Below are 119,014 nucleotides of genomic sequence, written 5' to 3'. Positions count from 1 at the left end.
TTGTGATTGAAGAGTTCCCAGGCCTCCGTGTCTGTCATAAGAACAGCTGACGGGGTGGAATGAGCCACATCCCACCCTGGGAAGATGGGAAGATGGGAGTGGGAGGAAGAGGCAGGGAGGGCAGTGAGGAACTCTGGCGGTCTTTGCCCACACCCAGGTGCCTGCTTTTGCCACACACACACATACACAAACGCAGGACCAGGGATCCAACTTTCCAACACATACACACATACCCAGAACCAGATTTCCAACCTCCCAACACACACACACACACACACACACACCAAGACCAGACATCCAACCTCCCAGCCCTCACCTCTAGATGCTTGCCGGGTTCCAGGAAAAGGAAACCTCTACAAGAGTGCCTCAGAGACCCTATCGAGACAGCTAAATGCACATGTGCAGCCAAACAAATCCTGCTTTTTGTTTTCACTAAAATAGGAATGTCTTTATTAGGTTTGCAACTTCAACATTTAAAGATAACTGAATGGCAGGGGAGGTGTGGATTCCTTGGTAGTCCACTGGTTAGCACTCTGTGCTTTCAGTGCTGGGGCCTGGGTTCAATCCCTGGTTGGGGAACTAAGAGACTGCAAGCTGTATGGCACGGCCAAAAAATAATAACAACTGAGAATTCCCTGGCAGTCCAGTGCCTAACAGTGGTCCAGTGGCTAGGACTCTGTGCTTTCACTGTCGAGAATGCAGTTTCAATCCCTGGTTGGGGAATTAAGTTCCCATAAGCCACATGTGGGCAGGAATCCCTTAGAAGAAATGGAGTAGCCATAATGGTCAACAAAAGAGTCCGAAATGCAGTACTTGGATGCAGTCTCAAAAATGACAAAATGATCTCTGTTCATTTCCAAGGCGAACCATTCAATATCACTGTAATCCAAGCCTATGCCCCAGCCAGTAACGCTGAAGAAGCTGAAGTTGAACGGTTCTATGAAGACCTACAAGACCTTTTAGAACTAACACCCCCAAAAGATGTCCTTTTCATTATAGGGGACTGGAATGCAAAAGTAGGAAGTCAAGAAACACCTGCAGTAACAGGCAACTTTGGCCTTGGAGTACGGAATGAAGCAGGGCAAAGGCTAATAGAGTGTTGCCAAGAGAACGCACTGCTCATAGCAAACACCCTCTTCTAACAACACAAGAGAAGACTCTACACGTGGATATCACCAGATGGTCAACACCAAAATCAGATTGATTATATTCTTTGCAGCCAAAGATGGAGAAGCTCTATACAGTCAGCAAAAACAAGACCAGGAACTGACTATGGCTCAGATCATGAACTCTTTATTGCCAAATTCAGACTTAAATTGAAGAAAGTAGGGAAAACCACTAGACCATTCAGGTATGACCTAAGTCAAATCCCTTCTGATTATACAGTGGAAGTGAGAAATAGATTTAAGGGCCTAGATCTGATAGAGTGCCTGATGAACTATGGATGGAGGTTCATGACATTGTACAGGAGACAGGGATCAAGACCATCCCCATGGAAAAGAAATGCAAGAAAGCAAAATGGCTGTCTGAGGAGGCCTTACAAATAGCTGTGAAAAGAAGAGAAGCGAAAAGCAAAGGAGAAAAGGAAAGACATAAGCGTCTGAATGCGGAGTTCCAAAGAATAGCAAGGAGAGATAAGAAAGCCTTGCTCAGCGATCAATGCAAAGAAATAGAGGAAAACAACAGAATGGGAAAGACTAGAGATCTCTTCAAGAAAGTTAGAGACACCAAGGGAACATTTCATGCAAATATGGGCTCAATAAAGGACAGAAATGGTATGGACCTAACAGAAGCAGAAGATATTAAGAAGAGGTGGCAAGAATACACAGAAGAACTGTACAAAAAAGATCTTCACGACCCAGATAATCACAATGGTGTGATCACTGACCTAGAGCCAGACATCCTGGAATGTGAAGTCAAGTGGGCCTTAGAAAGCATCACTATGAAAAAAAAAGAAAGCATCACTACGAACAAAGCTAGTAGAGGTGATGGAATTCCAGTTGAGCTATTTCACATCCTGAAAGATGATGCTGTGAAAGTGCTGCACTCAATATGGCAGCAAATTTGGAGAACTCAGCAGTGGCCACAGGACTGGAAAAGGTCAGTTTTCATTCCAATCCCAAAGAAAGGCAATGCCAAAGAATGCTCAAACTACTGCACAATTGCACTCATCTCACACGCTAGTCAAGTAATGCTCAAAATTCTCCAAGCCAGGCTTCAGCAATACGTGAACCGTGAACTTCCAGATGTTCAAGCTGGTTTTAGGAAAGGCAGAGGAACCAGAGATCAAATTGCCAACATCCTCTGGATCATGGAAAAAGCAAGAGAGTTCCAGAAAAACATCTATTTATGCTTTATTGATTATGCCAAAGCCTTTGACTATATGGATCACAATAAACTGTGGAAGATTCTTCAAGAGATGGGAATACCAGACCACCTGACCTGCCTCTTGTGAAACCTATATCAGGTCAGGAAGCAACAGTTAGAACTGGACATGGAACGACAAACTGGTTCCAAATAGGAAAAGGAGTACATCAAGGCTGTATATTGTCACCCTGCTTATTTAACTTATATGCAGAGTATATCATGAGAAACGCTGGGCTGGAAGAAGCACAAACTGGAATCAAGATTGTTGGCAGAAATATCAATAACCTCAGATATGTAGATGAAACCACCCTTATGGCAGAAAGTGAAGAGGAACTAAAAAGCCTCTTGATGAAAGTGAAAGAGGGGAGTGAAAAAGTTGGCTTAAAGCTCAACATTCAAAAAACGAAGATCATGGCATCTGGTCCCATCATTTCATGGGAAATAGATGGGGAAACAGTGGAAACAGTGTCAGACTTTATTTTTGGGGGCTCCAAAATCAGAGCAGATGGTGATTGCAGCCTTGAAATTAAAAGACGCTTACTCCTTGGAAGGAAAGTTATGACCAACCTAGATAGCATATTGAAAAGCACAGACATTACTTTGCCAACAAAGGTCCATCTAGTCAAGGCTATGGTTTTTCCAGTGGTCATGTATGGATGTGAGAGTTGGACTATAAAGAAAGCTGAGCGCCAAAGAACTGATGCTTTTGAACTGTGGTGTTGGAGAAGACTCTTGAGAGTCCCTTGGACTGCAAGGAGATCCAACCACTCCATCCTAAAGGAGATCAGTCCTGGGTGTTCATTGGAAGGACTGATGCTGAAGCTGAAACTGCCAATACTTTGGCTACCTCATGCAAAGAGTTGACTCATTGGAAAAGACTCTGATGCTGGGAGGGATTGGGGGCAGGAGGAGAAGGGGACGACAGAGGATGAGATGGCTGGATGGCATCACCGACATTACCCAGGACATGAGTCTGGGTAAGCTCCAGGAGTTGGTGATGGACAGGGAGGCCTGGTGTGCTGCAATTCCTGGGGTCACAAAGAGTCGGACACAACTGAGTGACTGAACTGAATTGAACTGAAGCCACACAGAGAGGCCAAAAAGAAAAATAGAAAACCCAAAGCACTGATTGTTAGCTACAAACGTGTTGGCACTTGGTATTACCTGAATTGCCCCAGGTCTGTGTGAGGATGTAAGCAGAAAAAGAGGAATTATGTGGGCTGGCCTACCTGTGGACTTTTACCTGGTCTTCCTGGCTTTCCTGAGCTTATTTCCTTGTCCTCTCTCTATCCTTTTCAGAGACCCACCTGGAGGCTTTTCACCTGCCCACCTGTTGGGGAGAGACTTCCCGTACTCCTGAAGGCAAGCCAGCGTGTTTTGGGAAACTCAAGTTCCCTGGAGCTACAATGAGGATGTAGCACTCGTGACAAACAGATTCCATTGGGTCCCCTGCTCAAAGCAGCCAGAAGGATGAAAAGTATGACTTATGCCCCAAAAGTCAAAGTGTTAGTCACTTAGTCATGTCTGACTCTTTCCAGGCTCCTCTGTCCACGGAATTCTGTAGACAAGAATCCTGGAGTGGGTAGCCATTTCTTTCTCTAGGGGATCTTCCTGACCCAGGAATCAAACCTGGGTTTCCTGCATTGCAGGCAGATTCTTTACCTTCTGAGCCACCAGGGAAGCCCTCATCTCATTCCAAAAAGAAACTGAGTTCTGAAAAATCATGCTTTGTCATGTGTGCCACATTATTTTTGCACAAACACATTTTATGTATCGTACAAATGTTTTTGCAAAGGCACCGAAGGTTTTATTATGATGATAAATTCTTCCACAACAAGCAAAAGTTTTCTATTTTTCCATCTTCCAAAGGTGCCAGCATAGTTTCAATACTGTTTTCTGCCTTCTTCTAGCATTGCTTCATCACTATTTGCCATGTTACACAGTCTGTGTAACCGTATTTTTTCCTGGAATGTAATGTTGTACCAACTAGATTTTGCCATCCTGGTAACAACAGTAAAGTCTCCTGGGAAAATCTTCATTCCTCCACCCCACTCCATGTGGTTCCAGTGGGACAGCCAACACCAGCAGCCTCCTCCTGGCCACTGGAGTCAGATTCAATCAATTACAGGATTCCATTCCTCTGACCACAGAGACTGGCCCAGGAATGGGCTACTCACTCATGCCGGGACAGCCTTCCGCCCTAGATCTCTGGGAAAGGACAGCTTTCTTTCTTTCAAGGTCACAAAGCAGGAATAAAAAGAGTCAGGAGCCATCTGCATCTTGGCCTCCCTTCTCCTGGCCAATAGTGGAAGAAAATGAAACTCACACAGGAGAGAAGCAGACAGAGGCAAGAGATGGAGAGGGCCTGCCAACATCACTTAAGCCCCTTGCACTGCCCAGCTTCCAGAACCACTGAATTCTCTTTTGTGCTTAAGCTAGTTTGAGCTGGGTTTCTGTCACTTACTGCTGAAAGAATCTTAAATGCTTCAATTTATTCTTGAGTGCAGGGCATTTGGACAGCTTCCAGTTTTTGCCATTACAATGAATGCTGCAGTAAACATCTTTGTGAAAAACAAAAATACTTTCAATTTAAAAATGATTAAGGAATGTCCCCAGGTGGCCTAGTGGTTGGCATTCCAGGCTTTCACTGCTGTGGCCAGGGTTCAATCCCCGATAGGGGAACTGAGGTTGTGCAAGCCGTGCAGCGAGGCCAAAAAATAAATGGAAATTAAAAAAAATAAAAATGAAACTTCAACGTGATTGGTCTTGATTTTGCCCAAAGATTCTTTTCTGGGAGGCTAGAGGAATCCTTAGATCTTTCTCTTTCACCCCTTTATTAAACCTCCACATCAGACGGCCTTGACCCTCCTTCAGTCCTCCTTACGTCACTCACCTGGCTGTTAAGAAAGGGTTCGTGGAGGAGAGGCACTTAGACTATTCCTTAAAAATCAGGTAGAGTTTGGCCAGGCTAAGAGGCAAGGCATATGCATGCTAAATTGCTTCACTTGTGTCTGACTCTTCACAACCCTATGGACTGTAGCCCGCTTAGCTCCTCTGTCCATGGGGATTCTCTAGGCAAGAATACTGGAGTGGGTTGCCATGCCCCCCTGCAGGGGATCTTACAAGGCATGGGTGACCATTTGGGGAGATGGCGGAAGTACAGGCACAGTGAAGAGGGAAGTAGGCCTATCTGGAGAACCATGAAAGGGAATCTTAGCTGATATGGAAAAAGGGGTGTGGGGCAGGAGGAACACACAGAGGCCACCCTGCAGGCAACCAGACAGGGCTGAACAGGCACTGAGGCTTCTGATCAGGTAGGGGAGTGGACAGCAAGAGTTTTAATCAGTTCCCCACCCATTCCCCCCTCTTCTGGCACCAGCACCAAGTTTCCTTTTAGGGACCCACCCTTCCATCATTCTAGGTTCACACGGTACATTCTGGGGAAGTGTATGAACCAGAAGCAGCCAGTCAGCACGTTTCCTCTCCCCTAGCCACCGAGACTTGTTCAGGCATGAGCACGTGACACAAGCAGGGCCGAAGCACACTTTATGTAAAAAAGTCCTTTCTGGGACTTTCCTGGTGGTCCAGTGGTTAAGATTCCTACTTTCAGTGCAGGAGACCCATGTTCAATCCCTGGTTGGAGATGTTCTGCATACCATGCAGTGTGGCTTAAAAAAAAAGTCCCTTCCAGTGGAGAGGAGCTCATGATGAAAGAAGTGTTGAGTTCCACTAGCCTCTGGTAGGGCCAGGACCTTGAACTCCAGTGGAATCCTTCATGGAGTACAAAACACCTGGGGCTTCTTTTCTGTCTAGAAGGCTAGTAGGGGTAGGTAGCCTGCCTGTGATGAGCCATTGGCCTGCTCTGGGAATCCCTACAGGTTCTCTTCTAGGCGAGAATGGAGGATTTTTACCTGCCACCAGGTGGAGTCTGAGCACTTCATGTGTGGGGCCTGGCAGCCGGTATGAATCGGTTGATATGTAGGCCACCCCAGGCAGAGGAGCAGAAGAGGCACAGCCGGGTGTCCTCCAGGCCTCTGTACCATCCACCCTCCTCTCTCTGAGGTTTCACCCCTTCTCTCGTACCTGGAGCCATCTTTGTGCTTCCCCTCCTCCACTCCTCTCACATTTGTCTCAGGACATTCACACTCAGGGGGGAAAAAAAAAGTCTATGATAACACAGCGTGGTACTGGTGAAAAAACACACACACAGACCAGCGGAAATGGGCTAACACAAATAGTGACTGAATTTTTTTTTCAACTTTTTAAAAATTGAGGTGTTTTGAACTGATTCATTGGAAAAGACCCTGATGCTAGGAAAGATTGAAGGCAGGAAGAGAAGGGGACAACAGAGGATGAGTTGGTTGGATGGCATCACCAACTCAATGGACATGAGTCTGAGCAAGCTCCAGAAGTTGGTGATGGACAGGGAAGCCAAGCGTGCAGTAGTCCATGGGGTCGAAAAGAGTCAGACACAACTGTGCAACTGAACTGAACTGAAAAATTGAGGTATAGCTGATTTACCATATTAGTTTTGGGTGTACAACAGTGATTCAAAATTTTTTATAGGTTATATTCCATTTATAGTTATAAAATGTTGACTTTTTCCCTAAGTTAACTGATTTTTAAAATAATTTATTTTTTTATTTTTGGCTGTGCTGAGTCTTCGTTGCTACTTGGACTTTTCTCTAGTTGCAGGGAGCAGGGGCTACTCTCTAGTTGCCACGGGTGAACTTCTCATTGCAGTGGCTTCTTGTGTTGTGCAACTCAGGTGTGCAGACTTGAGTAGTTGCAGCGGCACGTGGGCTCAGCAGTCGTGGTTCCCAGGCTCCAGAGCTCAGGTGCAGCAGTGGTGCTGTGTGGGCTCAGTTGCTCTGCAGCATGTGGGACGTTCCTGGATCTGGAATGGAACTCATGTCTCCGGCATTAGCAGAATTCTTTACCACTGAGCCACCAGAGAAGCCCTCAACTGATTTTTGACAACAGAAGCAAAGACAGTTCAGTGGAGATAGGCTACTGTTTCCAACAAAAGTTGTTGAAACAACTGATAGCCATATGTGAAAATGACACAGACCTTACCTCATTGACACTCAAAAAAGATCATAGACCTGAGTGTAAATCATAGACCTAAACTACAGAATTTCTAAAAGAAAATGTAGGAGATAATCTAGGCCACCTTAGGTTTGGCAGTAAGTTTTTAGTTACAACACCTAAAACATGATCCATGAAAGAAAAAAATTGATGTTAGACTTTATTATAATTAAAACCTTCTGCTCTATAAAAGATACTATTAAGAGAATGAAAAGACAAGTCATAGACTGGGAATAAATAGTCGAAAAACATATCTGATAAATGACTGTTATCCAAAATACACAAATAACTCAAACTCAACAACCAGAAAGCTAACCAATCCAATTAAAAACAGGGAAAAGATCTGAATAGACACCTCACTAAAGAATATAATATATACAAGGGTTTAAATTGCAAACAATAAGATAAATAAGTTTTGGGGATCTAATATACAAAATGTCAACTAAAATTAACAATACCGTATATAACATAGGTTATCAACAAGAACGACTGTAGAGCACAGGGAACTCTGCTCAATACTCTGTAATAACCTACATGGGAAAAAAAGAGTTTGGCAATTTCTTACAAAGCTAAACATAGTCTTACCAATCAATTCAGGAATCGTACTCCTAGGTATAAACTCAACTGATTTGAAAACAAATGTCTATATATAAAAAAAAAATGCACACAAACATTTATAGCAACTTTATTCATCATCACCAAAAACTGGAAGCAATCAAGATGTCCTTCAACACATGAAAGGATAAACAAACTGTGGTACATTCATAAAATGGAATATTATTCAATAGTCAAATGTTATCAAGGCTTAAAAAGATATTGATGAAACTTAAATGCATATTGTTAAGTCAAAGAAGCCAGTCTGAAAAGGCTACATTCCTTTATGATTCCAACTATATAATATTCTGGAAAAGGCAGAACTACAGAGACCATAAACAGACCAGTAGTTGCCAGGGATGGTTGAACAGGTGAAATACAGAGGATTTTCTTTGGCGGGGGTTGAGGGGGGCGGTGATGAGAATATTTTGTAGAATACTATTGATATAATGCATTTGTCAAAAGCCTTAAAGCTTACAGAACAAGTTAATACATGCACTCCCGCTGAGAGTCTAGAAGTAATGGCACTGTAATGGCATCAAGCACAGCCAGTGCTCAGATTTTAGTTTCTAATACTATTCCTCAATAACACAAACTAGGGCTCCTTGGACAAATAGCTGACACTAGGGCCAGGGCAGAAAATACACAAAATGAGCCTGGAGCATCTTACATTGCCAAAAAGTAAAGAAACAAAATTTGTAAAAGAATTTTTTAAAGCCTTTTTTCAATTTGTTACAGTACTGTTTCTGTTTTATGTTTTTGGCTGTCAGGCATCTGGGATCTTAGTTCTCCAACCGGGAATCAATGCAGCACCCTCTGCATTGGAAGGTGAAGTCTTAACCACTGGACGGATAAGGACTTCCCTGACCGTCCAGTGGTTAGGACTCTGCACCTCCACTACTGTGGCCAGGGTTTGATCCCTGGTGGGGGAAAGATCTCAAAGCCGAATCCAGCTCACAAAATAAATAGTTTGATTTAAAAAAGATTTGATGAGGATATGTCAAGAAAACATAGAAATCAGGAATGCCCTGGCAATCCAGTGGTTAGTATTCTGTCACTCCCACTGCTGAGGGCTCAGGCCAATCCCTGGTCAGGGAACTAACATCCCACAAGCTGGGCAGCGTGGCCAAAAAAATAAAGAAAACATAGAAATCTAGTAAAAGAGTTCTCAAAGGCCAAAGTTAGAACATTATAAACAACAAAATAAAGTATATTGGATTATAACTCAAAGTATAAAATAAATATCCATGATTCCATAGATAGAAATAAATAGTTGAATAAATAAATAAATGGGGCAAACAAATCTCCCATGTGGAATTCCAAATAATTTATATAGATTTTTCTCCCTCAAGAAAGTGGAGTCTAACTCTCCATTCCTTAAATGTAGGCTGTATGTAGTGATTTCCTTCCAAAGAATGCACTGTGGAAAGGAGGGGAAAATTCTAATAAATTTTCTACAGAGAAACCTGACAGACACTACTTCAGCCTGGTGATCAAGGTCAATATCAACAGTGATGTCATTTTGACAGCCAGTATGTATGCGGTAGCACCTTTGACATAATGTGATGAATGACTGTTGCCTGTGTGGTCTGCCTCCCCGAAACCCACAACCTCACTCCAGTCATGATAAAAGAAAAAAAAAAAAAACAATAGAAGGACATTCTACAAAATACCTAGCCAGTACTTCTCAAAACTGCCCAGGTCATCAAAAACAAGGCGAGTCAGAGAAACCATGACAGCCAAGAAGAGCCTGAGAAGAAAGCACAAGTGAATGCAATTCCTGAATGGAATCTTAAAACACAAAAAAACTTCATAGAAAAATGAAAGAAATCTGGAAAAGTATGGATGTCAATAATGCATTAATAATTGTTCATTAGTTGTAACAATATCAATATATCATATTGAAACCATTTACCTCAGATTGGGTCAGACTCAGCCAAAACCAAGTCTGGGACTTGAACCCACAATCTTTTAATTAGAATCACTCACCTGATGTCTGGACTCACTGAGGTTCAGGTTCTTTGTGTCTCAGTGCAGAGGAAATTCAGGGAGAAGCAAAGTGATAGGCAAGTAGATTTATGGTGGGAGATACTTCTGGGCAGCTGGGAAACTCTGCCCCCGGGGATTGAATGGGCTACAATTCTATAATGAAAAAGGGGGAGGGGAAAAGACTGACTTCATCAAGAAGACATAGATGCAGACATGCATCACTAGCTCCTCCTTCATATTAGGCAGGAAAGTGTCTGACCCTCTGAGGTCAAACTAGGATTACTGCATTTAGTAGAAGGGTGGTGACATTTTTCTCCCATCTAATGGCCTTGTGGTTTTGTTTATGGTTTTATAGTTAAGTAAGCCTGCTTCATTGAACAACGTTCCAATAACTTTCTTGAGTGATCATTAACTTACAGTGGTCTCCCAAAGTTTTCTAGGTTTCCTTCTCTGTCTATAGTCCCCTACTGGGATGTCTACAACTACCTGTGTAACTACCCTATTCTATTCCCATCAATATTAATGTAAGATATTAATAATGAAGGAAATGGTTTTTTCAGTAGTCATGTATGGATGTGAGAGTTGGACTGTGAAGAAAGCTGAGCGCCAAAGAGCTGATGCTTTTGAACTGGGGTGTTGGAGAAGACTCTTGAGAGTCCCTTGGACAGCAAGGAGATCCAACCAGTCCATCCTAAAGGAAATCAGTCCTGAATATTCATGGGAAGGACTGATGCTGAAGTTGAAACTCCAATACTTTGGCTACCTGATATGAAGAACTGACTCATTTGAAAAGAGCCTGATGCTGGGAAAGACTGAAGGCAGGAGGAGAAGGGGACAACAGAGCATGAGATGGTTGGTTGGCACCACTGACTCGATGGATATGAGTTTGAGTAAATTCAGGGAGTTGGTTATGGACAGGGAGCCTGACGTGCTGCAGTCCATGGGGTCACAAAGAGTCGGACATGACTGAGCGACTGAACTGAACTGAATGAAGGAAATTGGATGTGGGAAGTCTCATAGTGTCTTTATAATTTTTCTATAAATCTAAAACTGTTCTAAAAATTAAGATTGTTTTAAAAATAATAACACTTTAAAAGTTGTTTATCTGTAGGATGTCTGGATATTACAAATGAAAGGCTTCAGCCAGTAATTCTAAAACTTTAGCACATATCAAAATATCTTAGTGGGTTTGTTAAGCGTCTCATCAGGCCCCATCTTCAGCACCAGAGATCTAGTGTGGGACTAGAGAATCTGCATTGCTATGAAGTCCCCCGGGGCTTCCCTGGTGGCTCAGGGGTAAAGAACCCGCCTGAAGGAAACACAGGACATGCGGGTTCCATTCCTGGGCCAGAAAGATCCCCTAGAGGAGGAAATGGTAACCCACTCCAGTATTCTTGCCTGGAGAATCCCATGGACAGAGGAACCTGGTGGGCTACATATAGTCCGTGGGGTCATGAAGAGTTGGACACGACATCACACGCACACATGAAGTCCCCAGGTGCTGCTGCTGTTGTTCCAATGACTGTACTTTGAGAACCACTGGTATAAACTCAAAAACTAAAACAATGATGAGCTCTCATCCTACAAGCAAATAGGGTAGGGGTCCCGGAGAGAGAGAATCCCACATGGCTTTCTTGACAAGAGAAGCCATTTTGTGAACCAAGCCTGGCTATAATGTTTACCCTAGAACAGATATCAGTAATTAAAATCATAGAGGAACAAAAGAATGCATGAACAGAGTAAAAGCATTTAGAAGCAACAGTTCAGTGACAAAACAAGAGTCCTGGGTCCTCCTCTTTTGAACTTTTGAACTGTTAGAAAAGATTTTTGAGACCCCTTGGACCACAAGGAGGTCAAATCAGTCAATTCTAAAGGAAATCAGTCCTGAATATTCATTGGAAGGACTGATGCTGAAGCTGAAGCTCCAATACTTTGGCCACCTGATGCAAAGAACTGACTCATTGGAAAAGACCCTGATGCTGGGAAAGATAGAAAGCAGGAGGAAAAGGGGACAACAGAGGATGAGATGGTTGGATGGCATCACTGACTCGATGGACATGAGTTTGAGCAAGCTCTGGGAGTTGGTGATGGACAGGGAAGCCTGGTGTGCTGCAGTCCATGGGGCCGCAAAGAGTTGGACACGACTGAGCTGATCGACTGAACTGAATTGAACTGAGGTCCTCCTCAAGGGATATACATAACAATCTGATCTTTGAGTTGTTCTAGGGGAACAAAGGCCCCCACACACAGGTGGGGAATGGTAATTTCTGGCTAAAACCTGCGGACAGGTGGGAACCTAAGGAATGATGATGTTAACCTTCTTCTGTCATTTGTGATTTCAATGAAAGCTTGGACTTTTGCCCCTATTCTGTGCAGGATTCTCTTCTGTTCAAGCCCCGTCATGTATAAGCAAACCCCAGCCAAACCTCTTCGTGAATATGCACATACTGTTAGCTTCAAATTTTCCTAATTTTGCTGTTCAGGAAACACTGCTTTGGGAAATATTGCCGGTATTCTCCTTACTTACAAGTCTTCCTTCTCTCACACTTTAGCTTGGTTGTATCTTTTGACTCGACACTGAGACAAATCCAGTTTTTCAGGTGATAATCCCAGCCAGCAGGGGGAGGCATTTGTGGAGCATTCCTTGGACATTTTCAGGGGACCCTTTTCAGACCCTCTCTTGAGAACCCCCATTATCTGCTCCACACCTCCTACCTGATTCAAAATCTGTGATTTAGCAGTAAACTGGTGAGAAAAGACTCAGACTCAGCTCCCCAGCCCTGGGAGTGTTCAAGAACTCCCATTGTAGTGGAGGAATCAGAGTAAACAATTGCTAATCAAATCAGAAACAAAGGTTTCTCACTTACTTGAGCAACAAAGCAGGATGGAAGTGGCTAAAAAGCTTCAAGGATCAGGAGAGATGAAGCTCAAGTTGAAGAGTGACTTGGAGGTTACCAGGATAAGTGTTAGCAGTAGCAGCAGCAGCAGGATAAGGGTGCCGTGGGAACAGGATATGCAAGGGCACAAGGAGACTAATTGAGCATATAGAGAAAATCAAACACTTTCACTCAGGCTTACGCAACACATAATTATCATTCCCATTTTACAAAGAAAGCTCTGAGATGTTAAGTGACTTGCCTAAGGCCATCCAGCTGGTAAGCAGGAAGACCCAAACTGGACCTCAAAAGATTCTCTAGGTCAGTTGTGCCCCCTAACTCCTTCTCCCACCCCAGAAGACATCCCTTGTTCTCCTGCTATCTTTCTCCAAAGCCTTGCCCCTCTTTTCTCAGAAGTCCTTGCATAATTAACCATTACCAGGCTCATGAACAAGGACAGGAGTCCAGAGTCTCAAGACCTTTTCCACCACTTGCTGGCCTTGTATAACCTAGGCTCAGGGATCAAAATCCCACCCTACTCAGCCTGCCTGTCCTTCTCCTCTGGGTTGCTGTGAGGATCAAAAGAGTATAAGGATGTGACTGTTCCCTGCGATCCTTCAGGACCCCTTCCTCTGCACCCGCAGGCACCACATCCCCGCCCTGGAACCTATTATGCAAACATTTTACTCAGTCTAAGGATATCTGTTCAGTCCAGGGGCGAGTTCTCCTGACGTCGATCCGAGGAGTGGATATACAGTTTGGCAACCCCACCGGGCGACGACCCGGAATAGAAGAAGAAGGGGAGCCCTAGGTTCGCAAAAGGAGCAGCCCCAAACAGGCCGATGAACTGCTGTCTCCGCACTCGGCTTCTGCGCCTGTCCAGTGACCCAGGGTCCAACCTCTCCTCCTCCCTACCAGTGATTAAAAAAAACAAAAACAAAAAAATCTGCTCCTGGGGGACCCCTCCCAGCACTCCGAGTCGACAGCCCAGGTACCGGTGCCGGGGTGTGGAGAGTTAACTCCAACCGCTTCTCTGCAGATTCCGGGGGCCGGGTCGCCTGGAGCACCTCCCATTGGCCGTCGAGCCGGCTCGGCGTTGATTGGCTGCGGCTCTCGGCTGCGCCTCTCCAAGGCTCCTCATTGGGCGCTGCTCTCCAGTGATCCGAGTGCGGTGGCCAAGCTTCTGTAGGCTACCCGGGGTGAAGCTGCTGAGGGCTCCGGCAGATGCCTGGGGGCGCTCCTCGAGTCTTGACTTCCTTCCCCGATTCAGACCTCGCTGCTGTCCCGGGGACGCTACCAGATCTTCTCCTGGTCCTCTCCTTCCTTCATCTGCTGATTTTCTTTTCCCTTCCTCCCCCGCACGCGTCTCCCAACTCCGCTTTTCTTTCCCCTACTCCCGGCCCCCGTGTCTGGCCATCCTAAGTAAGCATCCCACTTGCTGTCCTCTTGACTTCTGTCCCTCCTTGACCTCAAATCCCTTAATTAACAAGTCCCTGTCATAGCCTTCTCGCCAGACTCTCCTAAACTCATATTTCTCTCTACCATCTTCTGACTCCCAAATTCCAGCTAACCCTTGACCTCTTGACATCTGACCCTGACACTCTATAGATTCCAGACCTCTAAATTTCTACCTCCCTGCAGCCTGGACCGCTGGAACTGAGGCTCTCCCCAGGATATTCTGACCTCAATTCTGAAGTTAATTTTAACTTTCTTACCCCTGGGCCAGTTCCTGCTACTGCTGTCCCGCCATGGACTTCTTGATGAGCGGCCTGGCAGCCTGCGGGGCCTGTTTGTTCACCAATCCCCTGGAGGTGGTGAAGACCAGGATGCAGCTGCAGGGAGAACTGCGGGCCCCCGGCACCTACCAACGGCACTACCGAAACGTCTTCCATGCCTTCATCACCATCGGCAAGGTGGACGGCTTGGCAGCCCTGCAGAGGGGCCTGGCCCCTGCCCTCTTATACCAGTTTCTGATGAACGGCATCCGGCTGGGCACCTACGGGCTGGCAGAAGCTGGGGGCTACCTGCATACGGCTGAAGGCACGCTCAACCCTGTTCGCAGCGCCGCAGCTGGGGCCTTGGCTGGGGTCATGGGAGCCTACTTGGGGAGCCCCATTTACATGGTGAGAAGAAGGGTCTTGCCTGGGGCCTTCCAGGAAGATCCTTGGTGCAGGGTGGGTGCCTGGGCCTTCACTGAGGTTGGAAGTGGATTTGTGTAGGGGAAGATGAGCGGTTTGATTAATATACTTCAGCGAGTCTGGGGATTGGGGGAGGTCCTGGGCATCACAGAATTACCATCCTGTAGTCTGCCTCTGAGTTATCTGGTATAGGTGAAGGGTCAGGAGCCTGAGGCCCAGAAAAGGAAATGACTAGCTCAAGGTCACACAGCTGCTTATTGCTAGGACCAGTCCAGTCCTTGCTTGGCTTCTTTGGTGGCTCGGTGGTAAAGAATTCACCTCCAATGCAGGAGATGTGAGTTTGATCTTCCCGTGGGTTGGAAAGATCCCCCGGTGAAGGAAATGGCAACCCACTCCAGTATTCTTGCCTGGGAAATCCCATGGACAGAGAAGCCTGGCGGGCTATAGTCCATGGGGTTGCAAAAGAATCAGACACTACTGAGTGACTAAATAAGAACAAGGCCCTGCTTAGCTCTCTTTCTGTAAAGACACTGTGAGGCAGTGAGGTCTGTAGAAGGAAAGGTAATCTGGTTTCCCTCCCAGGTTATGAGATTCAGGGACAGTGATCTCTCCAAAGCCAGCTGGAGGCCAGAGAGCAAGTTTTGCAGAGGACCCCTCACAACCTGCCCCAGAGTCTGATGTTGGAGCCTGGTCATGGTAGTAGCTGAAGATTCTGTCTGCCAGTCTGAGAATAGGAGGTGGCATGAGAGGCTGGACACCAGGTCTCGCCTAATGTGAACATTTTTAGGAAATGTTGCCATTTTCCATCCCCCACCCCTACCCCAAGGGAGGGAGGATGTAGAGGGGGTGGGGTGCCTCACAGTGCTAGGAGATCCATCCCCTGGGATTGGAGCCAAGGAACACAGTCTCATGACCAATTTGTTAAGTAGGAACAACAATAATTATCAGATTAGAAGGATATTGATTGCTGAACACCCTAGAGAAAGTGTGAGGGGGTCAGGCATTTGGGTTTCTGAGGTGGGAGGCTGACCTCTGAGCCGTAGGCTGTAATACTCTGTCTTCCCCAGGTGAAGACACACCTACAAGCACAGGCAGCCACAGAAATCGCTGTGGGGCACCAGTATAATCATCAGGTGAGGGTTTTCCAACCCCTGGCTTGAGTCCCTGCCCATTCTCTCCCTTCTTCCCCCAGCTTTCTGCCTGTACCCAGCAGCTCCAACCCAGCCACAGATCTGCTCCGCCCATCAGTTCAGCCCTACTCCACCCCTGGAATCCACCCAAACCCTCTTTCCCATATGTTCCCAGTTCCTCTAGTCTTCTGCACCTGTTTCTCCTGCCCCATCCTCCTGACCTGCTAATGTCCTCACTTGCATACACCCTGTCCTGTTCTGGGGTGGCGAGGGAGAGAAGGATAGGTTGGTCGATAACTGAGGGCCACATTCATGCTCGAAGCCTACATAGAACTGGTTGTCTAGACATTGGGGTGCCTGTGATGGACCCATCCTTGTCACTGTTAGGAGGTAGCAGCCCCTGATGCTTGGGTGACTGAACCCTGCCCCCATGGTCTTTCCCCCGGCCCCCACCAGGGCATGTTTCAGGCACTAACCAAGATTGGCCAGAAACATGGTCTGGTGGGGTTGTGGCGTGGGGCCCTGGGCGGCCTGCCGCGAGTTATCGTCGGTTCCTCCACCCAGCTGTGCACCTTCTCCTCCACCAAGGACCTCATGACCCAGTGGGAGGTACTGCCTGGGGAAGGGGTGGGGCCACCCTGGGAATGTGGGCTGGGGAGCGGGGGGCAAGCTGAAGCGGGCTCAGTTTGAAGTGGGACAGTGCCAACGTTCAATGTGAGGGGGTAGCAGGTAGTCTTGGGGGGTCACTGTCTCTTTCTAACCTTCCCACAGTTCTCTTGTGCCTTCCACCCAGGTGTGCCTGAGTCCTCAGTGCCTTGCACTCTTGCTCCTTCAGTGTTATCACCGGTGGAGTGGAAGCTCCCTGAGTTACTGGCTCTCTCCTGTATCCCCAGTGCAGGGCCTGGCCTTTCTGTGGGGTTGAACGATTGGCTGACAGAGTTCTCCCTCCCTCCCCCATTAGATATTTCCACCCCAGAGCTGGAAGGTGGCTCTGGCGGCCGCCATGGTGAGTGGCATTGCGGTGGTCCTGGCCATGACACCCTTTGACGTGGTCAGCACCAGGCTGTACAACCAGCCCACAGATGCTCAGGGCAAGGTAAGGGAGTGCCCTGGGGTGTGGGCAGGCAGGGAAAGCTGGGGGATGGGAGAAAGCAGATTGTGGGTGGAGGTAGGAACCCTAAAATGCAGCCTACTGAGGTGAGGCTCCTGGTGGGTTCTGACAAACTCCTTCTCTCTGCTTTTCCTCTCCCACCTCTCAGGGCCTCATGTACCGGGGGTTACTGGATGCTCTGCTGCAGACGGCTCGGACAGAGGGCATTTTTGGCATGTATAAGGGAATAGGTGCCTCCTACTTCCGCCTTGGCCCTCACACCATCCTTTCCCTCTTCTTCTGGGACCAGCTGCGCATGGTCTACTACACGTACACCAAATAACGACAGCCGCTCTTCCCCACTCCAGCAAATCAGCACTCCTTGGACTCTTCCGACTCCATTTTTTATTACCGGGAGACTTCTGACCAGATGACCTTTCATCCATCCGAGGGGGACCGCCAACACCACTCCCCATCTGATTTCTCAGGATTGAATCACTACAAGGGATAGTTTCCCTCCCTTTCATGGGTGTTGCTTTAAACCTTCCCTGCCTGTACTCCTACACATTTCACACTGCTGTCTCAGGGCTGAACCTGTCACTCCAAAGTGTGTTTCCTCCCTTTCTCCACTGCTGGCCTTGGGTCCCTTCTGATCCCATGTATAACTTTAACTTCACCCGTCCAAGACCAAAGGGAATTGGGGGGACCCAGGTGTTCTGTTAGATTTCAAAGGCACAGAGATTATATTGGTTATAAAGCAAGTTTATTTCTGCAGAGAGGAGGTGTCTTGTGTTTATGCACTGGAAAGGAATTAGGGGAATGTATCCAACCCTTTGTTCCCCTTGCAGAACAGAAGCCCCAGGTCTTCAGAAGCATTATGCAGCATTTCAGCATCCTTACTGGGGACCAAAGATGTTGGGATCGTGAAGGGTCAGACTGGTCACAAGCTGTTCAAAGTCGCCCAGGCTCCAGGGAGGAATTGACAGATTTTCCGGGCCAAGAGATGACCTATTCTCAGGGCTTGGGGGTGGGGAACAGATAGAGAACATCATCTAGGCCTTGAAGCTCCCATTTCCCCAGAAGACCTGGTTATCTGTGACCCCAAACTCGTGGCCCACTCCCACTTCCTTGGAGGCCCCACCAGCCAGTCTCCCTACTCTGCCCCTCCAAGCCTAATTCCCCTGGGGACCCAATCATTATCCACGTGCTCTTTCTATCCTTACGGGGGCTGATTGAAGGTGAGAAGGAGATCAGTCTGGTACTGGGGCAGCCGCAGCAAAGCCTGATGCAGTGTCACATACTTGGCTACCTAAAGGGATCAGAGTCCGGATGCTTACCTGATTCCCCAGTGCCACCCCCTTAACCCCTCCAGGACGTCTCACACTTCTCTGACCCTCACCTGCTGATTTTCTTTAGCTACCTGCTGTTGGCCAGAGAGGATCCAGGCTTCTTGACAGCAGCCCCTCAGGGCCAGGTTCTCCAAAACGAGGGGCTGCACAGTCTCCACTTGCACAGCCCTAGCCTCTTGCACCCCGCCAACATCTTCAAAGTGATACCTGGGGTTGAGGGAGCAGGGTCAGGGAGGGGCATTTGTTACTGCCCCTTTCAAGTATCTGTTAAATCCTAAGCTGCTCTCGCTTCCAGTGATAACATGTTGCCCTTGGAGTTCTCATTGCCCTGATTAACCGTCCAGCCACAGGCCCCGCCCACTCCTTCGGCTCCGGCCCTCCCATTGGCCAGCCGCGGGCCCGCCTCCCTCACCGGGCAGCCTCCTCGCCCTGCACGTGGGCCTGCAGCTCCAGAAGTTCGACTATCAGGCTCTGGTCTGTCACGCGATGGCAGAAAACTTCTTGATGGTCCGGGACCGGTCGGAGGTCGCTGGAGAGAGGCGAGGTAGACCCTTGTTGACCCCGGTTTCTTCCCGCAACCCACCTGGTCAAATTCCTTTGGTGCCTGGGCCGTCTCACCTTACGTCAATGGCCCCCGGAGGGAGAGTGGCGGAGAAGGCGCCCCCGAACAGTGGATAGTCTCGCGTGGGCTCCATGGGCCTGAGACTAGAGTATAGGCATTAGAGATTTAAAAGAAACTCACATGGGGCCACGTGCCATCACTTCCCTGCGTTTCTTTGCAGCCGTGGCCACCTCTAGGTCGCCCTTGGCTTCCGACTCTTTAAGATTTGGCCCCGCCCCGCGGTCGCGCTGGCCAATTGGCGCCCGCGCCTTGGGGGCGTTGCCCCAGCGGAGCTGCTCCCGGAAGCCAAGCTCTGGGGAGGGCGCGAGGCGGGACCGCGGGGTCCGCTAGGAGCTAAGACCTCGGTTTAGGATTTGTGACGCCCACTTGGTCACTAGCCCGCGCCCATCGGCCTCCTCGTTTTAAAGGGGTCGCGCTTTCTAAGAATGTCGCTTGAGAACCTCCTTAGGGGCCATTACTCATCCAAAGGACCGACGTCTTTGTGGGGTCTCCTGAGGTATGTAGAGGGGGGATAGTTTCAGGGTCTCCCCATATCACTCTCGGGGCCTCTTGACAGGGAACGGACTGCCAACCAGATCGCTAATTCCCGGATGCAGGGAATTAGGGAAACAATGGGGCCAGGTGTTGGGGGACCGGGTTAGGATTCAGGCCTCACGCCTTCCTGAAAGCAAGACCCAACCTGGGGATTATATATCTAATCCTCTCATATCTTCCGTTGGGAGCTGAGGTGAGGCGAAGGGATGGAGGTGTGGGGAGGAGGCGGTCCCCACCCCTCATACACAGACACACCTGGACGGAAGCACGGAATAAACTGTTGTTTTTCTTTTATAGATTTTTGGAGTGTTCCTAAAATTTCAGCTCAGGTGTAGCCTCCCAGCTAATTGCTTCATTCACCTTTGAGCCCCAGCACCTGGCAGAGTGTTTAGAGCATAACAGACATGTATTGTTGAGTGATTGAATAAACCCAAGAGGGTGAATTTTGGGACCCAGGGGACCACCCATACCCTCAGGGGCTCTAGATGTCATCTACTTGCCACCCAAAAACTGAGCTAGAGTATTCTCATCCTGAGGCCATCCCACCCACTAGGTTCCAAGTGCCATGCATCATACTTCTGGACCCTAATAATTTTGTAACACTGAGGCCAAGGGGTACATATTCTTTGATTCCCTCATCTTACCAGGCCTTAAGCAAAGGGCTGGATATACAAAGGCTATCTAGGACCCAGCCCTTACCCAACCAGAAATTTACAAAGAACAGTGGAGCACACTTTGAGCCTTTTTTTTTTTTAATTTTTACTTATTTATTTGGCAGTGCTGGGTCTTAGTTGTGGCATGCAGGATCTTTAGTTGTGGCATGTGGAATCTATTGACAGTTCCCTGATCCAGGATCAAACCTGGGATCCCTGCATTGGGAACTTGGAATCTTATCCACTGGACCACCAGGGAAGATCCCTTGAGTCTTTTTTTTTTTAAAGATTTGTTTGGTTTTTGCTGTCCTGGGTCTTTGTTGCTGCCTGCGGGCTTTCTCGTTGCTCAGCATAGGCTCCAGGCATGTGAGCTCTAGTAGTTGCAGCCCCCAGGCTCTAGAATGCAGGCTTAGTAGTTGTGGCACGCCAGTGTGGTTGCTCTGAGGCACGTGGGAACTTCTGGGACTAGGAACCGAACCCAGGTCCCCTGCATTGGCAAGTGGATTCTTAACTACTGGACCACCAGGGAAGCCCCACCTTGAGTCTTTAAAGTTGCCTCAGAATTCACTAGGTCATGTTAAGGGTATTCTAGCCAAGGCGAACATCAGGAGCAAAGACTTGGAAATGAGAGGGCATGTTTTGGGGAATGTGAGCATATCAGCTTGGCAAGGGTGCCGTGGCAGGGAGCTTTGAGCCTGGAGAGTTGGTCACGTGCAAGGTGTTTATAGAACATGCTAAGGAGCGTGGACTCCTCACTTATGACAACCAGCATCAGACCTCCCTCTGAGCCTCATCAACTAAAACATTGTTAGGATTAAAGGCAGTATGGATATAGTTGAATCTAAATCTGTTTCAGGCAAAGAGGGTGGACTGTTTGATCCAGGAGGAATTAGAAAGAGGGAGGGGTGTGTCACAGAAGCCTGAGGAAGAGGAGCAGTCCGGACAAGGGGAATGAAGGAAACCAAGCCACAGGGTCAACCCTGCTGCCTCCCTCAGCATCTCTCTGTCCCTCCCTCCCCACTTCTACTGGCTTGCCCTCTGCCCTGTCCTCCCTGCTAGAGGCAATACTGGCTCTGGCTGCTTTGCAAGCAGTCAAGCAGATAGGGAGTCCTTGGAAAGGGACCTGCAAGGACATAGAAGTTAACAGGGCCCCAGCACCGGGCACAAGGGGTGAGGGCCTATTCATGGGCCAGGAAGAGGTGAGACTAGACTACAGAGACTGAGGAAAATACCCCCAACTTCCTTGTTTTGGATCTATGGCATGTCAGGTGTCATGCTCTGCTATGACATGCTGGGGAGGCCTGGCCCTCCACAGTTCCGGAGCTCTGGGGGCACAGGTTAGGTGGGCTCTTCCACATGGTAGGAAGCGGTTCTCCAGGAAGTGACAGAGGTGCAGGGCTGGACGTCCTCTGGGAGTGGGGTGGAAGGAAGCCCTAACTTGGCAAGTTCCTGCTCTTGACTCTCCCTTACCCTTCACCTTTTTTCCTCTGTGTCTGTCACTAATGGGCTCCCCAACAGCTGATTCTTTCTACATGTTCAAGTTCAAACTTCCCAAGAGGCTGGATCTAATTAGGTCAGTTTTTTGCCATCCAATTTGAAAGTACCTCTTTGACCAGCTGTCCTGCCTGGCCATTTCCCAGGCCAATACCCAGACACAAATAAGATCTCTTCTTTGTCCATCTGGCTGTGACTAGGATGACCAGTATCATGGGAGAGATCTCTTTAGGCCACTTTTCTCAAGAGGGTGTGAACATATGTCCAGCTCCTGGCTCACCTGTTGAAGTAGGCCTGCAACGGATTGATTCTGTACCCCTGGGACATTCCTTCTTCCAGCGCTCTGAATGCATTTGATGCAGTTTTTTATTTTGGGCTCAGGTGTCCCCAGGCTCCCACCCCATCACCTTTGGGGCCACCAAGAGGTGGAAGTGATGGACTCAGATCAGAGAGGTGACTCAACACCCAAAGTCAAGCATCCCTTTAGAGTAAGGGCAATGTATATTTCTACCAAGCAGGGGTTTTTAGTGTTTTTGCTTCCATGCACCTCTTTGACAGTTTGGTGAAGCCCTTGGAGCCCTACTCATAATAATGTTTTTATTATAATTTTTTAAATATTTGGCTGCAACACTCAGGATCTTTGATCTTTGTTTCAGCACATGGGATCTTTAGTTGGAGCAAGCAGGATCTAGTTCCCTGACCAGGGATCAAACCCAGGCCCCCTGTGTTGGGAGTGTGGAGTCTTAGCCACTGGACCATCAAGGAAGTTCCAAATTGGCATATAATTTAGCCTTTTCATCTGCTTTGTTCTGCCAGAGCCATTTCCTTGTCACCTTCCCCAGATGTGGTGTTTGGGAGTGGGGAGGGCTGTCTGTACTACTTAGGGAAACGATCTAGGAGTGAGAGGAGTTCGCCTTGCTGTGAAGACAGGGTCAGCAGAGCTAGGACTCAGTGGTAAGGAGAACAGGATGACTCCCTAGTCCCTTCTGTTGCCCTGGATACCTTCCCAGGGGCATCCCAGGATGCTCCAGTGACACAGGCAGTGGGAAACCAGTTGATTAGGCTGTGAGGTTAGTGATGCCATTCCTTCTCAGCCTCCTCTTTTTCTGCCAGTCCCTTCAATGTTCCCAGGCTCTCCTCACTGCTCCCAAATAACCTTCCCCACACATAGACCAGTGCCTCCCAAACCTTCATCTCCATCTCTATCCCAGATCTCTTGTTGTTGTTGTTGTTTTGGCTGTGCCACCCATGTGGCATGCAGGATCTTAGTTCCCTGACCAGGGGTCAAACCCACGCCCCCTGCAGTGGAAACATGTGTCCCCCTGACACCTCAAACTCAACAGTCCTAAGCAAAGCACATCATTTTCCTCCCATGCATGCACCATCTTCATCTATAGTTAATGAAGTTATTGCCTACCCAGTGGTCCAAGCAAAGAATCTGCACTTCATCATCAACTGCCCTATCTTTCCTTCACATCTAGTTCCTGGTGATTCTACCCACCACCACCACCCTAGTCCTGACCATCACTGTTTCTGCCTGGAGCATGCAAAGTACCTGGAGCAAGTACTGGCCCATAGTGGCTGGTACTGAGCTACTCACACAGGAAGGTCTTTCCTGAAGCCTGAGATAGGTGTCTAACCCAGGCCCCACCACAGCAGTGCCCCAGACTCTACCTTCTGGCTATCTGCTGCCCCCAAGTGCCTAACGACAGGCTGAAGATTTCTTTGATTTCTGCCCCAGCGTTCTGAATGCAGCAAGTGCTGGAGAAATAAATACATCTTATGGGGTCCTGGGGCCTCTGAAGGCTCAACTGCTGGAGATGTCCTCCTCCCATAGACTCACAACTGCCTGGAGCCCCTCTCTGGGAGGGTCCCATCTGGACCTCTGCACACACAACCCCCTCTTTTTGCCTGGACCCCCTGGAACCCTCATTTAACACATATCAGACACACACTCAGTTTAGTGCTTTTTCTGTGAAACTGAAGGGGGCTGTTGGCTGCCAGGCAGATGTTAAATTAAGAGAGACAAGACTTACTGGTTCTCCCCATCTCTCTACCCACCCCTCCATCTGCCCCAACACATGCATATGCTGTCCTTCATCTGACACAATGACAAGAGCTTGCAACTTTGGAGAAAGGAAGTAAAAAGGGGAAATGACTGAAGGCTTGCAAAACAAAACCACCCATAAGCCCAGTTCATTAAGTTCACTCTTCTATTAAGGGAAAAAATGTTATCAACCTTAACTAATTTTAACATTATTTATTCATTTGTTCAATATATATTTATTGAGCACCATGTAGGTGACAGGCCTTGTGCTAGGTGTTGGATACAGTGGAGGGCAGAAAGGGAGTTCCTGCTCTCATGGACCACCAAAGAATTCCCTCAGAGAAATTTCCAAGATGGTGAGCTACTTAGGGAGCTGTATAACAGGACAGTCACAGCAGTCATGAGAAACTTCCACATACACTTCTCTGGACAAAGGAAGCAAGGATGGTTGTCAGCAAGAAGTCCTGACAATGCTGCCTCCCGGAAATGTGACTTTAGGACAGTAGGAAGTAGATGTTGCAATTTATTTAACCTTAATTCTTCCTTTGTTTTAAAAAGTGGGGAGGGGGCTATCAAGTACCTTGCTGAACTCTTATGAAAAATAATTTAGATACATATAAATGCCTAGCATATGCTTGGTTCATGGTAGGTGCCATATACTGGTATTTTTTTGTTTTATTGAGATATGATTGACATCACATTATGTGAGTTTAAGGTGTACAATGTATTGACTTGACACACTAGCAAATGATTACCACCACACCTCACACTGGACTCCCCAGGTGGCAATAATGATAAAGAACTCGCCTGCCAATGCTGGAGACAAGAGATGAAAGTTCAATCCCTGGGTCGAGAAGATCCCCTGGAGGATGGCATGGCAACCCACTCCAGTATTCTTGCCTGGAGGATCCCATGGACAGAGGAGCCTGGTGGGTTAGTCCACAGGGTCAGAGAGTCAGAAATGACTGAAGTGACTTAGCATGCACACGCATATCTACATCACTATCTTTAAGATTTACTCTTGCAGCAACTTTCAGGTACACAACAGTTATTAACTGCAATCAACATGCTGTACATTAGACCCCCAGAGGTTATTCATCAAGTAATCTAGAAGTTTGTACCCTTTGACCAACATTCCCTTTCCCCCCACCCACCATTCTAGCCTGTTTCCATGAGTTCAGCTTCTTTTAGATTCTACATGTGAGATCATACAGGACTTGTTTCTCTTATTCACTTAGCTTCATGCTGTTGAGGTCCATCCATGTTGTTGCAAATGGCAGGATTTCCTTCTTTCTTGCAGCTCTAATAGTCTGGTGTGTATACATACACACCACATACAGATCTTGTTGGACTATAAGGTCCCTGGCAGCACTGACAGTGTTTGGCACTGTTGCAAATCATCGAACATGAATGGAATGAATGAAGGAATGAATATTAAAGGCTCAGTGCTGGGGATAAGAGTGCTGACCACTTCTGTCAGGAAGGGAGCTGCTAAATTAGGAGAAGCAAGAATCAGGGGTACTGAATTCAGAGGCCAGCACCAGGGCAACCCCTATGACACAGCTGGAAACACTATCAGAGAGGCTGCCAAAGTCTGTTACCACTTAGCACAGTGCTGCATTTAAAAAGAATCCATTTAAAAAGAAAGCTTCAGCTGTCTTTCAGATGAGAACGCCCAGGCCCTGACTTGTATGCTTTTGTCCACCCCCATCCCCTTAAACCCTGATGATAGGGGGATGGGACACAGGATTTACCCTCCAAACCCAGATAAGTGACACGAGTGACGTGGTGCAGGGAAGTGGGGCAAGGGAAACCCCCAGCCTGCATGCATCCTAACTTCCCAGGCAGGCTCTTTCTCTGAAGCCCATGCTGCTTCCTGGGCCCATCAAAAACAGGACTGAAAACAGATCCAACATCCTAAGACAAAGGGAGGCAGATTAATAAAATTAGCTGAGGTCTTTTTTTGGCATTTTGGTCCTTGTCTGTTCAAGACACATTTGGGAATAATAAGAGGTACTTGATGCTGTGAAAGTGCTGCACTCAATATGCCAGCAAATTTGGAAAACTCAGCAGTGGCCACAGGACTGGAAAAGGTCAGTTTTCATTCCAATCCCTAAGAAAGGCAATGCCAAAGAATGCTCAAACTACCACACAATTGCACTCATCTCACACGCTAGTCAAGTAATGCTCAAAATTCTCCAAGCCAGGCTTCAGCAATACTGAACTGTGAACTTCCAGATGTTCAAGGTGGTTTTAGAAAAGGCAGAGGAACCAGAGATCAAATTGCCAACATCCGCTGGATCATGGAAAAAGCAAGAGAGTTCCAGAAAAACATCTATTTCTGCTTTATTGACTATGCCAAAGCCTTTGTGTGGATCACAATAAACTGTGGAAAATTCTGAAAGAGATGGGAATACCAGACCACCTGACCTGCCTCTTGAGAAACCTGTATGCAGGTCAGGAAGCAACAAGTAGAACTGGACATGGAACAGACTGGTTCCAAATAGGAAAAGGAGTACATCAAGGTTGTATATTGTCACCCTGCTTATTTAACTAATATGCAGAGTACATCATGAGAAACGCTGGGCTGGAAGAAGCACAAGCTGGAATCAAGATTGCTGGAAGAAATATCAATAACCTCAGATATGCAGATGACACCACCCTTATGGCAGAAAGTGAAGAACTAAAGGGCCTCTTGATGAAAGTGAAAGAGAATGAAAAAGTTGGCTTAAAGCTCAACATTCAGAAAACTAAGATCATGGCATCCAGTCCCATCACTTCATGGGAAATAGATGGGGAAACAGTGTCAGACTTTATTTTTGGGGGCTCCAAAATCACTGCAGGTGGTGACTGCAGCCATGAAATTAAAAGATGCTTACTCCTTGGAAGGAAAGTTATGACCAAACTAGACAGCATATTAAAAAACAGAGACATTACTTTGCCAACAAAGGTCCGTCTAGTCAAGGTATGGTTTTTCCAGTGGTCATGTATGGATGTGAGAGTTGGACTGTGAAGAAAGCTGAGCACCGAAGAATTGATGCTCTTGAACTGTGGTGTTGGAGAAGACTCTTGAGAGTCTCTTGGACTGCAAGGAGATCCAATCAGTCCATCCTAAAGGAAATCAGTCCTGGGCTTCATTGGAAGGACTGATGTTGAAGCTGAAACTGCAATAGTTTGGCTACCTGATGCGAAGAGCTGACTGATTTGAAAAGACCCTGATGTTGGGAAAGATTGAAGGCAGGAGGAGAAGGGGACGAGAGAGGATGAGATGGTTGGATGGCATCACCGACTCAATGGACATGAGTTTGGGTAAACTCTAGGAGTTGGTGATGGACAGGGAGGCCTGGCGTGCTGCGGTTCATGGGGTTGCAAAGAGTCAGACACGACTGAGCGACTGAACTTAACTGAACTGAAGACGTACTTCTAAAGATACCCTGGGTACGAACCACGGGGCCCAGGGTAGCCTTCCGGCCTGTTTAGCAGCTGCATTCCTGGGTCCAATTCCGGGCATTGATGAAGAGCTGGAGCCAGGGGGAGGTGGTTAGAGTGTCAAATGGAGGAGGTCGCCAGGCCCACTGCCAAGGCCTCACAGACCGCTCCGGGTGAGGCATGAGGGCCAAGTGGCGGCCATCGGGGGAGCAGATGCCAGCGACACCCCCTGGGGAGCCGTTGGGATTCAGGGGGTACTGTTCCGTGGGGTTCCCATCATCATCTGCCCAGTGCAGTGGAGCTAAGCCCCTGGCCTCCATCTGGGCTTGGAGTTCCGGAGAAGAAAATGCCATGTAACCTGTGATGAAGCAGGGACAAGAGATGTAAGAGCAAGCTCCCTCATGCCCTCCCCCTACCCCAGCCTTCAGGCCTCCCCACCCCAGCCTTCCCGGAGCCTGACCTTCCCCGTGAGCGCTCCACACGGGCAGCACCGCGCCTTCCATCCCTCGCAGCATCAGGGCTGGCCCGGGCCCCACGCGCACACTAGCCCAGCGCGACTCAAAGCGCCCAGACAGGTTGTGGCGTAGCAGGAGACCGGGCCGGGCCGGCCAGGACTCCTGGCACATCTCCACCACCTCCTCACTAGAACTGCCTCCCACCCAGCCCAGCAGGGCCAGCAGCTGACAGCCGTTACACACGCCCAGGCTGAAGGTGTCTGGCCGCTGGCGGAAGCGCTTCATCTCAGCCCCGGCCTGCGGGTTAAAGGTCACAGCAGCTGCCCAGCCTAGGAGGGAACAGGAAGCTGGGGTGAGACCTGGAGTGAAAGGGGACTGTCATCTTTCTGTCCTAGCGTGCCCTGTTAACACTCGCCGAGGATCTCCCCCATTCTGAGGAGCTCTTGGCAAACACCAGGGAAGGTTTACCTGCTTGAAACAGGTGTTGCCAACTCCTGGGCCCGAGATGGCCCAGGACCAGCTTTCTGTTTAGCCAGCAGAGCATTTTCAAAATTTTTTATTTAGTCGCCTAACATTTAACTGGGACTTTTGGGCTTCTCTTGAAAAACAGAAAGCCCTAGCCATGCTGAGTGGCAGCTGCTGCGTCTGACAGGGCGGCACTCAGCCCCCAGCCTCATTAAGCTACCTGCAGGCCTTTGCTGGCTCCTGGATGGCCTCGCGGAGGTGAGAGGCCAGTTCTCAGGCAGGGAAGAGGGCTAAGGCAGCTCTTAGGAAGATGTGGGGAGGGGGTGGGCAGAGGCCCCACGCCCACCTTTGGCAGAGCCCAGGACGTCCGCGTAGCTGAAGCCGCCTACGAAGGCCACACCGCGGAATGTGTCCAGCCCGATGGCTCCAGAGCACAGGTCCTGCATGGTTACATCCCACACCTGGCAGGAGGGGGAAGGGAGGCATCAGAAGGCCCATGGCCTGAGTCCAGCCCCGGCCCCACCAGGCACCCCGCTCACCTCAAATCCAGCCAAGTGGAAGGCATCTGCCATCTCCCGGTCTCCATTACTGCCCTCTTCCCGAATGATGGCGACTCGGGGGGCAGGACCACCTGGGGGAGGAGCAGGAGTGTCCTTGGGTCAGAGGGCTACCTCTGCACCCCAGCCCCCTAGACATCTTGTCCAGGGCAGGACCCCACATCCAGGCTTCAGGCTCCTCCCCAAGGCCCACAGTGCCAGGGAAGCCAAGCCTCTGCACACACTCCCTCACCAGGCTCACAAGGCACGGAAGCTCTGGGGAAGGTAGGCGGCAGGCAGAAGGTGGGCCCTGCCCGCTCCCTCAGCCCTTGCTCTTCCTGGGCCACACAGTGTGGTTTTGCCTGTAGCCGGTCCAACTGGAAACTGGTTTCCTCCCAGAGGGCTCGTAGCTGCCCAACAGGTTCCTCCAGAACCACCGTCCTGTTCACCGACACGCGGACCTGGGTAGGGGGTGCAAATCTTTCAGGATGTCCACCTTGGGTGCCTCCAAGGCTGGCAGAGGCGAACCAAGACCCGCCCTGTGCAGGCCTGCCACTCTTCACTTCCTCACCATGGCGTGGGGCCCCGTGTCGCCTGTGAGACCCAGCTCTAGGCAGTGGAGGCCAGCATTCCGGTAACGCATCAGCACTTGGGCGAGGTCCGGCTCCTGCACCTCCAGCACCAGGCCTGGCTCCTCGGCGAACAGCACAGGCAGGGCTGGGAGAGTACAGGGGCATCAAGGTGACTGGGGTACTGGCAGGGACTCAGAGGTGGAGTCGGGGGATAAGTATGAACAAAGGCAGGGATCGGGGTGGGGTGAGGCTCTCTCAGAGGGGTGCAGTTAGGAACAGAAATGTCACCTGGCTCAGTGATCAGAAAAGACAAAAGGAGACTCGGGAGGGAAGGAGTTGGGGACACTCCAGTCTTTAAATGAGGGACACAGGGTCCATAGGATGGGGACAGGCAGACCTGCTCGAATCTAGACCTCACCATCGACCCCAGGTGCGGGGATGTCCACCTCTATCCCACAATTCCCAGCAAAGGCCATCTCTAGCAGGCAAGTGATGAGACCTCCATCACTGACATCATGGCCTGAGCAGAGGAGGCGCTCTGGAGGAAGGAGAAAAATGCTTAGCGGTGTTGAGACCCAAACCTGGCGGCCCCACCCCCATTTCTGGACAGTCAGGAGAGGGCAAGTGTGAGAATGTGGGCTTACAGCAGAGAACCAGAGAGAAAGGGATTGGGTCCCTCTTGCCCCACTCTCACAGGTTCAGCTGATGACTGCCTGTTTTCCCATGTCAGCCACAAGGACCATCTCCCCCAGAGCCCCACTCACCTTTCAGCAGCCCCTGGGTGATGCTGAAGGCTCGCACCAAGTTCTCAGGAACATCCAGGTCGGGAGGCTGCTCGCCAAGCTGGGAGAAGCACTGAGCCAGAGCTGTGCCCCCCAGCCGGTGCTGCCCAGGACTCAGAGGCACGTAGAGCAGGTGGCCTGGGAGAAGAGAGATGGCAGAGGGGAGACCAATGGCTCAGAAGAACCCGTTCTGCCATGCAGGGTCACTGAGGCTCCCAGGATGTGGTAAGACACCCCAATCATCAGCCCCGGAAGGCACCACAGCCCCAGTGCTGAGACGACCTGAGTACTCATTAAGCAGACCCCAAACAAAGGATTGAGCTGTGAATACAGAACCCATGAAGGAGGGGGAAGAAACCATACCTCTCCCCCCAGGACGCTTGAGGTCTGGGGTCACAGTGGCTGTAATGTCTGAACAGACAGCATAGGCTGAGATGACCAGTGACCCTGCAGAGCAAGGCATAAACATGTGAGGGGGAGTCCGAGCCCACAGGCCTGCCCCTTGCCCCCTGGCACCCAGACCTCACCAGGAGCCCGCACGGTTTCAGAGCCAACCCGGGCAGCCATGCTGAGGGAGTCCTTGCCACCGTCTACCGCTACACCCAGGGCCGCCATCACTGCCACCATAGCCTCACAGGCGTCAGCCAGAGCTGCACCCTCCCCTGGGAGCTTGGCTGCCCACATCCAGTTCCCGCTGCATTTCACATCCTGGGAAGTGCAGACTTGCATTAGAGAGAGAGCATGGTGTAGGGAGGCTGGAGGCCAGCAGTTAAGTGGATGGTGAACGTGGTTGTGTCCCACAGGCCTGGAGTTCCAGGCCAGAAGCCGCAGGGGACTCACCTGGAGGTCGGTGACCAGAGCAAATACCAGGTTGGTGAGGGCTTCGGCCACAGCCAGCCGGGCGGCAACCTTCGGGTCCAGCAGGCTCTTGACTGGCTGCTCTCCCAGGGCTGTGGCGGCCCCTACAAGCTCCTGGTGACTCAGTGCCACAACCGCCACATCTGCCAGAGGGGTCTGCAGGGGTCCCACACACTGCTGCTGGGCCACCAGGCCGCCCACAGAACGGTCCACCTGAGGAACCGGGGGGAGCTGGCCAGAGGCTCACGGACAAGGGGGTGGCCTGGCTCACCCTGAACATGCAAGACGGGGGTGGCAGCAGGGGGCGAGGCTTCTGTCCTGACCCTTCTCCCTCCCTGATGGACCCCCACAGCCGTTCCTGGGGTGGGCAAGCAGAGGGAGGGGTGCAGAGGGCTAAGGGGGTGGAGCAGGGTGCAGGGAGGACCTTGTTGGTGAGGTAGCGCTTGCTGGCCACGGCAGGCAGCCTGAGGACCCGCGCCAGAGCCTGGCGCACGCTCAGCCCTGGGGGCAGAGTCAGAGGCTGCAGCAAGGGGAGACTCCTCTGGAGGAAGAACTCCTGCGACACAGACAGCAACAGGGGTGTGAGCACCGGGCTGGAGCGCTGGGCATACAGGTGACAAGGCACGTGTGGGGCAGAGGGTGGGGCCGGGCCAGGGAAGGGAGATGCCTCCTGCCCCCACGTACCTTCTGGGGCATCTTGCCCAGCACCCAGTCCAGGTCCAGGTCCACAGGGGTTGGGGGAGGAGTGGGGGGCGCATCCACCTGGCCACCTGTGCCCATAGGCCACTCCCGATCATCCACCAGCACTATCTGTAGACCAGAGGGACACCACCCAGAGGGGCTGAGGCTATGACCACCAGCAGGGAGTGAACTCTTCTGGAAAGCAGGGCAGAAGTGCTCTTTCCACCCCATCTGGCTTCTCCTATTGAGCAACCCCTAAACCCCGCCCCCACAGCCTACATGCTATTCCCCACGGCTCCCCTGTGTTCATCTCTTTCCTGGGCCCCGGCAGCTCAAGTCCACCTACAGCATCCACTACTGACTCCCTGGGCCAACTCACTCTCCTGTCTCCAGTGATGGTGCCCACAAAGCAGACTGGGCAGCGTTCCCGGGCGCTGACACAACTCAGGAAGTCCCGGTCAGAGGGCCTCAGCAGAAGTGCGTTCGACTCCTGGTACTCGGCCCCCCAGATTTCCAGGGCATTCAGGGTTGGGTCCCCCAGCTGCACATCCATGAGGGAGGACGAAAAAGAAGGGACAGCGGTTGCTCCAAAGTCTTACGATCTTGCTAGGAGTGAGGGGAAGATGGGTGGGGCTGCTGGGACTGGCACGGGCAGGGAGGCGGGCAGATTTCACAGAGGACGACCTACCTGGAAGCAGCTGGTGTGAATGACGGCTCCAGCCGGGTCACTCAGCTCCTTCAGGACATTGCCTGGTGGGGGCGTTCCCGGGAGAGGTGCTCACATGGCCGCGGTAGGCACCGGGCAAACAAAAGGCCGTTCCCAGCCTCCCAAAGAGCCCTTAATTCTGTGCATCCCTGTTTGAACCGCTGCTGCACCCTATCCACCAACTATCCCACGGTAGCAGGCTCCCACCCTCAACCCTGGGCCTGTTCAGAATGTGTAGTGGGTGGAGAATGGGACCCTGAGCTGTCAGGTTGATTACAGATCCTCAACCTAAACCAACTGCTGAGCCTCTCCCTAAATTGAACCAAGCAGAGACCAGGTAGGCCCAGTCCCTTGTCCCAACCCCCTTTCTCACCATTGCCACCAGCACCCTGGTCATGGAGGCTGCAGATGGGGTTTCCCCCAGGGGCCTCCACACAAGCCCGGATCACACGGTTCATCTTCTGCTCCATCTCTGGGTCTCCCCGCTGCACAGCCCCAAAATCCAGGTCACTGGCGTTGTCTCCTTGCACCTGGGGGGATAGATATAGACAGCATGCTCAGTTCAGGGGGCTGGGAGCTCACGCCTCACCCATGCATGGGGCCCTGAAAGATCATGGAGTTGGCATCTGGGCTATTCCCACTTACCTGCACAGACGAAGCAGCTCCGCCCCCAACTCCAATCCTGTAGACAGGACCGCCAATCTTCACGACATCCATGCCTGCGAGGAAGGAGGGCTGAATCAGAGCACTCAGGGAACGACAGTTAGTACAAGTACAAAGCAGTGTGACGATAAAGGGCAGCCAACATTAGAGGTATCTGTCAACATTCATTGAGTTAAATACACTCCAAGGAATTTACCCTCCAGATTATTCACATGCGCAAAATAGCCAATGAACAAACTTAAACAATAGCATTATTTGTGTTACCAAACACAAGAAATAATCTACATGCTAATGACAGAGATATGCAGGTCAGGAGGCAACAGTTAGAACTGGACATGGAAAAACAGACTGGGTTCCAAATAGGAAAAGGAGTACATCAAGGCTGTATGTTGTCATCCTGTTTATTTAACTTATATGCAGAGTACATCATGAGAAACGCTGGGCTGGAGGAAGCACAAGCTGGAATCAAGACTGCCGGGAGAAATATCAATAACCTCAGATATGCAGATGACACCACCCTTATGCCAGAAAGCAAAGAACTAAAGAGCCTCTTGATGAAAGAGAAGAGTGAAAAAATTGGCTCAAAGCTCAACATTCAGAAACCTAACATCATGGCATCTGGTCCCATCACTTCATGGGAAATAGATGGGGAAACAGTGGAAACAGTGTCAGACTTTATTTTTTGGGGCTGCAAAATCACTGCAGGTGGTGACTGCAGCCATGAAATTAAAAGACACTTACTCCTTGGAAGGAAAGTTATGACCAACCTAGATAGCATATTCAAAAGCAGAGACATTACTTTGCCAAGAAAGGTCCGTCTAGTCAAGGCTATGGTTTTTCCAGTGGTCATGTATGGATGTGAGAGTTGGACTGTGAAGAAAGCTGAGCACCGAAGAATTGATGCTTTTGAAGTGTGGTGTTGGAGAAGACTCTTGAGAGTTCCTTGGACTGCAAGGAGATCCAACCAGTCCATCCTAAAGGAGATCAGTCCCAGGTGTTCATTGGAAGGACTGATGCTGAAGCTGAAACTCCAATACTTTGGCCACCTCATGCGAAGATTTGACTCATTGGAAAAGACCCTGATGCTGGGAAGGATTGGAGGCAGGAGGAGAAGGGGACGACAGAGGATGAGATGGCTGGATGGCATCACCGACTCGATGGACATGAGTTTGGGTGAACTCCGGGAGTTGGTGATGGACAGGGAGGCCTGGCGTTCTGCAGTTCATGGGGTCGCAAAGAGTCGGACACGACTGAGTGATTGAACTGAACTGAATGACAGAGAACTGGTTAAATAAATTATGGTATAAGCCATACAGTGAAAAACTAAGTTTTAGCTTCACTGCAAAAGAAAATTACATATGAAATAATGAAGTAAAATGATTTCATCAGTAGGAAATGATTTCCAAGCATATTGCTAAGCTGAAAAAAAGCAAAGTACAGATGTATACATACCCACTTAGAACCCCATCAGTAAGAAAAAAATAGGAATAAACTTAATAGAAATATAAGACTTATACACTGAAAATCATGAAATACCTTAGTAGGCCTAAATAAATTGAAAAAGATCTGATGTTTATAGAGTGGAAGACAATATTGTTACGATGGCAATACTCCCCAAAGTGATCTTCAAGCCAATACAATCAGCCACCTTTTTCAAAGAAATGGACGAGCTGACCCTAAAATTTATACAGAAATCTGAGAGACCTAGAACAAAGCCATGACAATCTTGAAAAAGAACTATATCGAAGGACTCATACTTTCTGCTTTTAAACTTACCACAGAGCTAAAAGGTTTTTTTCAAAAAGGGTTGTTAGAACAACTGGATATCCACATGTCAAATAAGGAAATTGGATCCCTACTTCATACCATATACAAACTTCAAAATGCTTCAGAGACCTAAATGTAGGAGATAAAAGCTAGAAAGTATTACAAGAGAATATAGAAGTCAATCCAGGTGACCTTGACTCAGCAATGGTTTCTTAGTCATGGCACTGTAAGCCAAAAGCCACAAAACAAAAATAAACAAACTATATTTACCAAAATTTAAAACATTTGTGATTCAGGGGACACCATGAAAAAAGTAAAAAGACAACCCACAGAATGGGAGAGAATACTTGCAAATCATGTATCTACCTGTACAAAGAACTCTTAGAACTCCATAAAAAAGGCAAATAATCCAATTTAAAAGTGAGCAAAGGGTCTCAACAGATATTTCTCCAAGGAAGACATAGGAATAGTCAACCAACATATGGAAAGATGCTTAACATCATGCGTCCTTAGGGAAATGCAAACCCAAACCACCATGAGATACTATTGATACTTCATATGCATTCTGATGGTTGTAATCAAAGAGACAGATAATAACAAAGTGTTGATGAGAATCTAGAGAAACTGGAACCCTCACACACTGCTGAGGGGAATGTAAAATGGTGCATCTGCTTTGGAAAACAGTGTGGTAGGTTTTTTTTAAAAGACTGAGTACAGTTATCATGAGACCTAGCAAGTCCACTCCTAGTTACATACTTGAAAAATAACAACATAAATACAAAATAAAACTTGTACACAATTGTTTACAGCAGCATTATTCATAATTAGCCAAAAAGCAGAAACAACCCACTTGTCTACCAACTGATAAGTGGATAAAGAAAATGTGTTATAGGTACATAATAGAATATTAATATTATTCAGTCATGAAAAGGAATGAAGTACTGATACATACCACAATACGAATAAAGACATCATGTTAAGTGAAAGAGGCCAAACACATTTATAACGGGGACATCTTTCGAGATAGAAAATAGATTACAGGTTCCCAGAGGCCAAAAGGAGGAGCGTGGGGAGTGACTGCTTGTGAATACAGGGTTTCTTTCTGGGGGTGACGAAAAATGTTCCAGAATTAGTGCTTAAGGCACAACTTTGTGAATATACTAAAAACACTGACTTATACACTTTAAAGGGCACACTTTATGGTACATGAATTATATCTCAATAAAATGGTTATTAAAAAAATAGGTGGGGAATTCCCTGGCAGTCCAGTGGTTAGGACTCTACGTTCTCACTTCTGGGGCCTGGGGTTCAATCCGTCTTTGGAAAACTAAATCGCGTAAGCTGTGTGGCACAACCAAAAAAACGTGTGTACACATGCTAGTTGTTTTAACAGAGGAGGCAAATATACACATGGGTCTGTTTAGGTATGCAGGAAGTACTTCTGGCAGGGTACAAGAATGACCAATTAACATTGCTTATCTCTAGGGAGGGAAACTGGGTGGCTGGAGGTCAGGGAGAGCAGCGTTTTCACTGTAAAATCTTTCTTTGCTTTTTCAATTCTGAGCCACATGACTGGTCACCCATTCAATAAATGGTACCCAGCCTTTATCTTGATTCCACCACAGGTCCTAGCACAGTGCTCAGCACCCAATGGGCCCTCAGTAAACGTTGACTGACTGAATTGAACTTGCAGATAAAAACAGAGGTGCTGCGTAAAACACTGGCTGCCTTGACTAAGCAGGGTGGGCCCCTGCCATGGAGAAGTCAACTGGGGAAAGGACAGAGGCCTCACAGACTGAGCCTGCCCAACTGGCATAAAGCCCTGCCCTACCTTAAAAGCCTGTCCAGTGGAGAAGAGACAGGAGCCGGGAGATACAAAACAAACCACTGAGATTCCACTCCTGCAGTAGCCATGTGCTGGGGAAAAAGCTGGCGGGACCTGGAGAGAGGTGGGGGGCTCTTACCTGTCTCTGGGGGCTCCTTGCTCACATGCTCAGCTTCCATGGACCCAATGCCTCCACTAAACATTATGGGCTTGATCCACTCACGCCGCTGGCCGTCCGGAAGCTGAAGGCCCAAGGAGCGGGCAAAGCCTGGAACATGGACGTCACAGGGAGAGGGCACAGGGTCTAGTCATCCAGGCTCCTCAGCGCTTACTGGGTCACACACCCCACCCTGCCTCTGGGACTAATATCCATGTCAAGGATAATAGTCCCCTACACCCTCCAGCCTCACCAGCAAGCACTGGTTCCCCAAACTTGTTGCCGTAGTCAGAAGCCCCATTACTGGCCTCAATGGCAATCTCCAGGGGTCGGGCAAAGTTTCCTGGATACTGGAAGCTTGGATCCTCCCAGGGCATACTGTAACCTGGGAAGGAAAGAGGAAGAGGGATGGATGGTAAAGATGGAAGTCAGAGGAACCAGGACCCTTTAGGAAGAGTCTGACTCTTGGGATCAGAGCTCTTAGCACTTTCTAAGAAATTGGATTTTGGGGGCAGTTGATGGTCAAAAGTCTAACTCTGTTTTAGGTTGTTTTTTTGTTTTTGTTTTTTTAAGAAAATTGTAGTTCTGCAAAGCCAGACGTGGGTCTCCCTTGGCGTACTGTCCTCATGACCATGGCTGGAGAAAGGCCAGCTACTCTAGAGCCCTTTATCCCAAGAAAAGGTGCCCATGATGACTGCTTAACTTAGGAGAGAAAAGTGTCCAGTGCCTGGCAGGAGGAGGAATCTGGGCAGAGAGCAAAGAGATGAGACCTGGGATGTGCAGGTTTCCAAAGCAATAGCCAGCAGTGCCAGCCACCACGTGAGCCCCTCGGCCTGTGCACTGGACATCTCGGATCCGGCCCCCTGTGCCAGTGGCTGCACCACTGAAGGGGGCTACTCCTGTGAAGAGAGAGGGAGAGGTATGGCTATTGAAGAGCAAGGTCCACCACTGACCACCCCGCTGAAAATAAGGACATGCAGCCAACCTGCTGGTCCCCAGGGTGAGGGCGGCTGGGACCTTTGCCCCTCCCTACACTCTGATCTCACCTTCCCTCCTGGGTACTCAGCTCACCTGTAGGGAAGTTGTGTGTCTCTGCTGTGAAGACAACATGTCTCAGCCCCTGACATTGCTGGAAGGAGCTTGGCCGTGTGGGGTCCTTAGGCCGCAAGAATCGGACTTCTTTCCCCTGGATGGCACTGTGGACACATCGTTCTGGGCCTGGCTTCCTTGCTGGGATCTGCACTTACCCCATTAGAGACTGGGGCACCCTGTCCCCTGTGCCCAGCCAAGGGCACCACCCACCTGCTGTTGTCACAGAACTTGAGGACGTTGTTAGGGTTGGAGGACGCCTGGGTGCTCATGATGGACTCAAACAGCGAGTGTGGCAGCTCCTGTCCATCCACATGGAGTCGACCCTTGAAGAACCAGTGTCGGCTGTGTTCGCTGCCGAGATGATGTGGGGAGGGGAGGGCAGGGCGGAAACATGGGTCATGTCTCAGGCCTTGCCACTTCTTCTCCTCACCAGCATAAAAGGCAGTTACAGCCACAGGTCAAAACAGATTTCAGAAAGTCATAAGCTTCCAATGGCCTGTCACTGTGGATTATCCAGATCCCGAGTGAAGATAAAACCAAGATGTGATGCAGACTATTGGATGGATGGGGAACCCAGGCACTCAGACTCAGGGAGGCACCTAAGCCAAGAAGTCGTGCTAGTGGTAAAGAACCCACCTGCCAATTCAGGATACATAAGAGATGTGGGTTCAGTCCCTGGGTCAGGAAGATCCCCTGGAGGAGGGCATGGCAACCCACTCCAGTATTCTTGCCAGGGAAATCCCACAGACAGAGGAGCCTGCGGGCTATGGCCCATAGGGTCACCAAGAGTTGGACATGACTGAGTAACTAACACTTTCACTTTCTTAGGCCAAGAAAGAGCCATGGAGGGTCCCTATGATCTTCCAACCTCCACAGACTCAGACACCAGAATGTCCCCATCCCTCCCCACCTATTGGACTGAGCCAAGTCGAAGACTTCCACAGTGCTGGGGTTGCGCTGCAGCTCCTGGAAGCGCTTGGTGTAGAAATCCAGGTCCCAGGAGTCTAGGGCCAGACCTAGGAGACAACCCCCAGAGAAGCTGGTTGTGGGACACTGCACCCTTATTCTCCTGGCCTGGGCCTTCCTTCAGGGACCCCTGCTCACCTAGCTCCTGGTTGGCTTTCTCCAGGGCAGACCGGCCCTCAGCCAGCACGTCAATTGGGCCGCTCAGGGGTGCTGGGATGCACCCTGAAGAGAAGCTCTGGATGGGCTGGGGGAAGTGCTGCTCTGTCATCCGGTCATGCAGGGTAGCCAGGGCAATGGCCTCCAGGTCAGCTGAAGGTGGGTGGGCAAACTAGGGGTGGAGACACACAGCGAGGGCGAGGGGTGCAGGGTTGAAGAATGGACAAAATGGTTCACCCTCGGTCCTCCAAGCCACACAAAGCCAGCCCACTGCTAGCCTCTCCAGCACCTTTGCTCAGATTAGAAAAAGATGCCCCTTCTAGGCATGAGTGCCTGTCAGCAGGCACACATTAGAAACAGGAGCACAGGCTGGATTTCCATCCTATTTACTTCTCGACCAGGCAGCCTCAAGCAGTGAACAAGCTGCAAACAGGGCAGGCCTCAAATCAGAAACTGCTCCCCCTGCTTCTCATCATTTCCTTGGATTGCAGGACCCAATCTCCTGCCCACTTCCTCCTCTGGATCTCCACCTGGTTGCCTACTGCCTCACCGAGAGCAGGTAGCGCCGGGTTGGCTCCACGCGGTCCACAGCCCCCAGCCCTGCAGCCTGGCACACTGACACAATGTTGCTGGATGTCGGGGTGGAAAAGTTCAGCCTGTAGATTGGTTAGGACCAGATGGTTAGGACCTGAGCCCCAGCTGAGAAGGTGGATCCTGCCCACTGCTGTCCAGCTAGTCTCCAACCTCCACTCCCCACCCCCATCCCCGCCCATACCACTGGCCTCCAGCCTTAGATTTGGGCACCGAGAAACGTGCTTTCAAAGGTCATTCAAATCAAACCATAACTGTTCCTGCAGTATCAAAATGTTTCAATTTCAGTGTCTAGGAATGCAACTTGTTATATTTCCAGAACATGCCTGGGAGCTGCCTCAGTCTTCAAAGTGGGGAGTGGGGTGAAGGGAAAACAAATCTCCCAAGGATCACAAGAGGAGGAAGAGGCATGAGAGTGGCAGGGGTGGCAAAGTGTTTGGAAGGGCTCTGGACCATGGAACAAGTTGCTTGAGGCTGAAACACTTGCCTGGGTCCGACCTCCAGCAGCAGGTCTGTGGGGCCAGGACGAAGCCAGGATTCCTGAGCAACATCGTCCAGTAACAAGGGGCAGCCAAATAGCCATGTCAGCTTCTTCATCTCCTTGTTGCTCGGGAAGGACTCCGCTGCAGGGAAACAGGGCAAGGAGACGTTAGGACACTGCCGCTGGCGATTGGTACTTTGCCCAAGAATCCAGTAACTGGTCCAACCTGCCCAGTTCACATTGTAGCACTGCTCGGTCTTGACACCCTGCAGCTCTGGCAGTTCCCTTTGCAGCTTCCTTTGAATGTATTCAGAGGCTGCCCTCTCGTGGCCAGAGGGGCGGACATAGAAGTGAAGGACGGAGGACATCTCTGCAGGTGTCCGTTGCTGGAAAGACAAGTTAGGTTCCTAAAAAATAACATGAACTAGAGCCTATCTGTTGAACTGGTTTCAAGTTCAGTTCAGCTGAGGCTTTGGAGACATTAAGGATGGGGTGGGGGAAAGTATTGGGGGCATTCAGGGATAAACGCATCCAGACATTTCCAATCCAGTACGGTCAAGGTCAAGGGACTGGGGGTACCAACCTAGGACGGTGGCAGTGGGAAAGACTTCCTAAGGGAAGGGCTTCCCTGGTGGCTCTGCTGGTAAAGAATCCGCCTGCAATGCAGGAGACCTGAGTTCGATCCCTGGGTTGGGAAGAATCCCCTGAAGAAGGGATAAACCTAGTATGGTGGGAGTGGGAAACACTTCCTAAGGGAAGTGGCATTTAAGTGTAAACCTAAAGGATGAGCTGGACTGGGCTGGCCAGTAAAGTCAAACGACAGTTCCTCTATTTCAGTGTTTCAAAATATTACGTCCCTGTTCAAGGTAAACGCAAAGCCTGACAGTCAAAGACCCTCCAGGTCTATCCCCAACTACTTTTCAACTTCTGATCCCACTGCTTCTCAAAAGGACCTTGGCTTCACTCACTAAACACTGCCTGGCCTCCTTGCCATTACTTTGCCCCATCCTAGAATGTCTATGTCTAATTCTATCCTATCCAAAGCGTTCCCATTTGTTGAGGTTAGTACAGGTCGCACCAACTCTGAAGCCCTCCTCGCTGCTCCAGTGCTTAGGGATACTTCCTTCCTATGTGAGCACAGAGCTTCTGATTCGCACCATTCATTCAGCTCTGATCTCTCTCTCACACACGCGCACACAGCACTTCCAAGTGTACAAAGCCTCTTCACAAACAAGTGGGAAGCTCACTGCCTCACTTCTTCACTTGGACAACTCACAGGTATCTCAAATCTAATTTACTCAGGGCTGAATCTGACTATTCTGTCAAGGTCACTGAATGAAGATTGCAACGTTGCCAATCTCCAGGTCACTTAATTTCTTACCTATTCAACCTCTCAGAAGCTATGACTTACTCATTCTCTACTTCTTAAAACACTCTCCTCTCTCGGCTTCCTGACACCACTCTCCTGGTATTCCTCTACCTCTGGTTGCTCCATCTCAGTCACCTGTGCTGGCTCTTACTCTTCTTGTTGTTAGTCGCTCAGTCATGTCCGACTCTTTATAACCTCATGGACTGTAGCCCACAAGGCTCCTCTGTCCATGGATTTCCCAGGCAACAACACTGGGGTGAGTTGCCATTTCCTTCTCCAGGGATTTTTCCTAACCCAGGGATTGAACCCACATCTCCTGCACTGGCAGGTGGATTCTTTACAGCTGAGCCACCAGGGAAGCTCCTACTCTTCTGCTCCACCTCTAAAAAGTGGGTGCCCAAGGCCCTGCCCTTTGTTTTCTCCTTTCTAAATGCTCTTCTTAAGTGACTTCATTCAGACCGGTGGCTTTAAATATCATCTCTTAGACTGAACCAATGAAACTGCCATCATTCAACCATTTTTTACTAAAAATGACAATTTTACACAATTTGAGTTGATATCTGCCAACAGATTTCATAACCTTACAAAGAGTCGGACATGACTGAGTGACTTTCACTTCACTTATTCAACTCTGACTCTCCCTGAAAATTCCAAACACACACATGCAAATCCTTAGTTGACATTGCCACGGAGAAGTCTCATAAACACTAAATAGCCTGCTTTGGTCAAAACAGAAAATTTGATTTATCGGTTCTCCAGAACTTCAGTTCCCATTTCCCATCTCAGTTAACACCACCCTCATCCAATCTATTGCTCGAGCCGAAAGCCCAGATGTGTGAATGCTAGGTTGAGTCCAACTCTTTGCAACCCCATGGACCACAGCCCACCAGGCTCCTCTGTCCATGGGATTCTCCCAGCAAGAATACTGAAGTGGGTAGCAATGCCCTCCTCCAGGGGATCTTCCTGACCCAGGGATCAAACCCTGGTTTCCTGCACTGCAGGCAGATTCTTTGCCATTGGAGCCAGCAGGGAAGTCTTTCGGTTTATCAACCAAAAAAATTTTAAAAACTTGTAGACTGACAAATTCCAGGACAGATCTCATTTCAGCTACGGGTGCTCCTGCCAGATCTTGATTCTGCCTTTTTTAAGCCTCTACCCCATGCTAACGGTTTTTAAAATTTTTTATTTTTATTTATTTATTTGCCGAGGCAATCAATGTGGGATCCTAGTTCCCCGACCTGGGATTGAACCAAGGCCCTCGACAATGAGAGCGCTAAGTCTTAATCACTGAACCGTCACGGAATTTCCCTTATGACTCTTTCCAAAGTTAGACGCCTCAGTTATTCTCTTTACCATAGTTCCTTCACAGGAATGATCACATCCCGAAATCATTTTGATTATTAAACCAGTTGACTTTCGTCTATCGTTCCCAGTGAAATAGACGCTCCAAGAGCACTGACACAGGATTGTCTACATCAGGGCTGTCTCCCCAAAGACCAGCATGGTACCTGATATAAAACTGGAGGCCAACAGATTATTTCGCTGGTTGAATGAACTGTTAGAGAGGGGGTGAATTTACGTGGGGGATCCCATGCCGGGGAACCAACAAACGCAAATGGACGCCTGCACTAAGGCAAGCACGCAGGCCTCCGCTGGGTGCGGCTCTGCCAGGTAGGGATCCTGCGCCCGCCCAAATCAAGCTTGGCATGGGTAGCTACGGGGTTCAGTTTGTAGGGGGTATCCGGGTTTGTGAGCGCGCGCGGCAGCCTTACCGCGTGGTAGCACTTCTCCCAGTCCGTCAGCTCCTCGAATTCTGGCGCGCAGATCAACGTCATCCTCATGCGCCGCAGGAAGAGGCGGGGTCTAAGGGTGCCCCGCCCCTCCCTTTCTCCCTGGTGTGGGCCTCTGCAGCCCTTCTCCGTCAATTCCTAGAGCAATTTCTACACCCAGTAGGTTAATTCCAGAAATATATATTCAGTTAACGTTTGTGAAAATAAAGTCAGTTTCAGGTCCCCGCTTCCCTTGTCCCCGTGCAAAGTGTGAGGGAAACACTGAATGCAGGAATAAAACACACCTTTCCTGTCCAGAACTCAGTTTCCGCCCCCCTTACTCGCTTTACTTCCTTTCTTTCACTTTTGTCTTTTCTAAATGAACTCATTTATTTTTTAGCGGAGTGGGAGACCTATATTTTTTAACTTCTAGCTAGTTAAGGTAACAGTAATAATGATCAGAAGCATTTATTGAAGGAGTATATCAAGGCTGTTGATTGTCACTCTGCTTATTTAACTTAAAAGCAGAGCACATCATGTGAAATGCTGGGCTGGAGGAAGCACAAGCTGGAATCAAGATTGCCGGGAGCAATGTCAACAACCTTAGATATGCAGATGATACCACCCTAAGGGCAGAAAGTGAAAAGGAACTAAAGAGCCTCTTGATAAAGGTCAGATCAGATCAGATCAGTGGCTTAGACGTGTCCGACTCTTTGCGACCCCATGAATCACAGCATGCCAGGCCTCCCTGTCCATCACCAACTCCCAGAGATCACCCAAACTCATGTCCATCGAGTCAGTGATGCCATCCAGCCATCTCATCCTCTGTCGTCCCCTTCTCCTCTTGCCCCCAATCCCTCCCAGCATCAGAGTCTTTTCCAATGAGTCAACTCTTCGCATGAGGTGGCCAAAGTACTGGAGTTTCAGCTTTAGCATCATTCCTTCCAAAGAAATCCCAGGGCTGATCTCCTTCAGAATGGACTGGTTGGATCTCCTTGCAGTCCAAGGGACTCTCAAGAGTCTTCTCCAACACCACAGTTCAAAAGCATCAATTCTTCGGCGCTCAGCCTTTTTCACAGTCCAACTCTCACATCCATACATGACCACAGGAAAAACCATAGTTGACAAAGTAATGTCTCTGCTTTTGAATATGCTATCTAGGTTGGTCATAACTTTCCTTCCAAGAAGTAAGCGTCTTTTAATTTCATGGCTGCAGTCACCATCTGCAGTGATTTTGGAGCCCCCAAAAATAAAGTCTCACACTGTTTCCACTGTTTCCCCATCTATTTCCCATGAAGTGATGGGACCAGATGCCATGATCTTCGTTTTCTGAATGTTGAGCTTTAAGCCAACTTTTTCACTCTCCACTTTCACTTTCATCAAGAGGCTTTTGAGTTCCTCTTCACTTTCTGCCATAACGGTGGTGTCATCTGCATATCTGAGGTTATTGATATTTCTCCCGGCAATCTTGATTCCAGCTTGTGCTTCTTCCAGCCCAGAGTTTCTCACGATGTACTCTGCATATAAGTTAAATAAGCACAGTGACAATATACAGCCTTAACGTACTCCTTTTCCTATTTGGAACCAGTCTGTTGTTCCATGTCCAGTTCTAACTGTCGCTTCCTGACCTGCATACAGATTTCTCAAGAGGCAGGTCAGGTGGTCTGGTATTCCCATCTCTTTCAGAATTTTCCACAGTTTATTGTGATCCACACAGTCAAAGGCTTTGGCATAGTCAATGAAGCAGAAATAGATGTTTTTCTGGAACTCTCTTGCTTTTTCCATGATCCAGCAGATGTTGGCAATTTGATCTCTGGTTCCTCTGCCTTTTCTAAAACCAGCTTGAACATCAGGAAGTTCACGGTTCACATATTGCTGAAGCCTGGCTTGGAGAATTTTGAGCATTACTTGACTAGCGTGTGAGATGAGTGCAATTGTGCGGTAGTTTGAGCATTCTTTGGCATTGCCTTTCTTTGGGATTGAAATGAAAACTGACTTTTCCAGTCCTGTGGCCACTGCTGAGTTTTCCAAATTTGATAAAGGTGGAAGAGTGGAAAAAATTGATTTAAAACTCAACATTCAAAAAACCAAGATCGTGATAAGTAAATTTATATTTTAAAAAAAGGAAGCAAAAAAAACCTAAGATCATGGCATTTGGTCCCATCACTTCATGGCAAATAGATGGGGGAAAAAATGGAAATAGTGACAGATTTTATTTTCTTGGGCTCTAAAGTCACTGTGGATGGTGACTGCAGCCTTGAAATTAAAAGATGCTTGCTCCTTGGGAAAAAAAAGCTATGACAAACCTAGACAGCATATTAAAAAGCAGAGACATTACTTTGCCAACAAAGGTCCATCTATTCAAAGCTATGGTTCTTCCAGTAGTCATGTATGGATGTGAGAGTTGGACTATAAAGAAAGCTGAGCACCAAAGAATTGATGCTTTTGAACTGTTGTGCTGGAGAAGACTCTTGAGAATCCCTTGGATTGCAAGGAGATCAAACAAATCCATCCTAAAAGAAATCAGTCCTGAATATTCATTGGAAGGACTGATGATGAAGCTGAAACTTCAATACTTTGGCCGCCTGATGTGAAGAACTGACTCATTTGAAAAGACCTTGATGCTGGGAAAGATTGAGGGCAAGAGAAGAAAGGGGTGACAGAGGATGAGATGGTTGGATGGCATCATCAACTCAGTGGATTCAATGGACATGACTTTGAGCAAACTCTGGGAGATGGTGAAGGACAGGGAAACCTGGCGTGCTGCAGTCCATGGGGTTGCAAAGGGTCTGACAGGACTGAGCAACTGAACAACAACTACAAACATACATGTTTGTATTAATCAGGATCAGAAAACATCACACTCAGAAAGGTTTAGTCAGTAAGAATTTAATAGTCTACTTAAAGAGATATGGGCAGGATTAAGGAACGACAAAGTGCAATGGGCCACCCAGAGCCTAGCAACAGCATAAAGTGGTTAGCACCTCCAAGCTTGAAAGTACGAAGGGCGAAATGTTATGAGCTGGGAGAGAGGTGGAGCCATGAAAGAAGGGTGTTCAGTAGACCTAGGAAACTACTGCCACAAGCTCAGTGTTGAGAGAGAAATAGAATAAACAGTGAGTTCTCCATCAGTCCTGAATCCCCCTGCAAAATGTCTCTGTCTCCCATTAGTCAACCTAACCTGATGCCTGAGGGCAAGAAAGCTGGAATGGAGTGCTAGGACTGGTACAGTGGTACCCAGTCTGGTGGTCTTTCTAAAGAGTCAGGCAACACAGAAATACTCATAGGAAAAAGTTAAAAGTCTTTATCCTTATCCCTCTCCTGCCCCATTCTCTTCCCTTCCCCAGTATAGGGCCAAGCCTAGGGTGAGGTAAGTAAGGCACTTGGGATGCAACATTTAATATATTTTAGGTGGCTCACTTATCTCACCCTAATTCCATCCCTGTCCCAGATATAACAGTTATTACCTGTTTGGTAGGTAATATTCCAGGCTGTACTTGGGACTCACTTCTGACAGAGACCACCTGTTGACTCTTGGCATCTGAGTACTCCTGGAATTCTTTCCCTCCAGCCACTCCCTGGTTCCATCACATACCTGATTTCCAGCTCCTTCTGGGGGTTTGCTCAGCTCTCTGTCTGTCTGGGCCTGTCTCTTCCACATTTTAGCACTCCCTGTGTACTGTAACATTCAAGTTTTCACTTTCATACAATGAGTTCCAGATTCATCAGTTTGGTCCTGATCCTTCTCCTGACTTGGTTCCTATATCTCCAGCTGCCCCCTGAACAAGCATAACCTATTCAAAATTACCTGATCTGAGCCAGCTCCCAATTCTCCATACTCCCCCCAACACCAGACTCTGTGACAGACCTTGGGGCCCTCTCATTTGATCCTGCCTGCTGCCACCAGATTAAGCAATTAACCTAACATTTAAATCATACCAATGAGGGTGGTGGTGGATCCAGTTCAACTTTGTCTGATCACTGTAGACTAAGCTCAACTCTCCTTTTTATGAACTATCAAAAGTAAATTGCAGAATACAGAGCACATCTTCATGACTTGGTAAATAGAGGGGGGTCTTCTAGAGCTTAGAAATACTGAATGCAATAGGAATGATTAGGTTTGTGATTTTGACTAGGCTCTGACTGGTGTTCTAATTAGGGAGTCAATGTGGCTGCAGTGGAGTGAGAGAGAGGTTTCACCTCCTCTAGGGGAATCTCTCATTCCTGTTGTATTGATGAAAAGGGAAGGGACATATCTCTGATGTAATAATGGGAAATAATTGCAAACATATATTTGCCTTATAAATAACTTGGCACCAACATTGTAAATCAAATATACTTCAATAAAAAATACAATTAAATTTAAAGAAATTTTAATTCTACAAGTTATGGTATCCCCTAATTCAATTTCATTCAATACAAGCTCTCTATTCCTTATTACATGAACTAGTTATACATTGTGGTGCCCAGTTATTTATAATAAATGTTATTCTATCTTGCTCTAAAAATGATTTGAAGCTGCTGCAAGTATACAATGGTCTTTGATGCTCTTCTTTCACTTCATACCTTTAATTTCCCTTCCTTCCCTCCAGCCTCACTGACTTCTTGCATTTTTTTCCACTACAAAGCCTTTGTTGTTTCACCTGTCCGTTCTTTCTCTATAATCCCCATCATATGAATCCTTCACTTCTCTCAATTTTTTAAATAGAAAATCATTGTTTAAGTAAGGCTTTCACTATATAAAAGGGACACCCCTGCATTCCTCAGTACCTATAACTCACATTCTACACATTTTACTTTACTATTTCCCCCATTTGACCATGAGTACCTAGAAATAACCTTCAGAAAACTAAGATCATGGCATCTGGTCCCATCACTTCATGGGAAATAGATGGGGAAACAGTGTCAGACTTTATTTTGGGGGGCTCCAAAATCACTGCAGATGGTGACTGCAGCCATGAAATTAAAAGATGCTTACTCCTTGGAAGTAAAGTTATAACCAACCTAGACAACATATTAAAAAGCAGAGACATTACTTTGCCAACAAAGGTCCATCTAGTCAAGGCTATGGTTTTTCCAGGGGTCATGTATGGATGTGAGAGTTGGATTGTGAAGAAGGCTGAGTGCCGAAGAATTGATGCTTTTGAACTGTGGTGTTGGAGAAGACTCTTGAGAGTCCCTTGGACTGCAAGGAGATCCAACCAGTCCATTCTAAAGGAGATCAGTCCTAGGTGTTCACTGGAAGGACTGATGCTGAAGCTGAAACTCCAGTACTTTGGCCACCTCATGCAAAGAGTTGACTCATTGGAAAAGACCCTGATGCTGGGAGGGATTGGGGGCAGGAGGAGAAGGGGATGACAGAAGATGAGATGGCTGGATGGCATCACTGACTCGATGGACATGAGTTTGGGTGAACTCTGGGAGTTGGTGATGGACAGGGAGGCCTGGCATTCTGCGGTTCATGGGGTTGCAAAGAATTGGACACCACTGAGCAACTGAACTGAACTGAACTGAACTGACCTAGAAGTTTTAACCTAATCTATTTTTCTTTGTATTTGATGCCTAGAACAGTACTTGTCAAACAAGAAGCTTATAAATTTTTGTGTATTTACTAATGAAAGCCTCTTCTCTTCCTAATTTAGTCAACCAACCAATCAACCCATGGCTTAATAGGCAGTGGAGTGCACAGAATTCATGCAACTATGTGTCAGCACTATTCTAGGCTTTGGGGGTATAGCAGTGAAGAAAGCAAATAAAAATATTTGCTCTCATGGAGCTTAATTCTAGAACATGGAGACTGACAGTTAAAAAAAAAAAAAAAAAAAGGAATGATGTGCTCTGGCTGTATTAAGGAGGAAACAGTTCCTCTACTTGGCAGGATCAGCAAGATGGAAAGATGCTTAGGCTTTATCAGCCAGGCCGGTTGTATTTGCGCTCCTAAAATCCCTCATCCCAGAGATGCAAGACAAGGTATCACTGCTGCTGCTGCTGCTAAGTCACTTCAGTCGTGTTCGACTCTGTGTGACCCCATAGACGGCAGCCCACCAGGCTCCCCGGTCCCTGGGATTCTCCAGGGAAGAACACTGGAGTGGGTTGCCATTTCCTTCTCCAATGCATGAAAGTGAAAAGTGAAAGTGAGTCGCTCAGTCGTGTCCGACCCTCAGCGATCCCATGGACTGCAGCCTACCAGGCTCCTCCATCCGTGGGGTTTTCCAGCCAAGAGTACTGGAGTGGGGTGCCATTGCCTTCTCCGAGGTATCACTGGGGAAGAGATTAGGTATGCCAGAGTAGGGGACAGGGGTGGGAGTCAGAGCAGAGCGGTACTGAGGCTGAATGGGGAGGAGTCGGAGGTGGAGCCAGGGGCGCGCCCGCTGATGACGTCACGAATCAGCCGTCCTTCAAGTCTCCGCGCGCTTCGCAGCGGGGAGTCGCGGGCGCGTCATGGCGGGCTGCCGGCCTGGGGCTCCTGGCTCTGTGAGTGCTGTCCTCTGTCCCTCGTCTCTTTTTTTGTTGTTCCAGATTTTCTTTTTTCCCCATGTAACCTCCTCCTTGCCTCTCTGCCTCCCTGACGTCGCTGGCCTCTCCCGGGGGAGAGCGACTGTGAGGCTGTTTCTTCCGCCCCTTTCACTGGTTCTGCGTATTTATTCCATTATGCTTGCGGCGCCGTCTGTGAGTATTAAACACGTCTCTGTCCAATGTTTAGGTTTCAACCCAATGGGAAGCCAGGATCACACTAACGGCTACCTGTGGGCCTGTGAGTTCCTGGGGGAGACCCCTGACGTAACTATAGAGAAAATGGGTAACCGATAATCCGGAAAAGCTTATAAGACCCGAAGTGCGTGCAAGATTTGCTGCTGCTGCTAAGTCGCTTCAGTCGTGTCCGACTCTGTGCGACCCCATAAACGGCAGCCTACCAGGCTCCCCCGTCCCTGGGATTCTCCGTGCAAGAACACTGGAGTGGGTTGCCATTTCCTTCTCCAATGCATGAAAGTGAAAAGTGAAAGTGAAGTCCCTCAGTCGTGTCTGACCCTCAGCGACCCCATGGACTGCAGCCCACCAGGCTCCTCCATCCATGAGATTTTCCAGACAAGAGTACTGGAGTGGGGTGCCATTGCCTTCTCCGGCGTGTAAGAGTTAGCAGGGTTTAAAAAACAAAGGAGATAAAAGAGGTTTCAAGGAGCAAGCAAAAATCTGTTCAAAGGCTAGAAATGGAGCAAAAGAGTTTGTCTTTGAAAAACTCAAGAAGTTCAATTGGGTGGTGGTGGAAGGGTCAGAGCTGACAGTCTTGTAAGTCTTGGTAGGCAGCGACTTCAACCTGAGGATAACGGAGTTATTGAAGCGTTTTAAGCCAAAGAGTGATCGGTTGAGTTTCATTTTTGTTTCCTTAGGTAGGAGTGTAGAGAGTGGACTAGCGAGTATCTGTTAAAAGACTGGTTTATGTGTAGTAAGAGGTGGTGGTGACCCCCGACCCCGCAGCAATGTTGAGGTTCCAAACGTGAAGACATTAAAAAGATACTGAGGAGATAGAATCTAAATTAAGTAAACTTCCCAGGTTAATACTTTCTTGACCTCATCCACTGACTGGATGGCTTTAATAGCCAGTGACGGGTCCTGGTTTTCCTAAATCTATACTTTAGCTGAGATCTCTCTCCTGATACCAGTTATATCCACCTGCCTACCAGATTCTCCACCTGGCCAGCCTACATACCAACACTGAACTTTCCACAAAATCCACATCTCTTATGATGTTCACTAGCTTTGCAAATATCCTCAACCCAATGGTTCTACTTTGAAATATGGATATCCTCTTTCACTTCTTCCTTTCCCTACAGGAGACCCAAATTCAATATACACTGTTGCCAACCTCCTCACCCCACCCCACCCACTCCTGGATTCTGATTCAATAGATGGAACCACCTAAAAATCAACTGCGGTTTTGTTTTTTTTTTTTCCAACTGCGTTTTAAGCAAAAGTTTGGTGATTCTGAGGCAGCAGTACCACTTTGAGAAACAGTAGTATTCTATGTGCCAATGGAGCTAAAAGAGAAGACCAAGAGAAGAAGACAAAAAATGTGGGAGTCTGGGCTGTTATTATGTTGGTGGGCAGTTCTGAGTGATGACCTGGTCCAATTTTGAGAACCCTGACCATGAACAAGAGTGACTGAGGTAGGGTGAAGGTGAGGTCAGTGATAGCACTGTTTACAAGGACTCTGAAGTCATCTAGAACTTGAATGATGGTTTTTCAAGCTGCTAAAGGCTAATTGGGGACTTCCCATTTGGCGCAATGGTAGAGAATCTGCATGCCTATACAGGAGACACGGGTTCGATCCCTGGGTCAGGAAGACCCCCTGAATTAGGAAGTGGCAACCTACTCCAGTATTCTTGCTGGGAAATCCCATGGACAGAGGAGCCTGGTGAGCTACAGTCCATGGGGGTCACAAAGAGTCCGATGCAACTGAACAGCACACAAAGATTAACTGAATGTGGAGGACTGATCATAGAAGAGCATTGGAGGAACAGGGATAAAGCTGTAATGGTTTGAGATTATCGCTGGGGATCAAGAAGGATAAAGGTCCTACCCCTAAGTATTGTTGAATCTTTCGGAATTTTTAAAGAAACCTGCTTAGCACTGAGAGTATGCCAGACTGGTCCCCTCCCCTAGAGTTATCTATATACAGAGGCAACAAAATCTGGCACATACACAAAGATGGTTCCTGTCCTTCTTAGGAAACCCCTTAGCTACAAGGTTAAGATCTACTAGATTACCAGAACAGGAAACAATTCCAGGGAATTGTGTCTTACATATAATCAGTTTATAGTACCTCAAATGTATACACTTCACTAAAAAATGAGGGGGCATTAATAAAAGAATTAGAAAAAAAGGGGGAAATGATTAAAAATTATACTGCCTATGTTCTTTTATGTAACGTCTATTAAGCACATTTCCATATACATGTTACTATACGGTACTATGTACTATAGTTTATGAGCAATTTAAAGGATTTTTTTTTTGAAGGTGATTTTATTTCTTTAAAGTTAACATAGCAACAAAACCTTTATTTTTTTTAATTTATTCATTTGTTTTTGGCTGCTTTGGGTCTTCCTTGCTGCACCAGGGCTTTCTTTAGTTGTGTCGAGTGGGTGCTATTCATTGTGATGCATGGGCTTCTCATTGTGGTGGCTTCTCTTGTGGAGCTCAGGCTCTAGGTGGTGCAAGGGCTTCTGTAGTTGCAGCTGGAAGGCTTAGTTGCCCTGAGGCATGTGGAATCTTCCCAGACCAGGGGTTGAAGTTGTGTCCCCTGTTTGGCAAGCAGATTCTGAGGGTAACTTTTGACCAGTTTTGTTCCACTTCCTGGCTTTAGAATCAGACCCATGGGAATTTTCTGGTGGTCCAGTGGCTAGGATTCGGTGCTTTCACTGCACAGGGTCTGGATTCAATCCCTGGTTGGGGAACTGGTATCTTACAAGCCATTCAGCATGGCCAGAGGAAAAGAAAAAAAGAACTAGAATCAGACCCCATATAAGATGGGCTGCCCCTGCTGATCACTGCTCTCAATAGAGGTGTATGCAAGGTACTGTGGGAGCCTCAAGGAAGGGAGCAGGATTCTCTCGGAGATGCTCAGAGAAGACTTCATGAGGAATATTTATTCTAATTGAGTGCTTTAAGGATTGGTACGGTTTTGTTAAAGAGGCAAGGCCAAAGCTGAATGGCCAGTTGTCTAAGCTGATTGTCTGTCTGAAACTAAGACTTCTGAGGTTTCTTCAAACTCTAAACTCCTTTACATTACATATTCATTTACATTCCCTCTTAACTTTTTTTTTGTAATCTATTCCTTTATTCTTTCCCAAATTTCCCTGGTGGGCAGGATAGTCAGGAAGGTGTTTTAACTAGCTTTACTTTCCTCAGGAGCAAGCCTGGCTTGAGGTCGCCCAGGCTTTCATCCAAGAGACCCTGTGTCCACCTGGCAAGGAGCCTGATGTCCAGTTGGCTCAGTTGGTCATTGACTGTGTGAAGACTACCTGGTTGTCCCAGGGAACGAGCCAGGGTTTGACACTGCCCCTCAGCTACAGGTAAGAAGGGGAGGGGTTCACAGGAAAGTTAAATTTGGGATTGAAAACAAAGTACTTATCTTTTGAGATGAGTGAGGGGAAACTTGCTGAGGTGAGAAAAAGGTGGTGTAAATAAAACCTCCTTTTGCCAATCCTTCTCCTTCTCCATCAAGCTGCTTTCCTTTAACTGTTGATCTTATTTGGCTCAAGTCGTGTTTAGAGACAAGGGGAAGGGGTTGAGAAGATAGAAAGTATCGGAAAAGAACCCTCAAAGTGGGGAGAGAGGCTGATATTATTTCATTTGTTTGTGCTAGGAAACTAAGATATAGACAGTGACTTCAGCAAGTGCAGATCATTGTATTTTGGGAGACCTGAGTTTGAGGTCTGAAGCCGAGTTATTTTATTTTATTTTTAAAAACTTTACCATTTCCTAAGGGCTTCCCTGATGGCTCAGCAGTAAAGAATCTGCCTGCACTGCAGGAGATGTGGGTTCAATCCTTGGGTTGGGAAGATCTCCTGGAGGAGGGCATGGCAATCCACTCTAGTATTCTTGCCTGGGCAGACAGAGGAGCCTGGTGGGCTACAGCCCATAGGGTCCCAAAGAGTCAAACATGACCAAAGCACCTTTGCAAGCACGTACCATTTCCAAAACTGTTCTAGGCAACGTTAATAAAGTACCACAGGAAAAGGGTTCCATGCCAAACATGCTTGAGAGACACTGGATGTGATAATCTTCTCTAGGAGAGTCATGAGGCTCATTAACATGTTAAAGGCTCTGAGAAGTCCTCCAAAAAGAAACCTGTTTATCTCTTCATAAAAGTAACCACTATCTGGAATATGGGAGAATTCTTGTGAATATCTTTATATTTTTTTCTATACATGAATCTATCCCTAAGCAATATATAGTGGTTTTACATGACTTCAGACTTTGTGTAAATGGTCCAGTACCTTATGTATCCTTTGCAGTTTGCTTTTTGTGCTTAACCTTCTGAGATTTACTCACATTGATAGCTCTAGGTCATATTTTTAACTGCTGTATGGTATTCTGTCAAGTGAATATTGGAGAAAGCAATGGCACCCCACTCCAGTACTCTTACCTGGAAAATCCCATGGATGGAGGAGCCTGATAGGCTGCAGTCCATGGGGTCGCTGAGGGTCAGACACGACTGAGCGACTTCACTTTCACTTTTCACTTTCATGCATTGGAGAAGGAAATGGCACCCCACTCCAGTGTTCTTGCCTGGAGAATCCCAGGGACGGGGGAACCTGGTGGGCTGCTGTCTGTGGGGTCGCACAGAGTCGGACACAATTGAAACGACTTAGCAGCAGTAGCAGCAGCAGCAAGTGAATATACATATCACTGTTTTTTCTTTTTTAAAAAAGGTAGAAATCTGTCTAGGTTTGTTTAATTTGTTGTTTCCCAATAATTGAAAATCAAAAAGAATCATTGAAAAGTGGTAAATCATCAATTTTTAGGAAACTTGCAAACTTTTATAAGTTTCTTGTTATTCTTCAAGATAAATGTAGAGTAGATAGCACAATATATAGAAGATGGTGGGTAAGGATAAAGTAAAAATTATTTGATGGGTCAGTTCAGTTCAGTTCAGTCGCTCAGTCGTGTCCAACTCTTTGCGACCCCATGAATTGCAGCACGCCAGGCCTCCTTGTCCATCACCAACTCCCGGAGTTCACCCAGACTCACGTCCATCAAGTCAGTGATGCCATCCAGCCATCTCATCCTCTGTCATCCCCTTCTCCTCCTGCCCTCAATCCCTCCCAGGATCAGAGTCTTTTCCAATGAGTCAACTCATTGGCCAACTCATGAGGTGGCCAAAGTACTGGAGTTTCAGCTTTAGCATCATTCCTTCCAAAGAAATCCCAGGGCTGATCTCCTTCAGAATGGACTGGTTGGATCTCCTTGCAGTCCAAGGGACTCTCAAGAGTTTTCTCCAACACCACAGTTCAAAAGCATCAATTCTTCGGCGCTCAGCCTTTTTCACAGTCCAACTCTCACATCCATACATGACCACGGGAAAAACCATAGCCTTGAGTAGATGAACCTTTGTTGGCAAAGTAATGTCTGTGCTTTTCAATATGCTATCTAGGTTGGTCATAACTTTCCTTCCAAGAAGTAAGCGTCTTTTAATTTCATGGCTGCAGTCACCATCTGCAGTGATTTTGGAACCCCAAAAAATAAAGTCTGACACTGTTTGTTTCCACTGCTTCCCCATCTATTTCCCATGAAGTGATGGGACCAGATGCCATGATCTTCGTTTTCTGAATGTTGAGCTTTAAGCCAACTTTTTCACTCTCCACTTTCACTTTCATCAAGAGGCTTTTTAGTTCCTCTTCACTTTCTGCCGTGAGGGTGGAATCATCAGCATATCTGAGGTTATTGATATTTCCCCCGGCAGTCTTGATTCCAGCTTGTGCTTCTTTCAGTCCAGGGTTTCTCATGATGTATTCTGCATATAAGTTAAATAAACAGGGTGACAATATACAACCTTGACGTACTCCCTTTCCTATTTGGAACCAGTCTGTTGTTCCATATCCAGTTCTAACTGTTGCTTCCTGACCTGCATACAAATTTCTCAATTTATTATTTGACAGGAAAATTTTTCATTTTTCCATTTCCCTTCATTGAGTGCATGCTGTATGTCAGGTCCCAGGGCATACATGGGACTTTCAACTTTCAACTTTCCTTGAAAGTTGGAGGACAGGACCTTGAAGAATCTACGAAGAGTGACCCTGTCCTTACTGTTTTTTGTCCTGCAGGTGCTTTGGGTGAAGGAACAGTTCTCTCTAGCCGCTTTTTCTTAGGCTTTTATAGAAGTAGGGAAAGATAGAAATACTTCTGAGTGAGACATGCCTGGCTTTGCCACCTACACTACTGTGTATCTGAACCTCTGAATTTCTTCATTGGTGGTGTTTCCAGGGGTTTTTGGTGAAGATTCAATGCAATATTGAGCATGAATGGACCCAGTATAATATGTGCATAGCAGGGGCACACCACATATTAGTGTCTGGTTTGCCTTTTATTTGCTCTGAAGTCACTGGGAAAGAATGAGGCCAATGCAGAAGGGGAGTGGGCCATCTAAAATAGCATTTCTAATCTTTAGCACTCACATGGGGATTATGTTCCTGAGCGTAACAAGGAGAATAAGTTGTTACATTTTGTAACCTTATCCTTTTTCTCTTGGGGGGGGGGGGAACCATGGGAATGTAAGTGAGTGGAATAATGTATTACAAAAGTGTGACTGTCACTACTTTGATAAATTGTATTACATTCTCTGTGAGATACCTCACAATGGATACTGACTCAGCAGTATTGCAGCACTTTGCTTGAGAATGGCTGGTCTCAAACATCTCTTGAAAGCTGGGAACTCCTGATACCAACTTCCCCCTCAGCCTCAACCTCCCAGCCAGTCTCCAGTGCTATGATATTCTAGATTAGGAAAGGAACCTGATTGGGGCCAATGATGTTGAGCCATTAGGCAGATGTCTTAGTGTCTCCACTGGAGTTCTCTGTGGAAGCTGAGAGCTGAGATGCTGTCAAGGGAGCAGTTTGTGCGGTCTCTAAAGCGTTCTCCCCACATGCTCATCCCCTCAGGCTGCTTTGACATTCCCACTCCATTTCTCTGGATTCTGTCTGTAGCACTATCTTGTTCAGGATCTCATTCAGCAGACTTTCTTCTGGCCTTCTCTAGGTACCACCCAGTCTTTGGACCCAGACCTCCTCCTCATTTTCTTAGGCCCTCACTCCCAAATTTTTTCCCTTTAATCAATCAAACAAACTGTCTTAGTCCACGTTCCCCATTGATCTTTCCTTAGGATCTTGGGGGATTTGTGGAGGGTGAGGATAATTCGTAGGCTTGAATGTAGCTCTACAGAACCTCTGTTCTCTTCACTCTGCAGCTTTGTCTCAGTAAAGAACCTCAGGACCCACCAGCGTCTCCCATGCTGCAGCCACTTGTCCTGGAGCAGTACTGTGTATCAGGCTTGGGCCCAAGAGGCTGGACCACGTGGGGTTCCTCTGCCCCGGGAGCGACTGTTACTTTTAGGGACACTTACCGACCTATCAGGGAACTTGGAACAAGAGTGCAGGAATGGAAGCCTCTATATAAGAGATAACACTGGTGCCTTGGATTGTGAGGTGAGTAGGAAGTGGGTGGTCAAATGCCTCAGATCCTAATAAGAATGGCATCTAGGGAGCAAGACAATTAAGTCTCTGAGGGAACAAAGATGGAGCAGGATGGATTGGGCGCCAGGATCCTGATTAATCCTTGCCTTTGGTCTTTTCTAGCTCATAGATCTGGACCTTTCTTGGTTGGGCCATTTCTTTCTGTTCCCCAGCTGGAGTTACCTCCCTTCTCCGATGAAGTCGCCAGGAGAGGGGCACGTGGAGCTCTGGGGTACCCCCGTGCCAGTATTTCCTTTGACCATCAGCCCTGGCCCTCTCACCCCCATCCCTGTTGTCTACCCAGAAATGGCTTCCCGCCTGCTCAGGTACAGGTAATTCTTCCATCCAAGGGAGGAGGGAGCATTGTAAAACTGGGAGGACAGTGGATCAGTGGAAGGAGGGAAAGAAAGGCATAGAAAGCAATATAGATGGAATGTTCCAAATCAGGGAAATGATGGAGGATTCTTCAAGAAAAGCCTTATCTAAGGGCAGGTAGAGTTTGAAGGAAGCTTTTAGAATAATGGCTTTGGGCTATGGAAATTTTACATCCCTATTTCTCTTCAAGAAAATTAGAGATACCAAGGGAACATTTCATGCAAAGATGAACTCAGTAAAGGACAGAAATGGTATGGACCTAACAGAAGCAGAAGATATTAAGAATACACAGAAGAACTGTTCCAAAAAGGTCTTCACGACCCAGATAATCATGATGGTGTGATCACTCACCTAGAGCCAGATATCCTGGAATGTGAAGTCAAGTGGGCCTTAGGAAACATCACTACAAAGTTCGTAGAAGTGATGGAATTCCAGTTGAGCTATTAAACATCCTAAAAGATGATGCTGTGAAAGTGCTGCACTCAATATGCCAGCAAATTTGGAAAATTCAGCAGTGGCCACAGGACTGGAAAAGGTCAGTTTTCATTCTAATTCCTAAGAAAGGCAATGCCAAAGAATGCTCAAACTACCGCACATTTGCACTCATCTCACACGTTAGTAAAGTAATGCTCAAAATTCTCCAAGCCAGGCTTCAGCAATACTGAACCGTGAACTTCCAGATGTTCAAGCTGGTTTTAGAAAAGGCAGAGGAACCAGAGATCAAATTGCCAACATCTGCTGGATCATCAAAAAAGCAAGAGAGATCCAGAAAAACATCTATTTCTGCTTTATTGACTATGCCAAAGCCTTTGACTGTGTGGATCACAATAAGCTGTGGAAAACTCTTCAAGAGATGGGAATACCAGACCACCTGACCTGCCTCTTGAGAAACCTGTATGCAGGTCAGGAAGCAACAGTTAGAACTGGACATGGAACAACAGACTGGTTCCAAAAAGGAAAAGGAGTATGTCAAGGCTGTATACTGTCACCCTGCTTATTTAACTTATATGCAGAGTACATCATGAGAAACGCTGGGCTGGGAGAAGCACAAGCTGGAATCAAGATTGCCGGGAGAAATATCAATAACCTCATATATGCAGATGAGACCACTCTTATGCCAGAAAGTGAAGAACTAAAAAGCCTCTTGATGAAAGTGAAAGTGGAGAGTGAAAAAGTTGGCTTAAAGCTCAACATTCAGAAAACAAAGATCATGGCACCTGGTCCCATCACTTCGTGGCAAATAGATAGGGAAACAGTGGAAACACTGGCAGACTTTATTTTTGGGGGCTCCAAAATCACTGTAGATGGTGACTGCAGCCATGGAATAAAAAGATGCTTACTCCTTGGAAGAAAAGTTATGATCAAGCTAGACAGCATATTCAAAAGCAGAGACATTGTCAACAAAGGTCCACATAGTCAAGGCTATGGTTTTTCCAGGGGTCATGTATGGATGTGAGAGTTGGACTATAAAGAAAGCTGAACACCAAAGAATTGATGCTTTTGAACTGTGGTATTGGAGAAGACTCTTGAGAGTCCCTTGGACTGCAAGGCAATCCAACCAGTCAATCCTAAAGGAAATCAGTCCTGAATATTCATTGGAAGGACTGATGTTGAAGCTGAAACTCCAGTACTTTGGCCACCTGATGTGAAGAGCTGACTCGTTTGAAAAGACTGATGCTGGGAAAGATCGAAGGCAGGAAGAGAAGGGGACGGCAGAGGATGAGATGGTTGGATGGCATCACCGACTCAATGGACGTGAGTTTGAGTAAACTCCCAGAGTTGGTGATGGACAGGGAGGCCTGGCATGCTGCAGTCCATGGGGTCACAAAGAGTCGGACATGACTGAGCAACTGAACTGAAGTGAACTGAGATTGTAGTGGAAAGGAAGGCATTTGTAAGGGGGGAAAAGAAAGAGGAAGAGATAAAAAATGACTGCTCTTCTCTCTACCTTTTTTAGAAGTAAGCACAGAAACGTGCAGCCAAACCTTGCTGGGAATCTAATTCGATTCAGTGCTCTGGTGAAAAGTCAGAAGAAAGCTTACTTTGTCCTGTTTCTTGGTGGATCCTCCCCAGCTGGCACCCAGGTGTCTGTCATTGTGCAGGTAGGTTTAGGGTCAATTCAGGAGTGTGGAGGTGTGAGTGGGCTGTACAGGCTCCTAACAGGTAAGATAGCATCATAGGAGAAACCATGTGGGAAAGGAGGACAGCTTCAGAGACTTGCTTCTAGAACAGTGCAGTTGAGGGAAGAGTGCATGGGGTACCTTCCCTGTGTATAGAAGATGGGGAGAAGACTTCCCCGCTCATTCAAGGAGACAGCTTCTGTATCATGTATCCCATTTTGAAAAACTGCCAGAATCACCTGTTTTCCCCCAGAAGAGTGACGAAGAAAAGTATTTATCTGAACACCATTAAAACATGGAATAACATGTTCTTTAAAAAAAAAAACTTGGTGCTTACTGTTGAGTCTTTTTACATCAACTGATATGATTTATTTTTTTATTGAGTATAATTTTACAAATACAGTCTCTATTGTACGTCAGTGAATCAGCTATATGTATACATAGGTCACCTCTTTTTTGGAGTTCCTTCTCATTTAGGTCACCACAGAGCATTGAGTAGAGTTCCCTGAGCTGTACAGTAGGTTCTCATTAGTTACCGGTTTTATGCATAGTAGTGTGGGTATGTTGGAGAAGGTGACGGCACCCCACTCCAGTACTCTTGCCTGGAAAATGCCATGGATGGAGGAGCCTGGTAGGCTGCAGTCCATGGGGTCGCTAAGAGTCGGAAACGACTGAGCGACTTCACTTTTCCCTTTTCACTTTCATGCATTGGAGAAGGAAATGGCAACCCACTCCAGTGTTCTTGCCTGGAGAATCCCAGGGACGGGGGAACCTGGTGGGCTGCCGTCTATGGGGTCGCACAGAGTTGGACACGACTGAAGCAACTTAGCAGCAGCAGCAGCAGTGTGTGTATGTAAATTCCTGTGTTCAGTCAAACCATCATAAACTACTGGTTTTGCATAAGCAGTAAACTCGTGAGGTCTTAGCTATGAGTGGTGACATTGAGGTCTGGTTGGTGTTTTCAAGTAGAAATGAGGGTCTGTGAAGCTGAGCACCTGGGACTGTGAAGTTCAGGTATCTTGAATCATCAGTTGTGTTTCGAAGCCCCTGAGAATGGCATTTGTGCTCTGGGAGGAACATGCCCTAAAAGATGGTTATATTTATTAATGGTCTTCTCTATGTAACTTTCGCTTAAATTTCTTCAATAACCCGTTGTTGGCCCCTTGTACATTCCATATGATACCTTCTGGGGTTTATTTATTTCCTACTTGGACGATTCTCCCTTTCCAATTGATTAAAAGTCTTCAGCATGTTATTTCTGGATTTTTTTATTCATCTTGGCTCTTCCATTTTGTCTCCCGCCACCCCCAAGAACATTCCTCCTCCGTCCTGGCCAGTGTTTTCCTTGCCTTGCTCATTCTGAGTTCTGAACATTTCTGTATTGTTTTTTCTTGCTTGAAACACCTTCCTCTCTCGTCTCCACTTCAGCAATCCAGAGATGGCCTTCAGGACCCTGGCAAGTTCAGCTTCGGTCACTTGGCCTTCTTGATCATCTCAGCCCATCCTGACCTCTTTTCTTTCTCTGAAACCTTACAAATGTGTGTTGTTTTTGCCACTTGATCATATATGTTTCCCAGTGGTTTGATATATGTTAGAGAAGAGAGAACAGTCTATGTTATTTCCCTTAACATCTGTCCCCATACTGGATACATACGTACGTGTTCATATTGATGAAATAAGTGAAAGTTGTTTGCATGGCTGGTCTGTGTGGCGGGGTGGGATAGGGGAAATGCAAGGGCAGAATTGTCTGCACGAAATACTTATATATTTTGGAGGAAGCTGTACAGATGGTATGTGCCTTGGGGGAGGGATTAGGAAATGTTTGCCATCTTCTATGAGAGGGGAGAGTTCCTGAGAGTTCTGAGGCTTAAGATTTAATTGGCAAACAGGAAAGATAAAGAAGTAAGGAAAAGAAAAAAAAAAAGAGGTAAGGAAAGGCTCTCGAGGAGCCAGTCCTTGAGGTGACATGGTGATGGGAAGGAGCTCCTGCAGAGGGACAGGACATGGGAAGCCTCTCACGTACTGTGTCACCTGCTTCTGCATAAGCCAGGTCCCTGCCCAGCTGGTGTGGCACCGAGCCCTCTGTCCTGGTAGAGCCTATGTGCTGACGGAACTGCGAGTATCCAAGCTCCCTGGTCACCGTTACCGGGTGTGGATGACCAGCACCTCCTCCCAGCTGTTGCCGCTGAAACCAGAATGTGTACGAGAGCTGGAACTGGAGCTGGCTGGAGTCCCCTTGGAGGCCGACCCCCAATCACTGCCCCGGCCCAGCAGCCCCCAGGACAAGAAGCGTCCAGGTCCAGACTGTCTCGTCCGGGACTCCATACTCTTATCCTACACGGTGCGCCCGAGGGAGAGGTTCCTGAGCCTGGGGTTGGGGGAGGGGGCAGGAATTGTGGGGTCTTCAAAGAGGAAGGGCCTGGGGATCACCTGGCTCTTCGGCTTTTTTGCAGGGAATGGTCACTGACACGCTGAATCAACCTGCGGGCCTCTATGAGCTGGACAGGAAGCTGGAGCTCTGCCTCGCCTACCAGCAGTTCCGTGGCCTCAGGAGGGTGGTGCGACCAGGAGTCCGTCTGGAGGTATGTGAGGGGGTCAGGGCTGGTGACAAAGAGAGACTCTCTTACCTTTATGGGTTGGTCTTTTTTTTTGAGCAGGTCGACACCCCTACAACAAAATTATAAAAATAATTAAATGTATTGGAGTGCAAGGTGCTTTTGTAAATAATGATTTGGACGAGAGATCAGATCAGGAATGGAGATTGGGGCCCTGGGAGGAGCAGGTGGGTCCAGAGCATCTCCTTTCTAGAAGGACCTTCTCACTGGAGGAGGAGATGTTGGAGCTGAAGCACAGGTGTGGGGCCAGGATGACCTCAGGCAGCCCAGTGAGCCCTCTGGCCCACAGAAAGGCTGAGTGTGGCTCCTGGGAGGTGAAGGCTTATTTACCACAGGGGAGTGGGTCATGATGGAAAGCAAGACAGAACTGGAGGGAAGTAACCTGTAAAGGAGAAATTGTGTGTTTCCTATGAGCCAGGCAGTGGCAAACTGCATTTACCTCTGTCTGGGACCATTGAGTTACTTTTTCACCTCTTCTGCCTCTGCAGCTCCAGGATGTTCACCTCCTGCAGTCAGTGGGCGGGGGGACGAGAAGACCCATATTAGCTCCCTGCCTTCGTGGTGCCGTTCTGCTTCGCGGCTTCTCTCATCAGGTGCCTGAGACTCAGTTTTCCCACCAAGTCCCCCAGGCCTCCCTGTATGAGCAGCTGGTATGGGAGCATCAGTTAGGACTCCCCATCTACCTGTGGGCCACCAAGGCCCTGGAGGATCTGGCCTGCAAGTGAGGAGGACGTGGATTGGGGCTGGGGAGGTGGTGAGGGGTGGGCCACTTCGTCTCAGGGAAGCCATATTCTGGAAGAGCCTCTGGGGGAAGTGACTCCACTTCTCTGCATGGCCAAGGCTGTGTCCTCACGTGCTGAGATACCACCAGTTCCTGAAGTATTCATCACCTGGGGACCCCAGCCTGGGACTACAGATCCTGGCCCCGATCTTGGAGGTTCTTATTCCACCTGGCTGCCCTGGTCGGAACACACACAGCGAAATCCTTGAAGAGCCACATCACTGTCCACTCCAGAAGGTCTGAAAATGTTGGGGTATGGGTGGCAGATCTAACACCCTGGGGGACACCGGGGCACAGGGGACACGTAACCTGATGTCTTGTCTCTTGGACAGTACACCCAGCTGCAGACTCCCTGCTTTTTCCCTACTTTGGCCTTCCTGAAAGAGGAAGCGAAGTGCAGGGCCTGGGCCTCCTTTGACCCTAAGACCCTTCTGCCCCTCCCAGAGGCTTCTCACTTGCCCAGTTGGCAACTCAATCAGCGCCTGGCCTGGTCCTGGCAGTGTCTGCTGCCTTCTGCGTTCCGCCCTGCCCCGGTGAGTGTGGCTCCAGCAGAGGTCTGGAGACTTCCTCTGTTTGCCACTTTCACTACTCGTACCATAGTCCTTCTTGTCATTTTGATGGCACTAGCCTTCTTACTAGACCGCACCATCTCTTCCTGGACCCCTCTCATCCACTCCCCTGCAATGACTAGAAATGGGTGGGGTAAAATGTAACGTGGTTTACAAAACTCTTAATTTAAATCCTTCTCTTGTTTCTCCCAGAGTGTATAAAGTCAAACCCAAACCCCCTGTTGTGTCTTGTCCTCCATGGTCTCCTGGCTCTAACCTCGATCTGTAAACTTTCCTTCTGGCTGCTAAATGTGTGAATGCAGGTGAATTTTCCCCAATCTTTCTACCCCACTTCAGGATAAATTCTTGAAGCTCTGAGATCATGTCTTTGTGGTTCATTTTGTAGCTCTAACAGTTAACACTATGCCTGGCACATGGTAGATGCTTTGTGTAGTTGTTTAGTGAAACTTGATGCCTAGGCCTTCATTTCCTTGCAGGTACTACTTGGGATCCTGGTGCCTTCATCTCGTAAAGGGTGTCTGCAACTTCGGGACCAGAGCGGTTCCCTGTCCTGCCTACTCCTGGCCCAGCCCTTGCAGCCCCTCACTGACCCCAGGCTCATAGGTTTGGAGTTCAGTGGTGGAGAGAAGATGATGGGAGTGGGAAAGAGGGTCTCTGAACTGGGGAGTGTAGGAGAGAGCTTCTGCCAGGATTCAGTAGACATGCTCAAGTGGCTTATTTTGATCAACAAGTCTGGGGAGTGGTTTTGGAGGCTGGTATGGGCAGGTGGTGTAAAGGAGCCAGGGGTTCCCGGCCGGAATCACAATTCCGACATTCATTTCTCCCTCTAACTCCTCACAGACACACCAGGATGACAGCTTCCATTTCTCATATCCCTAGTTTGGAAGAGGAATGGTCTTGGAGTTATTGAGGCTTGTAGCCAGGGAAACCCTGGAGAGGAAAGCTTCTCAGACCTCAGAACAGGTGTTTTAGGGATTTATGAGAAAGAATCAGGCCTCTCAACCTAGGGGGCCAGGGGTGGGATTGGCTGTGCTGATGGAACAGTTTCTACCTTGGAGGTACCACTCCTCCAAGATGGGGGTCAGGCCTGGGCCTTCACGTTGTGTTAGGCATGCAGCTCCTGCCTGGATTGAGCGTGAGACCTGTGGGGTGGGCTGCTTCTCTGCCCAGCCCACAGTCTTCTCCTCTCGCCAAAATAGAAAACTGTCTTCCTCTCAGGTTGCCTGGTGAGGGCAGACAGGTTCCAGTTGGTCATAGAAAGGAATGTCAGAAGCAGCTTCCCTTCTTGGAAGGAGCTGAGCACCACAGACTTCATCCAGAAGAAGCAGGCCAGGTAGGTCCTTAGGGTGGTGGCTGTCCTCTGGGTCCCACCACCAGGGAAGTGGAAGGGGAAGTCTCCATGCAGGGGGTGGAACACTGGGGCACAATGCCTGCATCACTAAGAAACCTCTTCCTTGTCTCTCCCAACAGAGTCTATGTCCAGTTTCTTCTGGCCGATGCCCTGATCTTGTCTGTGCCCAGACCCGTCCTTCACTCAGCCACCTCCTCCACACCTCCTCGGACAGAGCCTTCCCCTCCAGAGGGTCCCCACATAGAACAGAGCCGGCTGTTCTTGCTGTCCCACAAGGAGGCACTGATGAAGAGGAACTTCTCTGTGCCCCCAAGTGCCAGTTCAGAGGTGCCCCAGCCCACCCTCAGTTTCCATGTATTAGGGAAGTGGCTTGGGGGCACCCAGAGGAAGGAGGGAACTGGATGGGGCCCACCTGAACCCAAGGAAGATGAAAATTCAGATCAGAAGGTAAACTGGGGTCTTGGACCTCTGATCTGTCCTCCTGAGCCCCAGCTCTCGTCTGAGGGACTCTGCTCTCCCTGTCAGGTCCTCCTTCTGTTCCTTGGCTCCTCAGTCCGCTGGTTTGAGTTCTTGCACCCAGGGCACGTGTACCGGCTCGTGGCTTCTGGCCCTCCCGTGAGTGCCCCACTTCACCACACCCTTCCCCAGAAAGGGGAAGGGTATTTTGGCTTGCGGTCTGGAAAGGAAGTTCTAAGTCTTCTGGAAGAAAGGTGGATGTAGATCAAATAGAAGGCCTGCCTGTGTCTAGACCACTTCCTTTGTCAGGCCCTAGAGAGGAAACAGAATTGGGTCATAGTTTGTGAGGAACCTCTCTCCAGACCAGGACACACTAGGAGATGGTCATGTCCCCATTTCCTGGCAGACATTGATGTTGTTCGAGGAGGGTGGTTCATCCTGCGTGTCACAGCATCCTCTGGAGCTGGCTGGCTGTGCATCCTGCCTCACTGTCCAGGATGAATGGACTGTGGAACTTGCAAGCTCTCAGGACATCCCGGAGGTGCTGGGTATCCGCCCGACACTGCCTGAATCCTCACTGACTGACCTGCTCAGTGGCAAGTAAATGTCCACCAGTTTCTCCAGCTCGCTTGGCTGCTCTCTCTTCCTCTGCCGTGGTTGTGTCGGATGAATTGTCTGTCTCCTGCTACAGTGTGTGTTTCATGAATGTGATTTAGCTCCTAGAGGAGGGATGGGCGGTGTAAGATAGAAGCTGTGTTTCATACCTGATTACCACCGCTGCCCCCCTACCCCCGCCCCGGCTCAGCATGTCACTGACATTATTATGAGCAGGCTTTCTCACAATTGAGAACAAAGCTTAGCAGTAAAAGGAAATATAAGAAACAAACAAAAAAAGCAAGGACAAAAGCTAAAAATCTCTAGAGAAGGACCTTCCTTTAGTGCAAGAATTGACTGGCTTATAGCTTCAGGAATAGCTTTACTTTCCTTGTGTAAGCTTTTTTGGGGGCAGCTGCAGTGCAGTTGAAGATGCTGCAGAGATACTTCCCCCTGTGTAAGCAAACAAACAAACACCATGTTGGATTATATGTGTAACTTTTACAAAACTTCCCTAGAAGTGCAAGTTTTCAAGGACCTATGATTTGAAGGAGGGGGCACGGGCCCCAGTGTATAAAGCTGAGAATGATGGGCTGACTGAGATTCTAGGGTAAATGCAAGTGGAGATTCACCTTTGCTGGGGTATTTTTTGGTGAGGCCTCTGTGTACAAAGCTGGATTGGGTTTTGGGTTTGTGTGTGTGTAGTGATCTGCTACAACGCTGTTTTTCCCATAAGCCCTGTTACTTTTAGTATTTGGTTTGAGACATTTCAAGGCTTTCCAGGACCTCATAGGTAAAGTTCTAGCAGCTACTGTAACTCCTTTCTGTCCTGGGATCTGACTCCATTCTCACTCTATTTCTCTGACCCTCCAGTTTTGCAGATTCCTTGGTGTCTTTTTCAGCTGAGATTGTGTCACATCTCTGGATGAAGCCTGGTAATAACACCTGTTTGGGTAAAGGGTAAGAAATAGAGTGGTGGAACCTAGTGATCCTGAGAGGGACCACTAACCCCTCCCCATTCCTACTGTAGGGAGCTCTGGGGCTGTGAGACGGTGTGTGAAGCTCACTGTAGCTCTGGAGACTGCTGACTACAAATTCCCTCCTCACTTGGATGTGTATATTGAAGACCCACACTTGCCGCCCCCACTGGGACTTCTTCCCGGAGCCCGAGTCTACTTCCACCAGCTGGAGAAAAGGGTTTCCAGGTGAAGACCTGTGTCGATGGCCTGGCCTCCCCTCCCTCCTGATGCGCTTCTCTTGAATGCTTGCCCCTCCCTGTGTGGCGATGACAGCTTCTCTTTGCTGTTAGGTCTGCTGTGTTTCTCTGCCGTGTATGCCCTTTGCCCCTTTGCCCCTGCAGTATGTTCCAGACTAGCCCTTCCCTTCCTCTGCCCTCTGTGCTGATAGTACCAGGGTCAGGGCACGTCCCTCAGGGGGAGTGGCTCGTCCTGTGACACCGTCCCAGCCCCTACCTCAGACTGACTTCTTTCTCCTCCTCCTCTCTCCCCCTCCTGCACCTGCAGGTCCCACAACGTTTACTGTTGCTTCCGGTCGTCAACCTGTGTGCAGGTCCTGCATTTCCCCCCAGATACTACGGTCAGGTCAGTGGCCCAAAGCCCATCTCCAAACCTTACAGCCTCACATCTGAACCCCACACCTGTTCCAGGCTCTGGAATTTTCCCCATAACTCCAAGCTTCTCCCCTCCTAGTAAAATGTGTGTAGTCAGAAGGATTTCCTCTGCTTCAAATGAAAAATGTCCATACATATCATTCTACCCAGGAAGATTTAGTGTTCTGGGATTTTAAAGGGTTTTCAATCCAAAATACAAATATGTTTCTTAGCTAATATCTTGGTTTTTCAAGCCTGAGAAATAATCGATGACAATCAGAGATCAAGAATCAAAATAAATGGGGGCCCTGGGGAACTTGCATTTGTACCCTGCTATTGTGTGAAAATTATATAAATCTTAATTATGTTGAATTGGTTCATAGAGTATTTCAAGTCTACTATGTCTTCTACTTTTCTGTCCATTCTGTTAATTTTTTAGATTTTGATATTGAAACTCCAACCAAAAAAACTTAATTTATCTACTTAAAAAAATTGTAGTATATAGTGGACCTGTATGTACCTTTGCTCTGTATTTGCCATATCTCCTGTAAATGTGTTTTCATACTTAGAGAATTTAAAAAATAAAAAAAGAAAGGAGAGGCCCTGGGGCTTCCAGGAGAGCACAGAAGCCACTACTGTCCCTGTCCTCACGCCTGCTGAGTCCTTCCAGACAAACTCTGCTTTTAGAACTCTGTTGGCTGTTTCTTGAACCCCCCTTCTCTCTTTAGTGCCCCCCTGCCCCACATCTACCTGGCCGAACTTCTGCAAGGTGACAAGGCCCCATTTCGGGCCACTGCTTCTTGCCATGTCGTTTCTGTCTTCAGCCTTCATCTCCTCTGGGTGTGTGCACACTGTACCAGCATCTGCCCACAGGTAAGAGCGGGGACAGGCTAAGCTGGGTGCAGGGTGCCAAGAGGGCTGTGATGGGGGCGAGGGGATTTTGCCAACCACTTTCTTCATCCCAGGGAAGGTGTCCTCGTCAGAGCCCCGCTTGCCCCACGCAAACATCTGTAAGCCAGGCCAGCATCAGGTGAGAGCAGAGCACAAAGTGGGCACCCATTGCCCCATTTCCATGACTGTCTGCTGTCCTGATGTTAGCACAATTCCTGAATGGTGGGAATTGCTTAATAAATATTTTAGAATGAATGGATGACGGTATAGTGAGCTAACAAGGTGTAGAGCGATTCCTGTTGGGTCTGGGTGACTGGCCCCCTGGGTTTTGCTGTCAGAGTTTCTATTTCCTAACCGCCCCCGCTCCCCCGCTCCCAGGCTCCTGGTGGAGGATGGGACTGCAGAAGCTGTGGTGACCTGTAGAAATCATCAAGTGGCAGCAGTTCTAGGGCTGTGTCCCAGTGAGTGGACCTCCCTCCTCGAGTTTGTCCGAGGGCCGGGGAAAGTGGCCTTGCAATTTACAGGGCCTGGAGCCCAACTTGAGGTGAGATGTGGCTGGGAGGTGGGGGCTCAGATAGCCATTTTCCTGGGAGCTTGGTTAGAAGCTTGAGTCCTGATGAAACCTCTTTCCCTTTCTAGTCCTCAGCTGAGGTGGATGAGCCCTTGACCCTCTTCCTCTGGACCCTCTGTACCAGTTTCTCTGTCCTCCGCCCTATGGTGCTTTCTTTTGAGCTGGAGAGAAAACCCTCCAAGATCATCCCATTAGGTGAGGGTCAAAGGGCAGGGATGTAGATTGATGGGTCCCAAGAGGAAGAGGGAGGGGGGATTGACAGGGAATTTCTGAAGTTGGGAGGAGAACGGAGGGTGGGGACTGAAAATCACATACACAGGACCTGTGTTTTTCTCTCTTCCCATCTCAGAAGCTCCTCGGCTACAGCGATTCCAGTGTGGGGAGTCCCCTTTCCTGACTCGAGTGAACCCCAAGATCCGACTGTCATGCCTCTCTATCCAGGAGCATGAGCACCCCAATGCCCTGGGGGCCTTAGTTTCCTCCTGCTAACCGAAACTGCAGTGGCTGGAGATCTTGAGGCTGGGCTTCAACTCCTTTCCCTGGTCATGGCCCTTAACCTTCTCTGAAACTGAACCAGGACCCCAGATCCTTGGATTCACAAAATGCTGCTGCCGCCAAGTCGCTTCAGTCGTGTCCGACTCTGTGCGACCCCATAGACGGCAGCCCACCAGGCTCCCCGGTCCCTGAGATTCTCCAGGCAAGAACACTACCCTGCTGTTATTGCTCCGTATTCTAATGCCAACCTGCCTTGAGGAAATTGTGGAAATCATAGTGCTGTTGCCTTTCCTCTCTAGTAGGTGTCGAGGTACCTGTACTCACAGGTGGTCCTGAGCACCTGGGTTCTGTCTTTGTGGCAGGGACTTGCCCCTCATGGGTTTGCTCCTGACAGGTTCCTTGCTCTACAATAAAGTTCTTGGGATGTTTCTCGCTTTCACTCAGGTGGGTCTCAGGCCTCATGACCTGGCAACCCACCCTTCGTTTACCATCATTTTGGCCTTGTTTGCCATCAGTGCCAAAACAGGTTTGGAGAAGAACTTCTGGTCCAGTGAAGTCAGGCTGTGCAGGGAGTCAATTAGGGAGAAGAGTGCAGGTTAGACATTCCTTGATGGCCTCGGTTAGCGAAGGTGGGCCCGAAGAAGTAGTCAGGCCTAGAGTTGTTGCTGAGTACAAGGTGATTATGGCGAGAGGGAAGCACCGATTGTTAGGCGGGGCATGTGAGGAACCCCGGATGTGGGAACTCCGACAGGGGGTCAGTATTGTGGGTTTCCTTTGGGCCAGACCTAACGCAAATTCTTGATTAACACCTCGAGACCGGCAGGAAGAACCTACAGAATTAGGGGTTGCAGGAGTAGTTATTTGAAGATGCTCATGAATTTGGTGTTCAGCCATTTCTTGCCTGGGAGCTGCTTGCTACATCGAGAGGTAGAGCCTAGCCACATCTCCAAGCGCTTTGCAGAGCACGGTCCTTCGTGCGCATTAGGAATCTGTTTTAGTTCGCGTTTGAGAGGTCTCTGGAGCCTGCTACATAGCAAAGGTTTAGGATTTTAAAAATGGGTTTGCCGTACTTCAGTGATCCATGATACATTCAAAGAACAACACTTAAGCAGCTGGCCGGTTAGCTCAGTTGGTTAGAGCGTGGTGCTAATAACGCCAAGGTCGCGGGTTCGATCCCCGTACGGGCCAGAAAGGCTACTTTTGCTTGCTTGTGTCCGACTGCGACCCTATGAACTGCAACACGCCAGGCTTCCCTGTTGTTCACAATTGCCCGGAGTTTGAGGTCCACCGATTCGGTGGACTACATTTACTCCTTCCAATATACCCGGGAGTTTGTACCTGGAGCTAGTTACCTTCCCAATCACGAACGACAACGAACCCACTGCTTTTCAAAACCCAAATTGCCCGCTCAGTCCAGGGCTTGGAAGGGCGTTCCGCCGGGCTTAGGGTAGCTTCCGCGTCTGTTCTTCCCTGAGAGTGCGCTGTTGGAGGCGGGCGAGAGAATGGGGGAAGCATCCCGGAAAGTTGGGGCGGGGCCACCAGTGTGAAGTCAATCACAATTCTGCTTTTTGGTGTTCTTGCTGAAAAGTCTCCTAGCCCGGAAAGCACGGAATTATAAAAGAGATAAAGTGTGTGCGGAACTTGGAGACCAAGAAAGGGTGAGAGTGAGTAACACGACAACGCATATGTAGTCGTGGCCGAGTGGTTAAGGCGATGGACTAGAAATCCATTGGGGTCTCCCCGCGCAGGTTCGAATCCTGCCGACTACGATTTCGTTTTTCTTCTTGGACGCGCTCTACAATTACCTGCCTTCTGTCCTAGACCTCTACGGGGATTGATTGATCCAGTCGGTACCACAGACACCCTCCAACCATGTGCTTCTTGCTAAGGTTGAGGTCTTTAATTTTCTTCTTTCAATATCGGGGGCAACTCTTGAATGGATGTTTGATGTCAAACAATGATTTATCAAAATTAAGTTCAGAGAAGTAAATTGTGACCAGGATTCCGGTGGTAAATTTGTGTATACGCCCTTAGAAAACCTTTGTGTGTCTTTGGCGCCGTGGCTTAGTTGGTTAAAGCGCCTGTCTAGTAAACAGGAGATCCTGGGTTCGAATCCCAGCGGTGCCTTTCAAATGAGAGAATGAGTTTGTTTTCTTATCCTAATGAATTAACTGCTTTTAGATCTGAAGACCCAAGGTTGCTATTACTGCGCTCTGAGCGCCCTTATCACCGTTTGAGAGAAGCTCCCCGATCCATTCAGTTCAGTCGCTCAGTCGTGTCCGACTCTTTGCGACCCCATGAATTGCAGCACACCAGGCCTCTCTGTCCATCACCAACTCCCGGAGTTCACCCAAACTCATGTCCATGGAGTCGGTTATGCCATCTAGCCATCTCATCCTCTGTCGTCCCCTTCTCCTCCTGCCCCCAATCCTTCCCAGCATCAGAGTCTTTTCCAATGAGACAACTCTTCGCATGAGATGGCCAAAGTATTGGAGCTTCAGCTTTAGCATCAGCCCTTCCAATGAACACCCAGGACTGATCTCCTTTAGAATGGACTGGTTGGATCTCCTTGTAGTGCAAGGGACTCTCCAACACCGTTAGACTGCTCCAAAACCTTCCGCAGTGACCAGGGAAGAAACCCAATGCAGGCCTGCACCTTCCTTTGCCCAGAGGACGCCACACGGCGCTGGTGCTGGTGAACCAGCCCTGGCAGCCTTCCCACCGCCTTTACATCTTTCTCTACCCCGGGACATCCCTAGAACTTGAGTCGGTTTGTTTTGCTTGGTTCTTCATTAAAGTTCTTTTGGCTTTGAGGCCTCAGAATTATATGTATGTATATATATTATACGGAGAAGGCAATGGCAACCCACTCCAGTACTCTTGCCTGGAAAATCCCATGGACGGGAGCCTGGTAGGCTACAGTCCATGGGGTCGAGAAGAGTCGGACACGACTGAACGACTTCACTTTCACTTTTCACTTTCATGCATTGGAGAAGGAAATGGCAACCCACTCCAGTGTTCCTGCCTGGAGAATCCCAGGGATAGCGGAGCCTGGTGGGCTGCAGTCTATGGGCTCGCACAGAGTCGGACACGACTGAAGCGACTTAGCAGCAGCAGCAGCAACGGCTAGTATGGCGCCCTCTGGTTCCCGAAAGAGGACGTGAAAGGGCTGGGATCCTGTGGACAGAATGGAAGTAGAAGAGAACATATCTGGTGGGGTCTCCAGGGAGCCGGGGTGGAAGAGCAGCCCACATTTTCGGAGCACTGAAGCCAAGATTGTAAGAGTAGAAGTAAATGCTGCGGAGAAGGAGGCAAGAAGTAGGATCCGTGAACAGTTGACAGGGTCCGAACCTTCTTGGAAGTTAGGCAGAAAGGTCTGGACACCATCCTTGGCCTGGGAACCACTGCCAGATGTCTGAGCACAAATTTGGCTTGAAGGACTTGCTATATCGAGATGACAGGTCAAGTAAGTGGAGCAGCACCACCAGGACTAGATTTGTGCCAAGCACTGAACTGCACACTGTGCATGACCAGATGAATAAGGCAAACCTCTTTCCTCATAGGAAGGAGGACGAGGTCACAGCACAGTGCCCCAAGGGCAGTGACTGGGCACTGGGATAAGGTGGAAAAAAGAAGTGGCACCTCATCGAGCCTGATTGTGGAGATTGATCAGGGGAGACTTTTGATCAGGGGAGGCTTTCTGGAGGTGAGTCTTAGACTCTTAAAAAGACCATGTGGAAATTTGCCTGTGTTCTATTAAACACCTTTGTTCTCTAACACCTTTGTTCAATGTCCTGGGAATACAGCAGAGAAAAATAAACACAACAATAATGTTTTTAAAATTAAATGATGTGATATGCTAGGTAAATGCTACATAGAAGAATAACACAAGGGATCAGATAGTATGGGGGTGGGGGGTGGGGAGCAAGGGACTTTCAGGAGGACAGGGTTCGGTTTTAGAAGTGTCAAAGACTTGCACCAATGCAGCTATAGGAGAGATGGAGAGGAGGGGATGAATTCGAGACATGTTTAGTATAAAAAACACACTAGGACTCAGTAACTGATCGGAAGTGGAGTCCGAGGAAAAGGGAGAAGGTCATGATGTTGTCTTCTCAAATTCACCAAGAATATCTTTTCACCCTTTCCCACCCTTTCTCTTTCAAACCACCCATGAAGTGAGGGCCCAGTTATACCTTAGAATTCAGTGTTTCCCTGTAAAGTTTTGACTCCTGTTAAAATGTAAAATATTTGCACCAAAGTTGAAATGACATCAGTTGTTTACACCTTAGTTCTTTGATTCTAAAAGTGAGGTCCATAGATACGGTATGGATTTTTCTAGAAAAGGAAGCCTTCATCGTGTTATATAAGGGCTTTAGGCTTTGGCCTCTGTGCCGATTAAGTGCCTGACAGTAGATAAGAAAGAGATGACCAGAGACTTGGGGAAGGCTGGTGCCCAGGACTGGGGAGACAGAAAATGGAAAAGGCTAGAGGGAGCGTGATGCCTTGCAGCACTCCTCACCCATCTGGAAGGCCTGGGAGGCTGACAGGAAAGGATGGGGTGTTCTCTGCTGCCCTACCCCACTGTCCAGCCAGGGACGCCTGAGAAAGAACAAGCAAAGAGCTGAACCCTTCTCCGAAGTCCCTCCCCTCCCCCGCCCCCCGTCCCCGACCTCCCCGCCTTCCAACGAAGTATCTGTGAGTAGGGCTTTAAGAAGGGGCTGGCTTCACAAACCATAAGACTGGGCTATAAAGCAAGATGGTTCAGTCCAGAGATGCTACGAGGGGGTCGAGTTCAGGGGCAGATCAGAACCCTTCTGGGAAGACACTTAGGAGCAGGAACTAAGCTGGCGAGCAACTGACCCCACCAGGTCCTGCCTGGATGGACTCTTGGCGGCCCCCAAGTGAGAGCAGGCGAAGTGTATTAAAACCTTAGAAACTCGCAGTTTGGAAAGCCGATCCCCTCAACCCGACCTCGCCAGCCGTTCATCTCAATGACGCCCCCTTCGTGGGTCTTCTTGGCCCCAGGAATTATTCCCTCGCCTGGACACTACCCTGCGGTGTGGGGAGACTGTGGGCTCTCGCAGTGTCGGTCGCTCCAGACGCAGGGACCGAAAGAGGGACTGGTGTTCCCAGAGAGATTTCAGGACTCATTAATTGTCCCCAAACAGGCAATTCTACCGCTAGTCTTCAAAACTCTGCGCAGAGCGCTGAGTCCAAGGACGACTGGGAGAAGCAGGAAGAGTGGAGACCCCGGATTACGGAGTGGCACCTGGACAGTGATCCTAGGAAGCAGGTTACACTGGTGCTCGAGGCAGTCCTGGAAGGCTGCTCGTGGGAGAGGCCGAGACCACTCCCTCCCACTTCCCCGACGTTATTTCCTGGGAGGAGTCGAAGCTCGCGGTCAAGAGCAGAGAGAGAATCCCAGACCCCTGCTCCAATGTGTTCTGCATCGGGGCTGGTGGTCCCTGGGTGCGCACCAAGATCAGGCCACCGTGATTCACAGCCCTAGGACCGCAGAAAGCCTGGGACGACCTCTAAAGTCGTCCGCGGTTAGTTTTGTGCGTCGGCTCGTTGGTCTAGGGGTATGATTCTCGCTTCGGGTGCGAGAGGTCCCGGGTTCAAATCCCGGACGAGCCCGGCCTTCTGGTTTTGCAGAAGCCAGACAGAACGCCCTAAAGTGATTCTCACTTGGAAGGGCACTGAGGCTGGGTTGGAAAGGGATCCGAGTGAACTGAGCGCTTCAAAGTGTGCAGGCAGCTCTTTTGTTCTGAGTAGACACTCGGGTGTCAGGAAGGGGCTCACAGTGCACAGTCCTCAGTGTCCCGGGAAGAGGGAAGGCGCCTCCGAACTTGGGCAAGCACTCGCTTTCTGCTCCCCCACATACTGCTTGGTGCCACCCCTCGACCGCCAGAGCCTGGTTGCGGTTTAATTGATGTCCGTCAACTTGTAGTAGTGGATGACAGGTAGTGAAATGGGTTGGGACCTATTCAGTTATGCCTGGGAGAGACCAAGGACTGTCAGAATTCAGGTCTCTGCAGCCTTGGAGGTCTGTGTCTCAGTAACAGCTGCACGTTTTCGCCCTTCTGGGGACTCTCACTCAGTTATCGTCCAGAACGTGCATAGAATTGGGTCAGCATATCTTAGTGGACGGAAGGACAGCATCCCCACCCAGGAACTTCGCCCTTGGTACGCTGAATTCGATAAGATATAGATCAAGGATTTGGAGTAAGACTACCGCAGCTCACTCCTCGTTAGTATAGTGGTGAGTATCCCCGCCTGTCACGCGGGAGACCGGGGTTCGATTCCCCGACGGGGAGGAGTATGTACATTGTTTTGTCCTTCCTCGTTTTTTACAGCTGTTAAAATCTATGTTTATTTCTGAAGTACCTGTCCCTAGTCATGGGATAGAGATAAAAAGAAGACTGGAAGAAGAAAAGCAGAAGAGGAATGGCTTGTACTGACTCACAAACTCACATTCTAAATTTCAAGTTTATGTTTTATTTCAAGTAACTTTCATTTTAAATGTGCAGCTAAATTAATTGTTCTCTCCATTCAAAACGTTTATGAGCCATTATCCTCACCGTTCAGTAAGCTTATTAGACCCGTTCAGTTGACGATAATTTTAAAAACACAAGAAGGGAGGCGGAAGATAACTACACCAGTGTAATTCATGAGGAATCTTTAAAAAAAAAAAAAAAAAAGAAAGAAAGAAAGAAAAAGCAAAGAGGAAAATAACCTTGCGTTGGCCGGGAATCGAACCCGGGTCAACTGCTTGGAAGGCAGCTATGCTCACCACTATACCACCAACGCTTCACACTATACTGGGATTCCCGGGATTCCTTAATAGTTAGATCTACAGGGTCCTGGTTTCAGTGATCCAAAACTGGAACTGAATTAAGACCTAGGCCGAGGGAAGGACGAAAGCGACGAGAACATAGAAATAACTGGTGTGGTGTACGAAGCACCCACGTGTGAGCTGCGCTTGCCTCTGGGCACCGCCAGTGCGCTGCAGTCACCAGGCTAGAGACTGATTATAAGCAGATAGAAACCAAAGTATAGAGAGGCCAAGTAAAGGAAGAGCCGAGATTAAATCTAAAATATGCCTAGGGTGCCAGTTGTGCACCGACACTTTATTAGCCCCGGAAGCTCCAGAAATAAATCTCAAACACATGAAATTGTTTCTCTGTTGAGTAACCGAAGACAATGTGCACCAAAGTTAAAGAATTGAGCCTTAAACCAAGTGCCCCTAACTACGATTTATCAGGAGGATGGTTTTAATCCCGCGGTGAGCGCGGGTCCAGCCCACTGGCCGCTAGAAGAACCACGACGACAAACCGGGGTGAGGCCTAAGAATAAAACCCCGCCCATTAATGATGACGATGCATCTGTTCAGGAGAACCGTCAAACCGCGGCCTCGGGAAGGCCTCGTGGCGCAACGGTAGCGCGTCTGACTCCAGATCAGAAGGTTGCGTGTTCAAATCACGTCGGGGTCACAGTGTTATTTTCGGTGGGATAAGCTTTTCAAGTGAGATTTCTTTTTCGGGGGAAAAAAAAAAGCATCGCGTTATTATATGAAAAAATATGGAAACCTGAGTGTTTCTGTAATTTTTTTTCCCTAAAGCATCTGAGTTTTCTCCTAAAACAAAATTTTGAAACTTTTATTTTCATCTTACCGTTTCCTTCAAATCAACCAATTAAAATAGTAATACCATTAATCTCATAGATATTTTAGATATCTTAACACAGAAACTCTTCTTCAATTGTTCACCAATTCTTCTTCAGAAAATATATTTTGGAGCAATAAATGTTTTTTATCGAAAAAAAAGTAGCAATAGTGAATAATTTTAAAGTAATAATGATTGTTCACAGTCCTCTTAAAGGAGTGATTTGATTTTTGGCGGTTTAAGTTCCACTTGCCAGTGGTGTTCATAATTTTGTACTCCATTATTTTCACTTGTCATTGTGATCAGAATAGAATTCTATTGTCTTTGTAATTATCATTTTAAAGAACACCTGAATTCAAGGATAATGCTGTGAGTCATTAAACAATTCTGAAGTTAGACATTCTGGCTATCTTGTTAACTGCAGTTTTGTTTTTTCTCATTATCTAAAATGTTACCATGTACATTCTTTTTTTTTTTTTTTTTCGCCTCTGCTGAATTTGGTCTACAACATGAATTCCTGAAACACCAGTTCCAGGGTTCAAAGAGTTCCTTAACTGAACAGCTAACTGTACTGCTGTCCAAAGGTTGTTAATTTTTCAACTAAAAGCGATTTTTCTTTTTTCTTTCATTTTCTCTCTTTTTAAAGGACCAAGTATGTTTTAATTATCGTGTTCTTGTATTTGGTTCACTTTTTTAAATGGTTTTAATCATCTCTGATGTTCTCTCCATGAAGTAAAACATAGGGGTATTAAATAAAATATTTTGTATTTAATTTGTAGAAATCAAGACCATCCCCAAGAAAAAGAAATGCAAAAAAGTAAAATGGCTGTCTGAGGAGGCCTTACAAAGAGCTGTGAAAAGAAGAGAAGGGAAAAGAAAAGGAGAAAAGGAAAGATATAAGCGTCTGAATGCAGAGTTCCAAAGAACAGCAAGGAGAGTTAAGAAAGCCTTGCTCAGTGATCAATGCAGTTGGTGATGGACAGGGAGGCCTGGCGTGCTGCGATTCACCGGGTGGCAAAGAGTCGGATGGGACTGAGCGACTGAACTGAACTGGACTGGAGGCAGATTGGTGGTACTCACTGTGGTCCACAGATTGGTGCCACTTCATGAAATGTTATTTTCAGGTTCAGGATGAGTAGAGAATTTGAGAGTTAAGTATTTAAAAAACTGTTAGAGCATTTGTCAGAGTACTTTTATAAATACTGTGCTATGCTGTGCTTAGTCGCTCAGTCGTAACCAACTCCTTGTGACCCCATGGACTGTAGCCCGCAGAGCTCTTCTGTCCACGGGGGATTCTGCAGGCAAGAATACAGAAGTGGATTGCCATTATAAATACTAGTTATAACCAAAAAATATGTCGTCGTGTAAATTTTATACTTTATTTTTCAAGGAATTTATTTTTAATGTAAATTATAAAAGCATCAATTTGTGATAGATTGAAAGTAATTAAATAATTAAAACCGGTTCTTCCCTACTGATCATTTGAGAAGCACTGGGGTAAATAATGGAGATTCTGTTCACTAACTTGAACAGGGAGCTGATGGTTGCCTAGCTGCCAGAACAGATAGGTTTTGTTTTGCTTTGTGTTTTATGAATAATGCAAATCTCGATTTTATACTGGCCCATCAACTATTTCTGAAAGGCCAAATGCCTTCCGATGTAATGTGCAAGTGGGAATTTAAAGACTCCAATGGACAGAGAAACTGTATGGGGATCCATCAGGCATATCCCACCCATGCACAAGGTCCCTGACAGACTCTAGAAAAGTCTCCTTTCACTAGATTATGAGGGATAAAGTATACTGCAAGTGATAGGATCTTTCTAAAGCTCTTCATTAGCTAGTCACTCTATGCTACATATGTGGCACTAAAAACTCTAAGGCACTGAAATTGAAATGGGATCTCTGATTCTGGGAAGTGGTGTTGGGCTGACCCTGAGTGAAAACAGCATCACGTTTCCAGAAGCAAAATGCTTTTTCACTGGTGGCCACATTCATCAAATCTCTAGAGAGACATCATGCACAGATTTACAACTTTAAAAAAATCACGGGCTCCCAACAATAAAATTGTAAGCAACTGTGGCACCCTGCAGTTTCTACCACTGTGGCCCCTAGCTGCTTTAGCTGTAGGGGCTGGAAGACAAAGTTACTTTATCAGCCGCCTTTGCAGTAGTCATGTGATAGGGAAGCCCGACACAGTTTTAGCCCAGGAGAAATCTACTGAGAACTTTTTTTTTTCGGCCCCAGTGTGTGGCTTCTGGAGATCTTAGTTCCCCCACCAGGGTTTAACCCTGGCCCTCCGCAGTGAGAGCATCGAGTCCTAACCACTGGACCACCAAGGAATTCCTATACTGAGGACTTTTAGAAAGGCTTCTGCTTTGTCTGTTGAAAGAAACAGAGACAGTTGGCATTCATCTTGAAGTCAGAAGGGGAATGTTAAGAGAATCACAGAAGAGGTCAATGCAGACCTCTAACATTGTTCAGTTCCTGAGCCAGCTACATACTGGCTTTTTTTTTCTGGTTTATTGTTGTGGAAGAGAAAATAGATGTCTGTTTTATGTGCCATTGTTAACTGAGTTTCCTATTACTTGCAGCCAAAAGCGTTGTGAACTGATCTAGAAACCCATTTGGATTTATTTAATTTACATTGGGTTGAATCATATGAAATTGGTGTTTTCTGTAGGTCAGATGATTGTCAGTATCGCATCATTCAACCCACATAACTACTAACTCTCTAGATCTGTAGATTCGTATCGGTTAGTATGCTTATAACAGCAAATACCAAAACTCGTAACTTAGTGCATTAGGGAAGGAGACAGATTGGCTCATGGAAGAAAACTTAGTTGCTTTTGTTTTTTTCTCTTTTCACTTAGTCGTGTCCTACTCTTTGCGACCCCATGGACTATAGCCTGCCAGGCTCCTCTGTTCATGGGATTTCCCAGGAAAGAATACCGGAGTGGGTTGCCATGTTCTGCTCCAGGGGATCCCCCCGACAGGGAGTAGAACTAGTGTCTCCTGCTTTCAGTTCAGTTCAGTTCAGTTCAGTCGCTCAGTCGTGTCCGACTCTTTGCTACCCCATGAATCGCAGCACGCCAGGCCTACCTGTCCATCACCAACTCCCGGAGTTCACTCGGACTCACGTCCATTGAGTCAGTGATGCCATCCAGCCATCTCATCCTCTGTCGTCCCCTTCTCCTCCTGCCCCCAATCCCTCCCAGCATCAGAGACTTTTCCAATGAGTCAACTCTTCACATGAGGTGGCCAAAGTACTGGAGTTTCAGCTTTAGCATCAGTCCTTCCAAAGACATCCCAGGGCTGATCTCCTTCAGAATGGACTGGTTGGATCTCCTTGCAGTCCAAGGGACTCTCAAGAGTCTTCTCCAACACCACAGTTCAAAAGCATCAATTCTTCGGTGCTCAGCCTTCTTCACAGTCCAACTCTCACATCCATACATGACCACAGGAAAAACCATAGCCTTGACTAGATGAACCTTTGTTGGCAAAGTAATGTCTGTGCTTTTCAATATGCTATCTAGGTTGGTCATAACTTTCCTTCCAAGGAGTAAGCGTCTTTTAATTTCATGGCTGCAGTCACCATCTGCAGTGATTTTGGAGCCCCAAAAAATAAAGTCTGACACTGTTTGTTTCCACTGTTTCCCCATCTATTTCCCATGAAGTGATAGGACCAGATGCCATGATCTTCGTTTTCTGAATGTTGAGTTTTAAGCCAACTTTTTCACTCTCCTCTTTCACCTTCAAGAGGCTTTTTAGTTCCTCTTCACTTTCTGGCATAAGGGTGGTGTCATCTGCATATCTGAGGTTATTGATATTTCTCCTGGGAATCTTGATTCAGCTTGTGCTTCTTCCAGCCCAGCACTTCTCATGATGTACTCTGCATATAAGTTAAATAAGCAGGGTGACAATATACAGCCTTAACGTACTCCTTTTCCTATTTGGAACCAGTCTGTTGTTCCATGTCCAGTTCTAACTTGCTTCCTGACCTGCATATAGATTTCTCAAGAGGCAGGTCAGGTGGTCTGGTATTCCCATCTCTTTCAGAATTTTCCACAGTTTATTGTGATTCACACAGTCAAAGGCTTTGGCATAGTCAATAAAGCAGAAATAGATGTTTTTCTGGAACTCTCTTGCTTTTTCCATGATCCAGCAGATGTTGGCAATTTGGTCTCTGGTTCCAAACCAGCTTGAACATCTAGAAGTTCACGGTTCACGTATTGCTGAAGCCTGGCTTGGAGAATTTTGAGCATTACTTTACTAGTGTGTGAGATGAGTGCAATTGTGCGGTAGTTTGAGCATTCTTTGGCATTGCCTTTCTTTGGGATTGGAATGAAAACTGACCTTTTCCAGTCCTGTGGCCACTGCTGAGTTTTCCAAATTTGCTGGCATATTGAGTGCAGCACTTTCACAGCATCATCTTTCAGGATTTGGAATAGCTCAACTGGAATTCCATCACCTCCACTAGCTTTGTTCGTAGTGAATGCTTTCTAAGGCCCACTTGACTTCACATTCCAGGATGTCTGGCTCTAGGTGAGTGATCACACCATCGTGATTATCTGGGTCGTGAAGATCTTTTTTGTACAGTTCTTCCAGTTCATACATATACACAAGAATAAATTCCAGTTTATATTGATGACTTAAATTTTAAAAACAAAACACCAATAAGACTATTTGAGGCTTGAGGAAAACTTTTCCTAAGCTAAAACCCTGGTTGCCCCTGGCTCTCATTCCGCCTTTTCCATTGGGCCCCTGGATCTACGTCATGGGATACTTAGCCAATGAGAATTGGGCATGGGCGGCACGTTCAGCCAATGGGACCCGGGCGGGAGATTTGAAAGGACCTCGGCGGGGGTGAGGGGGTGCGGCCGGACAGATTCAGTTGTTCCCAGCGGCCAAGGCACCACGGGTTTCTTTCGGGATTCTTGCTCCGGGAGAGGCCAGGTGATCCGGCAGGTTGGTTGCTCTAGGGTGGAGAAAGGGTCCTGGAAGGGAGTGAGGCCGGTAGCAGGGTGGGGGCGGAGAGGCGAGTGCGGGAATGCGCTCTGATGAAGCTAGCTTTTGGACTTGCGCCCTTTCACCAGCACCGCCCCCCGCCCCCCCGCCCGGGCAAACACTTCCGGCTAGATCGATCCGACCCCTTACTCTCTCTCCTTTTTTTTTTGCTTCTCACGGCTCTGTTTCTCTTCTCTGCCCAGTTCCCTCCCCCTTTCCCTCTACAGATGGCCCAGAAGGAGAACGCCTACCCCTGGCCCTATGGCCGGCAGACGGTAAGGGCTTTCTCACTTCCCCTCTCCCACCAGCATGGCGACTTCCTGCTTGCAGATTCGAGATCCTGCAGATGGCGATCCTCTTAGCACTTTTCTCCTGGCTTTGCACCAGCGCATGGGCCCCAGTCAGGTCATTTGTAGCCACATCCTATCCGGTGCTACCAGTTTGAATTTGACCAGCCTGTGAGGACCTCTGAAGAGCTGAGCCTACTTGTCACATACAAATGGCGTCTGGGACTGAGCAGGCAGGGTCTGGCCTATTAGGCCATGAATCTCAACTGTTGTCCTGAAAAAATAGGCTAGGCAGGAAATAGATATAGGCTATTTAGATGAGTTTATAAGTTTAAAAGGTCCAAGAGAAGTCTTACTTAAGAATTTGGATTTTAATGACTGGTGTGACATTTGCATCTGAAAAGCTTTATTTTCCAGTTGTCCTAACACCTTTCATTGAAGAATCTATCCTCTGATTTGAAATGCTAGCATTATTGTATATATTAAATTCCCACATATATGTGGATTTATTTCTGGACTCCATTTTGTTCAACTTGCTTATTTGTAAATCCTAAATTCGCTGTTTGTGAACAAGTCTGTAGGAGCACTGAGGCTCTTTCTCTCTTGGTTAAAGAAGAAAGAAGGAGCCCTACATGAGCTTTGTTCTCTGTTAGTGGGGCTTGAGATTCCTGGAGGGTCCCTCTATCCCCTTGCCCACCAGCTCCCTCCCTGGTGAAGCTCTGAATGGGGAGGCTGAATGAGATAACACTGTCGTGTCTACACCAGTCACTCCCAAAAGAAAGTGGTGTGTGTTACTCAGAAGTTGAAAGTAACAAGTGCTCCAGGACCATTAAAATAGCCTTCAGTGTCCCTAAAGCCTGTTGTTGCAAAGGGGTAAATACTGAGATTTGCTGAACACTCAAGGCCCCAAGGATCTTATCTGAGCCTTAACAGACCAAGCTTAGGGGACTATGAGAATACTTCTGTTCTGAAGCTCCTTGAATTGTGGGTGTTCATTACCCCAGCCTCTACTGCCTCCTGGGGTAGGGGGCTGGGTAAATGAGTGGTGTTATGGACAAGACTGAGTAGCAAAATTGTGGTCTCATTGTTCCTCTTTGAACTGGGGATGGGATGGGGTAGGTGGGTGGCTTTATAGCAAGGCCTGAAATGCTGCCTGTAGCGCATTCCAACCCGGTCACTGGGATAAAGGCACCCTCAGAGCTCCCCTCTGGTCCTTCTCAGGCTCAGCCTGGCCTGAACACCCTGCCCCAGAGAGTTCTCCGGAAGGAGCCTGTCACTCCATCGGCACTTGTCCTCATGAGTCGCTCCAATGCCCAGCCCACAGGTAAACTAGCACAAAGGGAGGGGACTGATCTGAGGGAACTAGTGTCTGCAGAGGGTTGGTGGGGATGAAAATGTCAAAGGATGGCCTCAACTTCCCTATTCTTTCCTTAGCTGCCCCTGGCCAGAAGGTGGTGGAGAACAGCAGTGGAACCCCCAACATCCCAAAGTAAGCTCCCCAAGCTTTGGTGTAGCAAGAGAGTGGGTGGAATAAAGGAAGGAGGAGGAGGGATGCGGGTGAGAAAGCCTGATCCATCCTCAGCTCCCCTGGAAGAGAAGCAGGACTATAGGCAGGAGGGGCGGAGGTGCAGAGAGAAGGCAAACACCTCAGAGGACCGACTAACCACCACTCAGCTGCTCCACCACTGCTTCCCAAACAGGCGTTCCTTCACAATCGATGACTTTGAGATTGGGCGTCCTCTGGGCAAAGGCAAGTTTGGAAATGTGTACTTGGCTCGGGAGAAGAAAAGCCATTTCATCGTGGCGCTCAAAGTCCTCTTCAAGTCTCAGATCGAGAAGGAGGGTGTGGAGCACCAGCTGCGTAGAGAGATCGAAATCCAAGCGCATCTGCAGTACGCTTAACGTCCCCTGAGCCAGAGCCCCCTGCCGCCCCAACCCCACTCCTCCTCCAACCCCACCACATCTGGACTGTCTTCTCTGCAGCTGTGGCCACGCAGCCCCAATGAGCTCTCAATCCCAGCCAGAGCCTTGAATCCAGAAAATCACCTCTAGTCCCCACTTAGGACTGCCACCTGGCTTCCCCTACCTGGCCCAGACCTGACCCACTGTGCCCCAATGCGACCTGTCATCTTTCCCATTTCCTTAGGCCAGAATGCAGCCTGATGCCTCCTCTGTCTCCTCTCCCAGACATCCCAACATCTTGCGTCTCTACAACTATTTCTATGACCGGCGAAGGATCTACTTGATTCTGGAGTATGCCCCCCGGGGGGAGCTCTACAAGGAGCTGCAGAAGAGCCGAACTTTTGATGAGCAGCGAACAGCCACGGTCGGGGCGGGTGGGCACCTGGGGCACTGGCAGGGGCCTGGAGGCTGGGGGGATGCCATTTGCAGCCCGAGGTCAGTCCTTGTCTGACTGTCTGTCACTGGCCCCCCAGATCATGGAGGAGCTGGCAGATGCTCTAACATACTGCCATGCGAAGAAGGTGATTCACAGAGACATCAAGCCTGAGAATCTGCTCTTGGGGCTCCGGGGAGAGCTGAAGATTGCTGACTTCGGCTGGTCGGTGCACGCCCCCTCCCTGAGGTATGGTGAGCCAGAAGGCCAGCCCTGGGTATGAAGCCATTCAAAATAAAACCACTCCAGATCTTGTTACCCAGAGACATTTTGGGTTGTTCTCATGTAAATATATAAACACAGCAATATCTTTACAAAAATAGGAGATTGGGAGTTCCCTGCTGGTCCAGTGGTTAGGACTCCAGCTTTCACTGCAGGGGGCCCAGGTTCAATCCCTGGTCGAGAGAACTAAGATCCTGCAAACCATGCAGTATGGCCAAAAACAAAAATAGGAGACTCAGTTTTGTCACCCAGATTTCTCACTTGAAACATTGGCACCTTCTTGCCATTATCACTGAGAATATTCCCACATCATTTTTAGTGGTATTGCACAGTAGAAATGTAACGTGATTAAGCAACATGTGGTTGATGAACATCTGAAATTTTTCCTTTAATTCTAAGGTGAACGTTGCCCTCATATCTGATTTAAGATACGGCCCTCAGTGTGGAAATGCAGTCAGTGTGTTAGTCCCACTCCTACCCCAAAGACCCCATCAGAGCCTGGTTGGAAGACCCCTGGCACATCCTGGGGTGGGTCTGGGCTCCCTGTCAGGCTGCAGGGAAAGGAGGGAAAGTCTGGATCTGAGATCCCTGCCCCCGCCCCAGGAGGAAGACAATGTGCGGCACTCTGGACTACCTGCCCCCAGAGATGATTGAGGGGCGCACGCACAATGAGAAGGTGGACCTGTGGTGCATCGGTGTGCTCTGCTACGAGCTGCTGGTGGGAAACCCACCCTTTGAGAGTGCTTCCCACAATGAGACATACCGGCGCATCGTCAAGGTGGGAGGCTGGCCCCTGGGGTCTGGCTGGAGTTTGTGCCAGCTCAGGGGCTGGGGCGGGGAGTGGGCACACTGTTGCTGTTGATGTTAAACCCTGCTAATAGAGTGGGAAGTGGAGGCAAAAGCAGCCAGGATGAAGCCCTTCTCTCCTTCTTGCAGGTGGACCTAAAGTTCCCTCCTTCTGTGCCCTTGGGAGCCCAGGACCTCATCTACAAGCTGCTCAAGCATAACCCCTCAGAACGCCTGCCGCTGGCCCAGGTCTCGGCCCACCCTTGGGTCCGAACCCACTCTCGCAGGGTGCTGCCTCCCTCTGCCCCTCAGTCTGTCCCCTGAAATGTCCCTGTCCTTTTCTCAGTTGTGTCTGTGTCTGTACATGTGTAGTTAGGAGGAGGGAGGTCCCTAGTCTGTTTCTGCATCTGTCTTTTACCTCGTCTTTATTTAATAAAGGCTGAAGCTTTTTTTACTGATGAGTGTAGATGTTTACAGGTGGAGACTGCTGTGAAGGAAGTCATCATCTGTGGTGAGGAGGCGAGGGAGTTGCCCGTGCTGGGCAGTGGGGTGGGCACTGCATCACCACCCCTGGGAGCACCCCTTAGCACTGAGAGCAACCTCTCAGCTCTAACCCCATCTGGTTAGCTCCCAACCATCACACTTCCACATCTTTTCTTTCCCCTGCTCTGGCTCCCAGGCCTGGGGATGCTGGGGACCTGTCTCTACTCTGCTATACCTGCACACCAGCCATCACCAACCGTCTCCACCCACCTCCTCCTATTACTCCCTCTTAGTTGACCTCTAATCTTTCCCTTTCCTGGGTCAGTCTTGCTGACCTAGGAGCAATTAAAGTTGTCTTTTTTGTTTTTCTGCTCTGGTGAGGATTTAGCACAGGAATAAATAGAAGCTGATGATGTCTAGTTCCTGACCTAAAGTTTCACTGCTTTGTATGATGCTTGCAATATGGTGCTTCCTGTAGGTTTAGCAGCATGCACGATCTTGAGTTTCCCTGACCAGGGGACGAACTCATTCCCCTTGCAGTGGAAGCTTGGAGTCCTAACCACTGGACTGTCAGGGAAATCTCTTGCTGTAGGTTTTTGATACATGTCTTTTATTAGGTTAAGGAAGGCCTGGGCTCTTCCTAGTTCATTAAGGGTTTGGTGTTTTTTGAAGCATGAATAGGTGTTGAGTTTCACCTAATGCTTTTTCTGCATGTGTTTATTATTTGTACTTTTAAGCCATGTGGTGTAGAACATCAATAAAGTTTCTTATTTTTATTTCATCTCAGATACTCACGCTATATTCAATTCCTAGGGCTACTGTAACAAATTACCACAAATTTGGGTGGTTTTAAACAGCAGAAATGGATTCTCTGACAGTTCTGGAGGCCAGAAGTCCATGATCAAGGTCTTAGTAGCACCACCCTCCCATATATGCCTCTAGGGAAAAATCCTCCCTTGCCTTTTCCATCTTCATGTGACTCCAGGCACTTCATGGCTTGTGGCTACATCACTCCAAGCTCTGCTTTTGTCTTCACAAACCTTCCTGTCTTCGCTTTTCTCTCCTCTGTCTTAAAAGAACACTAGCAATTTGATTTATGGCTCACCTAGATAATCCAGGGTAATGTTATCTCACAATCCTTAATTATATCTGCAAAGACCCTTTTTCCAAAAAACACTGCATTTCATTGCTTCCAGAGGTTAAGACAATGACATATCTTTTAGGGGGCTACCATGCAACCCACTACATATGCCCACAGATTAAAATAATTGAAGGACAGTATAGGGCTTGAAAAAACAAAAAACCAACAGTCTTCCCATTTCTCTCTCCCCAGAGATAAATCCATTTGGATCTGTTCCAAATCCTTTTACAGTTTTGCTTTTTTTTTTTTGGTATTTACTTTGTATCTCCAAATCACATGCTTCTGTCACTACTTCTTTACATTTTCAGTTTTGGGCTTTATCTATCATTTTCCTGATACGAATGTAAGGATTTCATTCTTTCAGTCCACTGCCACCAGAAACAAGGGCATTTTCTGTCCCTGCATCCTGCTGGTGTAGTTATATCATAATTTTGGTTAAGATTTATTCATTTGACAATAGTTACTGAGTGCTCTCTGCAGCCCAGGTGCTGTTCTAGAGGCTGAGGGGTGAATAAATGAGAAGAAAAAAAAAAAATCCTCAACGCAGGAAGCTTGCAAAAAGTGGTTGCAGTTGTAAACAGATTGTAATGGGAGGCCTCACTGAAAAGATAATATTTGAAAAAGGACTTGATGGAGAAAAAAGGTGAACATTTTTCTTTGTAGTTGCTCAGTCACTAAGTCATGTCTGACTCTTTGCAATCCCATGGACTGCAGCACACCAGGCTCCTTTGTCCTCCACTATCTCCGAGTTTGCTCAGATTCATGTCCATTGAATCCCTGATGCTATCTATCTCATCCTCTGCTACCTTCTTTTTGCCTTCAGTCTTCCCCAGCATCAGAGTCTTACATCAGGTGGCCAAAGTATTGGAGCTTCAGCTTCAGTCCTTCCAAAGAATATTCAGGTTTGATTTCCTTTAGGATTGATTGGTTTGATCTCCTTGCAGCCCAAGGGACTCTCAAAGAGTCTTCCCCAGCAACACAATTCAAAAGCATCAGTTCTTTGGCACTCAGCCTTCTTTATGGTCCAACTCACATCTGTGCATTACTACTGGAAAAATCATAGCTTTGACTATACGGACCTTTAATATACTTTGTGGACTCGGCCTCAAAAAACGGGGTGGGCCAAGAGGACGACGGGCGTCCTTGAGACGGCCACAGCCCCAGCCAAACGCCCTCTGAGCGGCCCTCAGGCCTCCGACTATCCGAGGAGGAAGAGGCAGAGAACGTTGGGGGCGCGAACTGCCACTCATTTGCTTTTACATTTGCAAGAGCAAATGTAAATCCTTGAGGCGGCAGCATGTCTGTTTTGTCACAGGAACAGTGAGAAGACCAGTGCCTCTGGCAGGACCAGTGAGAAGAGAAGGAAGAGAAGAGATCAGAATGGTACCAGGGCTCTGACCTTAAGGGCCATTAACTAATTGAATGTTCTACCTAGAGGCAAAATCACACACCATCCTCCAAGAGGAGACACTCAAAACCCGGTGGAGGGGGCAGGAGACAAGAGAACAGAAGAGCAAATGAGAATTCTGGTTCCATCCTGATCAACTAAGGTGCGATTCAATCCCGACGGTCCAAGCAGGATATACTACTTTCATCCCAAGAACCTCTTTTAAGAAACCCAATTCTGGTTCCCTACTAAAAGCGGTTACTAAGCAACAAATGTGGGCGGAAAGAGCCTAGCTCCGCCCCTGGAGGACTCAGGCTTTTCAGGATCTTCATCTTTAAGATCTGCCTTTTCAACTTTTCGAAAGGGCGGGGCAACGAGCGCAGCTGTTACCTCCTTCTCTCCTCCCTGCTGGCTCTCACGTGTGTTCGGTCACGCAATGACAGCTGGTCTTCTGGGACTTCCTGGTTGTTGGGACCAATCAGAGTGCTCTTCACGTCCTGACCATTGTCAGCCCGAGGCCAATCGGCGCGCCTCTAAAACGCCCCTTAAAGGCGCCGCCAAGGCCTCCCAAGCCGGGGCGAACCAATTCCTCGGTTCCTGCCCCCAACTGCAGTATGGAGTCGCCCCGGGGGCGGCCTGGGCCCGAGACGGACCTGCTAGCTCTGGGGGAACAGCAAGCTGCGATCTTCGGCGACGGCCCGGGCCAAACGCCCTCTGAGAGGCCCTCAGACCTCCGACTATCCGAGGACGAAGAGGCAGAGAACGTTGGGGGCGCGAGCTGCCACCCCAAGGCGTCCCTGAAGACTTCGAGCTGCAGCTTTGTCCACCCTCCGGAATGGGAAGCTCCGGAGGACAAGCCGGGCCGTGGAGGGACGTTTTCTGGGGCAGGAAGCCGCCTGGGGGCGCCGGATCCCGAATTCGACCTGCACGGGTCCTCCCGGCGCAAGGACCCTGAGCCTCCGGAGGCCAAGCCTGAATCCGAGAGGGTCTGCCGTCGAGGGAGCCCTGTAGGCGGCGGGATGGATGTTGAGCAGAAGGAAGACGACGACGAGGCGGCGGAAGCCGGCAGGGGTGGCCGTTCGTTCTCCAGCCGCCTTCAGGACAGCCGCAGCTTGGACGGGTTGAGCGGGGCGTGCGGCGGCCCCGCGTCTTCAGGGGGTGCAGAATCTGGCGCAGGCGGCGGGCGGCGCGCCACTATCTCCAGCCCCCTGGAGCTCGAAGGGACGGTGAGCCGCCATGGCGACCTCACCCACTTTGTCGCCAACAACCTGCAACTCAAGATCCGTCTGAGCGGCGCCCCTCAACCTCCGCCCCCTGCCCCTACGCGGCCCTGTTCAGCTCCCACACCCACTCCGGCCATCCCTCCCATCGACCCCGACGTGCTGCGGGACCTGGAGCGGCTGAGTCGGGAGCTGGGCGGCAGGGTGGACCGTCTGCTTCGCGGGCTGGGAGGTGCGGTGCAGGAGCTGACAGCTCTGAGCGTGGGCTGCATCCAAACCTACCGTGATGCAGTGGACTCTCTAGGGGAAGCTGTGGACATGAGCATCAAGGGCATGTACACCCTGCTGGCGCGCTGTGAAGAACTGGAGCGGGCTCTGCAACCGGTTCAGGGACTGGCGCGCCAAGTCCGGGATATCCGACGCACCTTGGAGGTGTTGGAGGCCCTGTGCAAGTGACTGGGAAGGCAGGAGAGGCCTGGCAACGCCAGGGACCAGCAGGATCCTTAAGGACTCTTCAAGGAGCCCTGGTGGGACCCGCCTGCTGAGAGGAGGGAGGCCTATATATGGGAGGTTCTTCCAGATACGTTTAGCTTGCCGGCGACCATTCGCTGGGCCTTATGCAGGTGTGTATCGGGAAGTTCTAAAGGCTCTCCTGGTAGGAGGGTATGATGCTCTGCTTCTGTTCAGTTGGCCATCTGCAGCTACCTTGTTCTCCCAACTCTCTTTAGAGCACCATCTCTGGAAACCCGGGGCTTTAGGTCTGGGCTTGGGAGATGTGACTGTCATATGTTATCAAGAAAGGAGAACAGAGGAGACCCCAGCCCCCACTGTGGCCACTCTGACCTCCAGTAGTCACATCTCAGGTGCCAGGGGCTGTGGGAGCTTGTGTGGTCAAAGACCACACACCACGCAGACAAGGACGCATACTTGCAGATGGATAACCTCCTGCTTCTGCCCTCTCGCCCTCTACCATCCCATTTCCCCAGTCATAACCTGGGCGGAGCTAGAAGGAATGTATTGCATGGTAGAGGAGGTGCGTTGGGAGGGGTCTCTCTGCTCTCAGGGTTCAGATAGAATTGTTGCTGGTTTTGAAGCCCACCTGTTGTGGAATGTTCTAATCAGTTTTGGCTTTCTGAGTTTTTGTGGAATTAAAGTGCTGCTGCTGCTAAGGCTGAGGCTGTGTCTGTGTGGGGTTACAGGGATTGATGAACCAAAGTAATGGGAATGAGGGTCAGTCTTTTCGTGGAGTTTTCTTGGGGCTGGTGCTGGGAGTGGGGTGGGGGTCTCAGGCCACATATGGAAGGATATGGTTCCTACTCATAAACAGCAGATCTGAGGAAAGGTAAGACACAGGTATGGGCTGAGAGATGTGTAAAAGCAGACTCAGAAGCAAGGAGATCTAGAAGAAAAAAGGAAGGAAGTGTTGTCTTAGTTCCTGAAGTGGACAGGCAGGGACTGGGCAAACTGGACATCTGTGCTCTAAAGACTAGAAACACTTGCTAGCTCCATTCTTGACCCCATTTCTCACACTGTGCCAATTCCTGGCCGCCTTCCGTTTACAGTCACATAGTAAATTCCAGAAGCTCCCGTTATGTGAGATTCAGAAACAGATCACAATACGGATCCAGTTCCGTTAAACTATCCTCCTGTAACTCAAGACACTAGGTCTTTGGGCTGAATTTAAACACGTTATTCCTCGCCTCGAGGTGTGAACAGTTCCGGAATTGGAGATGTTGCTCCACACACCTTCCTTAACAACAAAAAATTGACAGTAAATTATTTAAAAGAAGACGATACTCTGGCCCGTACGGGGCTCGAACCCGCGACCTTGGCGTTATTAGCACCACGCTCTAACCAACTGAGCTAACCGGCCAGTCGACAAGAGGCTTTCTCAATATCAATCTATGTAAAATACAAATTACTCATCAGTCCTATCTGTGAGAAAATCTCAAAATGGGTAAGCTTATTTAGAAAAACAGGGAAACAGACTACGAAAACGGAATCACTTATCATTTCGGGAAATAAAAGCGAAGCCAAAATAGTGGCAAGCACAGATAATGCAAATACGTGCTTGACTGGCAGGTCGCCGTGCCAACATAGAGCGCAAGACTGACAGCATGCACTTAGCGTTGAGGTGCACAACCGGAAATAGAAAAGGCCGTCTGGTGGCCACCGGTAGACTCCCGAAGAGATGTGGAAAATTATATATAAGCCAGAAGCCTACGACTCTTTGCTCGAAGTGTAAAAATAACCCATGCCTCGGGAGGCACCGCTGGGATTCGAACCCAGGATCTCCTGTTTACTAGACAGGCGCTTTAACCAACTAAGCCACGGCGCCCCGCGCAACCGCTTCCCCGCCTCGTTTCCCTGGCCAGGTCAGTTCCAGGTTAGGTGAATGAATGCCGGGATACCTTTCTAATTTTCGGTCGTACTGGAAAACAAGGTAGAAGGTGCGAAATCCGCGGCTGTAAAACGGGATAGGTTGAAAGGATGACACAGAAATTGAATCCTGGCACACAGAAGGTTATAAAATATAAAGACAGCTGCGGAATCGCAGGCCGACGAGGATGGGATTCGAACCCACGCGTGCAGAGCACAATGGATTAGCAGTCCATCGCCTTAACCACTCGGCCACCTCGTCCACAGGAAAGCAGCTTAGGATCTCCTCTCTGGGGTCTGGATTCTTCCTTCTCGGAGAAAGCGTGAACCTAACTACGTCGCGTAGGGATGGTGTCCCGAGGGATCCCGCCCGGCACCGCGAGGACGACTCGCAGGGCTCTGGCTGCCGAGCGATATCCTAGCCTGCGCGAGCACCCGACTCGGCGTTGGATTTCCGGGGCTTGCGTCACTCCTCAGGAACCCCGCTATCCGCCCAGATTTACAGTCCCCGGATCTACAATAAAAACTATCGCGAGATCTTGGAGCTCCCCCGCCTACGGGGCGGCTCGGGACTCCGAGCCAGGGACCCTCCCCTTCCGGCCCCTGTGAAGTGTTTCTTCTCTAATCTGCTGGATGGGACCTCAACAGAGTTACAAATAAGAATAAAAGCTACCCGAGCTCTAGAAAAGCGAACGCTGACCCCGACGTGATTTGAACACGCAACCTTCTGATCTGGAGTCAGACGCGCTACCGTTGCGCCACGAGGTCGGCCGGCCACGGGGGTGGACAGGTCTCCCCATGACGACTGGACGGTAAGGCGGCCGGCTGTGGCGATCGAGGTGCTGAGGGCCTTCTGGAACTTCTAAAATCCCCTGGTGTGGTGCTTGCTGTCTCCCTCCGGCCTCGTGGGACCAGCAGGGCCCGCCACCCGCAGGGCAGCGGCTTTGTGGGCTCCGGGTTCATCGGCGCCCCGACCTCGTCGCCGCCCTCCTGCAGACCATAAGGCGGCCTTGAGCTGGTTCTCTGGGGGACCCAGAGCTCACAGCCCAGCGGGGACGGACTGGCACAGAAACGTGTGGAAGGACTGGGAATACCAGGCCGAAGGTGATGGAAGCACGTCTGGGACAGAGATTAGCTTTTCCAGCCGTGCGTCCCCTCCCGGGCTGCCCTTAACAACCGCCTGCGGAGCCTTCCAGATAGCTACTCACAGGCCCCAAATTTGGAGTTTCTGGTTTAAAGATCCAGGGTAGAATCTTGGCATCATTAATTTTGTCACTTTTGACGATTCTGAGGAATCCCTTACCTACAATGAAATGCACAGATCTTAAGTGTTTATTTTGATGCGTTTTCAAGAATTCAGCCCACAACCCTTTCAAGATAGAAGACATGTTCTTCATCCTACAAGGTTCTTTCTTATCCTCTACGAGTCGATCCCCGCCCCCCCCGCCCCCCCCGTCCCCCCCCCCCCCCCCCCCCCGCCTTCACAGAGGCAACCCCTGTTCTGATTTCCGTTGACATAAATATCTGTACCTGTTAAAGCTCCCCAGGTGAGACCAGGATGGAAACTTATAAAGAGGAATACCAGAAGCTAAAAGAACCCCCCCCCCAACACACACACACACACATACACACACACATTTGCTCATTTGCTTCTTGAAGGGTGAAAGAAGTTCAAAGGTCCAATACCGCCAAAGAAAGTTATCAGGGACTACAGACAAGTCAAAGCCAGCGGAGAAGCCTGACCTTAATTGACTGGGCAACATCCTTTAAGAGCCTTCCCCCTTGGTTGTCATGACACTGCTGTCTGCTGGCTTTCCCCTATCTTACCGTCCCCCTCCCTCCAGACTCTTTTTCTGTCCTTTTTCCCTAGGAGTTCTGTCTTCTCTCTTTATGCTGCACACCTTCCCTGGAGTAAACCCTTCCCTGGAGTCAGCCATCACTTTTGTGCTGAGGGCTCCTGAATCCTGCTCCCACCTCTCTGGATTCAGTCTAGTGCCTGCTGGACACCTTCACTTGAGCCTGTCATCCTTCGAAAACTTCCCACCTCAGGCGGGACTCAAACCCACAATCTCCCAGCTGAAACAGTACACCTCCTGTCAGGACTTATGAAGCTGAGGTTCTTTATGTCTCCACATAGAAGGAATTCAGGGAGAGGCAAAGAGATAGGTAAGAAGTAGATCTATTGAGAGAGACATGAGTTTGAGTAGGCTCCAGGGCCTGGCGTGCTGCAAAGAGTCGGACACAGCTGAGCGACTGAACTGAACACGATCCATAAAAAGTGTGGGCCATCTCTGAAAGAGCACTGGGAAATATGTGGTAAGTTTTTATGGGCTGAGTAATTTCAGAGGGTAACATTTGGGAGGATTATTCTAACTACTTAGGGAAGGGGTGAGGATTTCCAGAAATTGGGCCACTGCCCCCCTTTTTGGCTTTTTATGGTCTGCCTCAGAAGTGTCAGGGTACCTGTGGGTGTGTCCTTCAACATGTTAATATACAGGATGGGCATGTAATAAGGTTTAAGGTCTACTGGAAGTTGAATCTTCTGCCATCTTGCGCCTGAACGGTTCTAACCATTTTTCTCTCCTATCCAGTTCTCAGTAGCTGCGTCATTCTTGTAAAGGTTGCGCCCTGTCCCCTTCCCTCTTGTCTCATTTCCTTCCCAGTCTTCTGCACTCTCAGTTAGAGGCCAAGCTGAGGCTTGGATTCATCTTGACTCTTCCCCCTTCCTCGCTTCCCATTTCTAGTCACCAAGTTCACTCAATTTCATTTCCTTCATAATTCTGTTAGCCCTCATTCCCTATTCCCACTGCCATCTCGCTGGATGACTGTAGTAGACTCCTCCCTAATGTCTCTGTCTCCAGAATAGTCAAAGACAATCATCTTTTAAAATGCTAACATGATTCCATCATGCTGTGGCTTAAAATCAATGCCCCATTGAAACTGCACAACTCAGACGGGATTCAAACCCAGCCAAAACTGATTGGGACTTGAACCCTTGGGTTAGGACTTGAACCCACAGTCTTCTAGTTAAAATTGCTCACCTGGTGTGAAAAACTGATGGGAAATGTTCAATGGTTGCTTCAGTCTGCCTACTCCTGAACTCGAAGCTCAGATTAAACACCAGAAAAAGAGAGACAAGCAAACCTGGTGTGCTGCCTGTTAAAAGCCCAAGGCACTAGTCATGTACATTTTCAAGGCAAAGGATCCTACATTAAAATGCCAGACTGATAATTTACACAAGGTTTACCAAGGTAACAGTCCGAGAAAGCATTTACAAAGTGAGCAACAAGTCACCATGACTCCCAGCTGAAACAGTACACCTCCTGTCAGGACTTATGAAGCTGAGGTTCTTCATAACCCTCTACAGAGTTGAGAAAGAATGCTATTCTTTTAAGTTTTAAGAAGTAACAACAGCAAACAAAAGTTACACTGTAGCATTAGAAGAAAGGGGAAAAAATTGATCTGTATAGTTGAGCAGTCACTCCCATCTGGTTAATATGTAACGCAGGTGCACACTTGCACATTAGGGAGGGAAGGGCGAGGCCCAAACAAACACACAGAGAGAATTTTATGTTCAGTTTTTCTTGTCCTGTCTTTAAATATAAATTTTGTTTTATCACCAGAGTGAGGGAATTCAAGGCTAAGATAGCTACATAACAAACTTTGCTACTTCTTTAGTTTGCTACCCCAAGCACAAACCCCTTTGTTAATTCTTCACAAACAATATTTCTTTGTCAAAAAACAACATATAAACAGCCTCCTTTGGTCTCTTTGGTGGTCCTTTTTCTGTGAGATTTCCCTGTGTTTGAATTAAATTGGATTTTTTTCCTCCTATCAATCTATCTTATGTTAATTTAATTATTAGATCAGCTAAAAGAACTCAAGACAGTGGGATGAAAATTTCCTCCGCCTGGACAGAACTATTTGGTGATGTCTGGGATTTGCTTCAAAATAATCCAGTGGGACTGGGACGCAGAATATAGCTGAAACAAGGTTGGCCATGTGTTGGTAATTGCTGAAACAGAATGGTAGGCTTCAAAAGGGGTCATAACCTTTTGAATGAAAAATACTTTACTTTTACATACAATATGTTTGAATATTTCTGACTTAAAAAACGCATTTCTAAATTATTTTATGGCCAGTTCAAATATCGGAACATGTGAGTTCCAGCCCTGGGTCGAGTGGCCGAAGGACCCTTGGTCACTGGCACTACCACCTGTGGCCACAAGGTGGCTCCAAAACTCTCTTTGGTGAGTGTGAAGCAGGCTTCTCTGAACCAAAGACATGGAAAGTGAGCCACCAGGGAAGTCGATTAAATGCCTGCTGTTTACCAGTTCACAAAGTGAATTTATCTTCCTGTTCTTACTAGCTATAGGTACCCAGGCAGGAAGGCTGTTACGCGCAGAATGCCCCAAACTTCAAGCTGCTGGATCCCAAAATCTAACAGTCATCCCTTCCTTCTCTCACCCACACACATTCCCAGGTTCAGACTTTATCTTCTAAGACTCTGTAGATTGCTTCCACTTCACTCCACCTCTTTCACTCCGACACTATTGACTCTATTATTTTGGCTAGAGACCTTATTCAGATTTTGCCAATTTTTCCACTAATGTCCTTTATAATAAATTTTATTTTTCTGATCCAGGACCCATTAGGATCACACATTAAATTTCAAATTTGTCACACCATTTTAAAAAACATTATTTACGTGTAGTTGTTTGACAATGTTGTGTTGATTTCTACTGTAAAGCAATGTGATTCAGATATAAATATATATCTTTTCCATTATGACATCAGATGACATTGAATATAGTTTTCCGTGCTATACAGCAGGACCTTGTTGTTTATCCATTCTTGTTATATCCCTTTGTCTTGCATGAACTTGAGGAAACATCTTTTGACTATCACTTTGACACCTGAAATTTTTCACACACTGGTTTAGAAAAAGGAAATCCATTTAGTACATTGGGGACCTGCAAGAGAGAAAAGCATTTTTTCTGTTTTGACCACATTTCCTAAAATGAAGTTTTAAGAACAAATGGTCTATTTTCAAAGAAAATTTCCTTGATCATATTGTTCTACTATTTCCTTTAAAATTTATTTATTACAACTTTTACCTTGCAGATTCATTATTTGTTGACGTGTTTGTTGTCAATCTCTCTGACCCCAGGAAGGTAGAGACTTCTTCCTTGTTCCTCAAGGATATGAGCCCAGCACAGTGCCTGGGACTTATTTGTTGAATGAATGAATGAATGAGGAAATTAAAAAATGCCTCTTGGGCTTGTAGTTTAGACCTGTCTAAGAGGCACTGAGATGGAGAGTAGTAATAAAAGAAGTGTTCACATTTTGAGATATATAGGGAAGTCATTCTGGCTTAAACATTACACAACTTGAATTTTATCCTAACTAAAATAGCCTGTTTGTGGTCTATCAAACACACTTTGTACATCTGCTTTAATTAAAGGAAAGGGTACGCTGACCAGAAGTAAAAAATGCCCATGTTAAAAATAAAGATTAAATGCCCCTCTTCCTGGGACACCTTTGATGTGATGATAAGAGATGCTTTCCAGGTGCCAAGGCCATGCTGACCTGCTGTATATTAATCATCTGGTCCTTAAAAAAGAAAAAAAAGAAGAAATGTAACCCTGACTTGTATAAAGTTCTTTGTTCTTACAAAATGCAAAACTGCACTGAAAACGATGCTTCGCTGGGGCAGTTTCTCAGAGTAATCTGGGAAAGGAGCTTCCAGTCTACTCATTAGTTTGGCTCAAATAAAACTCTTTCTATTCTTATTTTGGATTATCCATTATTATTCTTGGGAGATGATCGGGTAAGGGGGTGGGGGTGGGGGGGCCTGGAAGTTGTGACTTAACTGTTAGCCATGAACTCCGGCGAGAACTTTCCGTTCTGCAGGAAATCACCTTTAAGGTCCGAAGGTCCGTGAGGTCCCAATCGTGAGAGATGCTTAGACTATAGCTGGCCACACCTCTAAGAGATAAGGAAATCGTAGAGTCTGAATTTCCGCCCTCGACTCTTGCCTCCCAGGGACGCGGGGTTTCATTCTCTTCCTCCACTCCCTTTTCTGATACCGTTTGTCCACTTCATTCCCGCAACACGCCTCTCATCCACACCCTAGTTCAGGAGAGGGGCTCTTTTCTGTACTCTGCAAACCCCTCGCCAATCTGAGTGAGTTGGGGCGGGGGCGAGGAACCAGAATCAAGGAAAAGTTCAGGTATACGGTCGGCCAACAACCAGGGGCTCCGGGACAATAAAGGGGCATCCACCTCTCCAAATTCGGCCTAGGTCAGGGAGAAGCTACACTGATGCGGAGGATGGAAGAAAAGAGAGTGTCCAGGCCTCGGGCATGTTGACGCCCTAAGGCTGAAGTGGTGGTGACTGTGGTGTCCGGAGGGTCATCCTGGGCAAAGTAGCAGGGGCTGGGGCCCAGGCCGCTCCCGGCGTGGGGATACCCGGAGGAGCGAGTGTCCGAGTTTCCGTTCGCCAGTGCTGTGTGGGCCGACTCGGCAATGTAGGGCCGCGCCACAACACACTCTCAGGCTGTGCAGACAGCTCGTCTGCACGCGGGAAGGCCGACGGCTCGATTCTCTGCATCCGGTCGGGATCTGCACAGGTATTGTGGACCCGGACCAACGTTTCCCAGAGGGCTGGCGGCGGCGCGATATTTGCCGCTCTCGCGAGACTTTCAGAGGTCCCGTCGGAGCCCTCGTTTTTTGCGGTTACCAAGGCAACTGAGCGGTGCCAGCGTAAGCGGGGAGGGCGGCGTACGTCGAATTTTTGTCTGCTAGCTTGAGAGCCTTGAGGAGTGACCCTCCTTGAGCTTCCAGCCCCAGAGACAAACGGCCTCTGCTCCAGGCAGTACCTCTTCCCCTGGGGACCATGGGCCGGATCTCGGGGCTCGTGCCCTCTCGCTTTCTGACGCTCCTGGCGCATCTGGTGGTCGTCATCACCTTATTCTGGTCCAGGGTAAGACCCATGGCTCTCTTCTCGTTCCTCCTTCCAATTTGGGGTGGTCCCAGCCCCACCCCACCCTTTCTCCCCCGGAGCCTTACACGGTGGAGTCCTCCCATATCCCGCCGCCAGACCCTCTTTCAACTTCTCTATTTTTCTGCCCTGCTCCCTAGGACAGCAACATCCAGGCCTGCCTGCCTCTCAAATTCACCCCTGAGGAGTATGAGAAGCAGGACATTCAGTGAGCATGTGGGACAGGGTGGGCAGAATTAGGCAGTAGTGGGAGTGAAGGGGTCTTAGAAAAAGTCCAGAAGGCCTGAGCCACTTCCTTCTTTTCTGCAGGCTGGTGGCAGCGCTCTCTGTTACCCTGGCCCTCTTTGCAGTGGAGCTGGCTGGTTTCTTCTTAGGAGTTTCCATGTTCAACAGCACCCAGAGCCTCATCTGTATCCTTTCTACGTGTACTCCTTTCCTCCTCGGCCCTTGTCCACCATAACGCCCTTCAGCCACTTAACCAGGCCTTTCTGGCACAATGGTGTTTGCTCTAGCAGGCAAACAGAATCCCTCCTGTGGAGAGATGTTAGGCAATGTGGAAGATTTAATACAATCTCGGATCACTTTTTGAGCTCCTGCCACTCACCAGGCACTGGAGATCTCAAGATGGGAGTACAACACAGTTTTCTATCTTGAGGAAGAGGGAGACGCACAGACATCTGTAATTCAGTGTGATAAGCACGGGTGCCATCAGATGTAAAGATACAAAGCACTTTGGGAAGGCAGAAGAGACAAAGGAAGTGAGGAAGATGGATCAGGGAAGGCTCTCAACACCAGGGTGCTGGAAAGTGATCCCAGCAGTGTATTGTGTCCCTGTGAGCATTTCTGTGTGCTTGGAGTAGATTGGGAGTCTACTACTTCACCTGAAGGGTCCAAACTAGATACGGGATGGAGGTAGCTTGGTTTCCCAGCAGGGCAGGCTCAGCTCTGGCCTCTACACATGGCCATCCTAAAACCCAAAAGTCTGGGCTTCTGGCTCTGGCCTTTGCAGTGTGGTAAAGGGAGTGAGAGATGCCTTACTCACCAGGAGCTGATTGTGAATGCAGATGCCAGGCCCATCACCGGCCTTTTCTGGCTCATCACTACCTGTTGATCCAAAGGCTTTCCTTGACTCTGGTGTATTCCCAAGCCATCGGGGCTCACTGTGGTGCATCTGTGGCCCTGTCCTTCTTCATATTTGAGCGTTGGGAGTGCACCACGTATTGGTACATTTTTGTCTTTTGCAGGTATGGTAGCACCTAATGTTTGAGGACGGGGAAGGGAGGTTTACTTTAAATCTGAAGATTTCTCCTATCCAGCCCTTTACTCCATGTGTAAGATACCAGATCCACTCAACATTCCCGAGTCTTTTTGAAGTCCTCCCCTCCTACACTCCTAAAACTTCCCTGGTGGCTCAGACGGTAAAGCATCTGCCTACAATGTGGGAGACCTAGGTTCGATCCCTGGGTTGAGAAGATCCCCTGGAGAAGGAAATGGCAACCCACTCCAGTGTTCTTGCCTGGAAAATCCCATGAACTGAGCAAAGAGTCAGACACGACTGAGTGACTTCACTGTCACTCCTGCACTTAGGGGGTGGGGGGTGGGATCGCTGGCTTGGGGATCTGGGTATTTTTATTAGAAGGAACTCTGAACCCATCACCTACCTTCCTCAGTGCCCTCCCAGCTGTCACCGAAATAACATTATTCATCAGCGTCTTTGGGCTGAAAAAGAAACCTTTCTGATACCTTCGTGACTGAAGTAGGGATGAAGGCTGAAGCAGTGAAGGACCACTCACCCTTCCTGGAAGAGGAAGGCTTCAGCTCTCCTTCTAACACTGCATTTAGTGAAGGATGTCAGTGTTAGGGTAATTATCTCTCGAGTCTGGGATTATCTGCGTTTTGTTTACAGTCCTTTGTAATAAAATATATTTTAGGATAAGATCAAAACTTACAGGAATTTTACAGGAATTCCCTGGCTGTCCAGTGGTTAGGACCCAACGCCTCCACTGCAGCAGTCACAGGTTCAGTCCCTGGTGGAGCAACCAAGATCCTGAATGGTAGGCAGCGTGGCCAAAAAAAAAAAAAGAAATCAAGACAAAAATTTCAGGAGAAAATTGGGGTGGCCAAACTACTATAGAAATGGAAGGCTGTTTTCCAGCCTTGCACAGTTAAGACACTAAATGTCGCTTCTATTTTAGTTATTACGGTAGATTTTTGGCGGAAGGGAGTGGGCGGAGATATGTAAATAAAGTGATGCTTAAGGGTAGTACCTCGAGCTCTTTAAGTGAGTGAAGCATTCTGGGAGGGATTAGCGTTTGCTATTTTGACAGCCAAATGGAAAAATATATTTTAAAACATCTGCAAATAAATTGAACAACAAGTGGAAGAACCTGGATAACTTTAGATTGCTCGGACTAACATGTCGTTTACTCACCCTCCCTGATAGCGGAGTCGTATTTCCGGAGTACGGAATATTGCCGCCTTCTCGGTATCGTCAGGTAGGATAATCCTTACCTGTTCCTCCTTTTGGAGGGCAGAATAGAACATGATGATTGGAGCTCGCATGATTCGTGATTAACGGCTCTGCGTAATCAGGACTTGCAACACCCTGATTGCTCCTATCTGATTCTTCCTGACGATCCGTAATGTTAATGTGCTCTTAACATTAGATCAAGTTTTGTTATTAGTTGTATCTACTCCAGTGTTCTTGCCTGGAGAATCCCATGCATGGGGGAGCGCAGTGTGCTGCCGTCTATCGGGTCGCACTGAGTCTGACACGACTGAAGCGACTTAGCAGCCGCAGTGTTGGTTCTAATGGCGTCTGTAAGGTTTGGGGTGTGTTGTTTTTTTTTTTTACTTTTTTAAGGGTGTTGGGTTTGGGTGTGTTTGTGTAGTGTACGGTTTGTCAGGAGTTTTTTTCCCAACGCCAGGGTTTCGTTTCTTTGCATGAATCCTAGTTTGCTAGTTAGTATTTTTTTTTTTTTTTTTAATTTCATGAAGCTTATCTGAGGGCATGTTCTGTGTACCTCCGATATTCCAAAAAGTGGTTCTTTTAATGTCTGTCAAATTTGGTGTCATGAATGAATGGCTGTCAAAACTTCTATCTCGCCATGCTAGGAAGGGTCACGTGCTAAAGGGTAGACTTCCCTGGTATTTGGGGCGCCCAACCCAGAAACCTGGCAAAGGTTACCTGTGTACTCAGTAGTCTAATTAGAACACCCACCCTAGTTTTTGTCTGGTAGCCCCGGGCTAGAACATGTTCAAAAGAAAGTTATTGAAACACACTATTTGGCATTAGAGAAGAAAGTTCTACCTTGTCACAGGGTAAGTGTTCTCACAGGGGCACATTTTTTAAGGAAAGATTCAGTGTAGATGTTTTAATCTATACTTTTTAGTCTTAAATGGTGGAGCCCACGCCATTCTAAATAAGCAAAAGTCATCAAAGGAGATTTTTTCTGGTGGAGCCTCCTCAAGTGATGCCTTCTGTCTCTGCACACAGCCCTTCTTCATGAGTATTCACTCAGAGAATACTTATTCAGCACTTGTTATACACTATAGTGGGTACCCAGGAAACAGATGTGAATGTGACCTATACTCGGCCTGGGCCATCACAGATATTATAGCTCAGGGGGACAAAGAACAATCTCTGGTACTCCCAGAGTACTTTAATAACAAATTATGATAAATGTTTCAAACTCGACTTGCAGATGCTATGGAGTAGGAATAACCTGCCCCAGGTGGCAGGAGTGTTGCTCCTACAGGAGCAGTTTGAGTGAGGCCTTGGAGTGTGACTGAAGCAGAGAGAGGAGCAGATTGTCCAGGAGGCAAGAAAGGTGGATATTGCCGGTCATGGTTACAGGCTTGACCAGGAGAGTTACATCCCATGACAGCCTGACTTTCACCACACCCAGTGGTGTGCTTACTGATTTGTGAAAGCTGTTTGTTTTTCCAGAAACATCATGGACTGATTGTTAAAAACAGCTATATCAAATATTGAATATGTAACCTTGCAATTAAATAAATGGAGGGGGATTTCCCTGGCAGTCCAATGGTTAAGACCTAAAAAAAAAAAAAAAAAAAAACAGAAAACCCGAAACCAGAGTAAGAAATACTCATCAGTTCCTGGTTATTTTATAAATTTACTATTATATGGTTTTGAGGTTGTTTGCATTTATGGTATCTGTATGGTGGGAATACTAAGAAATGATGTACTACTTTGTATCTCTTTCCAATTTATTTAGTGACATTAAGTTAGTAATTTGAAACTGGCCTAAATGGGAGTATTTACACTCCCCAAATTGGCAAATACTACATATCAGGCTTTGCTGATTGTCTAGATTTTAAAAAGGATTGTCTAGATTTTAAAAAGTGATGGGGAAAATGTTAAATAATGCAGGTTAAGTCTTTAAGTGTCATGTCCATAACTGTTATACTACAAATATCACACACACACACACACACACACACAAAATGAAGTATTCCCCCAGGATTTGAAAACTTATCAGCAAAGAATCACTCAAGTCATTGAGGAACCTGTGAAGTTTCAACATATCTTCAGTGTTTCATTTTTATCTTAATCAAAAATGTAAATAAAAATATCAACCAATGGTTATGTTACTATCCTTGTATTAATACTTATGATATAATTCCATTTATGAAATTATGGATACAAGAGTAGAATTTACAATAAAGAATATTGTATATTTTATTATTTGCAGATTCTGTTGCACATCCTTTATATCAGCAAAATTTATAATAAACTTATGTACACATTTGAATGCATACTCTTCTTGGAGAGTGGGTTGTTAAACATTTACCAGCACTTTCTTGCTCCTCCAGTCCTAAGAAATCGTTCATCACCAGTGAGTTCCTTGTTCCTAAATTCAGAGGTTCTTTCCAGACTTTGGCTCGACCTCCTTTCTATATGTTGACCATTACCCTCATTTGAAAGTTGTTCTTCCTTCCTTTCTGAAAATTAGCTCCCCTGGCTTACCTCCAACTATTCTGGCTGCTCCTTCTTAGACTCATCTAATGAATATTGATTGAAAACCCACAGCTGGCCAGCCACTGAGGACGCATTATAGGGTTGTCTCCTCCCTTTCACCTGTAAATGTTGGTGGTCACTCTTCCTTGGAGACTTCATCCACCTCTTGTCTTCAAGCATCACCTAGATGGTGCTGGTTTCCATGGCTTGGCTTTGTTCTGTGAGCCCTAGCCGAGGGCAGAGACGGGAATTGAGCTATGGAGCGGTTTAAAGTGTACCCGCTCTCCTCCAAGGTAATGTGATGGCCAATAAGTCACTTAACCACTTTGTGCCTCGATTTCTTCATCCACTTCAACTATATATCTCTTAGTCAACACCAGCCGCTTTGCCAATTAGCATCAAAAATAGGTTTTCATTTTATGGTGAAATTAGTGGCTTGTTAATCAGCATAAGTCCATCATGAAGAAACAAAAACTGCTGGATTCTACTTATATGAGTTCCAAGAGTTGGCTCAAATTCATAGGGATGGATGGAGAAGGCAATGGCACCCCACTCCAGTACTCTTGCCTGGAGACTCCCATGGACAGAGGAGCCTGGAGGGCTGCAGTCCATGGGGTCGCTAAGAGTCGGACAAGACTCAGCGACTTCGCTTTCACTTTTCACTTTCATGCATTGGAGAAGGAAATGGCAACCCACTCCACTGTTCTTGCCTGGAGAATCCCAGGGACGGAGGAGCCTGGTGGGCTGCCATCTATGGGGTTGCATAGAGTCGGACACGACTGAAGCGACTTAGCAGCAGCAGCAGCAGCAGCAGAGGGATGGAATGTAATAGAATGGTGCTTGCCAAGGTTGTGGTGGGTGAGGGGGGAGGGAGGTGAGGAAAATGAGTTGTTTAGTGAGTAGTGTTTCAGTTTCAGAAGGTAATAAGTGTTCTGGAGATTGGTTGTATGATGATATGAATATACTTAACCCTACCAAATTAAACAGTTAAAGATGGTTAAAATGAGGTCTTCCCTAGCAGTCCTGTGGTTAAGACTTGGCTTTCCAATGCAGGGGTATGGGTTTGACCCCTGGTCAGGGAGCTAAGATCCCACGTGTCTTGTGGCCAAAAAACCAAAACATAAAACAGAAGCAATATTGTAACATATTCAATGACTTTGAAAATGGTCCAAACTAAAAAAAAACTTTAAAAAAATTCCTTAAAAAAATGTTTAAGATGGTAAGTTTTATGTTATGTATTTTTTACAACTTAAAAAAAAACCCAAAAAGATCAGTGTGGAAAAGGATTAGTCAATAAAGTTTATTAGGGATTTCCCTTATGGTTCAGTGGTTGAGAATCCACCTTCTAAGGCAGGGGGATGCTGGTTCCATCCCCTTAGTGCTGAATCTAAGATCCCACGTGCTGCAGGGCAAAACTAGGCCCATGCTGGCAACTAGAGAAAAGCTCACATGCCACACCAAAACCCAGTGCAGAAAAAGTAAAAGGCAAGGAAAAAAGAGTTTATAAGAACTGAGTAGCCTTTTGGGGAAAATATGGATCAATACCTTATACCAATATGAATGATAGATCAAAGGTTACAGTTTGAAAAATAAAACCACAAAAGCACTTAAAGAAACTTTGACATTTCTAACCTTTTTATTTTAAATAACTGTAGATCACGGAAAACCTTCAAAAATTGTACAAATTTCCCATATATCCTTCACCCAACTTCTCCAAATATTGACATTTTGCATAGCTCTGGTTAGAATTATGGAACAAGGAAGTTAGTGTTGATACAATACTAGTAACTAATCCGCAAGTCTTATTTGAGTTTTTCCAGTTTCCCTATTGATGCTTTTTTTTTTTTTTTCTGATTCTGGGTGTAATCCAGAATTTCACATTGCATTTAGTTGTCATGTCTCCTTGCTATGCTATGCTAAGTCACTTCAGTCGTGTCCGACTCTGTGGGACCCCATAGATGGCAGCCCACCAGGCTCCCCCATCCCTGGGATTCTCCAGGCAAGAACACTGGAGTGGGTTGCCATTTCCTTCTCCAGTGCATGAAAGTGAAAAGTGAAAGTGAAGTCGCTCAGTTGTGTCCGGCTCCTAGCGACCCCATGGACTGCAGCCTTCCAGGCTCCTCCGTCCATGGATTTTCCAGGCAAGAGTACTGGAGTGGGGTGCCATTGCCTTCTCCGCATGTCTGCTTAGGCTTTTCCAATCTGAGACAGTCCTTTGGTTTTTTGTTTGTTTGTTTGTTTCCCTCTCATGACCTTGACACATCTGTAGAGTACTATTGAGTTACTTTGCAGACTGCCCCTCAGTTTGGATTTTTCCAGTGTGTTCTCATGGTTAGACTGAGGTTACGCATTTTTGGTAAGAATACCACAGAAGTAAATAGTTTGGAGTGAAGAAGACTTCAACAAAATTCAAGAGTCATAAAATATTGATATGTTTAAATACATACTTAAAATGTTAAAAGTATGTATGGTAAAAAAATAAGCTAAAGTTAAAAGGTAAATGACAGTCTAAAGGAAGATATTTATAACTCATATTAGAAAGGGCTAAATTTGATACGTAAAAATGTCCTACAAATCTATAAGAAAAATAACAACTCAATAAAAATGTACAAAAAATTAGGTAGACATTTCACAGAAAAGGAAAGACAAAGAACTCTCAAGTATTTGAAGAGATAGCTGACTTTATTCACCACACGAGAAATGCAGATCATGCTTAACTTACGTCATCAATGACCAAAACAATTTCATAGAGCTGAAGAGGGTATTGGCTTTAAGTAAACAGGCCTCATCTGTTTGTTGGTGAGAGTAACAATTGGTAACACAACCCCATACCCTGGTGCCTCTCACCTTCTGAGATGGCCCACACTCTGTGTAATGAGTGTATAGATCCCTGAATAAACCTTTCATTTAAAAAAAAAAATAACACATCTACCTGAGATCAATTTGCCAATATTCCATCAAAATCACCATCAAAAAACTTAGGATTTACCCTTTGTAGGTCTACAAAGACCAAGACCTACCCTTTGACCTAGGATTTTCACATCTAGAAACTAGCCCGTCACATTGCACACAGGTAGAATCGGAATGTATATATTATTCCTTGCAGCTTTGCTTGTATTGGCAAAAGATTGGAAACGAATGTCTGTCAACAGGGGATTGGTATCATTACATAACCATGAAATACTGTGCAGCCAGGAGCAAAGTAAACTTTATACATGGTTCTGGAGCAATCTCCAAGATACTTAAGTGACAAAAGCTAGTTGCAGAACAGTTCGTGTAGTGGTCTTCCATTTGTGTTAAAAAAGGAAAAACAAAGGAAAAAAAGAAAAAACGGAAAGCAATATGCACAGAGCATCTGGAAGGAGACAACTACTGGGAGGACTGGTGGCTGAGTGGTGGAAGCTGGGGGACTGGGAAAAAGGGTGGGAGAGAGACTTTCTCCATCTGCTCTTTTGAACCATATTCATTAAAAAAAAAACAAAAAACAAAACCTAGTATTTTAAAAGATTGTGAGCCTGCAGCTGCTTCTGTTCCCTGTCTGGAAATGAAGCTAAGGCAGAGGCCAGCAGGGCTGGACATGGAGAAACCAATCACCGATGACATCATATAAGCACCTGGATCCTGCTGTTTCCAGTCACTCTCCAGTCATGTGAGCCCTCAGAGTCTCCTTTCTGGTTTAAGTCTGTCTGAGCTGTGTTGGCAAGTGTCTTGATCACTTGCTCATTACATCCGTCAAAAATCCCGGTGGGTGCTTCTTTTTTTCCCTTTAGTTTTATTGAGGTGTAATCGACAAACATTTCTTTCTTTCTTTTTTTTTGCTGTGCTTCATGGCTTGTGGGATTTTAGTTCCCAGACCAGGGATTGAGTGTGCACCCTCAGCAGTGAATGAGCAGACTCCTAACCATTGGACCACCAGGGAACTTCCCATGCTGTGTTCTCATGAACTCTTTTCTTATATACTAGTGTAGCTCTAGGTGCCAGCATAGTGCCTGGCATAGTAGAGTGAAAGAGCCCTCATTTAATAAATGAGGAAAATGAGGCCCGAGGAGAAAGCAGCTTTCTTGAGGACATCACTCAGACAGAGAGATAGGACCAGAACCCGAGACTCCTGGCTATCAGGTCAGATCAGCTGACTCAATTCAGCAAGTGTTTGATAGAGGAGCTTGCTAACCCCAGTGAATTTCTAACGAATGGAAGGTTGCAGAATGAGAGTTTGGGATCAGGAGGCCTCTCAGGCCTGCCGTGCTGGGTTCTCCTTTGAAACACTCCTCACTGAGACCATGCTTCACTGTCATTCATTATCTACTTGCCTGTCTGGTTTCTGCGCAGAGCAGGGAGAACTACACAGATTTAAAAGACATCACTTTATTATGTTTTATACAAAAAATTTTTAAGATATTCTATATATATATATAAAAAGTTGACTAACCAACTTTAAAAAAGACCCTATCAAGGCATTTCTCTGACCCTAGGTGTCTCCAGATGTAAAATCAAGACAATATCTACTTTGGGATTTTCCTGGTGATCCAGTGGTTAAGACTCTGCACTTCCAATGCAGGGGATATGGGTCCAATCCCTGGATGGGGAACTAAGAACCCACATGGCGTGGGGCCCTAGTTAAAAAAAAAAAAAAGGAAAAAAAAAAACAAAACGGTGCCTACGTCACAGGATTGACCTGTGGGCTGATTGGTCATGGGAGGTATTTACAACAATGTTCCTAAAAGCACTGTTGTAACAGTGACAGAATTGGTAACCACCTAAAAGCCAGTCCTTGGACTTACCTGGTGATCTAGGGTGAAGACTCCACACTCCCAGTGCAGAGGACCCCGGCTGGATCCCTGGTCAGGGAGCTAAGATCACGTTCTCCCACTGGTAGCCAAAAGAAAAGAAAATCCACAGCTGGTCCTTGAGGGAACTAGTTAAAGAAACTGTGGTGAGACTTATAAGCATGGAAGATTGGCCATGAGCATTTGTCTTCTGCGCCTTCCATAACTTAAGTGGATGACGGGAGTCAGACAGGCATATGTCTACAAGGACTAAAGAAACAGTGGATTAAAAGATTTCAACAAGGCTTTGGAGGCTGGACAGTGGACTAAGGGTGTTGACAGACCCAGACCAAATAGGACATGATGCTAGAAGATCCTGGAGGTCCCCAGACTCCGGGTCAGGGCCTGGCTGAACACAGAGTGGGCTGAGAGCCTGTGTTCAGCATATTGAGACACTCTGGTCTCCTTTATCCTCTCACATCTGAGTCACGAACACTGCCCCTCCACCTGCTCACTTTGGGGGAGGCTTTGGACTTGGGGACCCCAAGCACCACAGGGGTGAGGCTTGAGGCTAGAAATAGGAACTGCCCTCAAACCCACCCTCCCCGCCACACACACACACACACACACACACACACACACACACACATGGCAGAGACAGAGAATGGGGGATGTTTTCCTCTCAGAAAACTGAATGATCCCAGAGAAAGTCTGTCACTTGTCAACATTTGGGAGTCTGCATGAAAAGGCTTCCACTGTGGTACAGCAAAGCCCAGTCAATGAGTGCCCTTCCCCTGCACGTGCACACACACACACACACACACACACACACACACAGATCTTCCACTCTGCTTCTTGGTGGCTCCCTATTAAATATTAACAAGAGAACCAAGGACCAGCAGACATTTTAAAAAAGCCTCCAAAATAAAAGAGAGATTCCTCCCATATATTTCCCCCATGTATTAAGAAAGCCTACCAAGAAGTCTGGAAAAAACAGAGATACTAGGGAGCACAAGAGGGAAAAAAAAATGTCTATAATTGGAAAACTGCAGGGAAACTCAATGCATATAGTCTGATACCATTTGTATTTTTCAAGAGGAAATAAGTATCTATGTCTCTGTCTATGTTTGTCTCTGCACTGACCATTTTAGAGGATTTTTAAGACTGGAGATAGCAGCTATATGGAGTAGGGGTCTTGCATGGCTCAGGACAAAGGTTTGCTATACATTCTTTTGTACCTTTTAAATTTTGAATGTTACCAATTCCTTAGTTTACAATATAATGCTGAATTTTTAAAAGATAGATACAAAGAGATGCGAGAGGATCTTGCATTTTGGAAATTTTTTAAAAAGATAATCAACATCTATATTTAAGGATATAGAATAGTAGAAAAAAATATAAAACAAGAAAACTTATTTTCCCAAAAGGAGGAATACATGAACACTGCCAGAAAGTAAAATAAAAAGACAAAGTGGGGGATATTCAAGAGGACCTCAGCTTTATGTCTAGTGTTCTAATATTTTTTTGAGGAGAATGGAGTCACATTATTTGTGTAATTAAGACACTGGGGGCGGTGGTTGCTGGACCGGGGAAATGGTGGCTCCAGGAGAGAGTGGGGCTTCGGGTGGAGGAGGCAGCACAGAGGAAGCATTTATGACCTTCTACAGTGAGGTGAGACAAATAGAGAAGAGAGATTCAGTTCTAACATCCAAAAATCAGATTGAAAGATTGACTCGTCCTGGTTCCTCCTACTTCAATTTGAACCCGTTTGAGGTTCTTCAGATAGATCCTGAAGTGACAGATGAAGAAATAAAAAAGAGGTTTCGGCAGTTATCCATACTGGTGCATCCTGACAAAAATCAAGATGATGCTGACAGAGCACAAAAGGCTTTTGAAGCTGTGGACAAAGCTTATAAGTTGCTACTGGATCAGGAACAAAAGAAGAGGGCCCTGGATGTAATTCAGGCAGGAAAAGAATACGTGGAACACACCGTGAAAGAGCGAAAAAAGCAATTAAAGAAGGAAGGAAAGCCTACAAATGTGGAGGAGGATGACCCTGAGCTGTTCAAACAAGCAGTATACAAACAGACAATGAAACTCTTTGCTGAGCTGGAAATTAAAAGGAAAGAGAGAGAAGCCAAAGAGATGCATGAAAGGAAGTGACAACGGGAGGAAGAGATTGAAGCTCAAGAAAAAGCCAAACGAGAAAGGGAGTGGCAGAAAAATTTTGAGGAAAGTCGAGATGGTCGCATGGACAGCTGGCGAAATTCCAAGCCAATACGAAAGGAAAGAAAGAGAAGAAAAACTGGACCTTCCTGAGACCACCAAAAGTAAAAATGGAGCAGCATGAGTGACCGCCAAGGGTCACGGCCACAGAACCTTCCCCAGCTGTCTCCCTCCTGCTTTGAAGGACTCATTCTTTCCTCCCATTTTCACCCCAACATAGAGTAGTATTTGCTTTTTAGTCCATTTTGTTTTCAGTACACTTTAATACCGATCAAAGTAATTATTTTGTACATTGAAATGAGGGGCTCGGTTTAAAAAGAAACCTCCCCCGACCCTCACCCCTCAGACCAACTGGGACCGGAAGGTGCTGCCTTCTCTTCCCACAGCCTGTAACTTAATGTTTTGTACGTCACTGAAGTGTGATGGTTAGAAGCGTCGTGTGTAGCCTGTGGAAATCATCCAGTTAAACACACTGCTGACACTGGCGTTGCCGTGACTCCAGAGACAAGCCTGGGCCACCTTAGGAAGCCCCCTTGCTTCAGTTCCTTGCTTCTGGGTGTGGCGTCCTTCGAAGCCCCAGATCAGATGGGAAGCCCGCCGACACCCAGAGTGGTCACTGGGCGCCCCGACGTCCCTGGAGTCCGGCATGTGCTTTCCCATCTGACTGGCCAACCTGCGTGGCATGAAGCTCCAAGCCACCCAACTTGTTCACTTTCCAAAGAGCTAGCCGTGCTCCATCCCGTCCCGTGGTGTCCTTGCCTGTCTGCATTTGTTAGTGGTAATATTCTATCTGTGTAATAAATTTTTATACCCTAACCAAAAAAAAAAAAAAAAAGACACTGGGTGGGGGGGTAATCTACGTGAAGTTCCTCACAGGCAGTAGGTACTTGGCAGTTTCCCTCCCCTCCAGGAACCCAGGGATTGGCAGGCAGCCCCGAGTCTTCCAGATTGGAGGGCAAAGTCAGAGGTCACAAGGTTTGAGGAGCTGATAGTGAGAGCGGTGGTGCTAAGCCCTTGTCCGCACTCCAGGCAGTGCTCCCTCAGGCCTGCTGCTCCTACTCCAGATTAGAAGGCCTTTTCTGTACACACTGTGTTGAGGGACACACGGTGTCTGAAATGAATTACTAGTTTGGTCAGGTTTGACTCATGTGGATGGAGCAAGTTCATGAGTCAGTGGGACAATGACCCAGCCTTCTTCAACCCCAACTTCAAAGTCAGTTGTTAGAAAAGGAAAAAGCCATAAAAGAAAACCTTTATTAAAGGTCTCCTTCACGTCGCCTACATCAGAACCATTGGAAGTGCTTGTTAGAAGTGACCCTGGGCCTCCTCCCACATCTTTTGAATGAGCCCTGGGAGTGGGGCCTGGAGATTGATCTGGTGAATGTAGAAGCTAAGATCTCAGTTAATACGAATATATTGATTTTTCTTTTGGTTCAGTGTATCTGGGTCTCCATTCTACCTGCTTGCAGAAAACATTCTCTTAGTCATTTTCAGGTGAACTTAGTCTCCCCACCCCGCCTCTTCTCCTGCTTCCACCACTGATCTAAATTTGGGGAGTACCTTAGCACCATAGCATAGATGGGGTGAGTGGGGAGGGCTGCTCAATGAGAGTCCTCTCCTCCTGATAAATCATCCTGGGTCCCCGCCTCCGTGGATCATATGCGCTCTCATTTCTATCCTGCTGCTGCTGTCCCCAGAATCCAACAGGAAGAGCAATGTGCCAGTTTTCCAAGCCACACTCAGTGGCCTTGGCTCCCCCAGTGTATTTGAGTTCTGTCCCTTCCATATCCCCTGGACTTGGCTGTCCGGGAATGAGAATGACCCCTAAACCTGTGTCTAACATCTTGTCTAATCCTCCACTAGTTGCTCCCCTGCTAGGGTAGGGTGCTGAGGCTGGGTGGGGGTGGGGAGTTCTGCCTGTTTATACCTCCTTTCAACCTCACCTGAGACCCAGAAGCTGTGGCTTCAGAACCTAAAAGCCTGAAATTTGGTATCTTTGTTCTCTGACTAAAAAGTAGAGTAGTCGCAGAGCCAAAAACCATGAGCTATCCTCCCACAGCATCATCTGAGATCATCAGGGGAGTTGCTCTTTTCTTCCTTTTCACAGAGGCTGAGCCACCCAGACATTCCGTGTCAGTGTCTGAGGACCAGGGAAGTGGCTGTACCAGGGACAGGGAGGGAGCTGAGAACATCTTATCTTAGATCTGCTGAGTCCTCACACCCAACACACACTCCCGGGGTTCACTCACCTCCCCCAGACAGCTGGGAAATGACACCTCTGGTGACACAGCCAGTCCCAAGCTTCTGCTGGGAGGGGGTGGGGTGCAGCTCCGGGGAGGTTGTCATACCCCAGGCCCTGGGAAGCCTGGGTTGGGGAGGGGAGAAGCAAGCTCCTGTTTGTCTCAGAGACTATGGCCATCAGCCCCCTTTGCCCCCTTCCAGGAATGCAGTGACACCCCTTTGGGCTGAAGAGGAAAAAAAAAAACTAAAATAGTTGCTTAAGTTTACTGCTATGCTTACTGCTCACCACTTCTGCTTCTGTAAACTGGCCTGCTTATGGCTGCTCACCACCTCTGCTTCTGTGAACCGGCCTATGTGTCAGCCAAACTGCTTAGGTGGGAAAGTCACTAGGACCGGGAAGCCCGCACTCTGGAGGCCACACCTCTGAGCCCGCACAGGTGCTGAATAAACCCTGCTGCTCTCCATCTCCAAGTGTTGCTTGTCTTTTTCCGTCACCGCGGTGCATTGGCCAGGAAACTACAACTGAGCTGGTCCCTTGTACCACCCTTGTCAGGCAACCAGAGGAATCACTGGCCCTGTGACAGACAGACAGGTGCCAACCTGCTGTCAGAGACTGACCCTCACACTGCAGATGGTGACTGCAGCCATAAAATTAAAAGACACTTGCTCCTTGGAAGAAAAACTATGACCAACCTAGAGAGCATATTAAAAAGCAGAGACATTACTTTGCCAACAAAGGTCCATCTAGTCAAAACTACTGGTTTTTCCAATACTCACGTATGAATGTGAGAGTTGGACCATAAAGACAGCTGAGCACCAAATAATTGATGCTTTTGAACTGTAGTGTTAGAGAAGACTCTTGAGAGTCCTTTGGACAGCAAGAAGATCAAACCAATCGGTCCTGAATATTCATTGGAAGGAATGATGCTGAAGCTGAAGCTCCAATACTTTGGCCACCTGATTCGAAGAACTGACTCACTGGAAAAGACTCTAATGCTGGGAAAGATTAAAGGCAGGAGGAGAAGGGAACAACAGAAGATAATATGGCTGGATGGCATCACCGACTTGATGGACATGAGTTTGAGCAAGCTCCAGGAGTTGCTGATGGACAGGGAAGCCTGGTGTGCTGCAGTCCATGGGGTTGCAAAGAGTCAGACACGACTGAGTGACTAAACTAAACTGACCCTCACACAGGCTGCGTCGGCCATGGCCCACGCCGCTTCCCGCACAGACTTAGCAGGAGAGCAGAAGCTGGTTCCAGAACAGGATGTCAGATGGGTGAGTGCCCTGGGGACATCTGCCCGAGTCAGGACCCTCCATATGGCAGAAGAGGACCCTGATCACCTCCCAGTGACCAGAGGGTCACTCAGAATAGGATTTATTCCCTCGGGTGGTCTGTTAATCCTGGTGTGCAGTGGATGTGTGCTTGTGTTGAACGAGAGCCTGTGCACCACCGTCTTTGACTACAGAGCCTGAGTGAGTTCCAACCTGTGATTCCGCAGTGACCTCATACAGCTTAGGGCAGCACCAGTCTCTGGGGGATCTAAACTCTCCCTGTGAGGCTGGTCCAAGTCAGGGGCTTATACTGACCTGTCAGTGCTAAGAGGAGCCTAAATCTCCACGAGGGGCGCGGCCAGGCAGACAAAAGTGAGTGTTTCCCTTTGTTCATTGTGGGGCACCACCACAGGGTGGGAACTCTCACTTAATGGGCAGTTCGACCTCAAAACCTACTGTTTTAAAATGCATGATTAAAAATGTTAACAAAGGATTCTCTGGAGAATATGGTGTGAAACTAACCCCTGGAAAGCTGCGCACTCTTTGTACCCTAGAGTGGCCCTCCTTTGGTGTCGGATGGTTCCCACAGGGGACTTTAGATGTGCCCACTGTCCGAGCAATATAGAGTTGTGACCTAAGACCCTGGCCATTCAGACCAATTTCCATATATTGACCAATGATTAGAAATCGCCCAGCTAAGGCCTCCCTGGGTTCGGTTCTGTATGACAAGTCAGGGGCAATGTAAGGTTCTTGTGGTTCAATCGGAAAAAAAGGCTTCACGCCAGAAAAAGGAACTGCCTATCCTCCAGGGCGAGGCTGAAGACATGCCTCCAATGCCCCCACCTTACGTCCCTACAGCTCCCCTGCCTGGAGCGGCTGATCTGCAGTTAGCAGACAGTCCACCTTCTTCCGTTTCACCTCCTCCTCCTGATGCTCCTGAAGCCCCAACGACCAGCCACCCCAGGGCCAGTGAGCAGGCATCTCCGGTCAGCTCAAGGGGCAGCTGCCCTAACACTTCAAATGCCTCTAAGAGAGACCCAGAGACTGCAGCGTATTGCCCCTGATGGGACTCTACAAGAGAGGAGAACTGTCTTCTACCACCAACCATTTTCCACGACTGATCTTCTCAACTGGAAGCATCATACCCTCCTCATACTCTGAAAAACCTCAGGTGCTGATCCATTTCCTAGAGTCATTTTCCAGACTCATCGCCCCACCTGGGTGGACTGTCGGCAGCTTCTCCTCACCCTGTTCAACACCGAGGAGCACCAACGAGTCGTGACAGAGGCTCGGGAATGGCTCCAGGGGGTCAATTAGAGGTGGAGAACTGGTATGGGAGGCCTTCCCAGAAGAAGAGCCCCATTGAGACCCCAACACCAAGGGAGGGAGAAAACCGGCTGGACAGGTATCGACAGGCCCTCCTATAGGGAGTAAAAGCCAGGGCTAAGAAACCTACCAACATGGCCAAGATCACTGAGGTGCTGCAAAAAACCAGATGAAAGCCCGGCTGACTTCTACGAGAGGTTATGTGAGGCCTTCACCCCTTTTGATCCTGAAGCCCCTGAGAACCAATGGATGATAAATGTGGTCTTTGTGGGACAGGCCCAATCAGACATCCGGAAGAAATTACAGAAGTTAGAAGGGTTTTTACAGGAAAAAAATGCCACAGAACTGCTAGAAATAGCTAACAAAGTTTGTTGATCGTGACCAAACAGCATGGCAAGAAGCAGAAAAGAGGATGAAGCAAAAAGCTGCACTCTTGGTAGCTGCCCTTTCAAAGCCTGCACCCCAGCGGGGCCACCTCATAAGTCAAAAGGCCCAGACCTGAGAAAGAGGAACTCCCTCAGCCACGATCAGTGTGCCTATTGCAAGGAGAAGGGACATTGGAAGAATGAGTGCCCCAGCCACCCCGAGAAGAAAACCAAAGCAGCAGGCCTGCCGAGCCAATATCAACCCGAGCCACCCAGTGCTAATCTGATCAGGCTAGCTGGAGCAGAATCCGACTAGAGAGGACCAGGCTCTCTCCAACTGGGCCCCCGAGAGCCTATGGTCAGAATTCAAGTAGGGGGCCATCCAGTGGACTTTATGGTGGATGCCCGTGCTGAACATTTGGTGGTCACTCAACAAGTAGCCCCCTTCTTGGGGAAGGAAACCACTATCATCGGGGCCACAGGCGCTCAGACCCACAGGCCCTTCTGTGGTCCTTGACGATGCCAATTAGGGGGCCATGAAGTAGTATTGGGATTCCTCTATCTATCTGACTGCCCTGTCCCCTTGATGGGAAGAGACCTGCTTGCCAAGATGGGGGCCCAAACTTCCTTCTCTGCCAAAGGGTCAGCCCAGCTAAAATAAACAGGACCGCCCTCATCTTTGATTATGACTCTTGCAGTATGGAGAGAAGAATGGTGCCTGTATTCCTCCCCTCCAGAAGAGAGGACCATTCCTCCTGAATTAGAGACTGGATACCCACTAGTTTGGGCCGAGGAGAATCCCTCAGGCCTAGCAAACATCACACCCCCATCCTGATTGATCTCAAACTGGGAGCTCAGCCTGGAAAACTGTGACAGTATTTGACTCCCTGAGAGGCCCAACTGGGAACCCAGGCTCATTTAGACAGACTACTCCAACACAGACTCCTGATAAAATGCCAGCCACTCTGGAACACCCCATTGCTGCCTGTAAGAAAGCTGGGGACACACGACTACCATCTGGTTAAGGACCTAAGGGCTGTAAAAGAGTCAACAATTACTCTGCACCTGTCAGTGCCTAATCCGTACACCCTACTAGGACTGATCCCCTCCACAACCAAATGGTTTTCCTGCTTGGACTTAAAAGATGCCTTCTTCCACCTCTGTGTCGCACCTGTCAGCCAACCACTATTTGCCTTTGAATGGGAAAATGCACATACAGGAAACAAGGAACAGCTCACTTGGATAAGGCTTCCTCAGGGCTTCAAGAACTCCCCTACTCTCTTCAGCGGAGACTTGGCTGCTGACTTGGCTAAATTTCCTGGACAAGATTTAAGCTGTGCCCTGCTGCAATATGTCAATGACCTTCTGCTGGCCAGCACAACACAGGCTCAATGCCTAGAAGGAACAAAGGCCCTCCTCTCCCTGTTAATGGAAGCTGGGTACCAGGTATCAAAGAAAAAGGCATAAATCTGTAAAAGACAAGTCAAATATCTAGGTTTTAGCATCATGCACGGAGAAGGCAATGGCATCCCACTCCAGTACTTTTGCCTAGAAAATCCCATGTACGGAGGAGCCAGGTAGGCTGCGGTCCATGGGGTCGCTAGAGTCGGACACGACTGAGCAACTTCACTTTCACTTTTCACCTTCATGCATTGGAGAAGGAAATGGCAACCCACTCCAGTGTTCTTGCCTGGAGAATCCCAGGGACAGGGAAGCCTGGTGGCTGCTGTCTCTGGGGTCGCACAGAGTCGGACACGACTGAAGTGACTTAGCAGCAGCAGCAGCATCATTCAGGGCCAGCGGATTCGGAGAACTGAAAGGAAGCAAGCAGTTTGCCCCATCCCTAACCCTACCACTCGGCAGAAGGTCTGTGAGTTCCTGGGAGCAGCAAGGTTCTGAAGGATATGGATCCCTGG

General features: G+C 47.9%; 7 protein-coding genes, 1 long non-coding RNA gene, 12 other non-coding genes and 1 pseudogene across 35 annotated transcripts; 13 read left to right on the top strand and 8 right to left on the bottom strand.

Annotated features, from left to right (window-relative positions):
• Positions 1 to 8,908: 8,908 nt before the first annotated feature.
• Positions 8,909 to 13,954, bottom strand: LOC113878209. 2 transcript variants are annotated; one of them, XR_003506937.1, is made up of 4 exons: positions 13,602 to 13,954; positions 12,906 to 13,070; positions 10,039 to 10,191; positions 8,909 to 9,799 (listed from the first exon to the last, which is right to left on the bottom strand). It is a non-coding gene; the product is annotated as an uncharacterized LOC113878209 (long non-coding RNA). The 2 variants fall into 2 exon arrangements; XR_003506936.1 differs by having other exon boundaries at positions 12,906 to 13,954.
• Positions 13,955 to 14,069: 115 nt separating this feature from the next.
• Positions 14,070 to 18,048, top strand: SLC25A35 (solute carrier family 25 member 35). 2 transcript variants are annotated; one of them, XM_027518306.1, is made up of 5 exons: positions 14,070 to 15,037; positions 16,120 to 16,185; positions 16,639 to 16,791; positions 17,144 to 17,278; positions 17,442 to 18,048. In XM_027518306.1, the coding sequence occupies exons 1-5, from the start codon at positions 14,663 to 14,665 to the stop codon at positions 17,613 to 17,615; spliced, it is 903 nt and encodes a 300-aa protein (XP_027374107.1). In that variant the 5' UTR covers positions 14,070 to 14,662; the 3' UTR covers positions 17,616 to 18,048. The 2 variants fall into 2 exon arrangements, with proteins under 2 accessions (XP_027374107.1, XP_027374108.1); XM_027518307.1 differs by lacking the exon at positions 16,639 to 16,791.
• Positions 18,019 to 19,465, bottom strand: RANGRF (RAN guanine nucleotide release factor). Of its 3 annotated transcripts, none has more exons than XM_027518310.1 (5): positions 19,240 to 19,465; positions 19,034 to 19,150; positions 18,693 to 18,828; positions 18,496 to 18,581; positions 18,019 to 18,292 (listed from the first exon to the last, which is right to left on the bottom strand). In XM_027518310.1, exons 1-5 carry the CDS (start codon positions 19,314 to 19,316, stop codon positions 18,169 to 18,171), a joined length of 540 nt encoding a protein of 179 aa, XP_027374111.1. In that variant the 5' UTR covers positions 19,317 to 19,465; the 3' UTR covers positions 18,019 to 18,168. The 3 variants fall into 3 exon arrangements, with proteins under 3 accessions (XP_027374111.1, XP_027374109.1, XP_027374112.1); XM_027518308.1 differs by having other exon boundaries at positions 18,672 to 18,828; positions 19,240 to 19,458; XM_027518311.1 differs by lacking the exon at positions 18,496 to 18,581 and having other exon boundaries at positions 18,672 to 18,828; positions 19,240 to 19,462.
• Positions 19,466 to 24,187: 4,722 nt separating this feature from the next.
• On the bottom strand, positions 24,188 to 43,360 carry PFAS (phosphoribosylformylglycinamidine synthase). Of its 3 annotated transcripts, none has more exons than XM_027517421.1 (28): positions 43,295 to 43,360; positions 40,380 to 40,539; positions 40,160 to 40,295; positions 39,632 to 39,737; positions 39,064 to 39,253; positions 38,870 to 38,975; positions 38,170 to 38,310; positions 37,939 to 38,063; positions 37,638 to 37,766; positions 37,121 to 37,252; positions 36,850 to 36,978; positions 33,101 to 33,174; positions 32,829 to 32,985; positions 32,438 to 32,499; positions 32,129 to 32,290; positions 31,753 to 31,878; positions 31,493 to 31,624; positions 31,051 to 31,281; positions 30,738 to 30,918; positions 30,574 to 30,657; positions 30,193 to 30,348; positions 29,847 to 29,966; positions 29,428 to 29,573; positions 29,110 to 29,317; positions 28,860 to 28,951; positions 28,667 to 28,781; positions 27,861 to 28,184; positions 24,188 to 27,758 (listed from the first exon to the last, which is right to left on the bottom strand). In XM_027517421.1, exons 1-28 carry the CDS (start codon positions 43,355 to 43,357, stop codon positions 27,448 to 27,450), a joined length of 4,098 nt encoding a protein of 1,365 aa, XP_027373222.1. In that variant the 5' UTR covers positions 43,358 to 43,360; the 3' UTR covers positions 24,188 to 27,447. The 3 variants fall into 3 exon arrangements, with proteins under 3 accessions (XP_027373222.1, XP_027373223.1, XP_027373225.1); XM_027517422.1 differs by having other exon boundaries at positions 27,312 to 27,758; positions 29,119 to 29,317; XM_027517424.1 differs by lacking the exon at positions 43,295 to 43,360 and adding an exon at positions 40,737 to 40,828 and having other exon boundaries at positions 27,312 to 27,758.
• A 6,320-nt stretch (positions 43,361 to 49,680) lies between these two features.
• On the top strand, positions 49,681 to 70,386 carry CTC1 (CST telomere replication complex component 1). Of its 2 annotated transcripts, none has more exons than XM_027517521.1 (23): positions 49,681 to 49,765; positions 53,198 to 53,361; positions 57,256 to 57,493; positions 57,644 to 57,846; positions 59,853 to 59,997; positions 62,066 to 62,356; positions 62,469 to 62,597; positions 63,119 to 63,351; positions 63,471 to 63,648; positions 63,744 to 63,944; positions 64,457 to 64,583; positions 65,199 to 65,313; positions 65,451 to 65,778; positions 65,857 to 65,946; positions 66,194 to 66,387; positions 67,255 to 67,316; positions 67,412 to 67,586; positions 67,905 to 67,982; positions 68,719 to 68,863; positions 68,956 to 69,020; positions 69,260 to 69,425; positions 69,521 to 69,647; positions 69,802 to 70,386. In XM_027517521.1, the coding sequence occupies exons 1-23, from the start codon at positions 49,733 to 49,735 to the stop codon at positions 69,939 to 69,941; spliced, it is 3,627 nt and encodes a 1,208-aa protein (XP_027373322.1). In that variant the 5' UTR covers positions 49,681 to 49,732; the 3' UTR covers positions 69,942 to 70,386. The 2 variants fall into 2 exon arrangements, with proteins under 2 accessions (XP_027373322.1, XP_027373321.1); XM_027517520.1 differs by having other exon boundaries at positions 57,644 to 57,852.
• A 675-nt stretch (positions 70,387 to 71,061) lies between these two features.
• TRNAI-AAU lies at positions 71,062 to 71,135 on the top strand. The gene has a single exon. It is a non-coding gene; the product is annotated as a tRNA-Ile (tRNA).
• Positions 71,136 to 71,634: 499 nt separating this feature from the next.
• TRNAS-AGA lies at positions 71,635 to 71,716 on the top strand. Its single transcript has one exon. It is a non-coding gene; the product is annotated as a tRNA-Ser (tRNA).
• Positions 71,717 to 72,000: 284 nt separating this feature from the next.
• TRNAT-AGU lies at positions 72,001 to 72,074 on the top strand. The gene has a single exon. It is a non-coding gene; the product is annotated as a tRNA-Thr (tRNA).
• A 3,438-nt stretch (positions 72,075 to 75,512) lies between these two features.
• Positions 75,513 to 75,584, top strand: TRNAP-CGG. The gene has a single exon. It is a non-coding gene; the product is annotated as a tRNA-Pro (tRNA).
• A 608-nt stretch (positions 75,585 to 76,192) lies between these two features.
• TRNAD-GUC lies at positions 76,193 to 76,264 on the top strand. The gene has a single exon. It is a non-coding gene; the product is annotated as a tRNA-Asp (tRNA).
• Positions 76,265 to 76,685: 421 nt separating this feature from the next.
• On the bottom strand, positions 76,686 to 76,757 carry TRNAG-UCC. The gene has a single exon. It is a non-coding gene; the product is annotated as a tRNA-Gly (tRNA).
• Positions 76,758 to 77,368: 611 nt separating this feature from the next.
• TRNAW-CCA lies at positions 77,369 to 77,440 on the top strand. The gene has a single exon. It is a non-coding gene; the product is annotated as a tRNA-Trp (tRNA).
• Positions 77,441 to 82,465: 5,025 nt separating this feature from the next.
• On the top strand, positions 82,466 to 87,570 carry AURKB (aurora kinase B). Of its 7 annotated transcripts, none has more exons than XM_027518425.1 (9): positions 82,467 to 82,577; positions 82,820 to 82,891; positions 84,125 to 84,227; positions 84,338 to 84,392; positions 84,604 to 84,795; positions 85,091 to 85,229; positions 85,339 to 85,487; positions 86,124 to 86,298; positions 86,457 to 87,570. In XM_027518425.1, the coding sequence occupies exons 2-9, from the start codon at positions 82,844 to 82,846 to the stop codon at positions 86,628 to 86,630; spliced, it is 1,035 nt and encodes a 344-aa protein (XP_027374226.1). In that variant the 5' UTR covers positions 82,467 to 82,577; positions 82,820 to 82,843; the 3' UTR covers positions 86,631 to 87,570. The 7 variants fall into 7 exon arrangements, with proteins under 7 accessions (XP_027374228.1, XP_027374226.1, XP_027374230.1 ...); XM_027518429.1 differs by having other exon boundaries at positions 85,091 to 85,239; XM_027518426.1 differs by having other exon boundaries at positions 82,471 to 82,565.
• Positions 87,571 to 89,244: 1,674 nt separating this feature from the next.
• Positions 89,245 to 91,706, top strand: BORCS6 (BLOC-1 related complex subunit 6). The gene has a single exon (XM_027517971.1). It carries the CDS (start codon positions 89,932 to 89,934, stop codon positions 90,991 to 90,993), a length of 1,062 nt encoding a protein of 353 aa, XP_027373772.1. The 5' UTR covers positions 89,245 to 89,931; the 3' UTR covers positions 90,994 to 91,706.
• A 630-nt stretch (positions 91,707 to 92,336) lies between these two features.
• TRNAI-AAU lies at positions 92,337 to 92,410 on the bottom strand. Its single transcript has one exon. It is a non-coding gene; the product is annotated as a tRNA-Ile (tRNA).
• Positions 92,411 to 92,801: 391 nt separating this feature from the next.
• On the bottom strand, positions 92,802 to 92,875 carry TRNAT-AGU. Its single transcript has one exon. It is a non-coding gene; the product is annotated as a tRNA-Thr (tRNA).
• A 221-nt stretch (positions 92,876 to 93,096) lies between these two features.
• TRNAS-GCU lies at positions 93,097 to 93,178 on the bottom strand. The gene has a single exon. It is a non-coding gene; the product is annotated as a tRNA-Ser (tRNA).
• Positions 93,179 to 93,612: 434 nt separating this feature from the next.
• TRNAW-CCA lies at positions 93,613 to 93,684 on the bottom strand. The gene has a single exon. It is a non-coding gene; the product is annotated as a tRNA-Trp (tRNA).
• A 5,954-nt stretch (positions 93,685 to 99,638) lies between these two features.
• Positions 99,639 to 104,386, top strand: TMEM107 (transmembrane protein 107). Of its 2 annotated transcripts, XM_027517220.1 has the most exons (5): positions 99,639 to 99,900; positions 100,059 to 100,126; positions 100,228 to 100,328; positions 101,066 to 101,162; positions 101,589 to 104,386. In XM_027517220.1, exons 1-5 carry the CDS (start codon positions 99,814 to 99,816, stop codon positions 101,656 to 101,658), a joined length of 423 nt encoding a protein of 140 aa, XP_027373021.1. In that variant the 5' UTR covers positions 99,639 to 99,813; the 3' UTR covers positions 101,659 to 104,386. The 2 variants fall into 2 exon arrangements, with proteins under 2 accessions (XP_027373021.1, XP_027373023.1); XM_027517222.1 differs by lacking the exons at positions 101,066 to 101,162; positions 101,589 to 104,386 and adding an exon at positions 101,255 to 101,389 and having other exon boundaries at positions 99,670 to 99,900.
• Positions 102,407 to 102,542, top strand: LOC113878629. The gene has a single exon (XR_003507055.1). It is a non-coding gene; the product is annotated as a U8 small nucleolar RNA (small nucleolar RNA).
• A 6,840-nt stretch (positions 104,387 to 111,226) lies between the features above and the next one.
• On the top strand, positions 111,227 to 114,598 carry LOC113877912 (annotated as a pseudogene). The gene has a single exon (XR_003506857.1). The product of XR_003506857.1 is annotated as a dnaJ homolog subfamily C member 8 pseudogene (transcript).
• Positions 114,599 to 119,014: the final 4,416 nt, after the last annotated feature.

This window comes from Bos indicus x Bos taurus, chromosome 19 (assembly GCF_003369695.1).
Source record: "Bos indicus x Bos taurus breed Angus x Brahman F1 hybrid chromosome 19, Bos_hybrid_MaternalHap_v2.0, whole genome shotgun sequence".
Classification (NCBI taxonomy): Eukaryota; Metazoa; Chordata; class Mammalia; order Artiodactyla; family Bovidae; genus Bos; species Bos indicus x Bos taurus.
This window is presented reverse-complemented; position numbering and strand designations above follow the sequence as displayed.

Bases quoted from the DNA above. Each gene is read 5' to 3' on its own strand.
- CTC1 (XM_027517520.1), top strand. From the start codon at position 49,733: ATGGCGGGCTGCCGGCCTGGGGCTCCTGGCTCT. The intron at 66,388-67,254 runs GTAAATGTCCAC...CTGACCCTCCAG, and splicing joins ACTGACCTGCTCAGTGGCAA to TTTTGCAGATTCCTTGGTGT. The intron at 69,426-69,520 runs GTGAGATGTGGC...TTCCCTTTCTAG, and splicing joins GGCCTGGAGCCCAACTTGAG to TCCTCAGCTGAGGTGGATGA.
- TMEM107 (XM_027517220.1), top strand. From the start codon at position 99,814: ATGGGCCGGATCTCGGGGCTCGTGCCCTCTCGCTTTCTGACGCTCCTG. The intron at 99,901-100,058 runs GTAAGACCCATG...CCTGCTCCCTAG, and splicing joins TCACCTTATTCTGGTCCAGG to GACAGCAACATCCAGGCCTG. The intron at 100,329-101,065 runs GTATCCTTTCTA...TGTATTCCCAAG, and splicing joins CAGCACCCAGAGCCTCATCT to CCATCGGGGCTCACTGTGGT.
- PFAS (XM_027517421.1), bottom strand. From the start codon at position 43,357: ATGACGTTGATCTGCGCGCCAGAATTCGAGGAGCTGACGGACTGGGAG. The intron at 39,738-40,159 runs GCAAGTGTTTCA...ACCAATCTACAG, and splicing joins CTGCTGGAGGTCGGACCCAG to GCTGAACTTTTCCACCCCGA. The intron at 32,500-32,828 runs GTGAGAAAGGGG...CGCCCCCACCAG, and splicing joins CCAGGGTGCTGGTGGCAATG to GCAATGTCCTGAAGGAGCTG.
- SLC25A35 (XM_027518306.1), top strand. From the start codon at position 14,663: ATGGACTTCTTGATGAGCGGCCTGGCAGCCTGCGGGGCCTGTTTGTTC. The intron at 15,038-16,119 runs GTGAGAAGAAGG...TGTCTTCCCCAG, and splicing joins TGGGGAGCCCCATTTACATG to GTGAAGACACACCTACAAGC. The intron at 16,792-17,143 runs GTACTGCCTGGG...CTCCCCCATTAG, and splicing joins ACCTCATGACCCAGTGGGAG to ATATTTCCACCCCAGAGCTG.
- AURKB (XM_027518425.1), top strand. From the start codon at position 82,844: ATGGCCCAGAAGGAGAACGCCTACCCCTGGCCCTATGGCCGGCAGACG. The intron at 82,892-84,124 runs GTAAGGGCTTTC...GGTCCTTCTCAG, and splicing joins GGCCCTATGGCCGGCAGACG to GCTCAGCCTGGCCTGAACAC. The intron at 84,228-84,337 runs GTAAACTAGCAC...TTCTTTCCTTAG, and splicing joins CTCCAATGCCCAGCCCACAG to CTGCCCCTGGCCAGAAGGTG.
- RANGRF (XM_027518308.1), bottom strand. From the start codon at position 19,316: ATGGAGCCCACGCGAGACTATCCACTGTTCGGGGGCGCCTTCTCCGCC. The intron at 19,151-19,239 runs GTGAGACGGCCC...GCCTCTCTCCAG, and splicing joins CCGGGGGCCATTGACGTAAG to CGACCTCCGACCGGTCCCGG. The intron at 18,829-19,033 runs GTGAGGGAGGCG...CCTCAACCCCAG, and splicing joins CAGGGCGAGGAGGCTGCCCG to GTATCACTTTGAAGATGTTG.
- BORCS6 (XM_027517971.1), top strand. From the start codon at position 89,932: ATGGAGTCGCCCCGGGGGCGGCCTGGGCCCGAGACGGACCTGCTAGCT.